We start from the raw sequence: 121,896 nt of genomic DNA on the forward strand, positions 1-121,896 counted from the left end.
TGCCCTGAATAACCGCAGTTACTTTCAAATTTGGTCACGTTCCGCCTCATTAGTTATTCCTACCTAGCAGTCCGTTATTGGCCACTCCGGACATATAAAAGTTCATGCAACTGCTGCCCAAGTCGGAGACCTCTGAGCACGCGGCAGAGTAACTATGGAGAACTCTGTAGCGCGATCAAGGAAACTTGGCGGACCGATCACCCACCAATATCTCCCCGTCACTGGGTCCTTCTGACATACCCTCCCCCCCCCCCCCCGCTGTTTCCTGCAGGTTCCTTTTCATTTGTAAACTCGTTAACTCGTAACTCATTTTGCTATCCGTGACAACGCAAGCAAGCTACCTCGAGGCCTGCGCTGCGATTCCACATGGCGTAAGTAAAAGCAATCTTTTAAAACCAATAAGCTGTCTCGCCTCTCCATCGCCGGCCTGCCTGACGTCCGATTAAATTAGCGATCCTCTGCTCGGCTCCAGCCGCCCAAGACACTACCTAGGGGGCTCATGAAGTGCAGTTCATAGGCCCAGCTCTGAAAAGTGGTTTGTACATTCAAACAAACACCTAACCACACCACCCAAACCGAAGCCAACTTCCTACGGCTCAAAACAAACCTGCCAACTATCTCCAGTACCCCACAAACTGCACACCACAATCGATCCAAGACTACAAAACCCACTACCTGGGGGGGCACGTTCCTCACCAAAAAACATTCTGCCTCCAGTTTCTCAGGCCTGATCCTGAGAGGGAACAAATTACAATGCAAACCACTTTTCAAAGGGTTGAAAACCCCTTTGTCAGGCTGAGGACATCAGTCCCCCCCCCAGCAACTGCTCCCACTCCCTCTTCTAATTCCCTCAAAATGGCCGAAGTGGCTCCGGAGCATCCGACGTGGGTCCGAAGTGCTTCGGATGCCCCCGACGCGCTCCGGACACCATTGCTTGTATCCCACTTTGACCCAGAAGTGCTGCTTCAGACGCTGGATCATCCGAAGCGGGTCCGGATCCGAAGCGGGATCTGAAGCCTCGCACAGCCCTAGTATTTAGAGGTCACTTTATTATAATGATCGGAGACCTGCTTTAAGACTGAAAGATATATCAATAAAACACTGTCCAACTGATTGCCATCTCTGTCTCGCTGTCTCTGTCTTTATAGTGTTCTTTTGTTTTACTTGTGGAGGAACATGGATTTGGGGGTATTCTGCAGAGTGACTTTGGGATTTTTTTATCAGGGATTTTTCAGTTTTCCAACAGAGAACACCAGGATGCCTGTGAGGGAGGCCAGTGGCAGGACCCTGCTTGCTCAGAGCTGGCACCGTGGACCCATCTCGCTGTGGCTGACCTCCTGGCCAAATGGGGCCAGGAGGACATGCGTTGACAGTTCAGAGCAGGCCACCACACCCAGAACATCTTCCGGGTGATAGCTGGCCAGATGGCCGGGCAGGGGGCACAAATGGCAGTAGTGCCGCACAAAAGTCAACTCTGCAACCACAGTCCACTGCCAGCTGGCCCAGAGGGGCAGATGCCTCTACTGGCTGTGCAGTCCCCATCCGAGTCTGGCAGGTGCGCAGCGGGTCACAGCCAGGCAGCAGCCCCCACTGCCAGCCTGCTGCGGGGGGTAGAGGGTGCAGGGAACTCTCAGGGCTGCTTCAGCAGTCCAGCTGGCACAAGGGGTAGTGTCCCCAGGTACCAATTAGCTGGGCCCCAGAAGCTCCTGAGAGCTAGTAGCCCTGAGCTACTTGCCAGCGCAACTTTTTATACTGCTATGGGCAGCACAGGTGCTGGCCCCAGGCTCTGGCTCCCCCTGGCTGAAGATCTGGGAGGAGCCAGGCAGGGTTATTTTGCCCCAAGTGGCACAATTTGCTACACAACAAAGTGCATGTCCAAGCACGGGCACTGAAGGAAAAAGCCCCGGGTCAAATTTGCACTGCTTCTATTTGCGATGCTGCTAGTGCACGTGCTTGCATGTGTAGACACGCCATGAGAGGTCAGTGGGGCTTTATTTCAGGCTTGACCTGTTTTTGCCTATTTGGGCATCCCTTAAGATGCTCATGCGCTCTCAGGGCTTGGAGGTCCTTGTCAGGCTGCATGTGCTCCTGTTACTGCTGGAGTCACCGGTCCCCGAGTGGCTCCATTTCCGTCACACTGTGGATCACCTTTTCTGAGTGGAAAAGATCAGGGTTGGGAAGAGGAGTGAGGACTGTGGCTCTAGAAAGCGTGTCAGCCACTACCATGTTTTTGTCTTTGCTATATGGAAGAGGAAATGGACCCAAACCTTCAAAAACGTCCAGGTATAGGTTAAGAAGGTGCGCTTTGGGGGCACGTGCTGTCAGAGCCATTCCACGGACTCGTCTGATAAGGTTGTAGGTGGTGCATGCCACCCTACCAAGTGCTGGTGCATCACTATTGCCTGTCATATAACAAGTTCAAGCAGATTCCTTAGCACCAGATTTGCAGTGGGCAACAATTGCACCTTGTGGTTTGATGTGTGCAACACCCATTGTGACCAATGTGACATGAGCTGGAGTCTTCTGTACTTTGCCCTGCAAAGCATTTGCTACATGTCCTGGGACAGTGTTTGCTTCTGCCCCCGTATCTAACTGAAAAGCAACTGGCAAGCCTTTCAATCATGGCGATGCTATACCAGGCCTTCTGTGATCACAGGTTTGTGAATGCTGCCTTGCAGACATTGTGCCGACATATGGTGCTGACTCCTCTTGCACACTTTGAGCCTCTCCCTTTCATTTCCACATTTGGCAAAGCGGTTTGCTCCCGAGCATTTGTAAAACACTAGTCCAGAAGCTGGGCAGGACCCAGGCTTGTGTGTGCTTCCACACTTTCTGCAACCCTGCTTTGTAAGCTGGATCTCCCACTTGTGGGGCAAACTTCACTAATGCCTTGCTTGGTTATGTCAAAGTGCTCTGGCAGCTGTGCTTTTGCTCCATTGCATGCAAGCTTGCTTCTGCAGACATAACAGGCCTGAGCACTTGTGAGAGCCTTTGCTCTGCAGGTATCCACAGCATGTGCTAGGGTGAAGGAGGGATTTTCCAGAGCCCTTTTTGAAGTTTGCAGTCAGTTATGCTGAAGACAGTTTGGTCCCTCCACATCACATCCTCAGCAAGTACAAATTCACAATGCTGTGCTCTGCTTCTGAGCTCTGTGACAAAATCATCTATGCCCGCAGGCTCATTATACATAAGTTGCCACAACTGATACCTTTCAAAGACAGGGTTTTTTCTGATTTCGCAGTAACTCTTGAATGCTGCAAGCACCTCTGCAAGGGTTTTGTTACTAGGGTCTGCGAACAGCCCTTGCATGTTGTTGCAAATCTGTAGGTCTTTAGCCCCAGCGCAGAGAAGCCATGACTGCGATTTCATGATCCTCTGCCTCTTCCTCAGCCTTTGTGACTGCGAGGTATAAGCAAAGCTCCTGTTCCCGTGTCCTCCGATTCTCCTCAGGATTTCCAGCTTAGGAGAAGGCTGGTGGTGGTTTGAAATGCTCCATTTTTTCTCTCTTTGAATGAAAACTATAACCCCTTAATCAGGCTGCTCATGACTGCCCCAAGAGACAGGGCACTTCTGACACCATATAGCAGGGTTGCCAACCCCCAGCACGTGGACCAGATCGTGGCACTCGAAGGCATTTTGCTTGGCACACGGGCCTCTGCGTGGATGGCTGGGAAGGGGCCAGGCCTACATGACAAGAGCAAGGATGGGGCCCCTCGTGTCTCCTCCATCATCCACCCCCGGCACGCCAACACCTTACAAGTTGAAGATGTGGTTGGTTTTGGCACAGTCCCAAAAATGTTGCTGACCCCTGCCATATAGTGTTTCCTCTATGCCATTGGGCTCAGGGATGGGGCACTCCCTCACACCTCCATGCCCCTGGGCTTGTGTCCTCCCGTCACCGGTCAACAGAGGTTGGTGGGGTGGGAACCAGCTTGATCTTTATTAGGAACAGGATTCATCACTTCACATGCTCACAGCTTGCAGGGGCAATTACCACCACCAACCCCAGCCCCGGGCATCAGGGGGACAGACTGGGTCATCCTCCTGCGGGCCCCTTACAGCTACATCCTTGTACCACACCGACCGGCACGTCTTCATGCCATCCTCTCCCTGGGGGCGGGGTGGGGCGGGGGCAGGGCTGTCATCAGCAAAGTCCAGTCCTCATGCCTGCACCGTGCTGGGGAGCTGCGCTGTGTCCGAGCAGGGGGAAGAGGAGACCCCGACTGGGGATCACGGGGGGGCTCGTGTAGGAGTCTGAGGAAATGGAGCCTTTTCTCTCCTCCAGAAGCAGGGCTGGAGGGTTTGGAGGCCTTTGTAACTCTGGATTTGCAGATGGGGAGGGACACGTGTGTATTTGTGTGTGCCACTACGTGCCGCTGCTGGGTGTGTGTGCACGTGAGTGTCACTGGAGGTGAGTGTGTGTGTGCATGAATTTGTGGACGTATATGTGTCACTGCTACGGGCAGCAGAGAGCACTGCCCGGATGTGCCCTGACCCCACAGGGCAGTGATGTGATCAGAGAGGGGCTGAGGATCCGGCCCCAGGGGCCCCTGTTTAACCAGGCCCCCTGGACCAGGGCTGTCCCTGTGCCTGGTCCCACGGGGAATGACGGAGAACGCGCCCAAAGAGTTCAGGGTCCAAGGTCGTCTCGGGCTGGGAAGACCCCGGGGCCAGTCCAGAGCAAAGGCACCCACAGCCCCAGCACTCAGCACCTTGCCCGTGGGGGCGGGGGGAGACCCCTGGTTGCCGTGGCCACACGATGCTCCTGCCCAGTGACATCACAATCCCCAGCTTCCCTGTCGGTTACCGGCTCCTGCCAGTGCTCTCGTGACCCCCCCAGAGCCGGCTGCCCCTCGTCCTTGCTCCTCGTCCTCGTCTTTCCTGAGCCCCGGTTTTAGCTCTTAGCTGTTCGCTAGTTCACTACATCGTAAGTGTGTTAGTTTAGACTGTTAGTTTAGTTGTTTAGTCCATTAGTTTATATTGTTAGTTTGTTAGCTTAGTTAGTTTAGTACGTTAGGTTAGTTCATTATTTTAGTTTGTTAGTTAGTTTCCTCATTTATTCGTTAGTTTGTTAGATAGTTTGTTGATTAGTTAGTTCCTTAGTAGTTTAGGTAGCAGTAGGGTAGGTAGTAGTTGGGAGGAGTCGGAGCAGCGGGAGCGTGCGCTGGCTGGAGCCGTGAGCGCCCTTTCTCGCTCAGCCGTGGGGGCAGCGCTGGGGACACGGCACGGGCCCGTGGCGGGGACTTTGGGGAGACGCGGCAGGTTGCCGGCAGGGCTCAGGTCGTGCCGGGGCCCAGCCCTCGGCCCCGTGCCTCGCCCCTGCTCTCGGCCGTGCGTCTCCTCTTTCCTGCCCTCAGCTCAGGGCTGTGTTTCTTTGCAGATGCTGCGGCGGGAGAAGCTGCCCCCCGTGCGCCTGCGCCCCAGCACCCTGGGTGAGACCGGGCACGTGCCCCCGGGGGAGCAATGGGGATGGGCAGCAGGGGAGGCTTCAGGCCGCGTGGCCTCCCCTCCCGGCTGGGCTCCCCTGGCAGGCCAAGCCCACGCTGTCCCAGGTCCAATGTGCACAGCCCCAGCTCCCCGCCCTCTCCCCCACCAGCTGGGAAGGGGAAGGGGAACAGGACTGGCCCCCACGGGCTCCGCACACTGGGCCAGGTCCTTGCCCTGCAGCCTCTGCCCTGTCCTTGCCCCTGCCCCTGCCAAGCAATAGCCTTGCTGCCCTCTGCTCCCCTGCACGGTGGGGCCCACACAGGCTCTAGGACCCCATCCTCACATGGGTGCTCAGTCCCCGCAGCCTGATGCACAGCCCTCTTCTCCCCGCAGCACCAGATGCCACGCTGGAGGCGGACAGGTGGGCAAGGGGCAAACTGCCCCCAATTAAGGCTTCCCCGTGCGTGCCAACCTTGGGGGAAGGTCTGGAGAGGAGGGACCCTGCACCTGGTGAGTTTGGGGCAGCCTGAGCTGGGGGGGCTTGTGCGACTGCATGGGGAGGGGGCATGGTCTCTGCATGAGGGCACCCCCTCTCCCTCCTCCGCCTCCATTCCCAGGGGGCTGCGCTGGCCCAGCTACTCCCAGACCTTCTGCACTTTTCCCCTGCTCCAGACGTCTCTTGGGGGCCCGGAGACCCCTCCCCAGCCTTCCTGCCCTCATCCCCTTGAGTCCTGGTACCCACGCCTGCCAGGGGCATTTGCATCGCAGGTGACCAGCCACGTCCCTGGGGTCTCTCCCAGACCTGCTCCCTGGAGGGACTGCCACCCGACCCCCGTGGAGGAGGGCCGTGCCCTCGTGGCACGCAGGACTGCTGGCAGCTGCCCCCACGCGTGTCTCGGAGGGGCTGGTCGCCCCGTGCCCTGGCAGCAGCATGGGCCCAGCTGACGCGCGACCCCTTGTCTCCCCTCAGAACCACGACCAGGCACAGGCGCAGCGGTGGGGGCAGGTGGAGGGGCGGGCGAGGCTGTGCCAGCTGTGCTGGGCAGCGCTGCCAGGGGACAGAGGTGGCTGCACCCCTCCACTGCCGTGAGTCTTTCCCCTGCCCAGGGGCTGCAGGGTGGGGGGTGGATCTGGGGGGCAGGGGTGTCTCTCCTGATGTCCTGTGCCCCTGCCAGCCCCATGCTGCACACGAGACCCCGGGGGAGAGTCTCCCTGTCCTGCCACCTCCACGGGCCCTCCAAAAGTAGAGGAGGGGTCATGGGTTCATCCCCCGACCCTAGTCCCTGTCCTTCCCAAATCTGTGTGTGGGGGGAACTGGGATCTTCAGCTGAGAGGTGGGGACTCCCCTGAGACAGGTGGTAACACCCAGCCCAGGGATCCCCAGGGTGCAGGTCTCGGAGCCCTGCCTGGCCCCAGGGCTCTGGGGGCCGCCAGCCCTGCACCCGGGGGAGATGGGGAATTCGCTGCCCAAGGGAGTCCATCGCCCCAGCTGCTCTTTCCTTCCCCAGCAGGACAAACCCCTCACTGGGCACCGCCGGCAGCAGGTGAGAGGAACCAAGCTGGGCTGGGGGCTGTGAGGAGCCTAAGTGGGCTGGGTGACACCTGCATGGTGGGGTGGACCAGAGGGACAAGCCCGGGGCTGGGCTGGGGGATGAAGGGAAATGCAGGGGCAGAGGGGCAGATGGTGGAAAGAGCTGGCTGCGTGCACAGACATACAGGTCGTGGTGTGAGACCTCTCTAACCCGCACCGTTTCGATTGCTGCAGCTGGAGCTGACGGCGCTCAGGGCCCAGCTGGCCCAACAGGAGCGGGACACGGCGGTCCTCCTGTCCCGGTAGGTGTGGGGCTGGGCAGGGAGCTGACTGATCCCGGTGTGCGGTGCAGGGGTCGGGGCACAAGCCCTGGGGCCATCCCTGCTCCCCTGTGCATCTGTCCTTGGGGAAGGGTGGTTTCTGGGATGGCACCATCAGTCTGTCTGAGCCCGAAAATGTGTTTTGTGTCCCCAGTGCTCGGCAAAGGGAGGAGCTGCTCCTGGTGAGTTTGCAGGGGGCAGAGGGCGGCAGGGCCGTGGGGCAGGGGAGGGAAGAGGCTGAGGCCAAGCATGGCCGGGCAGCGTAAAATCCCAGGGGATGTGAAAGCGGGGAAGAGAGTCCTGACACATTGCGTGGGGGGAGAGGTGGGGGCTGATGGGTGCCCAGGGACGTACCGCTGTTGGGTGCCGAGGCCAGATACGCTTGGTGCAGCCGTGGGCATGGTGTGACGGGCTGGGGTGATTCTCGTGCAGGCCCAAGTGGAGGACCTGAAACAATATAATACATGCCTGCTGCTGGCCCTCAAGGCCCAGGGGGAGCAGGGCCCAGCTGGGAAGGACAGACCCATGGAGGTGAGCCGCTCTGCATGCCCCTGCCCCAGGGCGGAGATGTGTGTGTGTGTGTGTGTGTGCACAGGGCAAGGCTGCGTGGGGGCCACAACTTGGGAGGGGATTGCCCCCAGGCCGTATGAAGTCTCAGGAGGCTGTGGGGAGGGGTAGGCGGTGGGCTTGTGCAACAGGCAGGGATGGCCTGGGAGGGCTTGCCAGCCCTGCGGGGACAAGCGGGGTTCAGGGAGGCGGGGAGGAAGTGGTCCCACAGGGTCTGTAGGGGACTGGGGGGTCGCGCGCAATGTCCCAGCTGCAGGGTAGGCTGGAGGCGCTGGGAGCAGCGGTGTTTGCAGGTAGGGGAGTATTTCCTTCATAACAGCTATCAGGCTTGAATTCAGTGCGTGATCCATCTCTGACCAGTTGCTTCTTGTGCAATCAGGAGCAAATCCCCCTCCAAGGGGATCGAGGAGGGGACACAGACCCCCACCATGTCCCTCTCCAAGGAGGCTAGCACCCAGGCAGAGGGCCCTGGGCACCTAGATGTCTCCACGCAGACAAAGGCCCTCTGCCTGGCTAATGTTGGGTGCCAGAGCAACCCCCTTCCAGGGATGGAGGCGAAAAGCCAGAAAGCACAGGGGGAATGGTATGATGCTTTTCCTAGCTTATTTAGTTCAGTTTCATTTTTGCTTTTAAAGAAAGGTTTCGTGTTCCCAGACAAATGTAGTCCAAATCCATGAGTGAGTCCAGAAGCATAAGTGGCCCTAGACCCGGGAAGCATGATGCTTTTCCTAGTGTTAGGCTGTGAGCATGGGGTCAGTGAGGGGAGCTGGGGGGGGGGCTGGAGCCAGGACTCTGTTCCCGGTCCTGGGAAGGGTCTCGCAGGATGGGAGAAGGACGGGTCGAGGGCCAGCACCCCTGGGTCCCTCCCAGCCCTGGAGGCCTTGGGAGGGAAGAGGGGAGTGAAGGGGAAATGACTAGTGTGTCTTCAGAAAGTGCCTTGTCCGCAGCTCCCTCCAGCGCCCTGGGTGCGTAGGTGGGCAGGGCCAGGGCAGGGGCACTGCAGGCCTGGGCGCTGTGTGCTGGGAGCCATCCCTGTTGTGTGTATCGAGATCGCAGCCAGGAGCCAGGTCTGGGTGCGGTCAGCACAGAGGGAGGAAGGGAGATGGGTGCGGGAGGGTGCCCAGGGCCAGTCTTTGGTACAGCAGCAGGGATGGAGAGAGGGGAGGCCTGGGCACAGGGTGGGGGAAGTGGCAGGGCCTGGGGGCTTGGGGTGTGTGTGAGGTGACCGATGTCTCTGCCTCCCACCCCCAGTGCTGACACTGCGGCAGAGGGGAGGAGGAGAAGGGGGCGAGCAGCACGGAGGTGAGTGTCCTGCCACAGCTCGGTGGGTCCCAGGCCTGAGGGGCCGTCCCCCCAGCCCACATGATGATCGGGTGCCTCCTGCCTCCAGGCTGGTCAGGATGACCTGTCCTGGCTTTCTGCCAGGGCCCTGGTGCCCTGTCTGGACTGGTTCTGTTCTGGGGTGGACCCCATCGTCCACCTCTGGGCCTGAGGACCCCGCTGCCAGGGGTTCACCCCGGGGCTTGAAGCTCCGAGCTTATGGCCCAGGTGTGAGGCCGGCTGGGGACAGGAAGCCCCACTCAGCCACGTGTGAGAGCCACGTGCTGTTCCCTGCTGGGGAGACTCCTTTACCCCTTGGCTGCTCCCTGGGGGTGAGCGGAGGCCTGAGATCCATCCGGTCCCGCTCGCACTAGTTTCTTCTTACCTGGCCTGGACCCTCGCCCTGAGCCTGCCCTGACTCTGCCCCTTCTCTCACAGGTTCAGCCTTGCCTGGATACTGCCCTGCTGCTTCGCCCTCAGGCGTTGAAAGCTGCCACTCCTCCCCTCCCCGTCCCACACTGTCCTCTCCTCCCTCCATCCTCCCCTCCCTGATCCGGGATGGGTCCACGGGATGACAGGGTTGGTGCCTCTGCCTCTCTGAGCAGGTAAGTGCTTTCTCATTGCTTCTAGGTTTTTGCTGCCTCTTCTTTTGTCTCCTTGTGTTGGGCCTGCGTGATCCAACACACGGTCCTAGTTAGTCCTAATGTTGAGATTGTCCCCCTCACTCTCATGTCACCCCGTAACAGACCCCCGCACGACTCACCTTGGCACTGCGGCTCAGGTGGCCCAGCTACATTGAAGGAACTGGTGCCATGCCGTATGGTGGAGACATGCAGATTGGCCAAGTGAGCCTGGAGATGGGGGCACCGGGGGCTTGCATTCAGACTGTGGAGACTTCTTTGGATGCTCTTGTCATGGCCAGAAGAGAGCTGGTGGTTTTCCCCAAAGCCAGCATGCCCGGGAAAGACTTGGACACCCATCTTGGTTCTGTAGCATTGGGAAAAAACCCCAGAAGCTCCTCGGGTAACGTGCAGTAGGACCTCAAAAGGCGCACAGAAGCCTGTGCCGAAGCCTCCAGCTCAGATGGGGCTGGGAGAGGGCTGCTCAGGGAAACAGGTGAAGAGCTCCAGCCAGGAGGCTTCCCAACACCACATACCCATCGGTACGTCTGCAGGTTTGTAGTAGCCCAGCAGAAGGCTGGGGTGAAAGTGGACCATACCCTGGGGCCACAGTGGCCACCACCAGACTGTAGCATCCTGGGCCAAGGGCCAAGGTGAGACAAACTGAGGTGAAAAAGGGAACACACTTGGAGGTAAAGGGGCTTGATGGTGGGCGAGCGAGGGGTGCACCAGGCACCCCTTGGCCCAGAAAAGGGATGTTTGGTGTGAAGGCATCATTGCCCTGCTTGGCTGCCCAGTGTTAGCTATTTAACTTCCATTCCCTGTTTAGTTCTGATTTTGGACATAAAAGGCAGAAGCAGAACCACGGCAGAATCATTGCATCTCAATTTTATCAGGCACCTAGCAAAGGAGAAAAGACAACCTCATCGTATAAGACCCAAGTAGAAAGGGCTGGGCTGTATGGGAGGAGGAGCTCCAAAGAAGTCATGTCAATGCAGTCACACCTGGACCCTCAGGGACCCACTGATCACCACCTCCAGGCACGTGCAGGTTCTCCCAGTGGAAACAATAAGGTCGTGGCATGGTGTGGCGGGACCCAGTGGGGTGGGACGTACCTGCGTCCGGCATGAGCCTATCCTAAACCCTCTCCCCCCTGCAGTAGAAGTCTCTTCCATTGATTTTTCCTGTCCCCTTTCTGACACTAGGTCAAGCCCAGGACAATTGCAGTGGGCAGTGGCATCCACGGAGAGAACTACAGAGGGGTGAGGATGCTGCAGTACTACAGACTCCATGTGCAGGTGGCCTAGGCAGAGCAGGATGCCTGATCCAGCCCATTGCCTGACTTCCCATTGGATCCAGAGCTGCCCTGTTTCCCAGGGCCAACAAGCAAGCTGTCAGAGTAAGTCTCTTGTAAACCCTTTCTATGTTCCTTGAATTGTAGGAGAATGCCCTGAGGGCTGCCTGGCATAGGCCAGCAGTACCTCTTGCTGCTGTCCCAGTGCAGCAGATAAAGCTCTTGCAATAATATTCTTTGTTTGTGTTTTCATTGGTCTTTCTATTTTGAAAGGCTCACATACAGATACTGTTCTCACCCCATGTCTTGCATGTAATGGACAGTGGGATTTCCAGCAGCATTTATTTCTTCTTTTGCAAAGGGGGTATGGTGTATTTGCAAAGTATAGTCTTTCCTAGGCTGACATATTATCAAGCCCCTGCTCCTGGAGGACAGGGTCTGCTGGGAGACAGGGAATGTTGCCCAGCTTCTCAGCTCTGCCCAAGTATCCTGGAGAGCTGGAACGAGCAGAGCAGGGCTAGGCTGATCCTCTCTCAGTTTTGCTCTCTCCTAATCTGCACTTTGCTGCATCGGGGGTTGGAGGAAGTCCCAGTCTTAGTGAGGCGCTGCAGCTCAAGCCCCAAAGCTTTGGCTGGGGCAGTTAGGCCTGCAGCTGCCGTTTCCTCCCTGCAGACGGGCAGGCATGAACCCTTCAAGTGGGTTGGGGAGGGACACGGGGACACCCCTGAAGACTGAAGATCTGAGCAAAGCTTAGATTTGAAAGGCTGTGGCTGGTGTGGGAGAGGAGGTTGTATTTTTCCCTTTTTCTCTTTTGCTGAGTATCCTGCTCCAGTTCAGGCCTCTCCTCCTGCAAGCACCAACCCCACAAAATCCTTTCCCAAAGCTTAGAGCGATGGGCAAAGCATCTGCATGCAGGTCTGCAACATGCTGCCTGCTAGCAATGGCCACATGAGAAAAGCTGCACAGAAGTAGCCCACCCAAGTGCCTTGCAGAAGGATCTTCATTGTCCTGACATGGAAATCACAGGGGCTTCGCTCACACAGGCTTTTTGTTCTGCTTTATTTTTCTCTCTCATAGGCAGAAGCCTGTCCTTGCAAGGCATCCTCACAAGGATCGCAACTGTGACATGTTGGAGAGAGGCTTGTCTGCTATCATTGACATCGAGAGCGATGCTGTCTGCACTTGTGTGCTTCTGCTAGGGTCCCCCATGTCGGCAAAGTGGAGAGCGAGGTTGGCAGGCTGCTAGTGATCCAAACAGAAAGATAAAAGTCAGTGCTGGTGGAGCAACCAGATGAAGCAGGAATCGTGCACGATGGTGGCAGAGGCAGATGTAGCTTCAGCAGAACAGAAATCTTCAGTCCTCCTGGATTTCCTTGGCATGGGATCCAGGTTTCCTTCCCGTGGAGTATTCTCTGATTGCTGATGCGCCATGTAATCCCCACGTTAACAGAAGATGTGCACAAGCTGCTTGCTTCAATAGCGAGTCGCACCACGACAGGTGAGTGAGTGATGGCGGAGGCAGATGCTAGCGATTACCAGAAGCTGCTAGTGAGAGACCTGCCCCGAGTGACAATGACTGTATGAGGGTTATTTTGTATGTGGAACCGAGACAGGTGTGTGATTAGGCAGCTGCAATTATGACCGAGCAGGCCTAATTCAGGTGAACTCTGCTATCCTGTGTGTGGAGGGCACTAGAAAAGGCAACTTCAACAGCCCGTGTCATGTCCCCAGCCTGGGATGTGTGCAAGTCAAGTCCTGAGGTTTGCAACCTGGACTGTTCGCACCCTGGTGCACAGCACGAACAGCGCCCAACTGGATTGAAGGACAGCACTTGTGCCCAGACCTGCATGGATTTCTGTTCCTGAACAAGTGTGCAAAATATGATCTAATCATCACAAACCCACTGAATGAAACATTGAACTTATGACGGGCACTTGCAGATACACTCCTGTTCCTTGGCTTTCTCTTCTGTCTCATACCCCTCCTCCTGATCTTCAACCAGAAGAGGCTAAATAAAGAGTTTACAAAAAAGCTGCCTATTTTCAATTCACTACCAATTTTTGAGGAACTTGATGACCCCCATAGGCCAAGGCTTATGTCAAAGAAGGCCATTTTGGATTGTGGGAAAAGAACTGAATCATGAAAGCTTTCATATCAAGGAAAATGGCTGAAGTGGGGCAAGAAAGTTGACATCATTAATACATTTCTTATCATGGACCCAACAGCTAAACCTCCTGACTTGACTTTACTACGGCAGAACTAGACTATGTTGAACAAGGGGAACAAGTAGCTACTTGGTAAATGGGGTTTTCTTAAGGCCCCCAAGTGTGAGTGTGGTGAGATGCAAACTGTAGCAAATCTCATGGAGGAATGTCCAATCTAACTTTTTAATGATTGTATTGAATACCTGCACCAGGCTGCTGACGATGCCTTGCCATGGATATCGTACTGAAGAGTGTCACTCTAGTCTTATCCCTTAGTGCCATTGCTTATAGGTGGCTTAGAGCTCATTCTGCTATTCAGTTGCTGTATCCGTCTGAATAAATCACAAAGCAGCATGTGGAAGCCATTGTGCAAGCACCCCTACTCCAAAGCCTGGCACCTAATGGACTATATCCTAGGGCATTGCAAAGTCCACCTCAGCACCGCTACGACCAGAGCCGTGCAGGACTCCGACTGCCACAACAGCCACAGCAGAAGCGCTCACGTCGCAGCCCGCTCACATTTCCTCAATCTGCAGATTTGCTGAATCCGTCATCAACTATGTCAGGTGGGACTCTAGAAGAAGACGAGGAGAGACAAGCCCCAAAGGCTGCTGGGTAAATCCTCTCCTGATATGTTCCATCATGTCCATCCGTACAACCACATAAATGATGTCAACCAAGGAAGAGGATCCATCTCAAGCGCTTGATAAACCCTACAAAAGGACATCGCCTCTAGTGCTGTCTCCAAGAGAATCGTGCCGCCTGCCCTGATGCTTGTGACACCACTGATCCCTGGAGAAAGAGCGAGAGCTTCAAGAAAGGCATCCGTGAGGCATGCCAAAAATCTCGAGGCTTCTCCACAAAGAAACCTCAGCACTGGCTCAATGAGAACGATTGGGAAATTGCATAGGTGTGTAATGTGTAAGGTGTAATAGAAGGACAGTAGTTTTTATTAGTGCTGGAAATCCTCATGAAATTTGCTCCAGACTCAAATAAGGGCTTCGCTGCAGAGACGCTGCTTTGGTTTGGTTCAGCACAGCCTTCTGCCCCTTCCCCTAGTCATTGCTTTCCATTTTCCCTGAGGGCTTTTTCCCCCTCCACTTGCCAGAGGAGTCTGACCCTTCCTGAGGCTGGAACAGGCTCAGGTTCAGATGGCAGACTCCATTACTCTTTCCATGCCGGGACTGTTCCTGTGGGGTCTTTCCCCTTTGAGGTCCAGCTCCCTGGCCTGACACATGCAGAGATCCCAGGAAGCGTGAGCACATGGGGTCCCTCGGCACTATGGCAACTTGTGGCATTCAAGTCTTCCCTCTACCCACCTCTTGTCACCAGCCGCGCTCAGCGCCCCCAGCCCCAGCTGCTCCAGCAGGCTGCAGGAGGGCTGTGGGTTGCTCCTGGCAGGCGCCTGCCCTGCAGCTGGCAGAGGAAGCCGAGGGGAGAGGTGTCTGCACTGCCTGCCCTGGCATCCAGGTTGGGCCCTTCGAGCTGGAACCCTGGACTTAAATCTGCCCCAGGAGTAAGACATCCCCTGGCGCTGGGGTTTTCTGCATGCCCCTCTTTGGCCCTGGGGGCTTTGTTCTCCCTCGGTGCAGTGAGCACCCCAGGGAGCCAAGCACCACTTGGCGCTGGCACAGAGAAGCCAAAGGCCAGTCTTCCAAGTCATTTCTGTTCTTGGGGTGCCCACTTTCAGACACACTGGCAATCCAGATAAGTCCACGTGAAATCACTGGGAGCTGCAGGTGCTTGGCCCTGTTTGAAGTTGCAAATGGATCCCATCTGAGATGGGAAACCTCAAGACTTGCCACCCAAAGGCAAAGTTGATTCTTTAAAGTTTGTCCCTCATTGATTGATGTCAAAGATGCAGAGGCCAGTGTTGGACCCAGGTGTCCCAGCTCTTGGCTCTTAGCTCTGTCCAACAGGCCTGCCACCAGCACTGCAATGAGTAAGTAGTTCATCTTTCCAAGGGGCTTTGGAAAGGAGAAGCCAAAGCGTGCTGTGAGCGGGGCGGCAGTAACCTTGCCAGAACTGGGCTGTTGTTGCAGCTGACAACAGCTGGTGCCTGCTGGATATCTCAGTGAGCCCTACACCAGCCTGCCTCTTGCACCTGCTGCCATTTGTTGCATTCACAGTGACTTCTGCGACAAGCTCATAATGTGCCTCCATGAATGCTAAAGCGGTTTTGCTTCACGGCTCTTTGCCACAGCTAGCCAGCGCTGAAACTGCTCTTCTGATGCTAAAGGCTCGGTGCCATGCTTGTTGAGATCTTCCTGCTCTGTAAAGACATAGACCAGATCTACATCCTAGATCTGTCCTGGGGCTGGGGAACAAAGGTGCTTTGGAGCTGTCTAAATAGATACAGGCCCCCGGCCTAAAATATTAAAACAGATTTGTCCTGGAGAAGGCAGGCAGCCTGAGTCTCATTTATTCCTACTTACTGCGTTCCTGGTATTATGGAGCCATACAAGTGCTTTTCTCTTCTTGGTGTAAGGCAGAGCAATATCAAGGCAACTATACATAAATATGCTGCTTCCAAGGGCTCCCACAGACCTGAGAAAGAAGGTCTTGTCAGCGGCGTAGTGAGATTCAGTGGGAGCGTCTACACGTGCCATTAGGGGAATGCTTCTGTGCATGTGTGTGCAAGTGCACTCCGATCCCAGGGCACAGTCCTAGGAAAGAGCCTCGTTGCAAGAGGTGCTGGTGGCAGGGAAGCTGCAGGGCTGGGCCAAGGGAGAAGGAGCTGGGGCTAGAGGTAGCCCGGAGGGGCCGGCATGGCCTGAGCTGAGGCAGGGGGTCAGGGGTGGGCTTGGGCTCCACATTGGGAACAGGGGGGTGGCCTGTGAAATGCAGATGTCTCCCCACAGCCTCCCAGAGCCTCCCTCACCTGCCTCAACCGGGCTCTGGGGCACGTGGCGCTGGGCACCAGGGCCCTGACTCTGCCCCTGCTGCCACCCCCAGCCCTGCCCCAAGCACTCCTCTGGGAGCAGGGCCAGGAGGAGCAGGATCCAGACTAGGGTGGACACGGTGCTGCAGGAGAAGAGCCCAGAGCACAGGAGAGAAGAGCGGCTCCTGGAGGCAGCGGTCCTGAGCACCCAGCACAGGCCCTGGAGCAGGATCAACCTGGGATTTGCATAGAGGCTGGGGAGGCCGGGACACGTGAGAGGGCATGTCTACTTGTCTGTGCCTGGGCAGACCTCCCTGTCTGTGCTGGGGAAACCTGGGCAAGCTCTCTAGGATTCATCATCACATTCCTTTGGCTGCGAGCATTGTTGGGCCCATCCCTGGCACTTGGACTCAAGTGAGGAGCCCACAAGTGTCCTGTTGGCCATTCAGTTGTGCCAGATCTAGGAGCATGCCTGTCCCTCCTCCTGCTTCCCCATCTAGAGTGACAGGGTGCAGGGAGCGTCCCCCTGCCTCTAATGTTTGCTCTATGCCATGGCATGCAGGGATGGGGCACTCGCTCAGACCTCCATGCCCCAGAGTTGGGGTGGTGTCATAGTTTCATAGATGCTCAGCTTTGAAGGGACCTATTAGATCATCGAGTCCGACCCCCTGCCCTGGGCAGGAATGAGTGTTGGGGTCAGGTGACCCCAGCCCCGTGTCCGTGCAATCTCCATTTGAACACCTCCAAGGAAGGGGAGGGCACCACCTCCCTTGGAAGGTTATTCCATGTTTTGGCAACCCTCACTGGAAATCATTTGTTCCTGATGTCCAATCTCAATTTGCTCTCTTCCAGTTTGTGGCCATTATTTCTAGTTACCTCGACAGGCGCCCCTTTAAACATTGTATCTCCTATTTCTTGCTGGCCCCCACGAGGTGTTTGTAGACAGCCATGAGACAACCTCTCAGCCTCCTCTTGTGGAGGCTGACAAGGTCCAGGTCTCCCAGTCGCTCCACATAGGTTTTTATCTGTACGCCTTTAACCAGATGAGTGGCCCTCCTCTGAACCCTCTCCAGGCCATCCACATCCCTCCTGAAGTGCGGCACCCAAAACTGGGCACAGTACTCCTGTTGTGACCTGACCAATGCCACATAGATGGGAAGTATCACATCCCTAGACTTGTTCGTGATGCACCTACTTGTTCAAGGAAGGCTGACATTAGCTTTACTTATTCCCTCATCCCAGTGGTGACCCATGTTCATTTTGGAGTTGACTACGACTCCGAGATCCCATTGTGCAGTTGTGCAAATTAGATTGGTGCCTCCCAGGCTGTAGCAGTGTTGATGATCCTTCTAGTCCTCGAGTCCCCATTCAGCAGAGACCAGTGGCGTGGCAAACAGCTTTGTCTTTATTAGGAACAGGAGTCATCAACTCACATGCTCACAGCTTGCATAGAGATCAACCATTGCGCACCACCACAAACTAGACCCATGGGTCGAGAGATTGGGTCATCCCAGTGCTGGCCCTTTACAGGTATATCCCATATACCATATCCTCCTTCTTTACTCTGGGAGCTCCCTCTTAACTAGTTGGATGTTCATCAGGTGCTTCTGTAACATGGACGGGTTCAGGATGGTGGAGCCAGAGGTTGCCAGCACTTGGCTCACTGGTGGTGTCTTGCCTTTACCGCTATCCCATTATATAGTCCTTGTACTAACAGACAATCTCACCACACGTCCACTCTTAGTTTGCGTGGTGTTGGCAGGTTCCTCTGTGTGTCCTGGTGGATGCTGTGTGTCCTGGTGGATGCTGTGCAATGGGATGAACCTCATGCTCGTGGTGGTCTGGTTCTTCTTCTGAAGTTTGTTCTCCTGCCATCTCCTGAGGTTCATCAACATGTTCGGCTGGTACCAAGGAGTGATCCTTTTGTTCAGTGTCTTCTGTCCTCCTGTAGACACAAAGCTATGGGGAGAAGTGGACATGCCGGAGGGCAGGGAACAGCTGCAGGCAGACCTGGACATGTTGGACAAGTGGGCAGAAAACAACAGAATGCAGTTCAATAAGGAGAAATGCAAAGTGCTGCACCTAGGGAGGAAAAATGTCCAGCACACCTACAGCCTAGGGAATGACCTGCTGGGTGGCACGGAAGTGGAAAGGGATCTTGGAGTCCTAGTGGACTCCAAGATGAACATGAGTCGGCAGTGTGATGAAGCCATCAGAAAAGCCAATGGCACTTTATCGTGCATCAGCAGATGCATGACGAATAGGTCCAAGGAGGTGATACTTCCCCTCTATCGGGCGCTGGTCAGACCGCAGTTGGAGTACTGCGTGCAATTCTGGGCGCCGCACTTCAAGAGGGATGCGGATAACCCGGAGAGGGTCCAGAGAAGGGCCGCTCGTATGGTTAAGGGCCTGCAGGCCAAGCCCTGTGAGGAGAGACTAGAGAACCTGGACCTTTTCAGCCTCCGCAAGAGAAGGTTGAGAGGTGACCTTGTGGCTGCCTATAAGTTCATCACGGGGGTACAGAAGGGAATTGGTGAGTATTTATTCACCAAGGCGCCCCCGGGGGTCACAAGAAATAATGGCCACAAGCTAGCAGAGAGCAGATTTAGATTGAACATTAGGAAGAACTTCTTCACAGTTCGAGTGGCCAGGGTCTGGAACGGGCTCCCAAGGGAGGTGGTGCTCTCCCCTACCCTGGGGGTCTTCAAGAGGAGGTTAGATAAGCATCTAGCTGGGGTCATCTAGACCCAGCACTCTTTCCTGCCTATGCAGGGTGTCGGACTCGATGATCTATTGAGGTCCCTTCCGACCCTAACTTCTATGAATCTATGAGCTTGCAATGTGATGCTGCAGCTAGTAAAGTGAGCAAAACATTTGCTTGTATCCACAGATGCTTCTGAAGTAAATCCCAGGACGTCATTCTCCCATTGTACTCAGCCTTGGTGAGGCTCCAGCTGGAGTACTGCATCCATTTTGGGGCTTCTCAATTCAAAAAGGATGTCGAGTGTCGGGACCCAGGGCAGCCGGCCAGTAGCTCTCCCTGACTCCCACCCAGGCAGATAAGGGTCTGGGGCCTTAGAAGGCCGGCAGGTGGGTACTTGTAACACTTGGAGTGGAATTAATTAGGCGGACGCTTATCGGTTGTAAAGCAAGATTATTTACTCACGCCGTCAAGGTGGTGAATAGCGGAGGTCAGAGATATTTGGTTAGTTATAGCTTAAGGTTCATAGGTCATAGGTTGGTCTGTATAAGAGTTTTTTGGTCGGGCAGATAAACGGAGAAAAAATCGGGCTGGCAGGTCGTTGATTTACGTCTGATAAGGTCAAGACGGGGGAGACTGACAAGCGATCAATTTGTCAGTTATTCTCACGCATACGTTCAGAGGTTTTATAGGTGCGTGTGCGGAGGTCTCCCGTTCTTCACGGAAGTGAAGACGGGTTTTATTTGTGTACTAGCCAATTGCTTTTTGCCACGTCATAAATTTAATTAGAATCGCCAATTATCTAGCGGTCTTTGCTAGGGTGTTATCATAGGGACACTCCCGGACACTTCCCTGTCATTCCGACCAATTATAATGATTTATGTACAGCACAGAAGGCTAAGTTTTATTTTACGTTAGTGTCGCAGTTATAAATTTTTTTTTGACATGTGCAGCAAAAAAAAGCAGTTATTATCATTATTGTTAACCCTTAGTTAATCTAGTGTAGAAAAAAACTGTTTTAAATGGTTTTATTTGTTTGTGACATGGGCACTATTTAATTTGGTTGTGACATCGAGAAGCTGGAGAGGGTGTAGAGGAGAGCCATGTGCATTATCAGAGCTCAGGAAAGCAGACCTTATGATGAGAGGCTGAGAGCCATGGGACGTTTCAGCTTGGAAAGGCGTGGGCTCAGGGGTGATCCGATGGCTGCTTCTAAATTTATCGGGGGTGCTCACCAGGATCTGGGGAACGTCTGTTCACCAGTGCGCCCCAAGGGAGAACAAGGTCAAACGGTCACAAACTCCTCCAAGACCGATTCAGGGTGGACATAAGAAAGAACTTCTTTACTGTCTGAGCCCCCAAGGTCTGGAATAGACTGCCGCCGGAGGTGGTTCCAGCACCAACTCTGAACGCCTTCACAAGACATCTGGATGTTTATCTTGCTGGGATCCTATGATGCCTGCTGACTTCCTGCCCCTAGGGCAGGGGGCTGGATTCGATGATCTTCTGAGGTCCCTTCCAGCCCTAACGTCTATGATATCTATCAAATTGTCTCATCGTGTGACTTGCAAACGGCAAGTGATCGCAGGCAACTTCGTTAGGTATGCTGTGCAAGCAAACACAGACTTCATTTTGCTGACTACCGTGCCAACGTAGGTCAAAAATGTTCGCTGCCTGTTTTAGCCAAGGCAGGTCTGCGATCTCATGTGAGATCCTGGCTTCTTTCTGATTCCTGGGTTGGAGCTCTGGACAAGGTGCACAAGTCGCAAACCATTGCTCGATGTGGGCATTCATTTTAGACCTATACATGATTTGTCGAGCTCATGCTTTCGAGCCTTGTCCTCCTTCACAGGGCGAGTGAAGCAATGATAACATGTTGGTCCTCGCGCCACCTGGAATGATTATTTTCAGCCCAATCAGAAGCAAATCATCGTGAATCCAGATTTGGTGTCTGAGAGACTAGTGCAGCTTTAGTTCACCAGTGGGGCCAGTGGGGTTTGATTGTTTTTGCCTGCTCGGCCATCCATTAAGATGCTGCGCTGTCAGGGCTTGGAGGTCCTTGTCATACTTTGTGTGCTCCTGTAACCACTGGAGTCACTGATCCCTGAGTGGCTCCGTTTCCGTCAGACCATGGATCACCTTTTCTGAGTGGAAAAGATCACGGTCAGCAGGAGGAGGGAGAGTTGTGGCTCTAGAAAGCGTGTCAGCCACTACCATGTTTTTGCATTTGGTATATCGAAGAGGAAACCGGCCCAAACCTTCAAAAACGTCCAGGTACAGGTTGAGAAGGTGCGCCTTGGTTGCATGTGCTCTCAGAGCCATTCTACGGACTCGTCTGATAAGGTTGAAGGTGGTGCATGCCACCCTACCAAGTGTTGGTGTGGTCACTATTGTCTGTCATATAACAAGTTCAAGCAGATTCATTAGTACCAGATTTGCAGTGTGCAACGATTGCACCTTGTGGTTTGATGTGTGCACCACCCAATGCAACCAATGTGACATGAGCTGGAGTCTTCTGTACTTTGCCTTGCAAAACGTTTGCTACATGTGCTGGGACAGTGTTTGCTTCTGCCCCCGTATCTAACTGAAAAGCAACTGGCAAGCCTTTCACTCATGACGGTGCTATACCAGGTTTTCTGGTGATCACAGGTTTGTGAATGCTGCCTTGCAGACATTGTGCCGACATACGGTGCTGATTCCTCTTGCACACCTTGGAGCTTCTCCCTCTGATTTGCACATTTTTGAAATGTGGTTCACTCTTGAGCATTTGTAATGTTTGTCCAGAAGCTGAGCAGGACCCAGGCTTGTGTGTGCTTCCACACTTTCTGCAACCCTGCCTTTGGAAGCTGGAACGCCCACTTGTGGGGCAAAATGCACTGATGGCTGCTTGGTTTTGCAAAGTGCTCTGGCAGCTGTGCTTTTGCTCCACTGTATGTAAGCTTGCTTCTGCAGACAAGACTGGGGCCTGAGCACCTGTGAGAGACTTTGCTCTGCAGGTATCCACAACGTGTGCTAGGGTGAGGAAGGATTTTCCAGAAGCCTTTCTTGAAGCTTGCAGTCAGTTATGCTGAAGACAGTTTTGTCCCTCCACATCACATCCTCAGCAACTCCAAATTCACAATGCTGTGCTCTGCTTCTGAGCTCTGTGACAAAATCATCTATGCCCGCAGGCTCATTATACCTAAGTTGCCACAACTGATTCCTATCAAAGACAGGGTTTTTTCCAATTTCCCAGTAGCTCTTGAATGCTGCAAGCACCTCTGCAAGGGTTTTGTTACTAGGGTCTGTGAACACCCCTTGCCATGTTGTTGCAAATCTGTAGGGCTTTATCCCCAGCGCAGAGAAGCATGACTACAATTTCATGATCCTCTGCCTCTTCCTCAGCCTTTGTGACTGCGAGGTATAAGCAAAGCTTCTGTTCCCGTGTCCTCCGATTCTCCCCAGGATTTCCAGCTCAGGAGAAGGCTGGTGGGGTTTGAAATGCTCCATTTTTTTCTCTTTGAATGAAAACTATAACCCCTTAATCAGGCTGCTGGTGACTGCCCCGAGAGACAGGTCACTTCTGGCACCATAAAGCAGGCAAGTGTCGCACTCGAAGGCATTTTGCTTGGCACACGGGCCTCTGGGTGGATGGCTGGGAAGGGGCCGGGGCTACGTGGCAACACCAAGGATTGGGCCCCTCGTGTCTCCTCCGTCATCCACCCCCGGCACGCCAACACCTTACAAGTTGAAGATGTGGTTGGTTTTGGCACAGTCCCAAAAATGTTGCTGACCCCTGCCATATAGTGTTTCCTCTATGCCATTGGGCTCAGGGATGGGGCACTCCCTCACACCTCCATGCCCCTGGGCTTGTGTCCTCCCGTCACCGGTCAACAGAGGTTGGTGGGGTGGGAACCAGCTTGATCTTTATTAGGAACAGGATTCATCACTTCACATGCTCACAGCTTGCAGGGGCAATTACCACCACCAACCCCAGCCCCGGGCATCAGGGGGACAGACTGGGTCATCCTCCTGCGGGCCCCTTACAGCTATGTCCTTGTACCACACCGACCGGCACGTCTTCATGCCATCCTCTCCCTGGGGGCGGGGTGGGGCGGGGGCAGGGCTGTCATCAGCAAAGTCCAGTCCTCGTGCCTGCACCGTGCTGGGGAGCTGCGCTGTGTCCGAGCAGGGGGAAGAGGAGACCCTGACTGGGGATCACGGGGGGGCTCGTGTAGGAGTCTGAGGAAATGGAGCCTTTTCTCTCCTCCAGAAGCAGGGCTGGAGGGTTTGGAGGCCTTTGTAACTCTGGATTTGCAGATGGGGAGTGACGCGTGTGTATTTGTGTGTGCCACTGCGTGCCGCTGCTGGGTGTGTGTGCACGCGACTGTCACTGAGGGGTGTGAGTTTGTGTGTGCATGTATGTGTGGACGTATATGTGTCACTGCTACGGGCAGCAAAGAGCACTGCTGGGATGTGCTCGTGACCCCCCCGAGCCAGTCGCCCCTTGTCCTCACTCCTCGTCCTAGTCTTTCCTGCTCCCCAGACTTAGCTGTTAGCTGTTCGTTAGTTACTTAGTTCGTTAGTGTGTTATTTTAGACTGTTAGTTTAGTTCACTAGTTTGTTAGTTTAGTTACTTTAGTACGTTAGTTTAGTTTTTTAGTGTAGTTCATAAGTTTAGTTTGTTAGTTAGTTATCTCATTAATTAGTTAGTTTCCTAGATAGTTTGTTGATTAGTTAGTTCCCTAGGTAGTGTGTTGATTAGTTAGTTCATTAGTAGTTTAGGTAGCAGTAGGGTAGGTACGGAGGAGTCGGAGCAGCGGGAGCGTGCGCTGGCTGGAGCCGTGAGTGCCCTTTCTCACTCAGCCGTGGGGGCAGCGCTGGGGACACGGCACGGGCCCGTGGCGGGGACTTTGGGGAGACGCGGCAGGTTGCCGGCAGGGCTCAGGTCGTGCCGGGGCCCAGCCCTCGGCCCCGTGCCTCGCCCCTGCTCTCGGCCGTGCGTCTCCTCTTTCCCACCCTCAGCTCAGGGCTGTGTTTCTTTGCAGATGCTGCGGCGGGAGAAGCTGCCCCCCGTGCGCCTGCGCCCCAGCACCCTGGGTGAGACCGGGCACGTGCCTGCGGGGGACCAATGGGGGCTGGGCAGTAGGGTAGGCTTCAGGGCCGCGTTGCCTCCCCTCCCGGCCGGGCTCCCCTGGCAGGCCAAGCTCACGCTTTCCCAGGTCCAATGTGCACAGCCCCAGTTCCCTGCACCCCTGGCAGGGAAGGGGAAGGGGAACAGGACTGGCCCCCACGGGCTCCACACGCTGGGCCACATCCTTGCCCTGCAGCCCCTGCCCTGTCCCTGCCCTGGGAGTCTCCCTGCAATGGCCCTGCTGCCCTCTGCTCCCCTGCGCGGTGGGGCCCACACGGGCTCTGGGACCCCCATCCTCACATGGGTGCTCAGTCCCCGCAGCCTGATGCACAGCCCTCTTCTCCCCCAGCACCAGATGCCACGCTGGAGGCGGACAGGTGGGCAAGGGGCAAACTGCCCCCAATTAAGGCTTCCCTGTGCGTGCCAACCTTGGGGGAAGGTCCGGAGAGGAGGGACCCTGCACCTGGTGAGTTTGGGGCAGCCTGAGCTGGGGGGGCTTGTGCGACTGCATGGGGAGGGGGCATGGTCTCTGCATGAGGGCACCCCCTCTCCCTCCTCCGCCTCCATTCCCAGAGGGCTGCGCTGGCCCAGCTACTCCCAGCCCATGCACGCTTTTTCCCCTGCTCCAGACGTCTGTTGGGGGCCTGGAGACCCCTCCCCAGCCTTACTGCCCCTTGTCCCCTGCAACCCAACCCCTGCCAGGGCCATTTGCATCGCAGGTGACCAGCCACATCCCTGGGGTCTCTCCCAGACCTGTTCCCTGGAGGGACTGCCACCCGACCCCCGTGGAGGAGGGCCGTGCCCTCGTGGCACGCAGGACTGCTGGCAGCTGCCCCCACGCGTGTCTCGGAGGGGCTGGTCGCCTCGTGCCCTGGCAGCAGCGTGGGCCCAGCTGACGCAGCCCCTTGTCTCCCCTCAGGACCACGACCAGGCGCAGGCGCAGCAGTGGGGGCACGTGGAGGGGCAGGTGAGGCCGTGCCAGCTGTGCCGGGCAGCGCTGCCAGGGGCCAGAGGTGGCCGCACCCCTCCGCTGCCGTGAGTCTTTCCCCTGCCCAGGGGCTGCGGGGGAGAAGGGGGGGCGGATCTGGGGAGCAGGGGTGTCTCTCCCGATGTCCCGTGCCCCTGCCAGCCCCATGCTGCACACAAGACCCCAGGGGAGAGTCTCCCTGTCCTGCCACCTCCACGGGCCCTCCAAAAATAGAGGAGGGGTCATGGGTTCATCCCCCAATCCTAGTCCCAGTCCTTCCCAAATCTGTGTGTGGGGGGAACTGGGATCTTCAGCTGAGAGGTGGGGACTCCCCTGAGACAGGTGGTAACACCCAGCCCCAGGGATCCCCAGGGTGCAGGTCTAGGAGCCCTGCCCGGCCCCAGGGCTCTGGGGGCCGCCAGCCCTGCACCCGGGGGAGATGGGGAATTGGCTGCCCAAGGGAGTCCATCGCCCCAGCTGATCTTTCCTTCCCCAGCAGGACAAACCCCTCACCGGGCACCGCCGGCAGCAGGTGAGAGGGACCGAGGCAGGGTGGGGCCTGTTTGGAGCCCAAGTGGGCTGGGTGACACCTGCATGGAGGGGTGGACCAGAGGGACAAGTCCGGGGCTGGGCTGGGGGATGGAGGGCGAATGCAGGGGCAGAGGGACAGATTGGGGAAGGAGCTGGCTGCGTGCACAGACATACAGGTCATGGTGTGAGACCTCTCTAACCCACACCGTTTCGATTGCTGCAGCTGGAGCTGACGGCGCTCAGGGCCCAGCTGGCCCAACAGGAGCGGGACACGGCGGTCCTCCTGTCCCGGTAGGTGTGGGGCTGGGCAGGGAGCTGACTGATCCCGGTGTGCGGTACAGGGGTTGGGGCACAAGCCCTGGGGCCATCCCTGCTCCTCTCTGCTTGTCTGTCCTCGAGGAAGGGTGGTTTCTGGGATGGTGCTGTCAGTCTGTCTGAGCCTGAAAATGTGTTTTGTGTCCCCAGTGCTCGGCAAAGGGAGGAGCTGCTCCTGGTGAGTTTGCAGGGGGCAGAGGGCGGCAGGGCCGTGGAGCAGGGGAGGGAAGAGGCTGAGGCCAAGCTTGGCCGGGCAGGGTAAAATCGCAGGGGATGTGAAAGCGGGGAAGAGAGTCCTGACACATTGCGTGGGGGGAGAGGTGGGGGCCGATGGGTGCCCAGGGACGTACCGCTGATGGGTGCAGAGGCCAGATACGCTTGGTGCAGCCGTGGGCATGGTGTGACGGGCTGGGGTGATTCTCGTGCAGGCCCAAGTGGAGGACCTTTAAGCAGTATAATACATGCCTGCTGCTGGCCCTCAAGGCCTAGGGGGAGCAGGGCCCAGATGGGGACAAGAGCCCCACGGAGGTGAGCCGCTCTGCATGCCCCTGCCCCGGGTGGGGCGGGGTACGTGTGTGCCTGTGTGTGCACAGGGGAGGCTGTCCCCTGCTGTGCCAGGCCCTGCAGCATGGGGGTCAGGGGGGTGCCCTGGCTCTGTGCGTGGGGGGCTTGTGTGTGTGGTGCTGGACACCATGTGAGCTTTGTAGATGTTACAGTGTGGGACCGGTGGGGTGACGTGTGTGTGCTGCACTGACATCCCCTCCTTTGGGTATTGCTGCCCCTCAGCTTCCCCCCAGGGTCCGCCAGGTGCCAGCTCTGGACCAGGGGGTTGGTTTCCTTCTCACTGTCCTTTTGCTTTTTCATGTCCAACAGCCCCCCATGGATGTGGCAGAGGGGTGCTTGCCACCCTTGACAGGGTAAGTGGGGGTCAGGGAGGGGAGGGTGAGGTGCGGGGCTCTCCTGGGTAGCTTGCGGGCTCTGGCGCAGGCTATGGGATGTTGCATGTGGTGCTTTGTGCAGGATGGGGAGTTGCCCCTTGTCTGGTGCTGGTGGGGATGAATTCAGTCCAGGGCCCATTTCTGACCAGTTCGTCTTTGTGCAATCAGAAGCATTAGCCACTACCAGGCGGAGGACTTGGGCACCCAAACTGACCGGCCCGCTACCTCGGAGGCCAGTACCCAGACAGAGGGCTTTGAGCAGGAGCACGCCAGCACCCAAACCAGGGCCATCTGTCTGGAGGATGTCGGGTGCCAGGTTGACCCCCCGGCTACAACAGACACCTGCACGCAGACCAAGGCTCGCCGGTGTCTAAAAGCGGCTGGACACAGGGAGAGGTATGGTGTTTTTTGTACTGTTAGTTTGTGACCCCAGGATATGAGGTGGATGGGATGATGATGAGGACCCCTTCTGCCTCCAGGGAGGTCAGGATGACCCATGATGCCCACCACACAAGGTGTCAGTGCCTCAGCTCTGGGCATCCGGCAGCGTGGGGCCACAACTTAGGAGGGGATTGCCCCAGTCTGTATGACATCTCAGGAGGCTGTGGGGAGGGGTAGGTGGTAGGCTTGTGCAACAGGAGGAGATGGCCTGGGAGAGCTTGCCAGCCCTGCGGCGATAAGTGGAGGACAGGGAGGGGACGAGGAGGTGGTCCCACAGGGGTCTGTGGGGGCCTGGGGGTGTCACGCGCAATGTCCCAGCTGCAGGGTAGGCTGGAGGCGCTGGGAGCAGCGGTGTTTGCAGGTAGGGGAGTACTTCCTTCATAGGGCTTGTTGGGCTTGAATACAATGCATGATCCATCTCTGACCAGTTGCTTCTTGTGCAGTCAGGAGCAAATGCCCCTCCAAGGGGATCGAGGAGGGGACACAAACCACCATGCTCCTCTCCAAGGAGGCCAGCACCCAGGCAGAGGGCCCTGGGCACCAGGACATCTGCACCCAGACAAGGGCCCTCTGCCTGGCTAATGTTGGGTGCCAGACCAACCCCCTTCCGGGGATGGAGGCGAGAAGCAAGAAAGGACAGGGGGAATGGTATGATGCTTTTCCTAGGTTATTTAGTTCAGTTTCGTTCTGGTTTTTAAAGAAATGTTTCGTGTTCCCAGACAAATGTAGTCCAAATGCATGAGTGAGTCCAGAAGCATAAGTGGCCCTAGTCCCAGGAAGCATGATGCTTTTCCTAGTGTTAGGCTGTGAGCGTGGGGTCAGTGAGGGGAGCTGGGGGGGGGCTGGAGCCAGGACTCTGTTCCCGGTCCTGGAAAGGGTCTCGCAGGTTGGGAGAAGGACGGGTTGAGGGCCAGCACCCCTGGTTCCCTCCCAGCCCTGGAGGCCTTGGGAGGGAAGAGGGGAGTGAAGGGGAAATGGCTAGTGTGTCTTCAGAAAGTGCCTTCCCCGCAGCTCTCTGCAGCACCCTGGGTGCGTAGGTGGGCAGGGCCGGGGCAGGGGCACTGCAGGCCTGGGCGCTGTGTGCTGGGAGCCATCCCTGTTGTGTATATCGAGATCACAGCCAGGAGAAAGACCTAAGCGCAGTCAGCACAGAGGAAGGAAGGGAGATGGGTGTGGGAGGGTGCCCAGGGTCAGTCCTTGGTACAGCAGCAGGGATGGAGATAGGGGAGGCCAGGGCACAGGGTGGGGTAAGTGGCAGGGGCCTGGGGGTGTGTTCGAGGTGACCGATGTCTCTGCCTCCCACCCCCAGTGCTGACACTGCGGCAGAGGGGAGGAGGAGAAGGGGACGAGCAGCACGGAGGTGAGTGTCCCCCCTGCACCGCAGCAGGATCTAGGTCTGAGGAGCCGTCCCCCCAGCCCACGTGATGATCGGGTGCCTCCTGCCTCCAGGCTGGTCAGGATAACCTGTCCTGGCTTTCTGCCAGAGCCCTGGTGCCCTGTATGGACCGGTTATCTCCTGGGGTGGACCCCATCGTCCACCTCTGGGCCTGAGGACCCTGCTGCCAGGGGTTCACCCCGGGGCTTGAAGCTCCGAGCTTATGGCCCAGGTGTGAGGCCGGCTGGGGACAGGAAGCCCCACTCAGCCACGTGTGAGAGCCACGTGCTGCTCCCTGCTGGGGAGACTCTCCTTTACCCCGTGGTTGGTCCCTGGGGGTGAGCGGAGGCCCAAGATCCACCCTGTCACACTTGCATTAGTTTCTTCTTACCTGGCCTGGACCCTCCCCCTGAGCCTGCCCTGACTCTGCCCCTTCTCCCACAGGTTCAACCTTGCATGGATACTGCCGTGCAGCTTCGCCCTCCTCAGGCGTTGAAGGCTGTGACTCCTCCCCTCCCCGTCCACCCCTGTCCTCCCCTCCCTCCATCCTCCCCTCCCTGATCCGGGATGGGTCCACAGGATGACAGCGTTGGTGCCTCTGGCTCTCTGAGCAGGTAAGTGCTTTCTCATTGCTTCTAGGTTTTTGCTGCCTCTTTTTTTGTCTCGTTGTCTTGGACTGGCACGCTCCAACATGGGGTCCTAGTTAGTCCTAATGTTGAGATTGTCCCCTTCACTCTCATGTCACCTCATAACAGACCCCCGCACGACTCACCTTGGCACTGCGGCTCAGGCAGCCCGGCTACATTGAAGGAGCTGGTGCCATGCCAAACCGTGGAGACTTGACGATTGGCCAAGTGAGCCTGGAGATGGAGGTACCGGGGGCTTGCATTCAGACTATGGATATTTATTTGGATGCTCTCGTCATGGCCAGAAGGGAGCCGGTGGTTTTCCCCAAGGCCAGCACACCCGGGGAAGAATTGGACACCTATCTTGCTTCTGTAACATCCAGAAAAAAATACTCTGAAGCTCAGGTCGCACTGCAAGGAGTCCAGCAGGTGCCCCGGGAGGTGGAAACACCCGGAGAAACACCACACGCTATCCTGCCTGCTGGAGAAACAGGGGCCCAGGTGGACGCTCTTTCTCCCAGTGGAGTCTGCGAACACCTTGGCTAAGATGCAGCAGGACCTCAAAAGGTGCACAGAAGCCTGGGCCAAAGCCTCCACCTCAGATGGGCCTGGGAGAGGGCTGCTCAGGGAAACAGCGAGGAGGCTTCCCAATACCACATACCCAGTCGGTATGTCTGCAGGTTTGGAGCTGCCCAGCAGAAGGCTGGTGGGAAAGTGGGGCTCATGCTGGGGCAGCGGTGGCCACCACAAGACTATAGTATCCCTGGCACAGTTCCAAAGTGAGACAAACTGATGTGAAAAAGGGAACACATTTGGAGGTAAAGGGGCCCGATGGTGGGTGAGTGAGGGGTGCACCAGGAACCAGACTACCCCTTGCCCCAGAAACTGAACATCTGATGTGGAGGCAACGTTGCCCTACTTGGCTGCCCAGTATTAGCCATTGAACTTCCATTCCCTGTTTAGTTGTGATTTTTTACATAAAAGGCACAAGCAAAATCATTGCAGTCTCAATTTTATTTAGACACCTAGCATAGCAGAAAAGACAACATCATCATGCTGAGATGTCACCAGGGCTAATTACAAGACCTAAGTAGAAAGGGCTGGGCTGTAGGGAAGGAGGAGCTCCAAAGAAGTCATGTCAATGAAGTCACACCTGGACCCTCAGGGACCCACTGATCACCACCTCCAGGCAAGTGCAGGTTCTCCCAGTGGAAACAATAAGGTCGTGGCATGGTGTGGTGTGACCCAGTGGGGTGGGATGTACCTGCGTCTAGCGTGAGCCTATTCCAAACCCTCCCCCTCTGCAGTAGAAGTCTCTTCCATCAATCAGACCTACATCCTTTCTGACACTAGGTCAAGCCCAGGACAATTGCAGTGAGGCCAGGTGTTTGCAGTGGCATCTGCGGAGAGAACTACAGAGGGGTGAGGATCCTGCAGCACTACAGACTCCATGTGCAGGTGGCCTAGGCAGAGCAGGATGCCTGATCCAGCCCATTGCCTGACTTCCCATTGGATCCAGAGTTGCCCTGTTTCCCAGGGCCAACAAACAAGCTGTCACAGGAAGTCTCTTGTAAACCCTTTCCATGTTCCTTGAATTGTAGGAGAATGCTCTGTGGGCTGCCTGGCGTAGGTCAGGGTACCTCTTGCTGCTGTCCCAATGCAGCAGGTAAAGCCTATGGCTTGCATGTAATGGACAGTGGGATTTCCAGCAGCAATTATTACTTTTTTTGCAATGTATTTTGCAAAGTACAGTCCTTCCTAGGCAGACGGGCAGGCCTTGATCCCTCAAGTGGGCTGGGGAGGGACACTGGGACACCATTGAAGCTGTGACCAAGGTTTACATTTGAAAGGCTGTGGCTGGAGTGGGAAAGGAGTTTGTGTTTTTCTCTTTTTCTCTTTTGCTGAGTATGTTGCTTCAGTTCAGGCCTCTCCTCCTGCAAGCACCAACCCCACAAAATCCTTTCCTAATGCTGAGAGTGATAGGCAAAGTGTCTGCGTGCAGGTCTGCAACACGCTGTCTGCTAGCGATGGCCACTTGAGGAAAGCTGCACAGAAGTAGCCCGCCCAAGTGCCTTGCAGAAGCATCTTCATTGTCGTGATGTGGAGATCACAGGGGTTTCACTTATGCAGGCTTTTTGTTCTGCTTTATTTTTCTCTCTCATAGGCAGAGGCCTGTCCTTGCAAGGCATCCTCACAAGGATCACAACTGTGATGTGATGGAGAGGCTTGGCTGCTATCATTGACCTCAAGAGTGACGCTGTCTGCAGTCGTGTGCTTCTGCTAGGGTCCCCCGTGTCAGCATGGTGGAGAGCGAGTTTGCCCAGTTAATAGTGATCCAAAGATAAAGATAAAAGGCATTGCTGGTGGAGCAACCAGATGAAGCAGGAATCATGCACGATGGTGGCAGAACAGAAATCTTCATTCCTCTTGGTTTTCCTTGTCACGAGATCCAGGTTTCCATCCTGTGAAGTACTGTCTGGTTGCTCACATGCCACTTCATCCCCATGTTAAAAGGAGATGTGCACAAGCTTCTTGCTTCAATAGCAAGTCCCACCACGATGGGTGAGTGACGATGGAGGCAGATGCTAGCGATTACCAGCAGCCGCTAGTCACAGACCTGCCCCTACAGACAATGACTGTATGATGGTTATTTTGAATATGGAACTGAGACAGGTGTGTGATTAGGCAGCTGCAATTATGACTGAGCAGGCCTATTTCAGATTAACTCTGCTATCCTGCCTGTGGAGGGCACTAGGAAAGGCACCTTTGGACACCCGTGTCATGTCCCCTGCCCGGGATCCGTTCAAGTCAGCTACTGAGGTTTGCTACCTGGACTGTCCACACCCTGGTGCACAGTACAGACAGCGCCCAACTGGATTGAAGGACAGCACTTGTGCCCAGACCTTCATGGATTTCTCTTCCTGAACAAGTGTGCAGAAAACCTCTACTCATCACAAAGCAACTGAATGAAACATTGAACTTATGACAGGCACTTGCAGGTGCCTATATTCAATTCATTACCAATTTTTGAGGAACTTGATGACCCACATAGGCCAAGGCTTATGTAGAAGAAGGCCATTTTGGATTGTGGGAAAAGAACTGAATCATGGAAGCTTTGATTTCAAGAAAAATGGCCCCACCAATGCAAGACAATTGATCTCATTAATACATTACTTATCATGGACCCCATTTCCTAACCTCGTGGCTTCACTTTACTAAGCAGAGCTGGACTACGTTGAACAATTTGGTAAATGGGTTTTTATGAAAGACCCGCGGTATGAGTGTGGTGAGATGCATATTGTAGCACATATCATGGAGGAATGTCTAATCCATCTTTTTAATGATTGTATTGAAAAACTGCACGAGGCTGGTGCTGAAGACCTGCCATGGATATCATACCAAAAAGTGTCACTGTAGTCTTATCCTTTAGTGTCAATGCTTAGAGCTTGTTCTGCTATTGAGTTGCTGTATCCATCTGAATAAATCTCAAAGCAGAACTTGGAAGCCATTGTGCAAGCAACCCGGCTCAAAACCCTGGCACCTAATGGACTGTATCCTAGGGCATTGCAAAGTCCACCTCAGCACCGCTACGACCAGAGCCGTGCAGGACTCCGACTGCCACAACAGCCACAGCAGAAGCGCTCACGTCGCAGCCCGCTCACATTTCCTCAATCTGCAGATTCTGCTGAATCCCTGTCGTCAATTATCTCAGGTGGGACACGAGAAGAAGTTGAGGAAAGACAAGCCCCAAAGGCTGTTGAGTAAATCCTCGCCTGATATGTTGCATCATGTCCATCCCTACAGCCACAAAATGATGTTGTGATGGGCTAGCTGGCAGTGACTTAGCCCAGAGGTTTTGAAAGGGCAAAAGATGATTGGAGGACTTGGGATTCCCTTTCCTCACTAATCAGGCCCCAGAGACTCACCCTCCATGTCCCCTGATTGGCCCCTCGGGTCACCTGGAGGGGGATAAAAGGGGCAGCATGGCTGACTCAGGGGACACCAGTGAGGAACCACAAGGAAGGAGCTGGCAAGAGCTGGGCCAGTGGCGTGGGAGGAGCAGCACTTGAAGGAGTGGGACCTGCAGGCAGCAGTTGGACCTCAGCAGCGCGGCGTGTGGCCGGCAGGAGAGGCTCCCCACTGGGCTCCAGGCTCCCCTATGAGAGGCTGCAGCCAGCAGGAGAGGTTCCCTAGCCCCAGTAAGGATCTGAGCAGCCACCTGAGAGGTTCCCAGCTCTGTTCCCAGCTCCTCCAATCAGAGACCAGGCAGCTCGAGGTGAGGCTGGGGCTTATGGAAAGTCAAGAGCCCTAGCAGCTCAGAGTAGTGTCGTGGAAACACACGCAGCATACTTTTGGGTCAGGTCAGCAGAAGCTTTTATTCAAAAGAAACTACAGCTGTAGGGGGGATTCCAAAGTGACATGATTTCCCAAGCACTTGGAAGGGGTTCCCCCACAAGAGCAAAATCAGGAGGCTTTTTAACAGTCGCTTACAACTCACGTGATCATATAGTGAAATTAGCATGAAAAGCGGCTATAACATTACTTCATTATTTCTTTGCTGTAATCAGGATGGGAACTTATGTGGGAGGCGAGGTTAGTTCACAAACTTCCTTCTAGCACCTGGAAATCAGAGTTGTACATGCTTTTTGCTATCTTCAAGGCTGCGGTGAGTGAAGCAGTTGCAGAGGAGTTACAAAGAACAAACACTTTCCCTTAACTGTTCTACTGTACAGAGCCAGCAATTCTCCACAAAACGGTTATGTCATCTTATAACTCAAATGATCAAAGTTTAAGGCATTTATTATTGTTTTTGATTCCACATTAGTACCAGCGCTGGTGGTTGTGTAGTAGAGTTTTTACCTACCACAGGGGATATCTGAGTTCAAGTCCTAGCTGGGGTGAGTGAGGTTACAGGGAGAAATTCTTGTTGCAGTGGAAAGGGGTCATTGTTTTCCCCCTTCCCCCACTCCAGGTACCTAGCCCCTATATTCCTTGTAATTTGACGTTTTGTATTTTGTGCTTTTTATATTTCACCAACCAGTATTGTTTGTTCTGCTGTTTGTGTTTTATATTTGTTAACCCTGTCTTTTGTCAGTGATTGTAAGTGTCTAACCTTTGTCGAATCCTGCCCCCTTGGGGCGTTGTAGTGTCCCCTATACCCCCTGGTTTATGCCCTGTTATGTTCCCAGTACTGTTCTCTCATTAAAAGGTGTATGGTTAAGGCCCCATTGGTGGTCTGGCTCTGCTCTATAGCTGGAGGAGAGTTCCTACACCTCCCACAGTGCTTGTGCACCTGCTTTGATCCCTTCAATTGGAGAGGGGGTACCTCTTGGAGTACCACCTGGGTTACAATGTCAACCAAAGAAGCAACCAAAGAAGAGGGTCAATCTCAAGTGCTTGAGAAACCCTGGCACAGGACATCACCTGCAGCGGTGCCTCCGAGACAATCGTGCCGACTGCCCTGATGCTCTTGACACCACTGATCCCTCGAGAAAGAGCGAGAGCTTCAAGAAAGGCATCCGTGAGGCGTGCCAGAACCTCCAGGCTTCTCCACAAAGAAACCTCAGCACTGGCTCAATGAGAACGATTGGGAAATTCTTGCCTTCAGAATGGACAGAGCACACAATGCCACCACCTCCAAATAGCAGGACCTACATTCGTGCCCGTCAGTACAGATCATTCACTCAGCGGCCCCTCCCACATGGACAGTTTTGCACACAGAGGTGAAAAATGGATTTCCCTCTTTGTGTGTGTGTTAAGGAAAGCCACCATTGAATAGGTGTGTAATGTGTAACATGTAATAAAAGGAAGTAGTTTTTATTAGTGCTGGAAATCCTTATGAAATTTGCTCTGGACTCAAATAAGGGCTTCATTACAGAGATGCTGCTTTGGTTTGGTTCAGCACAGCCTTCTGCCCCTTCCCCTAGTCATTGCTTTCCATTTTCCCTGAGGGCTTTTCCCCCTCCACTTGCCAGAGGAGTCTAACCCTTCCTGAGGCTGGAACAGGCTCAGGTTTCAGATGGAAGAGGCCATTACTCTTTCCATGCCGGGACTGTTCCTGTGGGGTCTTTTCCCTCTGAGGTCCAGCTCCCTGGCCCGACACATGTAGAGATCCCAGGAAGTGTGAGCACATGGGGTCCCTTGGCACTGTGGGAACTCGTGGCATCCAAGTCTTCCTTCTTCCCACCTCTTGTCACCAGCCGCACTCAGTGCCCCCAGCCCCAGCTGCTCCAGCAGGCTGCAGGAGGGCCGTGGGCTGCTCCTGGCAGGCTCCTGCCCTGCAGCTGGCAGAGGATGCCGAGGGGAGAGGTGTCTGCACTGCCTGCCCTGGCATCCAGGTTGGGCCCTCTGAGCTGGAGCCCTGGACTGAAACCTCCCCTGGGAACAAGACCCCCACCTGAGATTGGGGTTTTCTGCATGCCCCTCTTCAGCCCCTCGGTGCCATTTTTGTTGAGCTCTTTCTGCTCTGTAAAGACAGACCAGATCTCCATCCTAGATTAGGCCTGGGGCCAGGGAGCAAAGGTGCTTTGGAGCTGTCAAAATATTAAAACGGGTTTGTCCTGGAGAAGGCAGGCAGCCTGAGTCTCATTTCTTCCCTTACTGTGTTCCTGGTCTTATGGAGCCATACAGGTCCTTTCCCTGTCCTCGGTGTGAGGCAGAGCAATATCAAGGCTACAGTGCATGAATATGCTGTTTCCAAGGACTCCCATCGACCCGGGAAAGCAGGTCTTGTCAGCGGTGTGGTAAGATTCAGTGGGAGCGTCTACACGTGCCATTAGGGGAATGCTCCTGCACGCGTGTGTGCAAGTGCACCCCGATCCCAGGGCACAGTCCTAGGAAAGAGCCTCGGTGGAAGAGGTGCTGGTGGCAGGGAAGCTGCAGGGCTGGGCCAAGGGAGAAGGAGCTGGGGCTAGAGATGGCCCAGAGGGGCCGGCATGGCCTGAGCTGAGGCAGGGGGTCAGGGGTGGGCTTGGGCTCCATGTTGGGAACAGCGGGGTGGCCTGTGAAATGCAGATGTCTCCCCACAGCCTCCCAGAGCCCCCCTCACCTGCCCCAACCCAGCTGTGGGGCACGTGGCGCTGGGCACCAGGGCCCTGACTCTACCCCTGCTGCCACCCCCAGCCCTGCCCCAAGCACTAGTCTGGGAGCAGGGCCAGGAGGAGCAGGATCCAGACTAGGGCGGACACGGTGCTGCGGGAGGGGAGCCCAGAGCACAGGAGAGAAGAGCGGCTCCTGGGGGCAGCGGTCCTGAGCACCCAGCACAGGCCCTGGAGCAGGATCGCACTGGGATTTGCATAGAGGGAGTGCTCCAGGGCCTGGCCTGGGGAGGCCGGCACTCATGAGAGGAAATGTCTACTAGGGCTGTGCGAGTTGGCAGCAATCTGATCCAGCTTTGGATCTGGCCGCTTCAGATGGCCACGATCTGATCCGGAGAGCTGACCGGGTTTCCGCCTCGATCCGGCCGAAGCGGCTCCGAAGATTCGGAGCTGCCTCAGAGATCCAGCCTTGGGGTGTAACAGTGAATCAATGGGAGAGCTATAACTTTGCTGTTTTTTGTATGATTTGGATGAAATGTGCAGGGATGGTAGCCGCTTCTAAGAGCATGAAGCCTGCCCTGTTTCAAGAAGATCGGTGCAGGGGTTTGGGGGGAATTGTACCCCAAATTCTTGAAAGCCAAACATGTCACGGCTGTGTTACACCACAGGGGGCTGAAAACTGCAGGGCTGGTGGCTCTTGCTGAGGCCACAAAACCTGGCAAGTTTCAAGGAGATCGGTGCAGGGCTTGGGGGGGAACTGCACCCTGAGCTGCTGACAGGCAAAACTCGTGACACAAGTGACCCTGTGTGCAGTGAGGCGCAGGGGGCTAAAAACTGCAGGGGCGATGGCTCATCCCAAGGCCACAACGCCTGCCAGCTGTGCGTGTCCTAAAGCAGCCTGAGTGCGTGCTGGGCCCTGCCAGGCCGCAAGGCCTGCCTGCCAGCTGTGTGTCTCTGGGGGAGTCTGTCGTTTGGGGCCCTGCACCCCACGCTGCTCGCAGGCAAAACTCGTGATGTGGGTGGGTGACACTGTGTGTGTGTGCGTGTGTGTGTGTGTTAAGGTGCGCCCTTCCTGGTGCTGGGGCCTCTGCACAACATGGCAGTGTGCCCCACTGAGGCCTCCTCCTCCCCTGCAGCCTCACGCCCCGTCCTCCGCTTTACGTGACAACAGGTTCAATAACTTAGCTGGCTCAACACTGGTAGCATCAGCAGCAGCATCAACGGTAGCCACACGGACCTGTCACGGAGCCTGTTGTTTTATAAAGGAATTGACAGGAAGAAGTAAAGATGTTGTGTTGTGGTGGGCATATGATGTTATTCATGGTGTGTGATGGCTTATCTTGTGTTTTTACGTCTATGTGTGTATTATGAAAAAAAAGGAGTGCTTAAAAAATGTATCTTTGAAAGCTTTAGGGTTGAAACCCCCTGTGTCAGGCTGAGGAGGAGACTGGCTGGTGCTGGAGCCAGTGCTGGGAGTGCTGGCATGTTCACCAGCACCTGCGTTCAGTGATCAAGGGTTTTGGGGCTGCCAGTGCACATGCTCCCCTTCACCCTTGGGTCACACGTGCCCGCCACCATGTGGACCGTACTGGACTGCAAGGGGTCCAGCCGTCTCCTGATGCCCTCCTTCAGCCGCCTCACCAGTGCCTGCATGTCTGGTGACAGCGGCCTGCCCCAGCCAGGAACATCAATCCCCTCGAACTTCTCCATTTGGGTCTCCAGTTCCCTCACTAGGGGGATCACCTGGCTGAGGAGGGCATCGCCAGCGCTAAGGGTCTCAGTGGCCTTGAGGACCACCAACATCTGGGGGATGGTACCCCTCTCAGCTCTGTTCAGTGGGGTGCTGATCCCCATCTCCCCAAGCAAGGCCATCTCATGGATGGCCTCCTGTTGTTCCACCAGCCTCTCGAGCATCAGGTATGTGGAGTTCCACCAAGTCTCCACATCCCGCATGATTTTGTGCTGTGGGATGCTCAGCTCTGCCTGTTTCTCCTGCAGCATCTTGCCCCCCTTGATGCTGCAGTGGAAGTAGCTTGCTACTCTCCTCCATTTCAAAATCAGCTGGCTTGTAGCAGTACTGGTGGCGGCGCCGTCACCAGCAGCCCTGTCTCCCTCCAAGGCATCCCTCACTATTAGGTGCAGCCTGTGTGCCACACAGTGGATGCCCACAAAGTTGGCATCACAGACATCCTTCACCATACTGGCCCCGTTGTCGGTGACCATGAACCTGCAGGTGAGCTCGGCCTGCCCAACAAGCCACCCCTGCACCATGAGGTTCATGGCCCCCATGATCTCCCTTGCCGTGTGGGACTCATCCAACACCTCGGCTTGTAGTAGAGCCCACCGACGGCCTGACTAATTGCACCAGTGCTCCATGAGGGAGAGGTAGGCGAGAGGTGATTGCAACCCTGGCTGCTCCAGATGTCGGAGGTGAAGTGCATGGCTATCTGTGGCCCTGCCTTGCACAGCTCCTACCCTCAAGTACTCCCTGCATGCCTCGTACAGGGAAGGCATCACCGCCCTGCTAAAGGTGGTGCCTGCAGGCACTTTGTAAAATGGGGCCAGAAGTGCTACAGACCACCTGATCCCTGGTCACTCAACTAGGGAGAAGGACTGGCTATCCAGAGCAAGCATCTCCCCAGTGCTCTGGGTGATCTCGCGCACCTTGGGAACGCACCCCGCTTTCCGTCCGCCTTTCCCCCACCGGTCCAGGGTGGCCTGCCTCTGCTTTGGGGATAAGGGGGCTTTGGAGCAAGCAGGGGACTTCCCTTTCGGCACAATCGCACTGGTGCCGGGCTTAGCAGCAGGAAAAAGTGTAAGGGGGTGGTGCCTCCCTATTTGCAGCAGCATGGCCATGGTGGAGAAATGTCTCAAGTCCTTGCCATGGCTCATGTGTCTTCGGCAGTGCTGGCAGATGGCAAACCTGGGATCATCTGCCACCTCAAAATGCTCCCACACTACACTACTCCCCTGCTTCGGGGTTGAGGGCAAAGATCCTGCCTTTTCCCCCTTCTCAGCAGGCTGAGGCTGAACAGCAGGAGGAGCTGCCTCAGCTGAGCCACTTGCCTCCACAACCTCAGCCTCCTCCGAGGTGCTGCTTTCCGGAGGAGACCTGGGTCTAGGGGAAACGTGAGGGGTCTGGAGCACTAAATCTGTGCACGTGTGTGTGCATGCATGTGTGCGTGCGTGCGTGCAAGCAAGCAATCTGTGCCTCCCTGCACAGTGATAGGTAACACTGGCTGAGAAAACACAACTTTTTTCCCCAAAAAATAATTCAAAGAAATAAATTGAATTGAATAGCTAAGCTAAACTAATCTAAATTAAGCTAAATCCTAACCACTCTTTTATAACACAAAAAAGCAGCAGGCAGAGCTCAGTCACAGCATTCCTCTCTCCCACAGCCGCTGACAAGGAAGGAGCTGCAAAAGGCACAGAAGGGCTGGAAACAGGGGCTTTTATACTTTTTTTAGTCCCACCCCACAGACGCTGCCATTGGAAAGGTAGCCAGGGAGAAATCCTTGTCACTGGCTATCTACAGACATCAGTCTTCCCCCCCACCCCGCTCCCCCTCCTTGCCCCGCTCTCACTCTCCATCCCTCCCCCCACTTCCCTTCCCTTCCCTTCCCTCTTCTAATTCCGTCAAAATGGCCGAAGCAGCTCTGGAGCATCCAAAATGGGTCCTAAGCACTTCAGATGCCCCCGAGCTGCTCCGAGCACCTTTGCTTGTATCCCATTTTGACCCAGAAGTGCCTCTTTGGACACCGGATCATCCGAAGCGGGTCTGGATCCGAAGTGGGATCCGAAGCCTCGCACAGCCCTACTAACTGGTGCAATTAATCTTTTAGTTTTGAGAACACAACTCCCCACCCAAAGCCCAGTGATTTACCACATTCACCTAGACATCTAATTACAAAAAAAAAAAAAAAAAAGTTCAGTAATTAATAATTCTTATGCATGCTTGTTATTTCCTGGCAGCCATGCAAAAACCAAATGTGAACAACTAATACACCTTGCAAGCACCCTGGGCTAAGAGCAATGCAACTTAGCAGCTGCCACTGGCATTGAAACTCATAAAAGTTCACAATGACTCAGTTTTACAAAACTAAAGAAAAAAAACATAAAAGCAGAGCTGGGTAGGGTTGGTCATGGGTTGATCATTATTGCAATAGCAGTCAGTAGAGGTCACTATAGATGAATGCCTTTTGCCAGATCAGTGGTTCTCAAGCAGGGTGTCATGGCATTTTTGCGGTGCCTTGAGATCCTTTCGAGGGTGTTGTGGGGTACCACACAATATTAGCACTGTTAAATGTGCCAACATGATATAGAAGTTAAACTCAGAGACTTCAAATAGTGAAGTGTTACAAATATTCTGACCTGTTGTGGGCTTTCTGAGTTCTTAACAGAGCAATTGTTCTATTGCAATTTTTCTGTGGTCAAAATTGAGTGAAAACAAAGAAGTGGCATTTTCTGAGGGGGTCCTGGGTCTAGAGAGGTTGAGAACCACCGTGCTAGATGTTATACAATTATAAGTCATAATTTTCACAGGGAGTCAGTAGCTCTCATTTAGGCACTTGGACATGTGAACAAGTTTCCAGAAGAGCCAAGAAGACTGTTGAGCACCAAACTCTTGGAAATCTGATTCTGAGCTCTTTTTAAAATTTGAACATTAATATCTCCAAAGGCCTGGGTGCTAAATCCACAACAGGACTTAGTCCTGAGGTGTCTGCCTCCCTGGAGTGATAAGAAAGGCTGCAAGTTAGGTGTCTGTACTTCATCTCACGTGTGGGAAAAGTTCTTTGCTTCAAAATAGGTAGGATTCGTAGAATCATAGAAAAATAGAAAAGTAGGCCTGGAAGGGATCTCACAAGGTCATCTAGTCTAATGGGGGCCAACCTTTTTGGCAGGCATGCCACAAATTAACCCTGCGCTGTCCTGGAGTTTGTCAGGTACATTTACTTCAGCATTTGTAGAGCAGAGATGAGGGAGAACAATATTACTGAGGACTGGTAACCATGGGAGTGGAGTGGGGTGCAATGTGCCTGACACAAGATGTATTATAGCATGCAGTTGGGTGTCCACTAGTTCACTGTGCAATGAATGAGCCCATACAGGGGCACGCTATTCTGCAACTGAATAACACAATGCAAGAGCAAATGAACGTAGCGTGCAGGCATTGGCACCCCAAGCGGAGCCTGCCAATTTGGCAAGTAGGTTATTCCTTGTTTTGATTTTTAACCCAGTTTTCTGGAAATGTGATTTATAAGTTAAAGTTTGATCAAGGGTGACTCCAAGATAAACAGGGTGGGTTTCAGTTTTGAGAGGCTGACCACTGAAGATGATAGTGAGTTCACAGTTAGTGCTGGTATTATGCAGATGGAAAACACTTGCAACTGTCTTTAAGATATTTGGTTTGAGGTGCCATTTTATTTCAGTACTCTGACATCAGTCTCATGTCTCTGTCAAGTGTGAGTTCCACATTTGAAAAGTCATGAATTTGGGTGGCAAAGGCACTGTCATCAGCATAAACTAATTTTCATGAGCTGGTTGCAGACAGGCCATTAATGTACAGGTTGAAAAGGAGAGGCGCCAGTACTGATCCCCAGGAATCCTGGTTTTCTCTGTTTAAAATTCACAAATTTTATGATACCACCCCCCAACAAATAATGAAATGCCACTCATATATATAGGTATCAATTGAACACAATGTTTTATTGATATATTTACAATTTTATAGCAGTTTGGAAGCCTGCTAGTGCCTCAGTCACTACAATAAAATAAACTCTAAATACCCATATATTTTGGTATTTGATTTTAGGTTTTTTATCATGGAAAATCAGAGCTCCCCCTGTCCCCTTCACTCACCAGAACATGGGTCCAGGTCCCACACTTCCAAGCCATAGCCCCCCTGCCCTGCTGGTGCCACTCACTCCCCACCCACAGCCCCCTGGCCTTGCTGGTGCCCCTCGCCCCCTGACGCATGGTTCCCTGCCTCCCCCAGCCCTGCCAGAGGAGGCCCCCAGCTGCCAGGTGTATGGGTCCAGGGACCTGGGTCTGCAGCACCCTGCCCCCCCCTTCCCACCCTGCAGCAGCACCTGAGCCTCAATCCCAGCTGGCCCCCACCCCACACACACACACACTTACCTGCAGGGAGCTGCTCTCCAGGCTGCCTTGTGGCCATGTGCATGCATATGCATGCACATGTACATGGCACCCCCTACATGATGCTCTCCCTCCACCTGCTCCCCCCAGCCCCTTGAAGGTTAGCACTGTGCCAGCCTGCAGAGAGCTCTTTACAAAAGTGGAAAAGTCATGTGTTTTTCCATTAACATGAAAAATCTGGGTTTAGGGCAGAATTAATTACTGGAAAAATACATTGCAGAACTAGTCTCTCAAATGTCTTGTAGTAAACACTTGGGAGGGACATAGGTCAGTAGGTTGCTGTTGATTGTGGGTCTTTGCCAGGCTTGGTAGACCAATGATTTTTGCTTGGTGCCACGCTGATGAAATTCATCCGTCATGCATAATATGGTTGAAGCAGATTAGAAGCCAATTATGAGCTTGAGGACCAAGATGTTTCAGAGACTCTGGGTGCACATTTTCATAGCTAGTTGTATTTTAATTTGCACAGCACAGAGTCGAGTTCTGTTGCTGAAAAAGTTTGTGGAGAATCTTAGTTCTGAACATTTTGATATAAATGATGCTATTCTTCACATATTCTTTGCTCAAAAACCTTGTTGTTACAGGGGGCTCTTACCACTTTCAGAAGGTGGCTGGAACTAGCATTGGCTGACACAGGTGGTTGAGTTTGGGCTGGAGGCTGCTGAGCTGCTCCTAAGTAGCAAATGAGCCCCAACTCCTCCAACAGTAGTGACAGAAATTAAGTCGTGAAGTTGAGTCCTTCCAGCGGTTCCAATGAGCAGCATCAAGCAATTCAAGCAGGTGATCTGTGATATCTGCTCTGCCATGTGCCTGACTTCAGACTAAAAGAGCTAACTACCGTTCTGTAAAGGACAAGAGAAATGCATGCAGTAGGACAGATAACCTGATAGGTGGAAGAGCAAAACCACTGGAGAAGAAAGAGGGTCTTTATTTTTTATGGAATGTAAAGGGATCAGTAACTACACTGCAATGGGCTATGAAGTCAGTGTCTGTGTTTAGTCCCTCTTTTTTTGCTGTCCAGTAAATCCGCAATTTTTTGTTCCCAGGCCCATCGTCTTAAGGTGTTTTTGTAAATTCCCTTCAAACACAAGGATTGTTAGGTCTGGAAGTGAACCACTGTTCTGTGAAAAGTTTCTGCCTAAAAGCTTGTCTAAAACTTCTCTCAACTATTCAGTTGATCCAGTTAAAGATATCACTCCAAAAAACCCCTTGCCCCATGCATATTTCCTAGACCTTTGCATATTTCTTGGATTATATTCTTATTAAGTTTAAAACCTAACAAAAGGAAGTTCTTTTCCACACAGTGTATAATTAAACTGCAGAGCTTATTGCCAACAGATGTAATGGAAGCTGATGGTTTAGCTAGATTAAAAAAGGGATTGGTTTAATTCTTGGAGGAAAGAAAGGGGCGTCAGTAGGTATTGAGCATGGGAATCAGGTATACAGCCTTTGAATTAGAGCTTCATAGACCTTAAATGCTGGAAGCTACAAGTGAGAGAGGAACAGAGAGACCCACCCCCTGGGTCATACCCAGTTCGTGCTTCCTTTCAGCATCCTCTCTCTGTGATTATGTGACACTGGACAAAATGGACCTATGGGCTGACCCAGTAAATGGCGATTCTTGTGCTCTTTTTATGTTCTTATGACCAACATGGCTACAACATCACTCCAGCACTACCACTTAAATTCACTGACATTGGTCAAAAGCTCTCTGACGAGTATTTTTTTTTCTTATTATGATCATAGCTCTTCTTTATGCATATTATTTTTTTCAACTGCCTGCTTTCATGCTTTGTTTTGTTTTGGTGAAGACTGAGTCAAAGTAGTCATTGAGCGTCTCTGCCTGTGAACCATCTGTTAATAGCTCATCCTAACTTGTGAGCAGGAGACCTAGGGTGAAGTCTGGTGTCCTTGGTTTTTTTTCTTTTTATGCCTTCCCTTTCTTAGAATTTCGAATTCAATCATAACATAATGACTTCCAAGTTTCCCTTCACCTTCCCATTTGCAACCAAGGTTAGTTGTATCCTAAACTTTCTGGAACAGGAAGTTGTCCTCTACTCAGGTTAAGAATTTACTTGATATGTTATATTTTTCTGTATTGTTCTCCCACCTATTTGGTGGTTCCCAGATGAGCTTAAGCATGACAGAGTGAGTCCGGCCAAGATAGTGGCAGTTCTAGGCAGAAACACAACTTTAGGCAGCTAGGGAATTTAACAGAGAAACTGAGGCACCTAGACTGTTAGGAGTGAGGGTTTAGGATCATGGCCTTAGATTTAGGCACCTAGATTCCATCCAAGACCTCTTGCCGAATTCGACACTACAGGTTACATAGACAAAGGGCATGCTATTGTTCCCACTTTACAAAGGGGAAGAGAAACCCAGGCAGATTAAGGCCCGGTTTTCCAAAGAACCACGTACCCACAATTAACTTCACAATGGGGATGGAGCACTTGGAAAAATCTGAGTGACTTGCACAGTCTCACAGAGTTAACTTAAATACAGTTCCCCAGGTTGATGTTACAATCCCAAGACTATCCAAGTTAGATGGCGTTGAGCACTGGAGTAAGAATGTTATTTCTGCACCAGCAGGTCCTGATACAGTGCAAAAAGCCCCCCCAGGACATGGAGAGTAGGGCAGATTGAAAAGATTTTCCCATGCAAGGAGCTAGATGCTCGTTATACTTGTCCCATGAAGAAAAGAACACCTGAAGCTTGGTGGGGCTGTTAACTCAGCATCATTTCCCTGTAGAAAAATCCCTCCAAATTAGTAAAGAAGCTGTAATAATAGTTGTGTGCAATTCCAGTCCAAGTTTAACACAGTTTGAAGTTGTTGGAGCTGAGTCTGCCCATCTTGTCACAGTAATGGAATGTAGTCTCAGCTTGGCAGGACCAGTTAAGCCACCGGTCAGGCCTTCCTTCAAAATATGTTTTTACTGAACTTTGCAATGATCTGCTGTAGGCATATTGAATCACATGATCGCTCAGCTTTAGTCATGAGCTTTGGCTGAGAACTGTTAATTAGTTTGTGTTGTACCGCGCTTTGAAGATGAAAAGCACTCTGTAAAGGATTATTATTAGTCTATTATCTCCCATCTCCCATGCAATAGAGCAGTATTAGCCAGGCTCAGTTTGAAATGCTTGGTAAGCTAAATAAAATGATTCTGTACACACTTGCACCAGTTCTATGCTGGTACAAATTCATTGGCCCAATTCTCATTTACTCCAAGGCTTCTTTGCACAAGTCTGAGACAGTCGGGTGGATAGATGTGAATACAAATATAACTTAGGACCACCTTAAATCTGCTTCTATTGGCAGAGCACTTTAATGAGCAGAATGCATGTTCAGCCTTCGATGTGGGCAAATCTTAGACGGGTCTGGCCATTTTTAAACCAGTCTGTGTATGCCAAATTTCTTTTCTGTTAGGGGTATAGACCGGTTTGCAATCACTTATACCAGTAAAAGTATAATGCCTGTACCTGGCCTAAATGTTCTCTAGTGCGAATCAGAATCGGGTCCATGAACTTTAATGCAGTTACTCTTGATTTATGTTGGGAAGAGTGAGAGGGGAATCAGATCCAATATATATTCTGGGGGTAGGGAATTGGGGTTTCAACAGTGCTCTATCATTTGAGAACCTGAGGTGACATTCTTTTCCCTTCCTGGTCATTCAGGTGTCCAGATCAGGTCAGCTATGTGGGATTCCTGGTCATTTAAGTGCCAAAAATAGTACTTACACCCCACATAGGAATTCTGTTCCTGGATACATAAGCCTGTGTGCATACAGAATTGTGTCTATTTGCAGAGTGGGCATATACTCTAGCAAGAAAATGGAGGAGGAGGGCCAAAAGAAGGTTTCCAGTCCTTTGCCCCCATAGTTGAGTGGCTAGGGCACTCACCAGGTAAGCCTGCTGGATAAAAAGGAGAGCAGTGAGGAAGTTTCTGCTTCACTGGGGGCAAGGGTTCAGGCTAGGATCTAGGGCCCCCTCCCTTCCAGAGTCGCAGCCATCTTACTACTTCACAAGCCCTCATGCTTGTTCTCTTCTTCCTAGCCCCACATGGTTCTCTCTTTCAGCTGCCAGTGTCAAGGGACTGGCTTGATAATCCCTAACCTTTGTGGCCTGGTGGTAAAAGCACTGGGCTGTGGGATGGAGGTGCAAACCCCCTTTGAGTTAGGGGTACCTAAAACCTGGGTTTTCTGCTCTTGGGATAAGTGCCCTGGCCACTAGGCTATTGCACTAAAATACAGGCAGGCCCTCCTCTGGTATTTGATGCTTGCTAGTCATGGTTTTTTTGTACAGCCACAATTTCAGGACATTCAGCCAGGTACATGTGTGCAGAGCCTTGTATCTGCCCAACCGCACAGGCTGCCATGTATGCTCAGCTGTGTGGCTGCTTGTGCGTCCACACTACACATGGAATAGGATCAATAACTGTGATCAAGTGCTAAATGACACACAGCTGCATAACTGCCATTTGGGTGTGTAAAGTGAAATAGGATTCTGCCTCCCATTTCTACCCCAGAAATGTATGCACTAAGTAGCTGATGTTGTTATTATTATTAATATTATTATTATTAAGAATAATAATCATCATCATTGGCAGCATTGATGGCACAGATTGTCCCTTGTCCTAATGTGCAAGGTACTATATAACCACGTGAAGGAAATCTTTTCCTATCATAATGCCATATGAAAACTTCACAAATAAGTAGGTACCTGCCTGCAGTGTTAGCACCACAACAGTTCTGGCTCTGCTTTCCCTGTGCCTTTGTTTCTTGCCTTTAAAGTAAACATACTCACATACCTTGTGCCGAAGTTGTGAGAGTAAATCTGTAAGTACCTTTGACAAACCAACTCCAAGTGGCTTACCTCAGGTCATACAGGGTGTCAGTGGTCAAAGTGGTCATTGAATCTAGACCTCCTGTGTCCCAGCAGTTGCCTACATTTTCAGGTTTCACTGGCGCCCAAGCAGGCTTTTTCCTCTCCCCTACAACACCCAGTAATAGTTAAAGACAATGTCTGGGGACTGGAGGCAAGAGGTGGCCTTTAGAGGGCTGGAGAAAAGCATGTGGATTGCTTAGGAATGGGTCGTCATATTGGTGCAAAGGATGAGTGATGAGCTGTTGCCAGTATTTTTATCAAGGGGTTCTCAAAAAAAAGGGTCCATGCCTCAGTGCTAGATAAACACTCTACCCCTGGAATAGAAGAAGTAATAGGGAAGGTCTAGGGGACCTTGCTCATGGTTTCCCTATCAAAAAAGGACTACTTCTGTTTTTGATCCAATGATTGTAAAATGCAAAAACAGTTCAGTGAGCAGGGCACCTCCGTAGGGCACCTCCATGCAACATGGAAGTATTTCCATATAGTGGGAGGGAAGGCAGGACTGACTCAAGAATTTCTTCCATCTCTAAGAAAATGAATCTGTGCCTTTTATTGTCATGCCAATGAAAACTGATGTCATGCCTGGCTTGCCATTATAACTACATGCATGATAACCCCTCCAGGCCAGATCCTCAGCTAGTATAAATTGGCACATCCATTGAAAGATTTCAGGGCTATACTGGTTTACACTGGCTCAGAATCTGCCCTCCCTCTCTTTTTGTCTCCTCCCGCCCCATTTTTCTCATGTCTTCTTATAAGTGTACCTTCCTCATGTTCAGTTACAGCAATGATTCTTACCCATGGTACTACAGCACCCTAAGGTGTCATGAGACCCTTTTTTGAGGATGCTGCACAATATTAGCACTGTGAGCTATGCAAACACCTGCCCATGATTCACAAGAGAAACTCAGAGACTGGAATCCAAGAATCATTCTGTCCTGTTTGCCTGTTTAAAAAAAATTGTTTCCAGTCCTATTAATTGGTTCACAGTCTGTAATAAATGAATTAGTTTTTGAAATGGGGAGTTGCTGAATTCAGAAGAGTTATGAAGTGGGGTGCCTGGACTCTAAAAAGATTGAGAACCACTGAGCTGGAGCAAGGTGGAGCTCTGACTCATTGCGCATCCACATCTCTGCTGTTCAGTAGGCACTTGAGCTCTCTCTCCCCGATGACTTTCCCATGATGGCTCACCCCAGCAGGAATGTTGCTGTTCCATCCAAAAGCTCACATTGGACAGGTTTTGGAGACAGAAGCACACATGGGTGTGGCTTTGACTCCTTGGTTCTGTGCACCATGGAGTAATCACTTGGAGTAACAGAAATCATGGAATCAGAGAAAAATGGAGCTGGAAGGGGCCTCTGAAGGTCATTTAGCCCAGCGTTTCTCAATCTGTGGGTCGCAACACAAAAGTGGGTCTCAAGAATATATGACAGGGTTATGAACAAACTTTATAAATGGATTATCCTTTAAAGGAGAAGAATGTGGGAAACGGTGGCTTTTCCCTTGTAGGCTGCCAGAACTGCAGCCTGCAAGGGGCTTAGGGTTGCCAACCCTCCTGGATTGGCCGCTGGAATTGGCATCAATCTCCCAGTGACTATTGAAAGCAATCTGGGAAATTTTAATAGGATATTTTAAGAAAATGAAATGAATGACATTGTCATGGTGGGAAAAAAAAATCTCCTGGAATAGCTTCAGTCAGAGCTGGCAACCCTAAAGGGGCTGCTTTGGGCCCCCCGGCCCCACACATCCACCCCTTGCCCCAAACACTGCGGGGAAGCAGGTCTGGAGTGAGGGGCATTGGGTTGGGACTGTTTACAAATGGGTCCTGGTACAAAAAAAGGTTGAGAAGCACTGATCTAATCCAATCCCCTGCTCAGAGAAGGATCAGCCCTATCCAAACCATCCTATACAAATCCTTGTCTAATCTGTTCCTAAACTACATGATCAACCCTGTTGCACCACTACAAGGCATATTGAATATTGCCAAGAGCACTCTAACCTGCCACAGGTAAAGCTGAATGCTGTCAGGGTCCCACTGCTGCAAGGGCTATTAAAATACACTTGAGATTCAAGGCACAGGGCCAAGCCCCCTGCTACAAAGGAGGGCGAAAACTCCCACAGTATGTACCAGTCTGAGCAGAGGGTTCACTTCCTTCTTGACCCCAGTGTAGTGATCGGTCTGACTCCCAGTGGAGCAGCAAGATGCTCTATGCTGGAAGCTCCAGGTTTTAGTCCCAGCAGAAGCGTTGGCATAGCCTCTGTTGCAGTCAACATCCAGTGCTTCTGAGGAAGGCAGAAAAAAAACAACCCCTGACTCCTGTAGCAACAAGAGGGTAAAAAAAAATTCCTTCTGGTTGTGTGGGGCAATTAATTAGCAAAGCCCAGAAGCATGCAAAAAACAACCACCCTCCATTCTTCTCTGCAACCTGGGACCAGTAAACATAACCCACATATCATGCCCTTTAACTAAACAGCCACAACTCCCCTTTCTGTATCCCCTCCATGAACTTATCTCAGCCTCTTGACATTTTCTCTCATCACTAAGCCAGCTGTGGAGCTCTGCTTCATTCTCCTACTGCTGAGCATGGTCCTCTCCAATATCTAACTGCTCTGGGCTTCACAGCCCTTCTCATCTCCTGGGAGGAGCATGTGGGGACGGTGGCTCCTGGGATGCCAACTGTTACTGCACTGCAGGCATCTTTATTATTCCTGCCTAGTGCTTATACACCCTGTTTTTGAGCACTACCAATGATGGAGACTCTATAACTTGCTGGGCAGTCTGTTCCACTGCCTCACTGTTATAACAGTGAAGAAGTTATTCCTGATAAACCTCCTTTGCTGCAACTTCAAGCCATTGGTCTGTGTCCCTGCTGGCCACAGCAAGAGAGAAAAGGTGTTTTCCCCTCTTCTTTATGGCAGCTCTTCAGGTGTTTGAAGAATGCTGTCATGTCCCCTTTGATTCACCTTTTCTGCAAGGTGAACATGCCTATTTCCTCATACAGTTTGTTTCCCCAGACTTTTATCATGTTTTGTCGCCTGCCACTGGACCCTCTCAATCTTTTCCATGTCCTTTTTACAATGTGCAGCCCAAAACTGCATGCATTACTCTAGATGAGGCCTAATCAGTGCCAAGCACAGACATTATCACCTCCCATGTCTTGCATCTAGTGCTCCTACTAATACAGCCCAAACCTGCATTTTCCTTTTATGCATGACACTGCAGACTCGTATTGAGTCTACGGTCTACCAAGGCACCCAGGTGCATCTCTGTCGTGTTGCCATCCAGACAGTTGTCACCCATTTTGTATTTGTATTTGTGATGGTGGGGAATAGCAGTTCTACCATTTGGCTCAACATGGGTATCTGAGTACTATATAAATATATCTGCTCTTTATAAGCTGTGGGCTAGACCCTAAATCAGCACAGATCCATTGACACCATTTGAGGACTTGGCCCTAGGTATAGGTAGAAGCTTGTGCCGCTCTGTGTGTGTGTGTGTGTGTGTGTGTGTGTGTACATGCATTCACATGTACCATTTGTGTGCAAGTATGTGTGAGTACAAACTACTGTGTTGGGGGGGGGGTATATATACTCAGTACATATTATGTGTAGTTAGGAATGCCATCTGTGGTCATATAGGTATAGGCACAGGTGTCCCAAGTGTATTTGCAACACTATTTGCTGTGACTCTGGGTGGAAAGTATATTGCAGATGATGTGGGTGTCTGTGTGGGCATGTTGTATATGCATTTTTGTAGTATGTGCATGCACACAAATATTTTCAGTGTTTATGCATGCTCTGTGTTTATCCTTTATGACTGCAAACAGCTGTCACATTTGTCCGAGAAACCATTTGATTCTGGAACAAAGTGCAATTGCACAGACATTCATGTGCATTGTCCTGGGCTAAATCCTAAAAAAAAATGTTTCCCAGATAAGAGGCAGTAACAATTTATCCTAGAATATTGCAAAGTACATGTGTACAGTTATCCTAGAATTGCATCATTGAATCCATGGCAGACAAGCGACACTGTAGTCAGGTGCTCGCTAAGCCTTGACTACAATGGTGATGTATGTACACACCAATCCCGGAATATTTTTGTTCTGGGGCAAACACTGGCACAACTTATCCAGGGACAAATGCAAGATAAGTTCCTAGGCTGGGTAGAGACCCTTTTAGAAATAGCAGGACAAATTAGTGCAGCTCACTGAAAGCAGACTGTCACTCCCCTGGAACTCACAGATGGATCCGGATGGAGTACAATGGTGTGGTCACACCTATTTTTGATTCCTGCTCCACACAAAATTACAAAAACAACTGTCAGACAGTGACATTTCTATTAAAGCAGCCCTTCGGGAGTGAATTGACTATAGAGCTCACTATAATCTTCCTGATTCCTGTTAACCCCCCTTCACTCAGGTATAACCCTCTCTCCCTTTTAATCATCTTGATGTTACACTAATCAAGCTATTCTTTCTTCTTCAATTTAGCTACTCCTGGTAATGTAGTTCTTCGTTCAAAGCCCAGCAGGCTGTTTCAAACTCTAGCTGAAAAACATAAACTCAGGTATGGAAAAATTAATTTAGATGAATATTAATTCAAATGTGGAAATAACTGTCAGTGAAATGCTGGGTTCACTGTTAAAATGCTCAAGAAAACTAGATTTTTATTTTATGAATCTGAATAAGAGATGGTCATTTAATTCTTAGCTCTACAGAACTAATGAAACATCTTTTGCTGCTTTTTTTGCAGGGTGTTGTGTTTTTCATACATGATACATAATATAACCAATTCATGTACATTCCTATAAAGTTACATTTGCTTTTGCTTTAATTTTAACCTGAAAAGTATGGCCCTAGCCCCCTAACATATTAGTAAAGCTTCTAGCTTCATATTACCTGAAGAAAAATATGTGGTGATGCACCACACTATCTGCACTCTGCTTTTCAAAATCCTAGATCAACCCATGCTGCTGCCACTGCTCTTTCAACCCAGCCATGGCTCTGCTTGCTGCCACTGACACCAAAACCCCAGCCACTGAATTGCTATTGAGAATCCAGTGCATGTGCAACCAGGCCCAGGCACTACCAGCATCCCAACCTGTGCAACCTGTAGCTAATTTGACGATGAGGTCCCAGCCTCATGGACTGGATGCAATCTCTGTAGATGGCTGACCCCTGCTCGAAGAGCTTCCTACTTTGCTATTTTGTGAACCGGTGATCTGAGAATCTGATAAAGCATATAAAAAAAACTAGAACTCTTGGTTCCAAAGTGATATAATTTATTAAACCAACTGGGAAATCACAAGCAAATTGTCCTTTTCTACAAGCTTTCAGGATCAAAGTCCCTTCATCAGGCTCTGGGAAGAGTATAGATGGTACAAGATGGTAAAGCATAAGTTTTTACAAACCATAAGTCGCTGTGCACTTCTGATCTGCTCTTATTTCCACTTGGTATGAGAGCAGTAATAATGCCCTCCCCTCCCCTGAAGGGAAGTGAAGCTTTCTCTTTACAGAAAGTGAGGCTGCCAACCCCCTTTGACCATCAAGCAAGGTGCCCTCATGACTGTCAGTTCACACAGGACCTGCTGTTCCTGATGCTGACAGCACACAACGTGCCCTGAGATCAGCATTTCAGGGATACAGGTTGTAGCCATATTGGTTTATGGGCAAAAGGAATCAGAACTCGTGGCAGAAGTGATATCTTTTATTAGAGCAGCTAGATAGTTGCAAAAAAAAAGTCTATATGTGCAAGCTTTTGGGAACGCTCACCCTTCTTCAGGTATACAAAGTTTGTAAAATTTCTCCTAGATGGAAATGAAAAATCAAATTTTCAGCATTGCACTCTGTGGTGTCATTACAGCACGTGTTGCCATATCCCAGCTAGCCTGAATGTAGCTTGAGTCACAATTGATTGAATCTGCAACAGTACTGGCTTCAGCCTTCTGCATGTGCACTCTGGGTCCCCTTTGGGTTTATATACCTGTCCTTGAAGCCTGTGTCCCCACAACTTTGCTGCCATTGTTATTCAGGCTAGCTCATGCCTCCCAATCCCTGTGCATGCATACCTGAGCATGTATGTGAGCATCCTCATTATGACTGCTCTGCCCTAGGAATTCAAAGAGAGGCCCACCCTCATGTTATTCATCAGTTCCAGCCTGTTACAGTTTGCCATAGCTCACCTGGGGGCATGCAAGATCTCACAGGGAAGCTGGAAAATGTGCCAACCTGGTAAGTGATGCCATATCTGCTGCCTAAATCTAGTCATCAGCAATTTTAAAATCCCAGCGTGCTCCCTGTTTATGTTGTAACTCTTTGGTGGCTCTCTTATGATCCTTGCCTCTCATGTCCCTTTTTCTCAGCCTTGCAGCTTCTCATGTGTTCTGCATGCTCACATGAGCTCTGATTTCGAAATTATGTGCGATTTTCAAGGCACTAGCTGCAGCCTGGAATAAGGTCCAGGGTGCAAACACAAAGCTCTTGGTCTTGTGTGCAAAAACATAGGAACTGGGTTTTGTGGAAGCTAGCAAATGCCAGCTGATGTTTCCTGTACCAGTGAAACATTCTTCCTCCTGCCTAAGACCCAAACAAGACAGTCTGCTGAGATTTCTCCGGGAATTGGGAATGTGTTGTGGATGGAGGCGTTCACATTTCAGGTCATACAGGGCCCAGTCATACAAAGGAAACATGAACACAGGAATGGAAGGGGCTTTCTTAGTCATCAAGTCCAGTTCCCTTTATTCTCAAACCATCGTTAACAAAAGGAAGTCCCAAAGTTACCCCTGTAAACTCTCCACCACAACCACAAAGAACAATACCCCAGATACCAAGACCCAGAGGTGTAACAGCCAGAGTCTGTGTCCAGGGCAGCAGGTTCAACAGCAGCGGCTGGACTGGCTGTGGTGGCAGCTACTGTTTTAGGGCACTCAGGGCTCGTGAGTCATCCAGTCATCCACCCCTAGTTATGCCAAGACCATTCTTCCACATGCCACAGATAAAGCAGGGGAGACAAGGGCGTGGCAAATGCCCTGCCATTGCAGCAACTGGGAAATAGGAAAAGTCTCATGACCCACACTACAGAAGAAGGGAACCCTCCCCCCCCTCCACTCATGTCAGTCTGACCTGAGGGAACACCTCTGTCCAACCCCAAATTTGGGGTTTGGTTATAACACTGAATGGAAGACAAATTGTGACTCACAGGTCACAGTTTATCAGCACCTGATAGGCCACAGGCACCTTTCTGAGATAGCTCACATCACCTTTCGTTAAAGAAAACAATTCCTGTTCCTCTCTTGGAAGAAACAGAGGTCTTTGCTTTATGACAAACCAGAGCACAAATGAGAGGTCTAGCCCAGGGTAGCCAATAGTCTGGTGTTTGGGACAGTTGTCTGGGATGCGGGGGGACCCAATCTCCACTCCCTATTCTGCCCGCTGGCTTTTCTAGAGTTTCGTGCTCTCTTTCTTCTACCATGGACCCAAGAAACCTTTCCTGAAATAAGTTTCATTGAAACCAGAGACAGATGTTGGCTATGGTGAATCAACATTTTCTACAAAAATACTGCTTTTCTTTAAGCATTCTTTAAGTTCCTGGTCAAATCTCTGCAGAGAAACTGGATCTTGCATGAGGCAGGAAGGGGTCATTGTAGTGTAGGCACAGGGATGAGAAAGGTAAGAGCATGGAGACTGCCTCTGGACTCAGTGCCAGCATCTGGCTCTGTTGTGGGAGGGGGAAGCAGACTGGATGAATGTGGAGCACGGAGGAACCTGGCTGGGGGAGCCTAGGACAAGGAGCTGGGATCTGGAAGGAGGGGAAGGAGAGTAGGGTGGAGATTGGAGTAAGGGGTGGTATATATGACAAGGGCTGTCAAGAGGTCTGAGCTTTGCTGACCATGCCTTTATTGGGACAGAAGCTGGGAAAAAAACAGCCTTAGGGTCAAACTGAGCTGAACACTGCCATGAGTTTTTGGTACTATGCTGAGCAAGTACTTTAGGGACAGAGGTGCTGAAGTGAAAGGAAACATGAGTTCCAGTCCCTGCCCCAAGGCCTGTTTTATGTCAAATGTATAATTGATTCTTGGAGTAGGGACTTATACCCAAGACCTCCACCTTCCAAGAGGAAAGCTCTAACCAATAGACTCACATTAGTTTTTTCTCTTGTAGCTCAGTGGGTGCATCTACACGTGCATTTACTGTGCATTAAATTTACTGTGCAGTAAGCAATTTTTAGGCCAGCATCTACATGTGCAGGCATTAAAGCTCAGTAATGCTATGCATGGACTGACTTGGGACTAACTAAAGTTAGTCCACACACAGCATTACTGCACTTTAATGCCAGCACATGTAGATACTGGCCTAAAAATGCTTACTGCACAGTAAATTTAATCCCTAAAGTTAGTCCCAATCAGTCCACACATACAGTGTTACTGCGCAGTAAGGCGTGTACTGCATGGTAACTATTCAGGCATAAATTTGATCCCTGAATGATGCGGGGATCAAATTTATGCCCAAATCAGCATAAGTCACCATATTTACTGCACAGTATGGGCATGCATGTGTAGATGCGCACCTGTACTGCACAGTAATTTTAAATTACTGCACAGTAAATGTGCATGTGTAGACTCTTTCAGTATTTCATGCAAAGTAGAAGAGCCTCAACAGAAAAGAATGAGCATGGTGGCCTGGCTTTTCCCTAGCCCAAAGTTTGGTGTTTTGGGCACCCATGTGAAAAATGGAGATTAAGCCCCATAATGTAGAGCAGAGAGCCTTTAGTATGGAGCCACTTCCTGACAGGCACAGAAGCAAAAGGTTTACCAAAACCTAGACTTGGCATCTGAGGAGTCTTAATTACAAAACCAGAGACACCTATGAAGTACAGCCACCAGTTGGGCAGCAGTTGGGGTGTGAGGACTTAGGTGAATAAGTTCTTCCAAGTACTACTTTAGGTGGCTAAGTACTACTTTAGGGAGCCTGAGGTGAGCTCCTACTCTGCAGAAAGGCTGAGCACTCATAGCTGCAAGTGAAGTCACCTGAAGTCCATTGCTTAGACTTTTGAAACAATCACAAGAGGAAACTAATAGTTATCTCACACCATCAAAATCTGAATCTGAATACAGACTAAGACATGGGGCCACACATTGAGTGACAGGCATAAAGTACTGAATCCATCTAGCTTTTGTAGTGAATAAGGCTGGGGACCTGTTGAAAAAAGGATGATCAGATGAAGCAGTTAAAGCCACAATGTTAGATTGCAGAGGCCAAATTCAGGGTCCGTTAACCTTAGTTCTGGCATTTCCTAAACCTTGTGTACTTAAGTGCACCCTTACCATTCTTCTAATACAATTTCTTCTATGTATATGTATAGGAGAAAGTCTTCTAAATGCATTATAAATGCTGGAATTGTTACAAATTTCAACAATAATCCTTTTACTTCAAAAAAGGGGTACATTTATGGAATTGGCATTACCTCTCAACCTGGAATAAACACCAGTGGAATATTTTCTGCCCTGCTGGGGCAGGGCCAGAATGCAGAGCCCCATCTCTTCTAGCTCTCTAAGCTTTACTTCTTCAGGCAACTTTGCTTACTCTTGGCCTAATGTATCTTCCCTCCTGGCTGCCAGGGCCAGCTTCAAGAGGACAGCTGGAGAAGGGTGCGGTAATGCTTAGTCTGGGGCCTTATGGTTAGACCACTTTGCTGAGAAGCATGAGCTGTAGACTCAAACCCCCTCTGCATGACAAGAACCTAGCATCCAGGTATCCCACCCTTTGCATAAATGCACTAGCTACTAGGCTATTGGGCTAAAAGCTGGAAAAGCCATACTGCTTTTCCTCTGGGGTCAAACATGGGTTTCTGTGATCAAATTTTGGAACTTACACAGCATTGTGCAAGAGTCTGGGTAATTCTATTCCACCTGCCCCACCATGCCTATACAGCCAGAGACCAGCTACTGAGCATGCTTAGAGGAAAAGTGCAAGGTGAGCTACCTAGAATTCAAACTCTAGGTATGAGAAATTGCCTTTTCCGCAGCCACACAGGTACCACTAAGACACATAAATGTGAAACCGGATTTAGCCCACTGAGTCTCACCACCCAGTAACTTCCCAGAAAGTACATTAGATGTGTATCACATTGATAATTATATAAATATAACTTAAAGACTACTTTTGCTGTAGCTGGCACATTAGGATGTGTTGCAATAAGTTTTTATGATGAGTATTACTATAGTAGATGGTTTTACCTGTGCTGAGATTTGCTGAGCCTCAGGAAGTTTGCCAAGAGTGAGCTTTGTATTACTTAAACTATTGAAATATTTTTTATTTGACACTTCCCATCTCCTGTAATGAGGCAGATGAGCAAATAGTATCCTGCAATGCTAATGACATAGCTAGAAGCAGCTTATAGCCAGACCATCCTAGTGCAGGTGACCCCAGTGGAGGCCCATATGGTTCAATTTGCCAGTTATACCCTCTCCTTGCTGTACCACATTACTAGGTGCTTATCTTTCTCTAAAGAGTTGGATTAATGTATATCCTAACATTATCCTCTCAAGCACAGAGAGATGGTTAGCCATATTAGTCAGAAGTCAGGAAGACGTCACATGTCTGAGACTAACTAATTCAGAGACCTAAGCTTTCATGAGCAGCAGCTTGCTTTGTCAGATGTTGCTTAAGCCAGCTGTTGTGTATGGAAGTTTATTATCCTCTTGGTGAAAGAGTATCTCATTTACTGCTGTCTTTACTTACAACGGAGCCCACACCATGCCATCCCCTTCGGTCCAGCCCATTTTCATCACACCTATTCATTGCAAGTGGGATTTCTTTTCTGCCTCCCATTCTGTCACATTTTCTCACCTTAACCCCCCAGATAGGCTCAGTACCCCTTTAGGGCAGTTTTATGAGCCTTTGGTATGACTGGAGTAGGAGCTGGATCTAGAAAGATTTGGAAACTTCCAAATCTGAGACAGTGGACTTGACCTAGTCTACAGCTGGGTTGTCCAACCAGCAGCTTGTGGACTGGATGTGTCCCACAAGGGGTTAATCTGGGGCCCCAGGGCTTCTGCCAGGACACCACTCCCCCAACCCTGAAGCTGGAGTTGGCAGCTTTGGGCTCCCCTTCCCTCCTTTGGCTATGGCTTTCTGTCCCCCACCCCATTGGAGCAGTGCAGCACACTGCAGAACAGCCCACAGTGCCAGGGGAGCCCATGGCCAGGGAACCCGGTGGTGGGGGAAGGCTGCATGCATGTGCAGTGCAGCTGCTGATGAGGGGCAGTGGGCAAGCCTGCCCAAGGTAAAGTGGGGGGGGGGTGGCACAAAAGGGCACCTACATGGCATTGTAGGCCATACATGCATAGTATCATAGTACTTAGGGTCGGAAGGGACCTAAACAGATCATCCGGTCCAACCTCTACCCCGGACAGGAACTGGTGCTGGGGTCATATCACCCCAGCCAAATATCTGTCCAGCCTCCTCTTGAAGACCCCCAAGGTAGGAGAGAGCACCACCGCCCTGGGGAGCCCATTCCAGAGCCTGGCAGCCCTAACCGTAGAGTAAAACTGCATCATAGACTGTATGCAGCATGGTCCATGGGTAACAGGCCATATCATGACCTGACCTGAGCTTGACCTATATAGTAATGACATAAATTAAGCATACGTTGTATGACCGTGATAAATTGCACTTTGGTGTAGCGCCAAAGGATAACCAGATATGGAAAACTCTGTATTAAGTATATAATTGTGGTTGAACTGTGCAACTTCAGGCATCTCTGAAGCTCAGCGAAAAAGAGAAACCAAATCAGTTAAAGTCCCCAAGAAAACAGAAAAGCCTGACCAGTAGACCTGCTTTTTCCCTTGAATCCAAGGCTACATAAATACTGTCTTTATTATTACAGATGAGTCTATTGCTATTGTGCATCCTAAGAAAGTTTTTGAGTTGTGACCAGAATAGTCTCACTGGTCATGAGTCTCACTCTCAGTCCCAGTTAAAATTTAAAGTAACAGCACGTGGCCTGAGGAGGTGCCATGGACCATGGTAGTGCATGCAACCCTTGCTGGTGTGGCCCCCTGGCTGCTTAGAAGTTAGAAGTTGGATGACCCTAGTCTACAGGCTGGTACTAACCAACAACGCAAGGCATGACACGGTGTAATGGCCTTTCCCAGAGGTAAACGTTTCATGTTCACCAGGAGTCTGAAGTGTGCTGGCAATATTAATTAGAAGAGTTAAGATCTAATGTCTGCTTTTCAGTTGTACAAAGAAGCAAGCTGGGAAAGGAGATCACAATGCATGAGGGAGGTGTGTTCTCTGTGCTGCATGCAAGCACATACAGGCCTGCGGCTGTGTCATCGCTGTGGCATTGTGTTGCAGAAGACATGTAGCTGCAGGTTCCCAAGATGTGGTGGCGTCAGCCCAATTACCTTTCTGCTCTCCGAAGAGAAGCCAGATGCAATCAGCACTGCCAGTTGAAATGGAGGCCTTTTCAGCTCTTACCTCATGCTTTTGCTCATGTACATTCATTTCAGATGGTCATGTCTCCACAAGCAAGTGGGTATCAGAAAGCCAGGGTAGCTAGGAAGAGCTGTTTTCAAAATGTGTCAATGCTTACAGTTTCTTATCACAGTAAATTGGTCCCTTTACCCACTCCCTGCTTGGCTCACTGACAGTGGCTAGTCAGCAGGCTTTATTTCCAAAAGGGATTACTGCTTTCTCTAGCAGCTGCAGCAGAGATATTCAAAATACAATTGTCATTGGACATGACAGAGAAGACAGAGACTTAGAGACTTTTTACTTTACTAATCCCCAATATAATCTGTGTTCAGAAGTATCAATAAGTAAATAGTCTTCTTTAGATTCATTGCTACTGAATCAATCTTTATATTACCGGCAGGCATCCACCATTTCCTCTGGCTACGCTGACATCTGAATGAGTAGGAGATTTCTCATTCGTCGTCTCCTTGCAGCCAGTCATAGGTTTTTCATATATAACATAATATGTCTGATATGTGTAATATAATGTATATAATACATGTGATAAGTAATATAAAAGAGGCACTTATTATCTGTTCACACAGGAAATACAGAAATGAAACATGTTTCCAAGTTATTGCATTCGTGTCACATGCTGCATATGGATGTTTCCATCACTTATGACACCCCCAGCCCTTCCTTGTGTCCAAACCCCACAGCTTAATTATGTCTGTGGTTTCAAATAAAAACTATACCCCAATGTCCTGTACAAGTGGACTTGTACCTCCATAGACTGAGGCATAGCCTGGGGCCTGATCCTGCATTCCTTAATCATTCACTAATCCTGTTCCAGTCAAAAGGTTAGGGTGCACTGTACAGATGTAACGTATTTAAGACTGTTGAAGAGAGTTTGACTTGGTGCCCCTCTGAACAGTACCAATAGAGAACACATTCAATAGACTCAGATGTTTCCAGACTGTAATTAGCAGCTTGCAGTAATTCACCACTGAATGAAAATGCCTTATGGGATTCTGCACTGACCGTGCCCAAGCCAGGCACTACTCAGCATCTTTGTTTGTATTTGCAAAGTCTGTGTAGTCATTGCTTGAACATTTGTGGATCACACAAAGATTGAGGGAGTGGTATGATGTGGGTAGGGCAGGGTGATTGAAATTGTTTGGTAGTCTGGACCCATTCAAACAGCCTACATTACATACAGACTAATACAACTATTTAAATACATAGGAGGAAAGAATGAAGGCCACACCTACAGAAGTGGGAAGTGGTGAGCAAAAAGAACATAATGGTAATGATGGACAAACAATGCTGAAATAAAGAAGACCTCTTACAACCCGTGGTATTATATGCAAAAAAGTCTGGAGACAATGCGGAAAAGAGGCATAAAAGTGACGTGAGGACTGGAGAAAAATGCCTTAGTGAGAGCTTTAAAGAGCTCAATCTGTTTAATTTATCGGAAAGAAAATAGGGAAGCGACTTGATTACAGCAAGAAAGTAGATCGAATTATTAGCATTGCCAATTTACCGATAAATTGCATATTTGAAAGATTGCCTGGACATGGACTGTACACAGAGTTTAGGAGCTGACTGCTTGTATTTGTGCCCAATCTCCTAACATCTCCCTATCATTTGGACCTATCCAAACCAGCCAAAAACAAGGACAATAAACGGTGTCACTGGAAGTGACCCATGACTAGAGTCCCATGAAGGGATCCCATCCCTGAACAATTCCATAAGCAAACGTTGTCTATGATATCCAAAAATGCATTCCAAATCTAATCAGAGATGTCCATCTGTTTCTGTAACCTATAAAGTGTCTGTTTGCAAGATACCATGCAAGTAGCAAAGAACATTGGTAAGCTCTGCTGTGTAGGGCAAATTTATCTCGGCCATGACCCAATGCCAAGGAAGAACTAGGTTAGTAAAATTTGACTCTCAGAAATGGGGAACTGGCTAAGCCAGCCAATAAGAAACACTGAGAACAAAGGAGCATCTATACCCTTTTGGGACTTAGTTGCCTAATTCCTGGGTGTAGGGAGGGGCTTATCATTTCTCAGGCTTCACAATCCTGTACTCTCTTTCCTTGATTTAGACATTTCTTTAAAAAAACCAGGTGGGGTCAGGCCTTTCAACATGTCTGGAGGAAGCAGAGCTACCAACCGCTCCATGCATCAGTTAGAACGTACTTCCAAATGTGGGAAACCAAGCTGCGTCTGTCTGAGAGGGTTTGAATCGACCTCTCGTATAGCCAGGTAGCATTTCAATTCTTGTTACCTGGGCACAGGGACAGGGGAGCCACAGGGCCTCCAAAATCCCATAATGCTCACCCCTACCTCTTCCACAAGGAAGGGAGGAAGAATGGCATGAGTAGTCTGTCGGGCTGACTCCCACTGGGTCCCACTCCTGACAACTGTTGAGTCCCATTCCCTGGTCCCAGCCATTCTGGTATTTGAGGGCCTGGCACTACTCCCCAGTCCCAATCTCCCTGGTGGTGCAGAGAAGAGAGGGAGAGGGGATGGCAAGTCCAGATCCCAGGGTCAGGGATGTAGGCACTGGCAGTGCTCACTGCCCCGCTGACAAACACCTTCTGGCTGGAGAGATTAGACATGTTCCAGCTGGGCAGGTGCTACAGGGGCTCTACATATGTCCTCCAGCTGAAATGATGATTTAAAACATTTTTTTGAAGTCTGTTGCATTGGGAATCTTTCAAAAGTTGCTTTTGGCTGCACCTGTAGGCAACTAAGTCCCTATTGTGAATGAAATCCTTAGCAGCAGAGCCATCTAAAACAATAAACCACTAACTATTTATGTTAGCTAAGGACATCTTAGCTGAAGGGTGGAAATTTGTGTTAAGAAATGTCACTTAATCTGGGCTTTCCAAGTGTGTGCAAGTTATTAGCGTGGAGTTGGCAGAACATAATTTCATCACAATTCAGGTTGAGATGTGCTTCCTTTGGGCCTCATCTGCTCCCCATGAAACCAATGATTTGTAGACAGAGTACAACTGACCATTTAACAGTATGGGTATAAAGATGGAGAAGCTGCATGACTAATTCCAGACAGGAACAGTTTGGAAGCTGGGGCACGCTGGGTTTATTCTGACAACAGTGATTAGACCAGACAGTTTTTCAAAAGCATTTTCAAAGCATTTCTCCAAACTAACATTAAACTTTCTTACAAGAAATTCCACTGGGCAAAGGCATTATTTGCTGGAGCTGAACATACTGCACATTCCAGCTGTACCACTGACCTAGGTATAAAACTAGATTAAACAGGATTTCTGACTGCAGGATGAATGAGATCGATCACTCCACTGACTCTGGCCCAGGTCCTAGAGTAGACATTGCTGGAGAGCAATCGACTTTGTATTATTTTTCAATGCTGCTACTTTTCAAAAGTTTCCGTAGCAGGAGAAACCAAACAACAACAACCCAAAGGACAAAGATCAAGAAATACCATGACTTTTATTGATTTCAAAATTTCCAGTGAAGCAAATACATACAGTATAGAAAAACAACTCTGGCACATTATTCTCACTCATCTATACCTTACAGAATATATTCTATAGCTATAGGCTATTTGGTTACAGAGATGGTGATAAAATGGTGGTAAGGTAACAGAGAAATAAAGCAGCCTAGATGGCTTTTAAATTGTCCACAATGCATCTGAAATTCCGGGGCTGGAAGATAATGGCTGACTCTTCCCTCTATTAGGATTTTACAGTATACAAAAGAAAGCATTTGTCGGAAAATAGAAGCAACTCTTGAGCTAAGCATAGAACACAACCAGGTGTGGTACATCTATATACGACTTATATTCTATGCTAGCAGGGCAAGGGGTGGAGGTGGGGAGGGGCAACCTTTTTGGCATCTGTACCACAAATTAGCCCCACACCCTCCCTGAGTGCCACTCTGATCCCCTTCCCTTGCCTGATCAGTTCCTCTGGTTTTTCTCCTTGCCTTATGTTCCCTACCTGATCTATTGTTCTGCTTGCAGCTCCCTGCCTGATCTCCTGCTCTGCCTTCTGCTCCTTGTCCAGTCTGCTGCTTTGCTGTCCCCTCCATGACCTGCCGCATGCCACGCAGAAACTTCTCATGCCTCTTGTGGGAAGCTTGCTGCAGGTTGGCTATCCCCGTTCTAGGCAGACACTAAATTCTTACTTCTACATGTGGTAGAGTTTCAGGTGGCGATGAGCAACAGCCAAGTAAATCTCCGTTCCTTTACCACCAATACAACACAAACAGGAGCACAGGCTGTGTACGGCAGGCCTGCTCTCATCGGTATTATTTGAGGATATGATAAAATCTCTTTTTAGCATGCAAAAAAACAAAATCCTAGGCTCAAAATACACTTATACTGTTGTTGAAGAAGTTGTCACACAAATATTTTTAGGCAGACAAGGTTCTTTGGGTGAATCTGATATCTTTTATTAGACCAACTTGGTCTAATAAAAGATATCAGATTCACTCAAAGAACCTTGTCTGCCTGTGTCCTTAGACCAACACGGCTACAACCAACACCCCCGTAAATATTTTAAAATATTCTTTTAAGAACCAGTGTCACTCTAAGCAGTGCAGGTTTTTGATTTAAAGGTAGACATGTCTTTTTACATGGCAAAGTAAATCACTAAACTCCTCTTTCACTGAACAACTTCTTCCAAAGGGTCGGATTCTCTTTTCACCTACTAATTTAACACCAGGGCTACTTCACTGATTTCTAGAGTGAATCCAGGTTTACCCTCAGGTGGGTGAGAGGAGAATGACCTCTATTATCACTGAATTTTACCGGCAAATTGTAGTTGTGCAATAGCTTTGAGGTAATTGTGTGGTTCCTGATTGTACAACATGATGTGCTTGTTGCTGTAGAGCACACTAATCTCCTGATTTGGCTATCTGCTAAATTGCGGGATGTAATAATGAACCACACCTTATACGGTTATCTCTTCTGAAGTTATTTGTTGAACTTGGCTTAAAACTCTCCAGTAAAATTAACAAAATTTATGCCAGTGATGTAAATGTTCCTTTGACTTTAAGAATTAACCATAAGGCACTTGAAAAGAATATAATTAGCAGGCCATTTTCATTTAGTTACCACTATTTATGCCTTACCCTCTAAAGCAGTACACAAAATTTAGTTGTTCTATAAAGTAATGATGTTTTCAAATAAAGGCACAGCATGTGATTAACTGCAAAATTATAATGAACTCCCCTTGGCATTACATCATTAGGCTTTCTCTATTAATTTTAAAGCAAAGATGTTATGCTCAAATGCATAAATTGTAAGTGCACAGTTGCTCAGATTGCCCATGCAAGTGAAATGATTGTACAAACAAACTAGGAAAGGGACAGGATGAAAAATTACACTCAATACACCCTTATTCCAAAAGTATAGTATCTTGTACATAAGCACTGGAACAGACATTTGGCTACTTAGACAGACCAGGATGGTTTAGTCAGGGATAAGCCTGCCTTGTGCAGGGGTTGGACTAGATGACCTCATTGGGCACCTTCCAGCCCTATGTTCCTATATTCCTAAAACAAAATTTGGCAGACAAACTCTTGTGTTCTGTTAAAAACATCTGGAACCACATATATCAGTAGTTTAATATCTGAGCTGTATGGCAAGGTCAAGACCCCAGGCCAAAATTCCCCAGCTGCAGCTAGGCTTAAATGCTCCTGAGTGTGGGACCATATGCATTTGTTAAGGTTCAGCAGTCCAATTCAGGAAAGCTTATTTCTTCCTCTACCTCTCTTAAGCAAATATCCTTGCCTAGAAGTTAGTGAGGAAGCAGACTTTGCCCCTCAACATGCAAATTGTTAAAAGACCTTCTGCTTCTCCAGTGAAAGTTAACTGAATAACCCTCTCCACCATACCAAACAGGGCCAACCTTTTTGGCAGGCATTCTACTCCCTGCTTCCTGCCCTGTGCTTTCTGCCTGATCTGCTGCTCTCCTTTCTGCTCCCTGGCCTATCTGCCACCAGGCTGCCAGCTCCCTCTTTGATCTGCTGCGTGCCATTCACAGAGGCTGCTATTAGGGCTGTGTTAAGCTTCAGTTGGTGATTTGATTTGGAAGAGATTCAGCCCAATTCAGTGGGCGAATCGCTGAATCCGAATCAAATCAGGGGAGCAATTTAAAGGTCCGAATCGATTCAAAGCTCTCCGAATCTTTGGTGATTTGGGCAGTCCCAATTCATTAGCAGGCAGCTTCAGCCACTCCGAGCTGGGAAGTACTAGGGGCAGGGGAGGGGGGGTTGGAGGAGGGGGGAGGAGACCATGGGGGGACCCCTGCCAGCCCCCCTGACCCCACTCGCTCTCCCAGCCCCACTGACCCCTGCCCACTCCCCCAGCCCCGCCACAGTTGCCCTGCCCACCCCAGCTCCCTGTACTTTAAAGAAAAGCCCCAGTGCTCACTGGGTGCTGCCAGGTGGGGGGTGATTTGGCAGCAGCTGAATCTCCAAATCAGATTCAGTCGAATTGAATCAGGACAGTGATTCGAATCACCAGATCGAATCACTGTCCCCCGAATCGGCCGAATCTGAATCCAAAGCAAATACTAGCTGCTTCGCACAGGCCTAGCTGCCATGCCACTTGTGGCACCTGTGCTGCAGGTTGGCCACCCCTGCATTTTACCATTCCTTTCTTGCATTTGTGCCTTGGCTGAATAGTCATACTTCATACCAATACAAGAAGGTGCAATTTCTAAATTATCTATCTCTCTGCTCAGACCTAGAGAACAGCCAGACCGGGGCAAATTTAAACTCTTTGAGGAAGATTATCAGTTCATGCAAATTTACTGACATTAATTTAAGCTGACGGAGTCGGTCTGATTTCCACCATCTGAAGAGCTGGCTCTGTCCTTTTGCCTCCAAACTGCGCCCCCCCCCCAACAAAACAAAACAAAACAAAAAACAACAACCAAAAAAACACCCAACAAACCCTTGCATTGTTTCCCTTTCTTGGCTCATTTCCATAGTGCTTGTTTTCAGCAAGTCCCACTCAACCCCAGAATTTATAAAATGCCTATGCTCCATCAGAGTTGCACCATGCAACAGTATTGCATGTAAGACAATTAGCACATATGTACTCAATAAGTTCATCAATCCTTTCCCCAAGGGAGACATGCTTCCAAAAAAGCCTGGGGAGAGATCTTTTTGAAAAAGAGCAAGACAGAACCATCTGTTTGATCTGTTAAATGACTTAAGACTAAATCAAATGATTGATAGGGAATTTAGGTTTCCTCTGCCACTTCAGCCAGCCTTTGTAGAACAGGATGAGTTGAAGATGCTCTTGGGACTAGAAAATACTTCATAATATATTTCCTAATGTAGCTTTTTTCAATGTTTAAAACCATTTTAATAACAATATGCTATGTTGGTTTCTAATCAGTCACAGTCATAAAAATGCTACCTTTCTCTCCTTTCAAGCCACACTCAAACTTCACAGCAGCTGTGGGAAATAACTGCATTTATCTGTGTGCATCTGAGCTTATCAAATGGCATGCTTGGCCTGCTACAGGGATGAGATGGCAGCTGACTGTAATAACATTTTTAGATCTGGGTATAATTGTTGTGATGTTCAACACGGTTTGTGTCCCCAATGTCTTCCATGAATTATTTATATTGTTCTGTAACATACAGTTGATGAGAATTTTTAACGACTGTGATTTAAGGGATACTTTTCAGATATGGATTTGCTTCTTGAGATTTAGAAATCACGTGACCTATGACAGCCAATACCTAATAAATCTGACTAATGAAAGCTGACTTGAGAAAGAGTCAAAAGCAGAGAGAGAAGCCCATGTCCACAAAGGTTAGAAATCACCAGCCATCTAAAATAGGAGCATTGTGTTGTGAATCTGTCTACAGTGGCCATCTACAATGGAATAAATGCATAGCGTGGTAGTTTTGCATATTTGGGTAAAAATGGGTTGTGACAAGGGTTTGAGAAAGCAGTGGTTAGTGCATATATAGCGTGAGGTTTTCAGAAACTCCTGAGAGGGTTAGGTACACACTTCCCAATGATTTACAATAGAATTTGTGGGGACTAACCCCCCTAGGAAACCCTCTGGAAAAGTCCACTTGTGTGTGTCTGGATGTGGGTGGATGGGTATGGAGATATATGAATGTGTGCACATACATGAACAGAAACACACACAAGCTTTGACATCAAGAAATTTTAAACTGAAAACTCCCCTCCCCACCCCACCCCCTCTAAGAAATGAAGAAAATGCTTTAAAATATCAGTATCGTCCACATAAAATTTTCGTACTTAGTTATCTTTACAGGTGAGCTTAACTCTAGAAAGACTGTATATCTTTAATGTCCTGCCTAATCCCTCGTGGATTGGATCTTCCCAGACATGAACCAATGATAAACCCTGAAAATGAAAGAAAACATTAATCCTTTCAAACTGACTCTTTCACATTCAGAAATCTTAACATCATTTGTCTGTGTTAAAACCGTAAGTTCATTTAATTGCTACTACACTCCCCTGCCTACGTGTACATTATGACTGTGAGCGGAGGTGATCATGTTAGTCAATATGGGTGCAATTCCCCAATGTGCAACCGCAGCTAGTTGACTCTTGCATCTTTTTGGCCCTATAGTAGGGCTGGGCTGGCAGCCAACAAGATGTTTATCCACAAAGGGCATCCACGGACTGGAGCTGATTACTAATTTACCTAATTTTTAGCTGCACACACCCCAAGCAGGCCCAATATTTAAGAGGTGGTGCTGATCACCCCACACTTCCATTCATTTCAGTTACAGATACAGACAATTAGCATGTCTGAAATACAGTTTAGTGAACATCTAAAAACTTCAACTTTAACCTCTCTATCTGCGTTATGCAGACAACATGATTTCTTAGTTTTTACCTATCCAACCGGGTTTTTCTGAGATTTGCTTAAAGATTCATAAGACTTTTCAAAGATTTGTTTAAAGGTTCAGAAAGTGACTAGACCTGCTAAGAGCCATAACAAGTATTGGGAATAATTCTGTAATATTCACAAGGTCTAACTGATATGACTCATGGTCCAAGAATGAACATGTTTCTGGATGGATATCTTTGCATCTGGAACAGAAGATGTCTTTGTCTAGTAACTTCATTTTGTAAATTGACATTTAATAATACATTTTCTAGTTGGCAAAAAAGATTGAAACCACAAATGTGCTGTCCTGTTTGAAGAGATGAGGCTTCATTGGTCTATCACATTTGGTGAGTAATGTGTTTGGCACTGTACAAATACAGGAGGCAAAATTCCTGCCCCGTAGAGTTCATCTCTGAATATATTGCTAGACCCCTGGGAACAGCCTCTAGTGCTCACCATCTGCAGAGCAGCAGATGTAGAGATATGACATTGCGGATGAGGTCAAGGCACCATCTTGCCGGTCCTTGAATACTGCAAATACTCCAACATTGACAATCCCATTCTCTCACCTGCAGCTTCATCTTCTGCTGGAGGTCTCTAAAATCTGGAGGACAGGGTCCTGAAAGTGGTCGAAGCTAAGGATCCCATCATGTTCTTATCAAATCCTTGCTGCAGAAGGAGGTATGAAAAATATGCCAAATGCTGTTAGTGCAGGTGGAATCCAAATCAGTATCTACTGTCATCAATCATAAGTCATTCTTGTCCTGCCTCAAAGCTCTGCCTGCACTCCACAAGTTAGCTCCATACATCCTTCACAGAAACACTTGGTCATGCTGCATGGCCCCTGTACAACCTTGGGCCTGCACAGAGTTGTGTGATATTTATGTCATGTAAATAAATCGTATGTATTGGTGGAATGAGTCTTTCCTACATTGTCTTCCCGCTTCTCATAGCAGGACCTTACCATTCCTTGAGGAGAAAGCATTCCTTCCTATGCTAGAAAAAGGGAAATGAGCATGCATGTTTGTTGCATATATATACCATGATCGCATGTGGAATATGCAAGAGGAGCTCAGTCTTGCCAAAATGGAGGTGGATTAACTTCCCATCCTAAAATGGCTGAAGTAAGGTCATGTGCAGCGATATAAAAGAAAATTACTTTTATTCTAAAAAATTATGCTCATTTACAATCCACAGGCAGCAGCATCTGCTGTCTGGAAGTTACCGTTCTACTTAGTCACTACATTTATTTCTCTTGTTGCTGCCAGCTTTCCTTGGTGTGGGCAAGGAGAACCTTGGTTTGGTCAAAGAGGACTGTTTAAAAGCTAGTCCATTGTACATGGGCTTCCAGAAATTGCAGGTTTGGGGATTCTGCTAAGGAAGCTGGGAACAATTCCTGGGTATATTTCTTGCTATTCTGAAGATTAGTTTAACTCTGACATGGAAAGGTGGTTGCAGAGCAAGTCTCTGGACAAGCAGAAGAAAGGGAGAAGGGAGAAAAAAAAGCCTTGACGTTGTATCTATCAGTCGACTTCCATTAACTCATGTGAGGTAGAGTCCCCATGACCAGCTTCTGCCACTTGCGCTTGCTTTGGACAAGATGTTGGAGTTGCTCCTAATGTGGACCAGCGTACACGGAAGGAGGGCCAGGTCTGGATGTCTAAGGACAATAAGAGTGACTTTCTACTCTTTCCTAGTTGTCCGAGTGGCCATTTTTTGGCACTTGTGCAACCAGAGTTATTGTATTCCCTAAGTCATAGGCCTGCACATGGACAACTACAGGCTGCTACTACATTGCACAGACAGAGCATACTCAGTAGTGGCTACAGCACGTACACATGTGGCCCTTGTGGAAGGACAGCAGCCGTAAACACTTACAAATGGAGTTAGCCCAAACCTGTGACAGCCAGACTTAGACTGAAGAACAGTAAAGGGATGTCCATCTGTCCCCTTCCTCCCAGCTCACTGGCACTCATTTGGAAAGCTGGAGGTCTCGAGTTCTTGCTATCGGGATCCTGAGGGGGTTTGCACTAGGGAATCTCAGACTTTCCAGTAAAGTACTCCAACCATCACACCACGGGCCAGCCTTTATCTAGCCCCTTCTTTGGTGCTCTTTTTGAAGCTGAGCCACTAATGTAGTCATTTGAAAAAATGGATGGAGGGCTGTGCAGGGGGGAAGCTTCTGCCATATTGCAGGCAAGGGAGCCATGCCCCTTCCTCCTCCCCATCCTTTCCAGCCCAGTAAATACCTCACCTCTGCCTTCCCAAGTGTGTGTCCTAGTCATGTAGCTATTTGGGGTAAAAGATGAGCAGCGTCTCTGTCTCTGTCAGTTTTGGTGGTGTGAGCCTGAATAATTACTTAGTTATCCATAGATGCCCAAGAATGGAATTTCCCCGGACACGTAAATGCCAAAATGCCCTGGGCAAGTCCAGCTCTATATGAGTCTATTAGCTGTAAAATAGAAAAAAAAACACATTTTTCTTACCTGTTTGAGCACACTCTGCAGCTCCCTATTTGACCAAAGGTCACTCAGTAGGAGACGAGCAGCCTCAGCAGCTTTTGGGCAGGAGCTGGAAGGATGAAAGGAACCCACTGACTTTTGGCTGGCCAGAGACCAGCAACTCTCACAACCCAAGCACCATCCACAAAGAAGGACACGTGTGATGTCTGCAAGGGATGAGCTAGCCATGCTGAAAATTATTCAACCAAGACTTTGTGCACTGCCTTGAAGAGATCATTTGGCACCCAGCTGTTGGTATGCAAAGGGGGTAAGCACAAAGGAAGGAGGGGAGTTGGGCTGTGGCCCAGATGAATGGGACTGCACTAAGCTAAAGAGATATTCCTGAGGTGTGGAATTGAAAGGACCAGAAAACAGGAAGGAAATTGGACAGTATCATTGCTGGGTTTATGCAGAAGTGGGCTGATTGGATTACTCAGTAGTGCACTTACAGGAATAACCCTGTATACCACAGCATCAGCCTTTCTTTCTGCCAGGAGAGCAATACCATTTCTCTGACTCAAAGAAAACTGCTGCTGCTTTCTAGCAGAAGACGTGTGAGGTCAACTAGGCCTCCAGCTGGCTGCTGCAGTCCCCTGAACTGTCCAGTGGAAATGCAGGAGCTATGACTTGAATAAAAACAGCAACAATAATACGTGGTAATCATGAAATCCTTACTCAGCAAATGGTAATGGGGGTTTACCCTGCTAAAAACTGGATTGCATCTTCCTATGACTTTGGGTCATAACTGGATCAGAGTTTCACTGCCTGTTCTTATCACTATGACTGGCCAAATATAAATGCTGGCATTGGCGATGCATAGGGGGTGCACGCGGGTGCACATGCACCCCCTGAGATCAGCCATGCACCCCTTGGAAGCACCAGCCACGAAACCGGTGATTGGCCACTGAGGGACCCCCTCCTCCCCCGTCGGTGATCTGGTGTCCCCCCAGACTCGGGATGCACCAGCCGCTCATGAATGCTGGACACCCTATACACTGGGTGAGCTCTGACCTGGTTCAGACTCTGCAGCTTGGACCCTTTCCTATCCCAAACCTGCATCATGAGGTTCTGCAAAACAAAACCAGACAGGGAGCTGCCCAGCTTGAAAAATACTGCAGCTGGACAAAGCTACACTTCAGCTGCTGGTTGGACTACGGCCTGTTTTACATCACAGCATGTCCACACTCCCAGCTCACCTACCACAACAGCAGCCTTTGTTTCTGCCATGACAGCAATACCATTTCTCTGACTGAAAGAAAGCTGCTGCTGCTACCTAACAGAAGATGCATGGAGTTAACTAGGCCTCCAGCTGGCTGCTATAGTCCCCTGAACTGCCAGTGCCTCCAATGGTATACCACGTGCCTTGCTGGCATAACTGCTGTGCTGAAGCCATGCAGCCCTACCAACAGCTGTGAGGATGTGCAGGCTCTCTGTTGGCTTCCATGTTGTGGCTGCTGTCTGGCAGCAAAACCTCTGTTGGCAGAATCCTTGTAATACAGACAAGGCTAGTGTGAAATGAAATCAGCTGACGACTGATTCCACCAAACAGCTTAAAAAATGTACAGTGTCAGGCAATACATGCTCATGCAGCTTATACTAGAGCTATACAAAGCGCATGGCTATTTGATTCTGAAAATCTTGTGGTCTGTGAGGAGCTCAGGCCTCCCCTCAGTCGATCACTACAGAGATTCAATTAAAAGGAACAGATTAAGGTCCTGATCCAATTCCTACTGTTGTCTTTAATGGGAAGCTCAACAAGGTGCTGCCTGGGGACTGCATCAGGTGTAACGCAATATATCCTTCTGTAGGCCTAGGCCAACTTCTTGGAGTCTGACTGTTCATTAACCTCTAAAGCTCCATTTTGGTTTTGGAAAATTAGATTTAGTTTGCAGACCTCTTCTACTGTCATTTAAACCAAAATTTCCCCCATGGTCAATTGAGTTTTTGGCCAAGCTGCAGCCTGTCATCTTTTTTCATGTCAGAGGGTCAATCCAAAAGACAGACTGGTACAAGAGCCTGCCCTGGATTTCTTCATTTGGATTTTCTTTTCCTCCTTTCCACTATTTTGTTTGTAGTTTCTCAATATTGGTCTTTTTCATGCTGCCCCAATCTCTGCATTTTTCCCACGGTGTCTCCTGAGCAGAGCACAAACTTGGAACCATTTCTTGTCTGGGGTAAATTTTCCAACTTATAATGTTTGAGTTGGTTCTTGCTCAAGGGAAAGGAGATGGTTTAGACACCCATCATTAATTACACTAATTGATAACAACAAGGTACCAGTAGAATGTAGTGGGCAAAGCATCATACTGGGACTTGAGAGGCCTGGGGTCCATTTCCATTGCTGCCTCTGGCTTGCTGGGTGACCTTGGGCAAATCACTTCCACTGTTTGGGCCTTAGTTCTAGTCTGCTCCTCACCAAGACTCACCCATTTCGGCAGAGGCTTAATACATTATTCATCACGTTGCTTGTCAAGTAGGATTTGCCCAGGTGTGGGTTGGACATGATGAGGTTCCTCAGAGTGTAGCAAGCTGATGACATGATCTCTCCATAGGTGTTGGTGTTTGCACTCTGGAAGGACAGGAGACGCGACACATCTGGAAGCACCTGGTGAGCTAAAGATGGAATGCTCCAATCAGCACTTAAATCAACCAGATCAATCGGACACCTTGGTTAAATACTACTTGTTATAAAGCCTGGAAGTCCTAATGGAGGTATTCTTAATGCCAGGTGGTAGTAGCACAATAAATGCTACTTTCTTTAAACATCTGAGCTTGAAATGGCTCATTGCCATAAGCAGTGAGCCTCAAAAAAGCCAGGAGACCACATATACTGTTACCACCGAAACCCAGACCAATTCAACCAAGGAAATACTCCGATATATAAACTAAAGGCCCAGAAAGACCAGCTGATCTGTTTTAGCTATAAAGCACACCACAAACATGTCTTAGAAGTAGTCTATTTAACCAGACTACACACTAGTCCAAAAGATGGCATCTTAAGAGTTCCTTCTAAGGCCTGTGCCCAAATATTATCACTTGGCCACTCTCCCAGCTCTGCTGAACATGCACCTTGGAGAGAAGTAGTATGAATGTATTTGCTTGGGGAAGTAATGCCAAGAGGGATGCTTGTCAGAATTCAACTAGAAAGTCCACAAAGGAAGGCAGGTTTGTGATGGAAGGGGAGAAACTAGAAAATCCCTTAGAAACCTCTTTGGCTGAAGCTCCTTACCCATGGTTTTATGGAGAACAGGATGTCGGGACATGTTGCTCAGCAAAGAAGTCCCAGATCGGACAACTTCAGAGCAGTTGGATTGGAGAAGCCGTGCTATACGAGGCAATCCCTTTTCCTTCAAACCAATCACCTGGCTCATTGCATTAGACATCTAAGAGGCAAAATAGAGTTTATTAGTTACCTCTAAGCCTTGCATGATACAGCTGTAATACACACCGCAGTCTGGGGTGCACTCATGGTGGACTGCAAGGTAAATATAGCTACATCATAGGCAAAACTGCAGAAAATGCTTTGTTCTTCTATAGACACTTTCCTCACAAGCCATTTTTTATTCATTTTGTCGATGAACAGTTTGTTAGGGGATGGGTGTTCTGTCCTCTTGCGAGCCCAGGGGGGTGACAGTTGTGCCTACGCTTGTTAGCAGTTGAAGATTTTTACATTTCATGCACAAAATATACCTATGCTACCTCTCTTCTGACCTGAGAAAAATGCATCATTTATTGGACACAGATACTTGCATGGGGATCTGACCTCATTAACATTCATGTAACACTGTGGCTCAGCAACTCTGAAAATCAGGCTGTCATTTAGGTGCTTACATACAGGAATAGAAGCCTAATTTTAAATCTTCATTTTTTTTCAAATTCTTGGCTTATCACCAAACAAGCTGCTGAACAATATTGCACTGCCAGACAGCTGCATGCTTTCTTCCAAGAGAGGCATGTGTTATTGATAGACATTGTTCCTCTTTGCAGGCAATGAATATGTGGAATTGCTGCCAACAGCACATCCCATTGGGTTGAGGTGAGTGGCAACAAAATAATTTGATTACTTCCTCTGACTATAAAGAGATACGTTCGGTGTTATCTATTACCAGGATGCTGAGCATAGTACAGAACCTATAGTCCAGGGGTGGGGAAAATGCAGCCTGCGGGCCGGATGCGGCCCGCCAGGCCATTCTATCTGGCCCGCGGGGCCCCTAAAAAATTTAGAAAATTAATATTTACCTACCTCCCTGGCTGCCTGTCATGTGGCCCTCGATGGCTTGCCAAACTCAGTAAGTGGCCCTCCATCCTAAATAATTGCCTGTCCCTGCCCTAGTCTGTAACCTAAAGGGTTAATGATGCCATTCTGCCAATTCCCTGCACACAGATTTCCTCAATGAAAGCTGGTATCAAGAAGGCTTGTGAAATCAGGCTGTATATTTGCAGTGAGGGCTTAATTTAGCCCCTGCACATTTAAACATACCAAAATCCACATCTACACCTGAAAAAGTACTGCCTTAAAAATCATGATATTGTTCCATGTCGTTGATGTGCTGCTTTGCATCTGTGACATGCAGGTCATCTCACCTCAGTACCGTGAGCAATGTCGTAGGGAAAAATGATCATTATCCAGAAAACAGCCAGAAATCCCATATGAAAGGAACTTGGATTTAACATCCAACAAGGCATAATTTATCTTTGTACTTTTTGCTAAGAACCAGCACAGACACCAAGGTAGGCACAATAATGGATTTTTAGGGATTTGAACCAGATGTGGGTGCCTAAGTCCATTTAGATACCTAATAGCTGGAATAAAATCTGGCCCCCAGTGAATCATTAGGGGCAGCATATTATTTCACTTTATGTGCTCAAGTGGTAGATTTTCAGTTGCATAAGTGGCATTTTTGGCAGGGCTATTGTGCATGTACAGGATGTTACGCTACGGCTGAGAAGGTAGGATGTGCGTCCTCAAAAAGAGAGGATGAGGAAGAGGGTCATCCCGCATTTGAGTCCAATAGTTAAGTGATTAGGGAGCTCACTCTGGCACAGGGAAACCCCGGTCCTAAACCACCTTCACTGCAAGGGAGTCTGAACTTGTTTTCTCTGACTTCCTAGCAATGTTCTATGCACCAGGCCAGAAACTAGGTACTGCCCAGTCTTCTCTTCAGCCCAGCCCTCTTCTTCAGCCTGAATCACTGAACCTCACATTTCATATTTATTGGGTAAAATGGATAGCAAGGCATTTAATGAGAAAGTTTCTGCTTCATAGGGAGCAAGGGTCTGAGCTACTTCTCCCTTCCAGAGCAACACCCTTCCCACTGAGCTACATACCCTCCAGCTTGCTCTCTGCCTCCTGGCGCACATATCTTCCTCTCTTGGCTGCCAGAGGACCTTCCTCAAAAGAAGGGGTGGAGATACCCTCAGGAAAAGGTCTAACCCACAGCCTGGTGGTTAGAGCACTGTTCAACGATGTCAGAAAGACGCAGGTTCAACCCCTGCCCCTGGTGAAGGGAGCCAGAGCCTGGGCCCAAGACAGGGCAGGGTCTAAAACCCTTGTTTTAATAACCTTGTTGCTTATTCATATGGTCCCAGTGCACACACAGAGTTGTGTGCCTGACCGACCAATGCGTTGCCTACTGCTCATGCTCAATGTGATCATTTATGCACCACTTTGCACGAGAGAGAGAGAGTTCTCACCAGTCCTCTGCTTGCAGTGAGGTTCTGCAGGGCTCCTGCACAAGCTTCCAGGGTGGAGTCTTTCTTGCTCTTGTCCATCAGGGACAGGTATGTGCGGATGGCATCAGAATGGTAAAGCCAGTTGGCTCCTCTGGGTTTGTAATCCTCCTCAGGCAGAGGGACATTATATTCATCTTCCTAAGGGAAAATAAGGGGTTGATATTTAAGAGACTGGCACTTGTCACAGGAATCACGCTTCATTATCCCTTGGTCCTTTAGAGGTAGCATGCAACTATCTGCATGCATCTTGCCCTTGGCATGCACAACTGACCCCCCTACCTGTTGTTAACTGGTCTGGAACAGACTGACGCTCTCACCTCTTCCCATGACGCTAAGCATAGGACATGTGATGCCTCTATAATCCCCACCCCAACTATTCTGAACCCCCTTCCTGACACTAGTCACGTGGGAGTGCAGTTGCTCTTTGCCTGAACCTAGTGAGGCCCTTGTCTCCAGGCACTGAACAACATGTCTTACCTCCAGTTTTCCTCCTCTGCTGTTGAAGCAGCCTGTGAGAGATCGGTCCATGGAGGCATTCCGGGCCATGTGGTTGAGTTGGGTGTATTTATTGGGCACCTCGGCATCCAGGCGGTAGGAGAGATTGTGCAGGATGCAGAGGCAGTTCTCCACAGACTAAAATCACCCCCAGAATAAACACAACAGTTTAATATTCGGATGGGCTCACAAGACGGTGCATGTATTTACAGACAGATTTACTGACAGTGCTGCTGTATATGGCAGGTAGGATGCCACTGCCAGGACATAAATGCGATATGCCAAATCTTGAGTGTGACTGTCTTTGCTGTCTTGACTCAGGCACAAAGCCCACTGAGGAATGATTGAATAAGAACTAAATAGAAAAATGAATGATCTTCACTAGGTCGGGCCTTTAAAAATATTTGCCATTCAGTACACACTAACCTAATGAGTCAGTGACAAAGTGGGGACCAGAACAAAAGTGTCAGATGGGTTCGGCAGTTTCCAGGATGACACCAATAAGCAGAATTTTCAAAAGAGCCCAGCACTCACTTGGGCAACAAAATAATGCACTGGATTTTCAAAAGAGATCTGCAGTTTGGGAGCGCATAAGAAGCTGAGCTCTTCTGAAATCCTTGCTACAGATGACACAATGGGAGCGTCTGTGTTCCAGACACTTTTGGCAATCTTTTGGTACTTTAATGGAGATGACACCTGTGAGTGCGGGTGCCAAACTTTTAAAAGCTGGGCCTAAATGCTCCTTCTTCCCATGTGTGTATAAATATATATAGACAGCAAAGAAAATGGATACAGCCCATGCCCCTTTCTACCCTATAGAAACCCAGAAAGTCAGTTCTGCTACTATGTTCAGACAGTCTCTGCTATTTTTGCAAGATGAAGAGAAGCTCATTGGTCCCAAACTTTGTTCTCCTATAATACCAGACACAACCTTTGCAGGACAAGAGAAGCTGCAGCGTTCTCATCTGTGCCTGGAATGAAGCTCCTGAGAGATTTACAAAGCCTCATTTGTGTTTTTACTACAAGCTTTGAAAATATTTCTTTAAAAAAGAAACAATAGTTCATGTTCTGCCTGTGGCTAGTCCAGGGCTTAGTCTAGACACTAGCTGATGATCTGTGAGTAAATGAGAGGGATGTATGATACCTTATCATCAGGTCGGTTAGCAGCCACGCAGTTCTGGGCATAAGTCATGACTGAATCAACCAGGCCAGGGTAGTTTCTCATGGTCTGGCGTCCCATGTCTGCAGAACTCAGGTTCCTGAAAAAAGTCAGTTTATGAAATGTAGGGACATAAGTCAAAGTGTATAAGTAGGGACATACATATAAGTGTATAAGCTCAGTTCACCATATAAGTGTATAAGCTCAGTTCACTTGCTGTTTCCCTGACTCCCACACGTAGCTGTTTGAATTCGACCCTCTTGTAAGGGTGGCCTCTGACAAGGTGAAATCACCCATTCGGAGAGGTCCACAACAAAACCAATGCATCCTTGAAGTCTCATTGACACCTTCAATGCTGCAAAGGTCTCGCCGTGTTCTTGTGTGCAGGGCACAACTCCTCTTACATCACTACCACGGGTAAAACATCCTCTTGGAAAGAACATCTAGTTACTGGTAGGAATTTTCCTTAGAGGCTTGAGATGTACAGTTAGGACACAAAAGAGGTCAGGATACCTGTTCAGAGTTATTTCCAGAGAGAATATTAAATAAATATCAGGGGAGATAATGAGAGAGACATCCTCAAGGTCTGTAAATTTGTGTAGCCAATTGACTTCAATTGAACTATGCCAGTTTACATAAGTAGACAATTTGACTCCGCATGATCAAGGTAGCGTAAGCTGGATCACCAATGTCAGGACCTAACCCCAGGTGCTATAGCAATGTTTGTGTAGAACATGGATCATCAGGTATTAAGAAAAGGGGCAATAAGGGGTGATGGTTAAACTGTGCTATACTCTTGGCCCTCTTTGCCAGGTCTCTCCCAGCCCTGCTTCTATATGATTCCATGAACAGCATAGAAATCATAGAGGAATAAGGCAAGAAGAGACAGGACATCTAGTCCAAACCCCTGTCTGAGGCAGGAGAGGTCTTTGGGTCGTTCCAGGGATAAAACATGTAACCGTGGCATTATTAGCACTATGCTCTAACCAGCTGAGCTAATTGGCCACTAAATACTAGTCACTTCAATAGTGGGAAGGGGGAAAAGAGAGAACAAGGAGATCAATCTATAACCAACTGGGCACATCTACGTGAGATATTTACTGCAGAGCTGACTAATTAGCTCTGCAGTAAATGTCTCAGCATCTACACATGTGCCCCTATTAGGCACAGGAAACTAATTAACTCTGCAGCAGGATAGTACTTGTAAATATAAGTAATACCCTGCTGACAAGTTTTTTTTCTGCACAGCAACACATGTGTGGACACCAACCCAGCTGGCTAGGGCATGAGGGTGCCTCAGTGTGGGTTATTCTTTCCTTGCGATTATTGAGATAATTATGAATCCACCTTGTGATAATTTTATTTAGCCTGTATTTCTCCAGTTTTCTTATGGAGCAAGTTGCTCCATTTTGTTGTTGGAGCAATGCATTGGTTGTTCCAACAAAATCAAATGTCGCTCCCTTTAGCAGGAGATGTCTGGTAAGGGTGTAGCCTGTTGCTACACCCCCTAAGGCAGAGCTTCAGTTCATTAAAGTACCTAATTATAAATCATTTTTGGTTGTTCCTAATGTAAAGGTGCTGGCACCCAGGTTGGTAGAAGAAATTGCAAGTCAGAACTAAGATCTCCATGCAAAAGAGTTCTTTAGCTTTTCCAAGAAGGAATAAACCACTCTATGCCCATATATGAGCTTCTCACTTGGCAACTGATGAGCAATAGGCCTGTGCAAGACAACAGCAATCTGATCCAGCTTCGGATCTGGCCGCTTTGGATGGCCACGATCCGATCCAGAGCTTGGGACCGGGTTTCCGCCTTGATCCGGCCGAAGCTTTGGACACACCTCAGAGTTCCAGCCATAGGGTATAATGGGGAATCAATGAAATATCTATAACGTTGTTGTTTTGTGTCTGATTTGGATTAAACTTGCAGGGATGGTAGCCCCTGCTGAGAGCATGAAACCCACCAAGTTTCAAGAAGATCGGTGTAGGGGTTTGGGGGGAACTATATCCCAAATTCTTGAAAGCCAAACTCCTGTCACGTCTATGTGTTACACCACAGGGGGGTCAAAACTGCAGGGCTGGTAGCTCTTACTGACGCCACAAAGCCTGCCAAGTTTCAAGGAGATCGGTGCAGGGGTTTGGGGGGAACTGCCCCTCAAGCTGTGGACAAGCAAAGCTCGTGCCATGGGTGACACCGCGTGGGTTCAGGCGCAGCAGGGTGACAGTGCAGGAATGGTGGCCCCTGGTGTGACACCTGCCAGCTGTGGAGGAGATCAGTGCACGGGGGTCCTGGGGCCCTGCACCCCTAGCTGCTGACAGACAAAACTCGTGCCAAGACTGTGTCTGTCCTGGGGCAGTTGATTGTCTGTATTGATTCTTTCCTCTCCTTAGCCTGGTTTTGTAGGTGCTAATTGATGCTGGTTAAGTCGTTATGTAGTAGCTAGGTCCTGTGTATTGAGCTGGGCCCCGAGTCCCTGGTCCCTGAGTGAATCATGAGCGATTGATTGGTAACTGGGAACACAGCAGCTGAGCAGCCAGGCCTGCAGCAGTGTCTCCCCTCCCTGCCCCAAGACAGACAGTCGGTCCCACAAGCACCCATGGCACCAGTTTTGCCTGTCAGCAGCTTGAGGGGCAGTTCCCCCCAAACCCCTGCACCGATCTTCTTGAAACTTGGCAGGCTTCATCCTCTCTGCAGAGTCTACCATCCCTGAAAAGTTCATCCAAATCGGAGAAAAAAACAACAAAGTTATAGATCTTTTATTGTTTCCCCATTATACCCTATGGCCGGATCTCTGAGGCGGCTCCGAACCGCTTCAGGAAGCCAAATGAGACCAGCGCTTCGACCTGGACATGCTGCTTCGGACCCTGAAACGTCCGAAGCTTCTCCGGGTCCAAAGCTCTGTCCAAAACCTCTAACAGCCCTAATGAGCAACACCCAGTAATTGTAACTAGTTAGAAGACCCAATGGATGGATCCAGAACATAGTAAGAATAAAAATCAAGTCAAATTTATGAATTAGAAACAGGCACTAGAGATAACTGGAACATGCTTATTTATGGAAAGGTTTGACTTTTCATCAAATAACAGAAACCAAATTATTTTTCATTTCTGATGGCCCAAAATTGCAAGTTTACAAGTGAAAATTGAAAATTTTCCATCAGCAAATTCTACTTTCCCACCCAAAGGTTTTATTTCAGGTTGGTCAAACTTCCCAAATAGACATGAGGACAGGGGTTAGACAATTTTGGTCAAAAGACTGGCTTGTTGACACTGACAAAATATCGAGGGGAATGGGGGGGCATGTGCCCCCCCCTCCAGATTTCTGTGCCAACAGCAGGGCACAGGGCATGGGGCTGCAGCCTGGCCAGAGCCAGGGCCTGGCAGAAATGGGGGTGGTGTTGGCAGCGCAATTTCTGTACCAATGGCAGGGTGTGGGGCTGCAGCCCAGCCAGATCCAATGCCCAGCAGCAGCAGGGGCAGTAGCGCAGAGTTGTGCCCCTCCCCACTGTCAGCACTTACACATCCCCTATGCTTGCTGATGTAGCTACTTGTCTGCTGGCCTACCTCAAACAGCCTGTGGCATTGAAGAATACCTCTGGGTCAATAATTTGTCTTGTCCTATTACTGGTGCCATCAGACCAGCCAGAGAAAGGAACAATAACACAATCTGTCAAGACAGGGAGGGCTTCCTGTATCAACTCTTCTTTCAGTTCATCCGTGGAGGACAAGTTCCATAGCAGCCCTAAAATGAAAATGCAAGACTCACTTTAGCTGACTGTCTTCATGCATAAGAGGCCTCAATTACACTGGTGTACAAAAAGGGCACAACTAGGCCAAAGCTACTCTAGCGTAAAATTGGAGTAAGTGACAGATGAATCAGGTCCTTGGCCCAGGCTTGAAAAATTCAAGACACTCTCCAGATTTCTGTCATTTTGTGAGAGAGGATTTGCTCTGATCCCAGTTCATGAACAGAAGAGCTGAAGCGCAGTCATTTAATCTGAAACCCCCGACTCTGCCTCTACTGTTACACCATGTGGTACTGTTTATATAGTTCAAACACCAGCTTTTCTGCACAAGTCCAGCAAGTCACCTCTCTTATTTTGAAGAGGTCTTGAATTTAGTTCTCCTACAATGTGCACTGATAAGGCACTCTTCTTGCCTATCCTTTCCAGACAACAAAAACATCATGCTTTCCAGTATCCCCTACCTCCCATTTAACCACGCACCCTTTTACCAAAGGAATAAAGTACTCTTAACAGTAGATTCAGGCAAGCCAGAGTATGTTCAGTTAAATAAGAGATGGGCAGAAACAGCCTACTGAGACCTTGGACAGGGGACCTTTATTATAACATAGATGGGGAAGCACCCTTCCCCAACAAGCATATATATTTATGGATTTCAATTTAGCATGGAAAGGTGTAGGGAGAATCCTTCTAATAAAGGTTCACATATAGTACAATCAAATTCAATTCAGGATGACCTACTGCCAACAAACTCATTTGACCCTACTAAAATCCAGCCCAATAGGACACCACCCAGTCTGTGCAGCATAGCCCATACTACTGTTATAAGACCCAACCAGGGAAACTAAATTCCAAAGTGGGGGACCCTTCTTTGATAAATCCCCATATGCAGCTGTCAGATGAATGCAGGTGGGCAGTGAAAGCTCAAAAACCTTAAATGAGTATAGCTGTGGAGGTAAAATATGTGGAAAGAGGCAAGCTCTGAGTCTGGTCCTGGTTTGTGGGCCAGTAGCAACCTACAATTTGCATCCTCATTTACGTGTGGGCAGAGCAGTGATATTGTGTCAATCCTTATCACTGCAATCTGACTAGGGTGACCATCACAGAGGACAGTCCGGTTGTCCTCTGTCCTTTATTGATACGAAACCAGATGCCTTTATGACATAAAGGCGTCAGGCTTCGCATCAATAGAGGACAGAGTAGCAGAAAACTGGAAGGTCCTCTATGGTGGCCATCCTAGATCTGACAGTGCTCCATGCTCAGTGTGCACAGGTGTTAAGGGCAATGCCTTGACAGGGCAGAACCAGGCTCCTGTGCTACAGAAGGAGATCCTTAGGTGTAGGAAAGGTTTCAATGGAGGCAACCTAATTTACAAAGACCAAGGGTCTCGTTGGTTTGCAGTGTACCTGTCAGCTGCTTCTGTGTTTCAGTGTTCCCAGCTCTCCTCAGAAGGCTCACACTCTCCCTGATTCCATTCTGCCGTCGGGTTTCTATCTTGTTGACCGGATTTCTGAAGACTGTGTTTCTAAGAGCCCCGGCTGCGGCCTGCTGCACATTCTGGTTTGTGCTGCGGAGGAGTTCGACCAGCTTGGCAATGCCACCCAGCCGGTAGACCTGGGGAGAAGATAATCAGTGATGAAAATCATATGCAAACCATCACTGATTTTTTTTTTTTTTTTTGATCATTAAAGGACCAAAGTGACTGAAATTAACACAAGAAGTTGGTCTGGTATAGTCTCCCAGGCATGTAAAAGATACCCCGCATCCTTCCACTTCCAATATACTATGTTCCAGCCATCGTCAACTGAGACCATGCTGATTGCCTTGCTGAGTCAGATTCTAACAATTAAAGATTGCAAGTAACGACCCTGAGCCAAATCCTTGAGTGATGTATATAAGAGTTTCTCCCAACATCTTCAGCAGGACTACAGCAGTTCACCTCAGCTGAGGATATGACCTAAAACAGTACCCAGATACTACCATATAGTATTACAATAACATCCCATCTTCATTTACCATTATCCAAAAGCCACAGATTAAATTCAGAGGGGGTTTGTAGATGACATAGTTTCAATTCCCTTATACATGGTTAAGAACAGGTTAGGGACTATTTAGAAAAGCTGGTTGTGTACAAGTCCATGGGACTAGATGCAATGAATCCAAGGGTGCTGAGGGAGTTGGCTGATGTGATTGCAGAGCCACTGGCCATTATCTTTGAAAACTTGTGGCAAGTGGGGGAGGTTCCAGACAACTGCAAGAGGGCAAATATAGTGCCCATCTTTAAGAAAGGGAAGGAGGAGGATCCAGGAAAATACAGACCAGTCAGCCTCACCTCAGTTCAGAAAAATCATGGAGCAGGTCCTCAAATAATTCATTTCTAAGCACTTGGAGGAGAAGATGATGATTAGGAACAGTCATCGTGGACTCACCAAGGGCAAGTCATGCCTGACCAACCTGATTGCCTTCTATGATGACATAACTGGCTCTCTGGATGTAGGGAAAGCAGTGGACATGCTATACCTTGACTTTAGCTAGGCTTTTGATACTGTTTCCCACAGCATTCTTGCAAGCAAGCTGAGGAAGTATGGGTTGGATGAATGGACTTTAAGCTGAATAGAAAGCTGGCTGGATTGTTGGGCTCAGTGGGTAGTAATCAATGGCTCAATGTCTAGCTGGCATCTGGTATCAACTGGAGTGCCTGGGGCCAGTTTTGTCCAATATCTTCATTAATGATCTGGAAGATGGGATGGTGTGCACCCTCAGCAAGTTTGCAGATGACACCAAGCTGGGCGTATAGTAGATACACTGGAGGGTAGGGCTCAGATTCAGAGTGACCTAGGCAAATTGTCAAATTGGGCCAAAAGAAATATCATGAGGTTTAACAAGGACAAGTGCAAAGTCCTGCAGTTAGGAAAGAAAAATCCCATGGGGGCTGACTGGCTGGGCAGCAGCTCTGCAGAAAAGGACCTGGGGGTTACAGTGGGAAATAAGCTGAATATGAGCCAGCAGTGTGCCCTTGTTGCCAAAAAGGCTAACAGTGGGCTGCATTAGTAGGAGTGTTGCCAGCAGGTCAAGGGAAGTAATTATTCTGCTCTATTCTGCACCGGTAAGGCCACATCTGGAGCACTATGTCCAGTTTGGGCCACCCACTATAGAAAGGATGTGGACAAGTTGGAGAGAGTCCAGCGGAGAGCAATGAAAATGGTTTGTGGCTGGGGTACATGACTTACAAGGAGAGGCTGAGGGAACTGGGTTTATTTAGTTTGGAGAAGAGAAGACTGAGAGGGGATTTGATAGCAACCTTCAACTACCTAAAGGGTGGCTCCAAAGAGGATGGAGCTGGACTGTTCTCGATGGTGGCAAATGACAGAACAAGGAGCAATGGTCTCAAGTTGCAGCAAGGGAGATTGAGGGTGGAAATAAGGAAAATGTTCTCACTAGGAGGGTGGTGAAGCACTGGAATGAGTTACCCAGAGAAGTTGTGGAATCTCCATCCTTGGAGGTTTTTAAGACCCAGCTGGACAAAGCCCTGGCTGGGATGATCTAGTTGGGGATGGTCCTGCTTTGAGCAGAGGTTGGACTAGATGACCTCTTGAGGTCCCTCTAACCCTAATTTTCTTTGATGCTATGATTCTAAGACCAAGGGCTCCTAGTACAAGGTTATGTGTAAAGTGAGGATGTCTACATTATGAGTCAACAATAACTGTGAATCTAATTCTAAGGAAATGTAGAAGGAGCCTAGATTACTGTATGGTAATACCCATACTGATAAAGCTGGAAAAAGGTGAAAGTTACAGGAACTTAGATTCTTGGTAGATTCACCTAGACTGAGACTCAGCTCTGAATCTGTTAGGTAATCAGAGATCTCGCCTGTCCCATTATAGGATTGCTGTGTGGGTAAGTACTAGCATAACCAACTACTGGCTGGGGAAAAAGGCTCAAAACTTGCTAACAAAAGAAAAATGAATCAGAGGTCTTTGGGAGAGGCAAATTCTCTGGAAGTGTCTACTCAGCAGCTGCAGAGATTGTGTCTGCCCTGCAGACAGAGGTGTACCTGCAGCCAAGGATGGCCTACCCACCCTAACTTTATTCTAGCTAATCTGAGTGCAATCACACTGAAGTCGCAACAATACAGACTTCAGGGTAGACTGCCCACCCATTACCCAACTAAGCACTCATGGCTTCAGGCAGGGTTGTCCATCCTGTGCTGATGTGTCTGCTGCATCTTCACTGGGTTCATCTTCAATGGCTTCCTATCTAATTGGGTTGAAACTAGGAAGGGTGTGGATTTCCCATGCTATAAACACCCAGACATACTTCACCTGAAGAAATAATGGGCACAGTTCTGTGGAGAGCAGCAGACCTCCTGTAAGATGCTCATGGAGGACTGAGGGCATTAAGAACGTTACTAAACTGTACCCACTTGGATCTAGTAATGAAACAGAAGGGACCCTGGCAAAAAAGCTCCCAGATGCTAGCCAATGCTAACCTCATCTGGTCTGACAAACCTGAATTTCAGAACACCATACAACACAGCCATGGGTGAAAGCAATGCTGTCATGTTAGCTTGCATGTCTGTGCATGACATTCATGTGAACGTGTGGCCCTATTCATGTGAACATGTAAGTTCCAGAAGTTAGCTAAGTGCCATCATGGGAACGTTAAATAAGATTTAACTCAATGCATTCTTGTATTTTCAAAGGGTCACATAGGGTTTAAAGAAAAATGTGCGATGAAAATGTTGCAGCTCTATGAAGATGTAAAGGGTAACATCCCAACCATGTTGTCCTCATTTTTAGGTCCAAACTTTTTTAAATGGCCACTAATTTTTGCTCCCTTGTTATTTGCAAGCTTCACATAATGAACCATTTCAGAACTGCTGAGTACATATGCCTCCTGTTCAAACCAAAGGGAATGAAAGTAGTGGTGAATATCAACCCCAAGGTAGCTCAGGCAGACCTTCTAAAAATGAAGGCTCCCCAAAATCACAGCCAGCTGATGACTAAGTGGCAGCAAATTAAATCATTTTACCTCTTGCTTGGCAGATTCATCCTGGAAGCAGGTGTGCTGGAGGTAGTAAGCACCCATGGCTTGATGTTTCTCATCCGAGGAGCACAGGAACTGAATGGCTTTCTGGATGGTCATGGTACCATAGTCTGGCTCATCACTGCATATTCTGAAAGAAAGAATGGACAGGAACTTACCAGTCAGTGACAATGCAAAGTATTTCAGAGGCTGCTTAATTCTTCGCACAATGCCATCAAACTCATACATGCAACATCACCTCTGGTAACCAATATTTGCCAAGACAAAGTTCTTACTTGGATTTGATGTTTAAACAGAGCTAAAAGTTTAGCAAGAAAAGTTATAAAGTAGCTACCATGAATTCATGAACATGGATCCAGAAGTAGGATTTCAAGTCCTTCTCTGGACCTGAGCCAAAGCCTGATTCCAATTGACCCTGCTGTAAATGAATACCAGGTCATTTGGTCCAGGAGGCAAAGTCAGCTAGCCACATCACTATCCTGTGTACTGTTGACTATGGGAACTGGGCAGCCCAGCGGGCTGCTAAATTTGGAAATGTCTCTTGGCCCTGTCATCCCTAGCTGGACATGGGCCATAATCACATTAGTGAAATGAAGGAGGGAAAAAGAAACTCAGAAATGGTCTTGTAGCAGGCTGGCTGATAAAGGAATTGCAACAGACTACACACAATTGGCTGTAGCACTCTGCAGACTTGCAAGGGCTACAGCCCAGCAACAGGCAGTAGGCACTGATTGCAGGCTGCCTAGGAGGCCTGGACCAGCTGAGAATGATAATCAGCTGGCCACAGGAAGTTAAAGGTTCCTAGAGAGGAAGACAGTGGGAGAGAGGGTTGACTGAGAAACTGGGAAAGAAAAGGAGGAGAGAAAGGAGCCAGGCTTCTCCTCTGGGTCTGGAAAGAGACTCAAGGCTGTGTGGCCAGAAGCAGCTGCATCACCATAGGACTGGAGTCAGAGCCAGACTGAGAAGGAAGAATGCACTGAAGAGGGAGCAGCAGTAAGCCAGAGGCACTTTCTCAGGGCCAGAAGAGACTCAGGACTCTGAGTGCACCCTGTATGGACTGTGTCAAGTTTGTGTTATGGAGTGCTAATTGATGTTGGTGGTGATTCCTGAGAGGCAAGTGTGCCCAGGAAATAACTATGTGAAGTTTAAGGGCTTTTGAGCGATGCAAAACTCTGACCCTGCTACAGATGTAAAGAGGTATTTTATAAGACTTCTTAAAAATGGTACAGGATGGATATTGGATATTTAGAGTGACTTGAGAATGAATAGGAAGTGTTAAATCCTAATTATAAGCTATTGTAGAACATTCATGTACAACTTTATATCAGTAAATCCTAAAATACTTTGCAAAGGTGGGTCAGTGTCATTATCTCCATTTTACAGGTAGGAAAACTGAAGCATTGTGCAGGGAGTAAACTTTCCCAGAGACTAGGCAGAACTCCTTAGCCCCAGTCTCACGCTCTGACCATTTGATAAGGTTGCTTAGGATTCTGCTTAAGCAAAATAGCCCATTCAGACTTTTTATAGCAGAATCCTCAAGGGGTTGAAACTTTTCAACTTTTAATGTTTTTCCAGAAGTTTAAGTATTTGTCTTACTGAGCCCAAAGTAGTGCTGTTTACTTACAGGGCCAAGAAGACTTTTGTAGAAGCCCAGAAAACTTATGAAAAATTCAGAATCAAAACGCAGCCCAGAAATATGCCTCAACTTCTGAACACCTGCTTTTTAATTCATGATGCTAAATCGCAGCTGTTTCAGGAAGGCCATCACAGTTCATAGCTACAGTATGGTCAGACAAAGATCCTACTGCACTAACTCAAGTTGTGAATGGACAACAATATCATAATGAGATTTGCTTCCTCTAGAAATAAGACATCTAACTCTCCGTTATCTTTTGCCTAGGCAGAGTTGGTGTAAACTTCTTGCAGTTCAAAATAATAGTGCTTCAAGCTCACGTTGGACAGGAGAAAATGATAATATAGTGTGTGGGCAGGGAAGGAACAAGCATTAGCAGCTCAATTGTCTATTTAGTTTTATTTAAAATGTGAAGGGTATGCAAGGTAAAACTGCTGGGCTGCAGGATGCTTGAGATTTAAAACTCAGCATGTTTGGTAGAACAAACTACCCAAGAGTTTTGTTTCTAACCTGGCATTTTTCCTTGGACAGGCTCTCCTTAAGTCAGTGGAGGTTTTACCACTAACCTTGGTGAGTTCATTATCTGGTACTGCCCATACATTTTTGCTTTGGAAACTGGGTATTACTTGGTTTTGGCATAATAATTAATGACAATATGGAGACACTAGCCCTGATAAGGAAAGTATCAGAATTACATCTTGTTCTATAGAATTAAATGAAACTGTAAAATGTTATATAATGATACAATACTCTACCACTACTAACTGTTCCATAGAAATGTGTCATTCTCTATTAAACTGCATGACATGCTCAAAAATAATTGCTATTGTGCCTCATTGGTTTAATCTCTCTCAAATGCTCAAGGATTTTCCATACAGGGTAGCCTCTCAGGCATTTTTGTTTTCCTATGAAGCCATAAACTAAACTGTACAGAATCATATACAATTTTGGAAGGGAAAAGTTGACCTGGAGACTAGGAACCATAGAAAAGGGTTTTTTGGGCCATTGTCTGAAGATTCAGGACAATGTAACTTTATCTAATCCATTCTGACGACCTCTACCACACAAATTATGAAGACAAACTCCTCTCCCTATGCACAGAACAGGTACAGCCTGAGCACTGTCAAAAGAAGCTTGCTGATGTTAACTAACCTTCAACAAGCAGCCAATCTTTGGTCACTTTACCAAGAATAATAGGCTGGGGTTAGCCAGAGAGTGGCAGGTGTGAGGGTGGTCTTTGTGATACCACCCACCTTTAAAAAGCCTCCAACCAGGTGCAGTTTATTTATTTATTTTTTAGGAGACCATTCCCCAGCAGAGGCAGTTTCTCAAGGAGGACAACTCCCCACGTATTCATTAGGGCTGTGCAAAGCTTTAGGTGGTGATTCGATTCGGAGGAGATTCGGCCTGATTCGGTGGCAAATCTCTGAATCCAAACTGAATCAGGGGACCAATTTAAAGATCCACATTTTCAGAAAAGATTTGGAGAGCTTTGATAATTCGGGCAGTCCTCGGTGGCTGCAGCAGGGAGCTGCAGCCACTCCGAGCTGGTAAGTACTAGGGGTGGGGGAGGGGAGGCTGGGGAAGGGGACCATGGGGGTCCCCCGACTCCCCCCCCAGCCCAGCCTGCCCCTGCCCCCCTAGTTCAGTACTTTTAAAAAAAATGCCCCAGTGCTCACCGGATGCTGCCGGGCAGGGGGGCCATCCCCGCTGCCCCCCACTGTCCTATGCTGCATGGGGGGCTCTGCATGAGCCTCCCAACCCTCCCCCCTTGCTCCCCCCCTTGCTCCCCCAGCCCCCACATGGGTGCCCTGCCCAGGCCAGCTCTGGCCCTTTAAGAAAAAAAATAAAATGAGAAAAGCCCCGGGACTCTCTGCTCCTGCAGCAGCCTCGAGGCTTCGGGGGCTCATGCAGAGCCCCCCATGTGGCACGGGGCTGGCAGGAACAGTGAGTCCAGGGTTTTTTCGGGGGGGAGTTCCCTTAAAAAAGCTGGCCTGGGTGGAGCACCCGTGGGGGGGGCTGGGGAAGTAAGAGGGGGGCCAGGGGGCTTTTGCACAGCCCCCCATGCAGTGGGGGGCATCAGGGATCACCCCCACCTGGCAGCACCCACTGAGTCGGGGCTTTTTTTTTTAATAAGTGCTGGGAGCTGGGGCAGCCGTTGCCAGGCTGGGAGAGGGGCAGGGGATGGGCCTGGCCTGAATCGAATCACTGTCCCCCGAATCGGCTGAATCCGAATCTGAAGTGAATCCTAGCCACTTCACACAGGCCTAGTATTAATGTGCATAAGGGGAGGAAACTGCCATGAGGACCAGCCAACATGGGAAAAGATGGCCAAACAGAATCAATTTCCTTTAAAGGGGAAAAATCCTACATCTAGGGCAATTCTTTAAGGGTGAACAACTCATTTGGGTTCAGTTTTACAACAAGAACAACTCCAGCACTGCGACAGATTCTGAAAGAGGAGTCAGCCACCCAACCAGGGGTCATTTAGTAGGGAGACTACATACTAGCCACTCATAGCTCTAAGGAGGGATATTTCTGGACAAGAACCAGAACTATGAAAGCAAAAATCAACCCACTCCATGACCACTTCTATCCTCAACCGAGGCCCTGTGCTTCCAGTAAGGATAATACCACAAAACGGTCTAGCTCCACAAAAGGAACAACTCTTCAGCAAGAATGAATGGAAATTATGCCAGATCCTCAACTAGAACTCAACACAGATCAATACTACAAAAGGGAAAATTCTTTTGTTGTACTAGTCTCTTCATGTAGGAAATCTGTTTTGGTTGTGTTGATCTACTCAATGTCTACAGCCTTTTACTGAAAGGCTAAAGATGCAGAGGATGAAGGAGTGAGGAAGAGCTAAGAAAGCTATTGTCCATCATTTATTAAAGGGGTTAGAGGAAAGATAATATCCATAGACACTGTACATGCTCAACCTCTTCAACCCTGAATAGCACTCCACAACCAGTTGGCAGAGGGCTACTTGTACATGCCAGGGGGGTTTACTTTAGTTTAATCCTCCCTAGATTGAAGCAGTGGGTTTTTAAAAACAACCAAAGTAAGCCCCTGCGGCGTGTACACAAGGGTCAGGCCTGATCCTTTCCTGTCTCCAGTGGCAGGAGGGAGGAGGAGTGGGGGGAGGGCAAGCTGCCAGTAGGTTGAGCAGTCCCTGAGCTGCAATGGGGAGGGCTGGTGCTTCCCACCCCGGTGGTGGCAGCACCCCCCAGGCGGCACTCACTGACAGGCACCTGACCTGGACAGTCCCGAGGGGCACCACGGCCATGGAGAGAAGCACTGGGCCCCCATGCAGCTCAGACAGGCAAGCAGGCTCCGGGGAGAAAAAAAAAAGATCAGGCTCACTGCTTTTTTTTGCTGGGTTTTTTTTTTCTGCCATGGAGCCTGCCGGCACGGGCTGCTGCTGGGCTGCCTGCATGGGCTGCCTGCACAGCCCCTGAGTTGCACGGGGCCCAGTGCTTCCCTTCACACCTGTAAGGTAGAAAACTAAAACACCTCGGGCATGTTTTATTTTGCTACGTCCCAGCGTCATTTAACGCACAATACGCTGCCAACAGTGTAAACAGCAGCACCATTAACATGCAATACACTGCCGACAGTATAAACAGCAACACCATTAAAGCAGTACAAAATGGCATTTAAGCCACTTTAGGGGCCAATTTTGTGACGTGTACAAGCCCTCTCAGAGTACTGCAGCATTTGGGTAGCTCAGTAATGAGCTACCCAAATGATTCCTGAAGCTTTGGCACTACAATTAGCTAAAGCATGACAATTCCCTAATGTTTCCATGTCGATAGCTAAAGACATGGAAGAAAAATACCTAAGGGCTGTTCACTAAGAATCGGAATTGAGACAACTTTTTTTTCTAATCCTTTCCATCTCTGCAACACAAATCTCCCAGACCAGTGGCAGTGGGTGTCATAACAATCAATAATATATCTATTCTTTACAATGCACATACACACTTGAAATAGGTCCTGCCACCACCCCATTAGGCCACAGCTACTTGAGAACATCACACTGAGCTTATCTTTTGAACCAGTATAATTTTCAAATGCAATTTACTCAGTGTGAGACCAACCAGCTCCACACTAAAACTGCTTGGTGATCCTTTCAGCATGGAGAGGGAAGATAGCTTTCCTGGTACTGACTTCCCTTCAATCCACCAGGCACCTGGATATCTCTGTTAGCAAGTAGTTCTCCCAGGCATTTTTATTTGGCCTCCACCAGTGACTCTTCATCGTTGCCTTTGTGTAGCAGATCAGCAAAGTGCTGATTTCCAACTTTTATTTAAAGAATGAATTGTACTACTGGAGAAATGGCTACAGTGCATGCCGTCATTGTCCTAGCATTCCCGACAGTTTGCAAAAGCCATGCCAGCATTGCTCCAGCCTGCCGAGGTTCCTGGGAGGCCTTATGATAGCTCAGCATGGACAATAAAAACTCACAAGTTTCTGAAGTATGCTCACACAGATCAACAAGACCAGGGGATCCCTCCCCTTCTACTTAATAGCCTCACTACCCATTTCAGAGCATCCAGTACGATACCCATGGGCCTTTACTTTGCAAACCTGTCTCTTATTGGCTTACAGTGCTCCTTGCTGTGTGGACGGGGACACACCACATGTCAGTGTTACTGACAGGAGCTCAATAGATCATGTGTTCAGGTAAACTCAGTAGATATGTCACAGGACCCTTCACTCACCCCAGTGGGAATGGGAATGGTAAAAACATTTCAGCCACATATTGAAAGGAGAACATAGGGCACATCTGGCATTATGGAAGACATTGTTCTCTTATATAACTCCAGTGCCTAATGCTGTTCAATCTCACCAGCCAGCATGCTGGCGTGGATCTGCGGACATCAAAGTTCACCTCTTCTTCCTCCAAAGAAAGTACTTGAAGCTTTTCACAGGCTGTCAAGAAAGATTGACAGTACAGACGTATGGTCAACACAGTCTGAGTTACCAGTGTGGTTTGAATCTGGTAAGTGAGGTGTTAAAATCGAAAGCCCCTAAGCCTGAGTTCAAAGAATAATTCACCTGGTTGATGACAGTAGTCCCCTACCTTTATCTGAGTAGCAGCTAGAAGATATCCATGTGTATTCTACAGCACGACCTTCACTAATAGCTCTTGGTTGTTCAGACTATATCTGCTGGTCCTGAATTGGTACAAGATTTCTTCTGACTGGACAGTCTCAACAAACCATTTACCCAGCCAGAAATATCAGTTTCTAGCTTCCAATAGCACTCTATATGATGGAGAGAAGAATTCACTCAAACGCTCTCCGCTTTGGGGATATGTGATTGTGGATGACTACATAGGAACTGACTGCCTGTTCTGGCCATTAGAATAACCAAAGTCATCTGAGCCAAGGGCAGGGACTGGGCTGGAGTGTGTGTCCCTAGATGAGACCTACCATGCTCCAAGAGTTGCTAGACAGCTATCATAGAATAATAGAAATGCAGGGCTGCAAGGCATTTCAAGAGATCATTTTGTCCATACCTATGTAATGAGGGAGGATCCTAATCCCTATGTGGGGCTTAGCTCACAAGCCAGGACCCAATCTCCAAAGTGAGTTGAGAGGAAACTACAGGGCTTTGAGGGGAGAAAATTGTGAAATCAAGCCCAGTTTGATCAGCAGAACAATCTCACAAGGTGAATAAGTTCCGAAAAGAGGCAATTTTCTCAAGCAGGGCAAGTTCTATATGGTGGGGACAGCCTGCACCTAAGTTCTGGTTTCCAAACACAACCCCACAAATAAAATCTACTGGTATAAAGCAGTCTTCAGTCACAGAGGGATGCAGAACAATTACACATTCAGAACCAGTTCGACCTGAGAAAACACCTCCCTTGACAGATGTTATTGCCCGAGAGAGACTCCTGAAGGGAAGCAATTCTTGCATCTAGATCTTGCCCTAGAAGGACAGAGACCACAGAGCCACGAGCAGTTGTAGAGCCACAGCAGCTCCCTGCCCAGATCCATTTCTGTCCAAGAGTCTACTTTATACAACTAGCTTTACAATGCTAATGCACCCAGCATCCTCTACCCGAGTACAACTAGCACCATATCAGAATCCCGAGGAATTCTTTGACCGTATTTTCTATCTCTGCATATTAAGATCCACTGTCATATATACTTAAATATCTGGTCTGGTCAGATCTGGTTGTCTCTTCTCTTCAACCTTTGTATAGCCACACCAAGCTAGCTTTGTAATTACTACTGAGGAAAATCCAGGGTGAAAAGATAAAGTTTGCATCTCCATAGTCTGCCAAGTTCCTTGGGCCTGTCTCTGCAGACCTGAACCAGCTCTACAAGGGGATGATCCAACAGGTAAAACTAGAACCAAACCCACTAAAAAGAGCCATCCAAAACAAGACCCATGTTTTCCACACAAAGGGTCACTCTCTGTCCAGGAATGGTTTTACAGAAGTGATAACACCTATCCCAGAATAAGCTTCACAAAATAGATTGGGTTCAGAGGTCTTCAAAAGAGACAACATCCCAATTGTGCAGGGGTCCAACTGTCAGGGTTGCTTCTACCAACAAAAATTAAAAATAAAAAAACCTCAAACAAGACTGGATCTGCAGCTTGGGCAGCAAGAGACCCAGGACTACCTCTAAAATAAAACCATCAGTCCCCAGCCATTATTAGTATCAGCGGTGTTTTTGAGCCACAGCCAAGTTCTGCAAGGAGATGACTGCATGGTCACTCCAAACCAGTTCAACCCAAAAGACCGTATAATTATTCAGTGAGGAATGAAGAGGTCCTATCAGAACAGCTTCTGCAACAGAGAGAACTACCTCCTGTTACCACCATTTCTACATGCAGGAAAGCTGCATATAATGACCACACAATTTGACAAATAAGTCCAGATTTTCAGCTCAGGCATCTTAATCACCCACACACACTTTTTCTAGTATGAGGCCAACATGCCAAGCAGCCCCTCTTTTACAAAGTGGAAAATCTCTGTTAAAAACGTCAGTACACTGCCCCAACCATGGTAAATTCTTATTAGTAACTATTACTCAGCCAATCCCAATTCCTCAAGAGTGACATAATAACTCTCAATTATAGGGACAAAGCAGATCTGCAAACGCAGGTCTCCCTAGAGCTCCCCAACTAGAACTAGGTCTACACAGCGAACTGCATCCAGACTAGAAGTAGCTTTATAGAGAGCATCTCCCTGGGAAGCACACAGTGACAGGGCCCCTCCCTGACCTAGATTATTAATAACTATCCTGTCAGAACTAGTTCTCAGAGGGAGACTGGCATACAAACAGGAGTGATTTTTTATTTTTTTTTAGAGAAGATAATTCACTAATAGGTTTCAGATCTACTGGGAAGAGTTTTCTGCAAAATCAATATGCTCTAGAGGGGAACAGAAACTTTTCTACAAGACAGATGAACCCACACATTAAAGCAGTCCCTTCCATAGAGAACAGCCCTGCAGCTACCTTCCGATCTATGAAAGAGACAACTCCCAGCCAAAACCAGTTCTGTTAGGAGAACACCTCACCCACCAGGCCTAGCACTCCACAATAGAAAACTTCCAAATCAGAACTAGTTCTGCAGGGTAAGCCACGCTCCGAGCAGGAGGGTTTCACCAAGGGGGCCACTCCCTAAGCAGAGGAAGTTCAGAACATTTCTTACACAAGAGACGTTCTTCTTGTGGTGACTCCAGAAAACCAGAGCTATTCTTCAAAGACCAATTCCAGAGCTATAAGTAAATGATTCATATGTGAATCCTCCCTGGGTGGACCAGCTCTGTCACTAGGGAAACAGCTAGGTAGCTGGGAGCAATTACTTAAGGACAACATTTACTCTATGAAGAAAACACCTTCATTGTTGCCGAGTGTATTTCCTGCCCCTTCACCCTAATTCTTTGGTTAGAAATGTCCTGGAATTAATTGTTCTAGATATGCAAATGAATCTGTCTTCCATCTGAAAGTAATGACAGGGTTTATGAAATGAGCAGATGGATGACACTCTGCCCAAAGCAGTGTCCCCAGCCAGAAGATGAGCCAGGACTAAGGTGTACAAGTACTCAAGGCCATGCATATACAAAGTCAGGTTTTCAAGGACAAATGTCAAGAAGCCGTCACAGTGAGCAGGGGAGGCCTGCTAATGAGACAATTTCAGCTAGTCTGCCCTGCCTCCCTCCAGCACATTTTGCTAACAAACAACCGAACACTTACTTGGAGCTGGACTGAGACCGTGTATATGCCATCTCCTGCTTGCCGCTCATCCTAGGCTCAGCATATACCACCTCCTGCTTATTGCTTGAAGGACAGGAGAGAGCACGCGCTGCCATTTTTTTATTTGTCCTAGTAGTCCCTTGCTGGGTGCTATAGCTGCTGTAGATGCTTTGGCGATTCAGGGTTGCTTTGTGCCCTGCCTGGTATCCCTGATTTCTCTTAAGAGTGCCCCGGGGTGGCTCACAGCAGAGGTCAGGCTCACTCCGGCTGGTCTTCATGGTCTGAGCAAAGCAGTAGTCACTGCCGGCCCTGGGGGTGTTGCAGATTTTGTTGTAGTTCTTGCTGCCCCAGCCTTCCATTTGGCTGTAAGAGCTGTAGCGTTTATTCTCTGTGTCCCTTTTAAGGGTCCCATTGTACAACTGCTGGGTAAAAAACAGGAAACAAGACAGTTAAAAGAGGCTTAAACTGGCTCCCAGAATCTGCCCAAAGACCAAATTTTGATGGGTGATGAGCACTGGCTTTAATGGGATTGGTGGGCACTCAGTCCATTAATTGAGTGTTTTGGTCATTCCGTACCTACCTAGTGTAGATATTTTATGGTCCTTATTCCCACAGTGTCAGTGCACTTTATCATTTTCACTATATACAGACTCACACACCTCCTGGGAATCAGGATTATGCGATTATCCTCATTTTACAGATGGAGATTAGAGCAACTAAGGTACTCACTCAAATCACACAGAGAATTATGGTAGAACAAAATTCATAACCGACTCTATACGTTTCTGAGCTTTGCTTTTGCCTGCTACCAAATTGCAGCCACCACTGGACTGGAACACGGCAGCCTTTGATCAGAGTATAGCAAGTGTTAAAATAGGAAGGCCTGTGACATCCATTTGAAGCTGCAGCACAATTGTAGGTGTGGAACATAGTCACTCAGCTCACAAATTGATCATTTCTTACAGCAGGGATCTTTCCTTATTGAACTCGAGCAGTCAGGAGCTTAAGTTTTATGTGTCACCCCCCTTCCGTCACAGAAGCTGACTAACTTCATTCTACCCTTCTCATTACTTTTTATCCTCATTTTTCATTCTTTTTATGCATCTTTTATAGTGACAAACACACTAGCCCATATTTAAAGATTCCCCAAAGAGAGAAAAATGTAGTCAACATGAAGAGGACCTGGAGGTTACTGTGCACAGTAAGATGGATTTGAGTCAGCAGTGTGCCCTTATTTTCAAGAAAGCTAATGATATACTGGGCTGCATTAGTAGGAGTGTTGCCAGCAGATCACAGGAAGTGATTATTCCCCTCTATTTTGTACTGGTGAAGCCACAGCTGGAGTAGTGTGTCCAGTTTTTGGGCCCCCCACTACAGAAAAGATGTGGACAAGTTGGAGAGAGTCCAGCGGAGGGCAATGAAAATGGTGCGGGGGGTAGGGGGCATGACTTATGAGGAGAAGCTGAGGGAACTGGGCTTATTTAGTTTGGAGAAGAGAAGACCGAGAGGGGGTTTGATAACAGCCTTTAACTATTTGCAGGGCGGTTCAAAAGAGGATGGAGCTGAACTGTTCTCAGTGGTGGCAGATGGCAGAACAAGGAACAATGGTCTCAAGTTGCAGTAAGGGAGGTTTAGGTTGGATATTGGGAAAACTTTCTCACTAGGAGGGTAGTAAAGCCCTGGAACAGGTTACCCAGAGAGGTGGTGGAAGCTCCATCCTTGGAGGTTTTTAAGACCCAGCTTGACAAAGCCTTGGCTGGGGTGATTTAGTTAGGGCTGGTCCTGCTTTGAACAGGGGGTTGGACTAGATGTGACCTCCTGAGGTCCCTCCCAACCCTCATTTTCTATGATTCTGTGATGTCCTGATGCTCTATGTAGGCAGCAGAAAGTGTCTTCATGAATTAATTAGTGATTTATTAGCTTGTATGGAAGATCTGAGAACAATGAGGCAAAATTCCTTAAGAAATCCTAAGGTTATCCCAGGAAAAAAGCCATTGCAATTGGTCAAAAGGAATAAGCCAGGTCCTGGTCTCAGGTAAATTGGTATCCATTCATACCATCTTCAGCAGAATTACTCCAGCTTTACACAAGTGTAACTGAGATCAGAATCTGGCCCAATATTCTGTTGCAATAATAAATTTTTGGATGCCAGATCTGGCATCTGCCTTGGGGTATGACTGGAGGACTGCCCTCTTGGCAGAATTATTGAAGCTTTGCTGGCTAGAAAAGCTGACATTAAGGTGTTTACTCCTGCAGTAAATAGGTGGCTACACCAGGCCTCTACCCATGCAATGCGCAACACAGGAGAGCATGATCTGTTCCTTTTCCAGAATCCTCTTCTCAGGTTATTATAAAAGTGGCCTTTTATATGTTCCTAGTTATGGAGCTTTCCTGATTCACAGAAGGTGCCATTGCATTGAAACACTACTAAGACAGCTGTTGTGTTAGGAGGACCTCCAGACAGCCCTCAAAAATGGATCCTTTGCTTGCTGCCTGCCCAGTTCTATTCTAGTCCATGTTGTCTAAGTGCTTGGACTGGGAGAACTGCAAGACACTTTGCCCTGATCATCACGATGGATGGTAGACATGGTGCTCTACGTGCATGGATTTGACATTCAAGGAGCAAAGAGGCAGTCAGAAGGAGATGAAGGCAAACAAAATAGCACAGTCTTTATCTCTTCAGCTAATTCCGTTTCTGTGAAGAAGGGCACTGTGCTCTAAAGCTTGTTTAACTTCTCCCCCAAATTCTGTTGGTTCAATAAAAGATAGCCCCCCCACCCCGAAAAAAAAAAAAAAAGAATTGAATTCAAGTAGGGGAATAGCTGGAGAAATGCAAATTCCAATGCATTTCCTTCCAAAGAACAAATTGCAAACCTGCTACCATCCAGCAGCCAGGGGCAAACTTGTCTTATGCACAGGAGAAAGCCCCAGAGGACCTCTGAGCAGGAACGTATATGCAACAAGGAAAGCACTGTAAATGAAGGGGAGGTAAGTGAATATAAAAGATTAGTCCCAATAACAACATTAGCAAGGAGCACCTGGCTAGTATCATGACAGAGGGCCTTTTGCAGAGGCATCTCTGTTGCAGCATCCACTGCCTAGTAATGGTAGACAAAAGAGAAACCCTCCACCCAGACTTTGCTCTACAACACCTACAAAGCAGTGGTTAAAACCCCAACAGAGCAGGCCTTTAGTCAAAGCCATTCTAGTGTTACATGTTTAATTACTGCATCATTTTGAAGGAGAGGAACTTCTTGACCCTGTTAATATCCATGGCCCCTGGTTATTGAGAACATCCTAGCATCTCAGGAACCGTGGAGGTGCAGCTGGAATGGGGCACGGCTCTAAGACCTCAGGCGTTGCTGGGGTCATTTTCTTCTGGCTGGCTCTGGTAACCTGTGCTCTGTGCACGTTCCCAAGGCTCCTAAAACTGGGAGGACTGGGTGGAGGAAAGAAGCAGCAGGTTGTTAGACGTTAGCCCACCCTCACGGAAGCTTCCCTTTATGAGTCAACATAGGATGAAACTGTTTTGTAGAGTTGTCAGCATTTTGGCAGGGACGTTGGGCCTCCTGGGCATTTACTGCAAACAATTCAACTAACTATTATCTTTCCATTAAAGACTTAGACATACTTTTCTCTGAGTTACCAGTGTTTACATCGGGTGTCTGCCAGGAAATGAGGGGAGGGAAAGTTTGTGTGTGTTTGCACACAATCGTGCTCAGTTTAGAAGAGAAATTACCTATATCATATTTCTTCTGGTGGTTTGCAGAGATGGGCTGCCACCATGGCTTAGCTGGTAACATGTTTCTCTTCCCTACCAGCCCTGGGAATGGCAAATTCCAAGTTATTGCCTGGTTGGGAAAGCTCCTTTCTATTAGACAATGAGCCCTCTACAGCAAGTTAGTGCAGGTCCTCGCTGGGCGGGGTAGAATTATTTGGGAAGCCTTTTGCAAACTCATGAGAAAATATTTATGGTGTGATGTGAAACTCATTACCAAAGCAAGCACATGAGTTTTATTACAGATGCTACCAGATGCTTGGCTAGTCCTGTTCTAAACTCTTCCGAGAGGCATGGAAAGAGACCTGGTTGTTACTGAAAGGTTGCTATATAATATTGGCTTGATCCAAAAACCTTTGAAATCAATGGGAATACTCCCACTGCTGTAGATTTTAGATGCAGGTTGCCAAATAATTTGTACAAATCACATTTCTCTAAAATAAAGCTCAAATGATCTCTTAATTAACATGGCATGCAGTGTTGGTGTCCTAACTACACTGCTCTCGATATAATGTCTGTAATGCACTCCAAAATTGGAGCATGAAAGGGAGCCAAGTGGAAGAAACAGAGAACTACAAGATGAGGAGGACTTGCATCAGGATAAAGCTGTTAAGGATGTATAGTCGGGCATCTAGACTAAGGGAAACCATCTCTGGCAGTGGAAATGGAGGTGTTATACCAAACAGTTTATGCCCCAGGACTCTCTTGGCAAGAAGTTTGTTATTCTTCCTATTTTTACTACTGCCCAGGCAAATATCACCCAAGTCAAGTGAGATGGTCTAGCACTTACTATAGAGAAGAAAATTAACAAAAGGAAATACATTATTCATTTCCACCCCACAACTCACATACATTTGACTCCATAACATTTGCTCTGTAGCTCCCCTAAAGCTTGTGTGTGTGTGGATTCAACATTTTAATTCAAGACCATGTCTAGCGTTGGATAAGAGCAAGGCCCAGAAATTGAAACTGTCAATGAGAATTAAGGAAGAAAATCACAACTCAGAAGGAATGCACTTGATATGTAAAGCTCTCTAAAGAACACAGCCAAGGATCACATACATACATACATCCTGTTGGATGCACTGCTACTCTTACAGTTGCTCCCTAAGGCCTTTCCCAACACTTCAGCAGTATAGATTTATTCAGAAAGATCAGGATTTCCTGCAGTCCCACCTAGCAGAGCAAAAGACATACTGCCTTACTGCAGGAACTTATAATGCTGGAGAGCAGACAGACTAGTCACACTGGGAGCATCTACTCCCAGTGCTATTAATGGACTGTAAGCTTACTGCACAGTAAAATATTGCACAGTAAGCTTTCCCCGGGAGCACATCTACATGTGAGGCCATCAGGAACAAATTGCTCCTTACGGGAGCAGTTCAGTGCATGGCTACTGCCCTGCTCTACCTGCCTGCAGTGGCCAGGAGGAGCTCCAGGCTCCCCCAGGTGCCAACCCAGGGCTGGCAGGGAGCACCAGGGTCAGTGCTCCAGTTGGCCAATCGGAGCAACTGTGCCCCAGTTGGCCAATCGGAGCACAGGGCTGGGAAACTGTCCCCTCCCTAGCAGCTGTTTCCCAGCCCTGTGCCCTGATCTGCTGATTGGGATGCAGGGCTGGGAGGCAGCAGCCCAGGGAGGGGTAATTTCCCCTGCCCCTGCTGCCTGGGCTGGCCAGAAGCAGTTTGGTTCCTGTCAGCTGTCTACATATGCACTACTGCACAGTAGCTAGTGCACAGTTAATTTACTACCTATATTTACAGGTAGTAGAAAAGCATGCATTAGCCTAATTTACTGTGCAGTAGCTGCTATGCATGGTTGCATGGTGATGCCTTACTGCACAGTAGATTAGTTTACTGCACAGTAAAGCATCTCATGTAGATGCACCCGCAGATTCATTAGGAATCACTCACAGCCTTCTGCAGGACACAAGGGCTCTGAGTTTTAGTTTGAACTTCTTTCTCCTCGTGATTGTAAACTGATCTTGGAAGTTTCAGCCTAATCCTCAGGGGCCATTCATTCATATAAAAACACAATCACAAAGGAGCAGAGGGCCAGCATCAGGTTTGGGAAGTGAAGAGGAGCACTTATGGCCAGCCTGGAACTTCTCCATGCCAATCTAAAGTATCAATATCTATTCTACATCAGCAGTTAAACCAGGGTCTGCAGCCCCAGAAACGCGTGCCAGAACATGGCATGTGAGACCATTTTGCTTGGCATGCAACAACCAGCCTGGGCTCTGGGCAGCTGCCGCCGGTCATGGAGCCTGGACTGCTCACAGCAGATAGCTGAGAGGCTGCATGCCATGCTGCAAGCAGCTTGGGCTCTGTGGCAGGTGGCAGCAGCCCAGAGCCCAGACCGGCTGTGGCAGGCAGCCAGGAGGCTGCAACTGGTGCACTGGGGTCCAGAGCCCTGACCCAGCTGCCTGGCTGGCAGTGGCTGCACACGCACCTCAGGGCGCAGGATGGGAAAGGGGCCCCTCCTCCACCATCCACCCAGAGGCACGCATGCACTTGCCCCCAGCAACAAGCCAGGCTGCAGCTCCACAGACCTCGGTGCAGCTGTTTGCAGTCTCCCTGCCGCCTGCTGCAAGCAGCCCGGGCTCTGTGGCAGGCAAACAGGAGGCTGCAAGCCACTGCACCAAGGTCTGCAGAGCCTCAGCCCAATCCTTATTGCTGGTGGCAGGTGCACATGTGCCTCCAGGCAGATGGTGGGGTTGCACTGCCCCAGCACCTTCCCGGCCATGTGCCCCGAGTTGTGCGTGTAGCCACCACCAGCTATGGAGCCGGGCTGGGGTCCGGATCCCAGTGTAGCTGTTTGCCTTCTGCTCACTGGCTGCTGTGTGTAGCCCGGGCTCCGTGGCCAGTGGCAGCTGCACACATACCTCAGGACACACGGCAGGGAAAGGGCTGGGGCGGCCTAACCCCAGCCTCTCCCCCACCATCCGCCCAGAGATGCACATACACCCACCACCAGCAAGAGGATCGGACCCCTCTGTCTGCCCCGGCACACCAAGTCGATGTGTGGGTCAAGGCCGGGGTGTTTTTGGCACTCCGATCAAAAACGTTGCTGACCCCTGAGTTAAACCCACCTATATCTAAATGAATAAGCCCATCTAGAGCATTATTCTCTAGCCAGGAATCAAAAGCATTCTGTGACCATTAATTTAGCCACACAACACCCATATGAGGTAAGTAAATAAAGATCGTTATCCTCATTTTTCAGTTGGGAAAACTAAGTCACAGAGAGGTTGCCAGAATAACATTAACTATTTCTATTGTTAATAAATGAGTGCTTCTATGGTGTGTTTCATCTGCAGATCACAAGCACCTGTACTGAAGGAGGTTATTATCATGCTGCTCACTTCCCAGGTGGAAAAACCACAGTCCCAGCCTGGGACCTGTCCAAGATTTTGCAGCAGGCCAGTGCAGGAAGCTTTTTGCAGCAGGCCAGTGCAGGAAGCAAGTTGATTTTGGGGTCCATGAACCTTCCAGTACCTGGCTATCTCTGAATTCTGCATCTAGGGAACATTTTATTAGCCAGTTCAATTTTTTTTCCCCTAGTAATTTTTTTTTGTTTCAAGAGCTGCAGACAGCGAGAAGGGAAATCTTGCATACAAACACGTAAGAGCAAGTCTCTCCCAGGCCGGAGGGAAAAGCAAAAGCAATGAAACATGACAGCGTCCCACCCTGAGTGATGGGTGGTGAACACCCTTGATCCAGCTTGCGAAATACAGTCGCTGTTGCCTGTTCCACACACTGCTTTACAAGAGGGAAAACTGCAAAACCAGCAGAAATAATGTCCCTCCACTTCTGAAACCCTCCTTCCCATGCCCTCCTGAACACTGCCTTTATATGAGCTTCTTCCTCTTTTTTTTATTTGCAAGCTGAGAGGCAGCATTGATCTGGTATGAGAGCAGCTCATCGAGAAAACGTTAATCTAAACGACACAAATCTTGCAGTCTGTACAACACATAGATTCGGGTGCCTGTGCTGGTGGCTACATGAAATGAATCAAACTCCTTATTTTCTTTAATAAAATTGCTCAAAGTATCCTTTTGGTAGCCTCAAATAATGAACTTGACCTTGAAGTCCCAGTTCAGGCCTAGCTGCCACTGAAACCAGAGGGATTTTTCCAAGGAGAATGCAGGACTGGTGAAACAAAGGCAGATTCCAGTGTTTGTTCAGGCCGTGATGTATGGTAGCCAGAGATACGATTAAGGTGGATAGTTCATCCTGCACGGAGGCACTCGTGGCTGGGGGGAAAGCTGGGACCTTCAACTTACACATGCTCAGGGATCTCAGTACAGTTTGCAAAAGGGTATGTACTTAACTAATGTCAGATCCAGCACTAACAACTCCCTAATAATCAGCAGCATCAGATAGGTCAAATATTCATTGGGCTATGGCGTTCGATCACCCCTTGAAGGACCAGTCACGAGTTCTACTGACAAAAGTTAAATCCAGTGCAGAAGGCTGTTTCCAGCCATTGGTAAGCAAAGCCTTTTGGTCTCCAGAAAAGACTGCTTACAAAAGACGGAGCTGAGTTGTGTGGCAGGGACCAGCAGGCTTGCTCACTGCTCTGCACTGCTTTCCTGCCCCACGACTCGGCATGACAGGGATCAGAGATCCGTGCAGCAGTCCCCTCCCCTGGACGAGACACCCACAGCCCTGTCCTACTCCCCGCTAGGGCCCTGCAGCCCCTGGCCCCAAGGCTTGTCTGGCTGGACAGTAAGGCTGTGCAAAGGTTGCATCCCGTTCGAAACAGATTTGAAGGAGATTCAGCAGAGCCGAATCTCCGAGACAGATTCAGCCAAAATGAAACAAGACAGTGATCCGAAACACCGAAACGAATCACTGTGCTCCGAAACCAAACTGAAACACAGCCGTTTCACGCAGCCCTACAGTCCAGTGCCTTCGCAGGCAAAATTACATTGGCCCAGGATGGAAACCCTGGGCCTCAAAGGGCTTTGCTCTCTGCTCATTGCAGGATATTCTGGCTCCTCATGCAGCAATCTGTGTCAGGATACAGCATGCTGCCTTCGAAGGTGTGACTGACGTCCAATATAGACCTACCTAAGATAGCTGCCACCTAGCTAGCTCGCTCAGTACTGCAAGTACTACAGAATCACAGCACAGAGCTCGATGCTGGTGAGCTGCCCAAAGATTTACTCTAGGTCCCAGGAAAATTTGCAGCCTGTGCTGAACCCCAGACTACTTCAACTGTACTGCACCTCTACTGGTATCCAAATCATCAAAATTAAATCTAGCATATGTGTACATGAACTGCAGTCACACCTCTGACTACAGCAAAACATACCTTCAGACACTGATGTTCTAGCCAGTTGCTACAACTATAGCATGGACAAGTGCCTTTCAGTCAACAGACTTCTGAACACCAAGCTGGAGAAGTGGTTGCAACCTATGTTTAAAGACCTGAAATGCAAAGTACCAGTAGGAGTGTAAAATAGTTGCAATGGTCTCTCTCAGCCCCACTATGTGGTACATGGCCAAGGAGCTGTTGGTGAATTGAGATCACACTGTCCACTGCACCAGCACATGAAGTGATCATATGCACCTGATCTGGTGTAGAGCTACTATACTGAGGTCTCCAAGCTCATCTGTGGGGATGGAAACTTGGACTTTTACCACCAAAAGCAGAGCCACATGAGCTAAAGAAGAACACCTGTATAGTCACGTTCTGCCAGAGTCCCCCTATCCCTTGATAGGGGGAACATCATAAAGAACACATGGCTAGTCAGAAAGAGGTAAAATGAATGGGAAAAAAAGGGTCCAAACCAACAGAAAGAGAATGCAAACTTCAGAACGTACCAGATCCTCCTGCTACTTCTAACTGGGAGACTAAGTGTGCTTAACCATTTGCATGTGAGAGCAACAAGAATCATTCACAGGTGACCTATTACATTATGTCAGTCGTGGTGGTCTGGTGACAGAACATCCCCAAGCAAGGGATGTGATCATATCATCTAGGCCAATACAGTATGCCACAACCAGTTTCTCTGTGGCTGAATAATACTGATGGCATAACTTGAAGGGAGGTAGTGGCTGGCAGGAAGCAAGCTGACCCTCTAACCCAGAGCAGAAAAGCCACCACAGGCATTTGTCTTGAGGTCGCAGCCAGGACAGGAATGGCTCTGTATTCAAATGGAGCATAGTGCTTCAGTGGGAGGACAATAAGAGAAATTTTTTGACAGAGTATTTGTCTGAGGCTTGAAACGATCATCTCCAGTACTGCCAGCAGAGCCCCTTTTGCTTCCATATATTTCAATCCCAGGTAGAGCAGATTTAGACTGGACATTAGGAGGAACTTCTTCACAGTTAGAGTGGCCAAAATCTGGAATGGGCTCCCAAGGGAGGTGGTGCTCTCCCCTACCCTGGGGGTCTTCAAGAGGAGGTTAGATGGGCATCTGGCTGGGGTCATCTGAACCCAGCACTCTTTCCTGCCTATGCAGGGGGTTGGACTCGATGATCTATTGAGGTCCCTTCTGACCCTAACATCTATGAATCTATGAGAATTGCTTCTTTGTCCCTTTCCTTATCACCCACTAGCAGAAGTCACAGAAGATGGGAAGATCGGTCAGAGGTGAGGAGGAGACATACGCACAGATCTGAGCAGTCACTGTGACCTTGATTTGGTCTTCAACAGTCAACAGACAAAGCATTTATAGCAATCTTGGTGAGTACTAAAGGAGGAACCAAAACAAAGCCAAAAGGGGATCTGTGTAGACTAAGAGTTGGCTGCCCTTTTGCCCCCTGTCGCTGGATCTTGTGACCCAGACCCTGTCATGGACTGCCAATCTCTTACCCACCCCTCCCTTCAAAGAGGTCTCTCTGTGTGTACCCATTCTGAAGATACCTCCGCCCCCTGCTGCAAGGGGCACAGGCACAAGAAAGAAGCAGGGAGGGCTGTAGAGCAGAATGATGTGGAGGGGACAGGTGGCCAGGCACAGCTGCCTGCTGTCCAAACCCCGGTACCAGCCTGGACCAGGTCAGACCTTCCTGGGCTGGATCAGACCCCTTTGAGGGCCAGACCTGTAGCTTGTTGACTCTTGGTTTAGACCTTTGTGTTAAATTTGAATTCTTTCAGCTTGCATGGTAGTAGTTTTAGTAGGCCTTAGGCTGTGTTAAGTTTACATTACACCAGGTTAACATAAGTGAGGCCAAGGGAAATAGTATAAAAGGAACTGGGTCACAAGCAAGAGCACTTTCTAGGAAAGGCTAACTCAGATCTTGAATAGTGAAAGTCAGTGGGTGTGTCTACATGTTCATTAATGCACTTTAGGTAATGTACATTAAGTCTAGTACCTCCATTGTGAGGTACTAGAAAAATGTGCGTTAGCCTATTTTAATGCGCATTACCTAAAGAGCATGGGGGTGTTTTTTTTTGTGATGCTTTAATAGAATAGAAGCAGAATACGCCAATGTATATTTAAGCGCATATGCAGGCACACCCAGTATGCTCCAGCCTGACCGCAGTGTGACATAAGAACATCCCCTTTCTATGTTTATCTCATTATGACCAAGTAATGTTTGTTTGAGATCCTCTGGCATCCTTTCCTGATGTTCCTGTTTGCAGATGTAATGAAGATCCAAAGCCTCTTAGAACAAAGTGTCTGAATTTGGGGGAGATCTCCCCAAGAGGCTAGCTACCTGTTAGGAATTCTTATGAGTTTCACAATATAGATTTAATGTGTAAGAGTGCTTACTGCTGTTTGGACTGCATAGCTAGATGTGCTGTGTTATTCTTTATTTGCTAGCAACATTCCTATTGGATAATTTTAATAACATTTGATTCTGCATTCATTCCAGTTCGTAGTGGATTCCTCTCACTGAAAAATAGGGCCTGTGAAGTGCAGCTTTCAGACCCCTAAACTTCCTCCAGGCATCAACGTCTGCTCCCCCAAGCCAACCTTTTACACTATAGCTAAGTCACTGAAAAGGCTCGCCGCATACTTTTTAGAGGACAATAGCACACATGACTATGCTGGATTCTGTACCATTATTTTACCATCCACTCTCCTGTCACTGAATCTCTCCCTTATTTCTAGAGGTGGAAATGAAGCAAAACACTGGACCCAACTTCTGATATAAGTCTACAGCTTGCACCTATCTCTGAAATGACTACTATATTTTAAGGTCTTCCAAAGTATTCAAAATCCAAAGATCCAGAAGTATAAGAAAAGCTGCTCTGAGTTCTGAACTGCTGATATCCAGGGCTGTGGTGTTCCCTATCAATTTCCTGCCTCCATTCTTGAAGAAGACGCCTCCATCTCCCAACATGGCTTTAAAATCTCTGGGGAAGTATAACGTCCACCTCATTCTTGTTTCCGAGGCATCACAGCTTGTTCATGTTGAGCAGGAAGGAATTGGTCCCTGTGGACTCTCAGACTGTGAGTTGCTCTATCTTTGACACAACAGCATGCAACAGTACAGATAAAACAGTATCTTACCGGATATCCCCAGGTGCCGTTTCCTGTCTGGTTTTTGGCATAATAGCTGCCCCGGCCTGTCCCATAAGCATAGCCATCAGCCAGACCCTCATACATGGAACCTGCAATCAGAAGAATAGTGTTAGGAAGGGAAAGCTGAGCCTGGCATGGATTACTTGTGGGTTCATTTCAATAGGGCAGGTTGGTATAGTGTGGCTGAGGTGGTGCAGGAGCAAGGCAGGCCTCAAAATGATGGGTTTAACCCACATGGTATTCCAGGTGACACGTGTTATCTAACCAAGCCAGATATAAGAACAGATCCAAGACCATACCCTTGTCCACTGTTCCCTGGGAGTCATTTGTTAGCTAGCACCCTTCTGCCCTCTGTTAGTATTCAAAAAAAGTCAGTCGGAGGCAGCAAAGCACTAAAGTGATCACCTCTGAGTCCTCTGTGGAGTTCAGTAGTCCTTGACCTACCAGCAGGATGTGATCCTCAGAGTGAGTCATAAGCTCGTATGACCACTGTATTTGCAATAAAAATGCTTTCCCACCCCTGATGTTCCTGTGAATTTGTGCTGAGATGCAGCAAGGTAGTTTCTCTCCCTGGGTAAGCATCAAACTGAGTCATCTGTGATTAATTTTGGTCAAAAGACAAAGCACTAAATGCCTACTGAAGTATGTTACCAGCCAGCCAGACTGTACAGTCACAAGTTCTTTTAGCATAGTTTTAGTTTAATCATGGAGAGTCATGACTACATACCAAATTCTCAAGAAATGTTGCATCAACCCCCTGCTCAAAGCAGGACCAGTCCCAACTAGATCATCCCAGCCAAAGCTTTGTCCAGCTGCGTCTTAAACACTTCCATGGATAGAGAGTCCTCCTCCTCTCTGGGTAACCTGCTCCAGTGTTTTACTACCTTCCTAGTGAGAAAATTCTTCCTAATAACAACCTAAACTTCTCTTGCTTCAACTTGTGACCATCGCTGCTTGTTCTGTCATCTGCCATCACTGAGAACAGTCCAGCTCCATCCTCTTTTGAACCTGCCTTCAGCTAATTGAAGCCTCCTATTAAATCCCCCCTCTCAGTCTTTTCTCTAGACTAAATAAGCCCAGTTCCCTCAGCCTCTCCTCAGAAGTCACATGCCCCAGCCCCCAAACTATTTTCATTGCCCTCCGCTGGACTCTCTCCAATTGGTCCACATTCTTTCTGTAGTGGGGGCCCAAAACTGAACACAATACTCCAGATGTGGGCTCACCAGGAGAGGAGAATAATTACTTCCCTTCACCTCCTGGCAACATTCCTACCAAAGCAGCCCAGTATGCCATTAGTCTTCTTGGCAAGAAGGGCATGCTGTTGGCTCATATTCAGCTTACTGGCCACTGTAACCCCCAGGTCCTTTTCTGCAGACCTGCTGCCCAGTCACTCAGCCCCCAGTCTGTACTGGTGCATGGGATTCTTCTGTCCTAAGTGCGGGACTTTGTACTTGTGCTTGTTGAACTTCATGAGATTCCTTTTGGCCCAATCCTCCAATTTGGATAATTCAGTCTGAATCCTAGGCCTACCCTGCAGCATATCTATTACTCTCCCCAGCTTGGTATCATCTGCAAACATGGTAAGGGTGAACCCTATGCCATTTTCCAGGTTGTTGATGAAGATATTGAACAAAACCGGCCCCAGGACCAACCCCTGGGGCACTCCACTAATACCAGCTGCCAACTAGACATCGAGCCATTGATTACTACCCTCTAAGCTTGATGCTCCAGCCAGTTTTCTATCCACCTTACAATCCATCCATCCAGCCTGTACTTCTTTAGCTTGCCTGTGAGAATACTGTGGGAGACCATATCAAAAACCTTGCTAAAATCAAGGTATACCACATCCACTGGTTTCTCCACATCCACAGAGCCAGTCATCTCATCATAGAAGGCAATCAGGTTTGTCAGGCATGACTTGCCCTTGGTGAATGCTGTCTGTTCCTAATCACCTTTTTTCTCCTCCAAGTCCTTCAACATGGATTCCTTGAGGATCCGCTCCATGATTTTTCCAGGGACAGAGGTGAGGCTGATTAGTCTGTAGTTTCCTGCATCCTCCTTTTTCTTTTTCTTAAATATGGGCGCTATGTTTGCCCTTTTCCAATCTCCCGGGACCTCTCCCAGTCACCATTAGCTTTCAAAGATAATGGCCAGTGGTTCTGCAATCACATCAACCAATTCCCTCAGCACCCTCAGGTGTATCCCCTCCAGCCCCATGGACTTGTATATGTCTGGCTTTTCTAAATAATCCCTAACCTGTTCTTTCACTGCTGTTGGCTGCTCACCTTCTCCCCAAACTGTGCTGCCTGGTGCAGTAGTCTGGGAGCTGACCTTATCTGTGAAGACTAATGTGAAAAAGGTATTGAGCGCTCCAGCCTGTTCTGCATCCTCTGTCACAAGGTTGCCTCCCCCATTCAGTAAAGGACCCACACTTTCCCTGATCCTCCTTTTGCTCCCGACATACTTGTAGAAACCCTTCTTGTTACAACTCACATCCCTTGCTAGCTGCAACTCTAGTTGCACTTTGGCCTTCCTGACTTCATTCTTGCATGCCCAAGCAATACTCTTATACTCGTCCCTAGTTGTTTGTCCAAGTTTCCACTTCTTATAAGCTCCCTTTTTGTGATTTAGCTTACTGAAGAGTTTCCTGCTAAGCCAAGTTGGTCTTCTGCCACACTTGCTAGTCTTCCTGCACGTCGGGTTGGTTTGTTCCTGCACTCTCAGTAAGACTTCTTTAAAGTACAGCCAGCTCTCCTGAACTCGTCTCCCCCTCAGACTGGCTTCCCAGGGGATCCTGCCCATCAGTTCCCTGAGTGAGTCTAAGTCTGCTTTTCTAAAGTCAAAGGTCCTTACTCGGCTGCTCTCCATCCTTCCTTTACTCAGGATCCTAAACTTAATCATCTTGTAGTTGCTGCTGCCTAAGTTGCCATCCACTACTACATGCCTCACCAATTCCTCCTGTTTGTGAGCAGCAGGTCAAGAAGAGCATGGCCCCTAGTTGGCTGCTCCAGCACTTGCACCAGGAAGTTGCCCCCAACACTCCCCAAAAATCCTCCTGGATTGCCTGTGCACAGCTGTAATGCCCTCCCAGCAGATATCAGGGGGATTGAAGTCCCCCATGAGAACCAGGGTCTGTGATCAGAAAACTTCCACTAGCTGTTTGAAGAAAGCTTCATCCACCACTTCCTCCTGGTCTCCCCTGGCAGTATCATTTGTGCCCACATGGATGAGCAGCATGGGGTAATAGTCAGAGGTCCGGATGAGTCTCGGTAACCCCTCTGTGACATCTCAGATCCGGGCTTCGGGCAAGCAGCAGACTTCCTCAGATAACAGGTCAGGTCAGCAGGTGGATCCCTCTGTCCCCTGCAGAAAGAAGTCTCCAACCACCATCATCCATCGCTTCTTCTTGGTGGCGCTGGTCTCAATCCTTCTCACTATCACATGTAGCACCCAGTGTGTGTGCTGTGCTCCCAAGTGTGTCAATCATGAGATAGGGAAGCTCCATAACCTACTGTCGTTGCAATACGAATTTGTGCTGGGCCTTAGCATCTTGCTCTGGATGTCCCCAAGACTCCCCATCCGGTTCAGCCTCCATGCATAAGGGAATCATTTCCCATGGGATATCCATGTAAAATATTGACTTGCCTTGTTTGATATGACTTTAGGAGTTAGTGCTGTGAGAATGACAATCTATTGCAAGAGAAGGGATGATGGGAAATCCTTGGGTCTCCCATCAACAGCCTTTCCAAGGGGAGGGAGACTATTGTGCAGAACAGATCTTGAAGATCTGGAACAAGGCCCAAAGCCTGCTGGGAAATGCAATCACAGGTGGAAACTCTAAAGACAGGGAGGAGTAAACAAAACCCTTGAAGACATAAATTATATTCCAAAGAAATTCCCAGGAGAGAAGCATTTGTAAAATGCTACTACAGCTGAGAAAGGCATTGGTCTTGTTCAGTGAGATAGGTTTATTTCCAGGACTATGATGTCGTAATGATTCGACATGTCCAATTCACCACCTACTTCCACCCAACAGATAAACAATTAATTAAGTCGCACCCCTGGACTAATCTGGAATATATATGAGCCACTGGGTGCTACTACTGACTAGGAAAGAAAAAACTTGAAGGCCAAATCCCCAAAGGGAATAAACCAGCATAGCTCCATTGCAGTCACTGGAGTGATGATGATGTACTTCCTGAGGGTCTAGACCAGTATAAAGCCTGGAAATAATAGTGGCCAAAGAGATGTTGGGGACTGGGTAGGCTGCTGTACTCTGTCACTCTGAAAAATACTTTCTAACAAAGTTATGACGGTTGCCAATTCCTGCTAACACTGCAGATGTGGAAGCTCTCCTGACTTCAATGTAGCTGCTCATGCAAGCTCTTTGTTGAGGTCCATTCCTCAAAGACAATCTCAACATAGGCTTAAGCACTGATGGAGATGTAGGAGAGAGAAGCTGTGGAAATGTCTTGCATTTGCTTTGCAAATCTGGACGCCTTCTTTAAAATGTATTCAGACAATACAAATGATCGCTTTAAAAATGCAAAGTGACATCAGAAGAATAAGCAGGAGACACATTATAAAACTAACAATCCAGGAAATGGAGATAGCTACATCTGAAATGCAGCACACAGAAGCAGAACAGGAACCAGTTACTGGAAACAAGATAAATGCAAATTAGAAATGAGGCACAATTTTTATCAATGATGATATTTAACCTTTGGAAGCAAGTCCCAAGGGAAATGCTGCTCCATTATTCTCCATCTCTCTATGCCTTCCAGGCAAAACTGGATGCTTTACAGGAAGAGATGCATTAGTTGAATGCAAGTTGCTGGACTCACTTCAGGATAACGAGGTGGAATTTAATGGCCTGTGGTGTACAAGTGGCCAGACTGGATGATTTATTGATCTTTTGCCCTCAAAATCTATGTATTTATATGTTGAGTCACTCACTGTCTTGGCTCTCTGCAAAACCATCTCTCAGCTCTCTCCAAACAAAGGAACCCCCTTGGGGCTTCCCATGATTTTCATTTCTTTTATCAGCCAGCAGCAGCCTTAAACTCAGGATTAGAAACCCGCTGAAATATTCTGATAATTTGGTACAATATTCCCAGGTTCTGATTTATTCAGATCTTTGCTGTTTAGTTTTGCCCATCTCTGACCGAACCACAACTTTTTCTGCTCTGTGCTTGCAGCTTTGGGCTGCCCCACAGGGAAAATCAGCATGTGCTGGGTGGATGAGAAAAGGTGAAGCCATCATTCAAAGAGATATGCAGAAATTGGTCAAATATATAACTAAAATTCTCTTTTAATGATTTGACCCTATACACACCAGAAAGCCTGAAGCCCTTGGTGCTCTGTAACCACCTTGAGAAGTGTTCAGAAAGAGGCCAGTGGCACAACTGGAAGGTGTGTCAGGATTCATCTCCTCTAGTAAGCAACAGTTGATCCTCTGGCTAATGGCGTATGTGTAAGAGGTCTAGTCAGGCTCCTGATGAATCCGCTTGTACAGAGTCCTATAACCACCACACCAAGACCTTCAATGCATATGCCCCGGCAAGAGCATGGAGAAGTGGAGGCTGCCCAAGATCTACCACCCCTCCTTTAGACCATTGAGACAGAATCCAAAGGCCAGACCAAGTTCAAATGTTCGGTGCCTTGATGGTTGTAGCTTCAGCCGGAAAGCAGCAAATAAGAACAGCTGCTAATTGCCAAATGCCTCAGCGAGGGCACATTTCTGTCAGGGTGATATCCCTTAGCCTTTCTTCAACCAAGGAGTATCCACAAGGTACTTCTCCTCTACATGCTGCCATAAGCCATTATGGCTCAGTTTTACCCTGGGAAGAATTCTCCTATAGCTCTGAACTGAGAGTCCATTCTCCAGTCAGCAAGTGGCCAGGTTTTTTATTCACTCAGTCGATTGAACTGAGACTTATGAACGCATTTTATAAACACTCTAATAATACATCCACTGGGATGACATCTATTCTCCTTTAATGAAACTCTTTTTCCTGGGCTGTGTATGCCAACACATGTACACAGACACGCACCCACATGTAAACAGAATCCAATATAAAACCACTGGAATCAATTGAAGCTTTGTTCCTGGCTTCAGCAGGCACAGGGTCAAACCCATCAAAAGGACTGGAAATATTAAAGCATTATTCCTTGCTAATGTTATATTTTGGGCTGTGATTTCAAAGTCCAGTCCTGATCCCCTCCATGACCCCTCCAGCCATGACTTAAGCCAGAGGTCAGCAACATTTTGGAGCAGGGGGCCACTTTTATGCCACACTAGGTCCAAGCATGGGCCACTTCCAACCTGGCCCATGCCAGGAGTCCCCTGCTGCAAAGCCCCCCACCATTGAAACAATATTGAGTTCCCCTACTACTAAAATGTAACAAAACCACCCCAATGCTGCAGGCCAGATAAAATGACTCCATGGTCCAAATTTGACCCATGAGCCATAGGTTAGCAGTAGAAATAACAGAAAATAGGACATGATTTACAAACAGGCTTCCTGTGTCCTGTTCACTTTCCAAGCCTTGCCATCTCAGTCTCTTGCAGGCACTAGAGCTGGAGAGTCCCACTAATGTCCTGGCATACCATGGATTATGGCTCATGCACTCTCCACATCACGCTATGTCCATCATATAGCGTGTTAGTAATGCAGATGAAGTCAGGAGGTATTGTACGAACTTTATCTTGATTCCTACTCCAGAATCCATGAGGTAGCCCTACTCTCCTTCAGAGGACAGTTTGAAACAATGCTCCCCAAACCTTTCCTCCGCATGACCCCATTTATGACCCCATTTCCCCAGCATGGCCCCTCACTTTCAACCCACAGCTCCCCACATCCCCAGGTGCCCCTCACTCCCCACCCACAGCCCCCCGGCCCTGCCACTGTCCCTCACTCCCTACCCACAGTTCCCCACTCCCCAGAAAACCTGTTTGTAACTCTTGCCCTGCTGGTGCCCGTCACTTGCAACCTGCAGCCCCCTGCCACCCCCAGCCTTGTCGAAGCGGGGCCCAAACTACAAGAGCTCCAGCTGCCACCTGTGGGATATGCTGGCTGCTGCGGCCAGAGCAGAGCACAGATCCCAGCTCCCCTGACCTGCCCCCTCTCCCCGTGGGTGGCACGGCTGAAGTGGAGCCCATGTGGGGGATGGAGGATGTGGGCTGCCCACTGTGGGCTCAGGGCTCCCTGCCATGCTGCCTTCTCCCTGGAGCCTCTGCAGCCCAGTGGGCAGGACCTGGTGCAGGAGGGAGCCCCATATGGGCCATGTCGCCATGGCAAGGTGCCCCCTGCCCATCTGGCAGCAGCAGCAATGCAGAGTTGTATTCCCTGCTGCTGCCAGGTGGGCAGGGGGCACCTCGCCATGGCGGCACAGCTGGCTTGGGGCTCCCAGCATTGGCACCAAGCCTCCCCACCCTGCTGTGCTGCAGAGGCCCCAAGGGGAGGGTAGCAGGGTGGGGAGCCCTAAGCACACAGTGGGCAACCTGTGTTCACCCCAATCCCACACATAAATCTAGAGGAGCACATGCTCCCCCCCCCCCCCCATGCTTCCCTCCCTGGGAACACACAACCCCATTTTTTATCTTTGCAACCCCAAGATTGGGAACCATTAGTTTAAAACACGTGTATGAGCCACCATGATATTTTCTCCCTCTAAAAATGGGTTCTTCTTACAAATGTCACACTTGAGATTCCCGTAAGAGACAGTTACCGACCGTGCAAAGTTTGTTGCAGTCTTTGAGAACCAAGAGGACACAAATCTCTTCCTACATCTCATCCTGCTCACTCGTCCACATCCTGATAACTCCTTTCCAACTATCCTCCTACCCCAGGCACAAAAGAACATCGCTGGAGAGAGCTCATTCTAGCTGCACAGCTCTAATAACAGGAGGGAAATGCAGACCATAAAGATATGGGCATTCATGCTCCCTGTGAGTGCAACATGGCTTGGAAAACTCTGCACAGCTGGAGATGAACAAGGCCCAACTGATGACAGAGACAGGCAATTTTGCTACTGTGCCCTTCCCTATGGACCATGACTGCGCAGCCAGCAAATGCTAGCATTTGGTTCTGAAGTTTACTACTGGAGAATTGCTACAGATCCCCCAAGAACAACACTGAAGGAGGTACTTAGCAATCTCTGCTTCACAAAGGAAGAATGAAACTGTAGTTGAGCTCATCAAGCTTAGGCTCCCCATCCCACTTCTATAGCTGCTGTGGAGTCTCGGCATAACCACGGACTCCTCTATGTCCTGGTGTCCAAGTTAAGCTCCTAAAGCACTTTTATCTAAGGTGCCAAGTAACAACAGGAGATGAACATCCTCTTCATTTTTCAACTATTTAGCGATGCAGTGCATGCTGATTCCTCCTTCATCTCCTCTAGGTGCTAATAAATGTGTCTTCCAGGACTCCGCTTAGATGGAACCTATTTATCTATAGAGAATATTTCCCATAACTTATGAAGGGTCTGTTCTGTGCTACTTTAACCTCCTTAGTATTGCTGGCCTGCCAGACTGTGCTCTATATAAAGGCAGAACATGTCTGTCCTGAGCTTGTTGGGGACTTTATAAGGTGCAGTTAATGGCCAATGTTCCTAGTAGAGAATAGAGGTGGGGGAAGGCACAAAGCTATAGTCACACTAAACAGCAGTTTCTAAGCTATGTCAGCAAACGCTCCAGTCTGCAGGCAGCCATGCAGAGGAAAAGCTGGAGACGATATTACTGGCTGAGAAACCATTCAAAATTTAGAGCCAGAGGATGAACAGCTAACAATGCACTGCGCCGTCCATCTGAAGCCTTCAAAGCACTCTGTGGACATGCACTCAGGCAGTCCTAGAACATCCCCAGCGGTCCATGTTATCTCCACTTTCCAGAGCAGGAAACTGAAGTACACAGAGATGAAACCCACTTGCTCAGCATCACCCAGCAGCAGAGTCCGAGTGTCCTGAATCCTGCCCTAGACCTTCCAGGGGGGTGCACACATTCCCTGGCAAACTCCTCCTGGACAGAGTTATCCCAGCAGGCAACTCCACAGAAACCAGGCAGCTTATCTCCTGCAAACAAAACACTACAAAACCAGGTAGCCTCATTACCCAAACCCCTGCCCCCAAGATAAAATCACAGTAGCTCTGATTTAGCTCCAAGAGGGGTATGCAAACCCCTTACTGCCTTACTGACCGGACGCAGTGGATGGGATTTTACCTCGGTTGGAGTGGCTCATGCTGGATGACAAGGACTTTTGCTTCTGACGCTTCACTGTCATCATCACCTGCTCCTGGACCCTCTGCTTTCCAGTGCCCCTAGTTTTCAGCTTGTGATCCGAGGGTAAGGCCAGTGTGGAACTAGCCTGGTCTTGGAAACACTCATAAGCCAGAGCTGTTTTCAGTGGGGAGTGAAGCATGGTGGCAAATAGAATTGGGGGGCTGAACTTCACTAGACTGCACTTCGGACAAGACAGCAGTAACAACTGGAGTTCTGGGTTTAATCTCAAGAAGTGCCCCTTGCCATGCGTCCCTGTGCCGCTGGCTTCTCAGTGCTCCTTCCCTGGGCTCCGCTCTGGCGTGTGAGCCGACACGCCCTCCGTCAGACTGGATATACAGCCCTGCCTGCACACACCCACTCTGCTGCAGCACTCGGAGCACAGCCTTCCCAGCGCAGGTGCTGCAGGGCAGGCAGGTTAAGTGCTGCCCTCGGCGTGACTGCGCTCTCCCAAACTCATCACATCAATGCAGCAGGCAATAGAGGAGGGAGAGCAGGGCGATGGGGTGGAAAAAGGCTGGGGCATGGGAGGAGAGAGGCAAGCAGGCTCAGGATGGCTTCCTCTTCAGCGATTCTTTCCAAGTCCCCTTTACAAATTTACAGCTGTTGCTTGTGATTAACCTAAACTACCCGGACATCTGCTGGGAGACGCAGACAGCAAGGTCCCATCGCTCACGCAGGTTTCTAACTTGTGTACAGGACCTCCACCTGACACAGGAGGTGTATGGTCCCACTAGGGGGAATGCCATACTGGATCTGGTATTGGCAACGGGAGATGACATGATAGGGGACCTCCAAATCGGTAGCTATCTGGGAGACAGTGATCACCTTATGATAGAATTCAACATAAGACGGCGAGTGGGTAAGGTAACTAGTAGGGTGAAAGTGCTAGACTTTAGGAAAGCTGATCTCATTGCACTCAGGCGATTAGTCAAGGAAGCACTGCAGAGTAGGAGTTTTGAAGGGATGGGTGTCCAAGAAGGGTGGCTGTGCCTAAAGGAAACGATCCTTTGGGCACAAAGCAAGACGATCCCCGAGCGAGGCAAAAGAGGGAAAGGGGCCAGGAGGCTTCCATGGCTGACCAGAGAAATCCAGGGCAGCCTAAGGGCCAAAAGGGGAGCACATAAAAAGTGGAAACAGGGTGAGATCACTAAAGATGAATATACCTCCTCTGCTCGTGCTTGTAGGGAGGCAGTTAGACGGGCCAAAGCTACCATGGAGCTGAGGATGGCAACCCAAGTAAAGGACAACAAGAAATTGTTTTTTAGATACATAGGGAGTAAAAGGAAGGCCCAGGGAAGAATAGGACCCCTGCTAAATGGGCAGAAGCAATTGGTGACAGATAGAGGGGACAAGGCTGAACTCCTCAACGAGTTCTTTGCCTCAGTGTTCCTAAGTGAGGGGCACGACAAGTCTCTCACTGGGGTTGTAGAGAGGCAGCAGCAAGGCGCCAGACTTCCATACGTAGATCCTGAGGTGGTGCACAGTCACTTGGAAGAACTGGATGCCTTTAAGTCGGCAGGCCCGGATGGGCTCCATCCGAGGGTGCTTAAGGCACTGGCCGACGTCATTGCAGAGCCACTGGCGGGAATATTCGAATGCTCGTGGCGCACGGGCCAAGTCCCGGAGGACTGGAAAAGGGCTAACGTGGTCCCCATTTTCAAAAAGGGGAGGAAGGAGGACCCGGGCAACTATAGGCCGGTCAGTCTCACCTCCATCCTTGGTAAAGTATTTGAAAAAATTATCAAGGCTCACATTTCTGAGAGCCCGGCAGGACAAATTATGCTGAGGGGAAACCAGCATGGGTTTGTGGCGGGCAGATCGTGCCTGACCAACCTAGTCTCTTTCTATGACCAGGTTACGAAACGCCTGGACACAGGAGGAGGGGTGGATGTCGTATACCTGGACTTCAGGAAGGCCTTCGATACGGTATCCCACCCCATACTGGTGAGCAAATTAAGAGGCTGTGATGTGGATGACTGCACAGTCCGGTGGGTGGCGAATTGGCTAGAGGGTCGCACCCAGAGAGTCGTGGTAGATGGGTCGGTCTCGACCTGGAAGGGTGTGGGCAGTGGGGTCCCGCAGGGTTCGGTCCTTGGACCGATACTCTTTAATGTCTTCATCAGCGACTTGGACGTGGGAGTGAAATGTACTCTGTCCAAGTTTGCAGATGACACAAAGCTATGGGGAGAAGTGGACACGCCGGAGGGCAGGGAACAGCTGCAGGCAGACCTGGATAGGCTGGACAAGTGGGCAGAAACCAACAGGATGCAGTTCAACAAGGAGAAATGCAAAGTGCTGCACCTAGGGAGGAAAAATGTCCAGCACACCTACAGCCTAGGGAATGACCTGCTGGGTGGCACAGAGGTGGAAAGGGATCTTGGAGTCCTAGTGGACTCCAAGTTGAACATGAGCCGGCAGTGTGACGAAGCCATCAGAAAAGCCAATGGCACTTTATCGTGCATCAGCAGATGCATGACAAATAGGTCCAGGGAGGTGATACTTCCCCTCTATAGGGCATTGGTCAGACCGCAGTTGGAGTACTGCGTGCAATTCTGGGCGCCACACTTCAAGAAGGATGCGGATAACCTGGAGAGGGTACAGCGAAGGGCAACTCGTATGGTCAAGGGCCTGCAGACCAAGCCCTACGAGGAGAGACTAGAGAAACTGGACCTTTTCAGCCTCCGCAAGAGAAGGTTGAGAGGCGACCTTGTGGCTGCCTATAAGTTCATCACGGGGGCACAGAAGGGAATTGGTGAGGATTTATTCACCAAGGCGCCCCCGGGGGTTACAAGAAATAATGGCCACAAGCTAGCAGAGAGCAGATTCAGACTGGACATTAGGAAGAACTTCTTCACAGTTCGAGTGGCCAGGGTCTGGAACGGGCTCCCAAGGGAGGTGGTGCTCTCCCCTACCCTGGGGGTCTTCAAGAGGAGGTTAGATAAGCATCTAGCTGGGGTCATTTAGACCCAGCACTCTTTCCTGCTTATGCAGGGGGTCGGACTTGATGATCTATTGAGGTCCCTTCCGACCCTAACATCTATGAATCTATGAATCTACTAAGTAGGAATCCCTACTCTAACGGCCAGATCCTCCCCAGCAATGATCCTTCCTCACCCCCAGCATGACCCCCAGCAATGACCCTTCCTCACCAGCCAGCTCACTCTGCCTTTTCTTTTGATTTTTTTTTCCCCCATAGGTAAGCTGGATCAAAATCCAGTACCAGTGTCAGGGACTCAGG

General features: G+C 48.9%; 2 protein-coding genes and 1 long non-coding RNA gene across 4 annotated transcripts; 2 read left to right on the top strand and 1 right to left on the bottom strand.

The window, feature by feature from the left end:
• Positions 1-10,955: 10,955 nt before the first annotated feature.
• LOC132244745 (uncharacterized) lies at positions 10,956-15,683 on the top strand. The gene is made up of 2 exons (XR_009456493.1): positions 10,956-11,184; positions 12,157-15,683. It is a non-coding gene; the product is annotated as an uncharacterized LOC132244745 (long non-coding RNA).
• Positions 15,684-22,495: 6,812 nt separating this feature from the next.
• LOC132244884 (uncharacterized) lies at positions 22,496-34,994 on the top strand. Its single transcript, XM_059717560.1, has 13 exons — positions 22,496-22,603; positions 23,994-24,066; positions 24,328-24,444; positions 24,898-25,013; positions 25,445-25,477; positions 25,700-25,767; positions 25,942-25,969; positions 26,665-26,708; positions 26,898-27,125; positions 27,614-27,818; positions 28,480-28,530; positions 28,990-29,159; positions 29,301-34,994. The coding sequence occupies exons 1-10, from the start codon at positions 22,496-22,498 to the stop codon at positions 27,750-27,752; spliced, it is 954 nt and encodes a 317-aa protein (XP_059573543.1). The 3' UTR covers positions 27,753-27,818; positions 28,480-28,530; positions 28,990-29,159; positions 29,301-34,994.
• Positions 34,995-63,169: 28,175 nt separating this feature from the next.
• On the bottom strand, positions 63,170-118,969 carry PKP1 (plakophilin 1). Of its 2 annotated transcripts, none has more exons than XM_019492603.2 (14): positions 118,599-118,969; positions 109,367-109,467; positions 97,122-97,540; positions 87,253-87,397; positions 83,628-83,835; positions 82,043-82,220; positions 78,467-78,581; positions 77,305-77,460; positions 76,789-76,965; positions 74,324-74,477; positions 73,521-73,707; positions 71,080-71,164; positions 69,163-69,262; positions 63,170-68,100 (listed from the first exon to the last, which is right to left on the bottom strand). In XM_019492603.2, the coding sequence occupies exons 1-13, from the start codon at positions 118,795-118,797 to the stop codon at positions 69,191-69,193; spliced, it is 2,196 nt and encodes a 731-aa protein (XP_019348148.1). In that variant the 5' UTR covers positions 118,798-118,969; the 3' UTR covers positions 63,170-68,100; positions 69,163-69,190. The 2 variants fall into 2 exon arrangements, with proteins under 2 accessions (XP_019348148.1, XP_006262181.1); XM_006262119.4 differs by having other exon boundaries at positions 97,122-97,543.
• Positions 118,970-121,896: the final 2,927 nt, after the last annotated feature.

The sequence above is a fragment of the Alligator mississippiensis genome, chromosome 14 (assembly GCF_030867095.1).
Source record: "Alligator mississippiensis isolate rAllMis1 chromosome 14, rAllMis1, whole genome shotgun sequence".
Classification (NCBI taxonomy): Eukaryota; Metazoa; Chordata; order Crocodylia; family Alligatoridae; genus Alligator; species Alligator mississippiensis.

Excerpts from the sequence above, each read along its gene's own strand:
- LOC132244884 (XM_059717560.1), top strand. The coding sequence starts at position 22,496 with ATGGCTGGGAAGGGGCCGGGGCTACGTGGCAACACCAAGGATTGGGCC. Across the intron at positions 25,014-25,444 it reads GGCCGCACCCCTCCGCTGCC|GACAAACCCCTCACCGGGCA; the intron begins GTGAGTCTTTCC and ends CTTCCCCAGCAG. Across the intron at positions 25,768-25,941 it reads ACGGCGGTCCTCCTGTCCCG|TGCTCGGCAAAGGGAGGAGC; the intron begins GTAGGTGTGGGG and ends TTGTGTCCCCAG.
- PKP1 (XM_006262119.4), bottom strand. The coding sequence starts at position 118,797 with ATGCTTCACTCCCCACTGAAAACAGCTCTGGCTTATGAGTGTTTCCAA. Across the intron at positions 78,582-82,042 it reads AATGCCACAGGCTGTTTGAG|GAACCTGAGTTCTGCAGACA; the intron begins GTAGGCCAGCAG and ends GACTTTTTTCAG. Across the intron at positions 76,966-77,304 it reads GCAGAGGAGGAAAACTGGAG|GAAGATGAATATAATGTCCC; the intron begins GTAAGACATGTT and ends ATTTTCCCTTAG.